The 102,549-nt window shown below is 35.4% G+C and overlaps 4 protein-coding genes and 4 long non-coding RNA genes across 20 annotated transcripts; all 8 read right to left on the bottom strand.

Moving 5' to 3' along the window:
* Window positions 1-8: 8 nt before the first annotated feature.
* On the bottom strand, window positions 9-4,737 carry LOC148782607 (uncharacterized). 5 transcript variants are annotated; one of them, XR_016054921.1, is made up of 5 exons: window positions 4,560-4,737; window positions 2,217-2,263; window positions 2,081-2,129; window positions 1,895-1,993; window positions 1,036-1,149 (listed from the first exon to the last, which is right to left on the bottom strand). It is a non-coding gene; the product is annotated as an uncharacterized LOC148782607 (long non-coding RNA). The 5 variants fall into 5 exon arrangements; XR_016054917.1 differs by lacking the exon at window positions 1,895-1,993 and having other exon boundaries at window positions 9-1,149; XR_016054919.1 differs by lacking the exon at window positions 1,895-1,993 and having other exon boundaries at window positions 93-1,149; window positions 2,066-2,129.
* LOC18422175 (transcription termination factor MTERF8, chloroplastic) lies at window positions 2,530-4,737 on the bottom strand. The gene has a single exon (XM_006826986.4). It carries the CDS (start codon window positions 4,414-4,416, stop codon window positions 3,235-3,237), a length of 1,182 nt encoding a protein of 393 aa, XP_006827049.1. The 5' UTR covers window positions 4,417-4,737; the 3' UTR covers window positions 2,530-3,234.
* Window positions 4,738-6,363: 1,626 nt separating this feature from the next.
* Window positions 6,364-11,076, bottom strand: LOC110007076 (uncharacterized). Its single transcript, XR_016054922.1, has 2 exons — window positions 10,947-11,076; window positions 6,364-8,456 (listed from the first exon to the last, which is right to left on the bottom strand). It is a non-coding gene; the product is annotated as an uncharacterized LOC110007076 (long non-coding RNA).
* A 17,755-nt stretch (window positions 11,077-28,831) lies between these two features.
* Window positions 28,832-34,405, bottom strand: LOC148782606 (uncharacterized). The gene is made up of 2 exons (XR_016054916.1): window positions 33,553-34,405; window positions 28,832-32,030 (listed from the first exon to the last, which is right to left on the bottom strand). It is a non-coding gene; the product is annotated as an uncharacterized LOC148782606 (long non-coding RNA).
* A 5,941-nt stretch (window positions 34,406-40,346) lies between these two features.
* Window positions 40,347-45,083, bottom strand: LOC148782605 (uncharacterized). 2 transcript variants are annotated; one of them, XR_016054914.1, is made up of 2 exons: window positions 44,914-45,083; window positions 40,347-42,626 (listed from the first exon to the last, which is right to left on the bottom strand). It is a non-coding gene; the product is annotated as an uncharacterized LOC148782605 (long non-coding RNA). The 2 variants fall into 2 exon arrangements; XR_016054915.1 differs by having other exon boundaries at window positions 40,347-41,503.
* Window positions 45,084-52,275: 7,192 nt separating this feature from the next.
* On the bottom strand, window positions 52,276-54,510 carry LOC18422170 (uncharacterized). The gene is made up of 3 exons (XM_020663205.2): window positions 54,476-54,510; window positions 53,316-53,461; window positions 52,276-52,935 (listed from the first exon to the last, which is right to left on the bottom strand). The coding sequence occupies exons 2-3, from the start codon at window positions 53,430-53,432 to the stop codon at window positions 52,474-52,476; spliced, it is 579 nt and encodes a 192-aa protein (XP_020518864.1). The 5' UTR covers window positions 53,433-53,461; window positions 54,476-54,510; the 3' UTR covers window positions 52,276-52,473.
* A 16,436-nt stretch (window positions 54,511-70,946) lies between these two features.
* Window positions 70,947-82,846, bottom strand: LOC18422169 (ABSCISIC ACID-INSENSITIVE 5-like protein 2). 4 transcript variants are annotated; one of them, XR_002279850.2, is made up of 5 exons: window positions 82,437-82,843; window positions 81,526-82,199; window positions 80,799-80,870; window positions 73,904-74,029; window positions 70,947-71,445 (listed from the first exon to the last, which is right to left on the bottom strand). XR_002279850.2 is itself a non-coding variant. In XM_020663181.2 (4 exons), the coding sequence occupies exons 2-4, from the start codon at window positions 82,180-82,182 to the stop codon at window positions 71,365-71,367; spliced, it is 810 nt and encodes a 269-aa protein (XP_020518840.1). In that variant the 5' UTR covers window positions 82,183-82,199; window positions 82,437-82,846; the 3' UTR covers window positions 70,947-71,364. The 4 variants fall into 4 exon arrangements, 2 of the variants coding, with proteins under 2 accessions (XP_020518840.1, XP_088721962.1); XR_016054913.1 differs by having other exon boundaries at window positions 82,373-82,674; XM_020663181.2 differs by lacking the exon at window positions 73,904-74,029 and having other exon boundaries at window positions 82,437-82,846.
* Window positions 82,847-90,103: 7,257 nt separating this feature from the next.
* Window positions 90,104-97,164, bottom strand: LOC18422168 (UBP1-associated protein 2B). 5 transcript variants are annotated; one of them, XR_016054912.1, is made up of 2 exons: window positions 95,668-97,164; window positions 90,104-90,506 (listed from the first exon to the last, which is right to left on the bottom strand). XR_016054912.1 is itself a non-coding variant. In XM_006826983.4 (2 exons), the coding sequence occupies exon 1, from the start codon at window positions 97,091-97,093 to the stop codon at window positions 95,870-95,872; it is 1,224 nt and encodes a 407-aa protein (XP_006827046.1). In that variant the 5' UTR covers window positions 97,094-97,164; the 3' UTR covers window positions 90,104-90,506. The 5 variants fall into 5 exon arrangements, 4 of the variants coding, with proteins under 4 accessions (XP_006827046.1, XP_011621667.1, XP_020520787.1 ...); XM_006826983.4 differs by having other exon boundaries at window positions 95,870-97,164; XM_011623365.3 differs by lacking the exon at window positions 90,104-90,506 and adding an exon at window positions 92,084-92,371 and having other exon boundaries at window positions 95,870-97,164.
* Window positions 97,165-102,549: the final 5,385 nt, after the last annotated feature.

Below are 102,549 nucleotides of genomic sequence, written 5' to 3'. Positions count from 1 at the left end.
CCGACCAGTTAAGGGAACCTTTCTTTTGTATTGGCAAGCACCAAATGTCTTTCTCAGTAAGCCCATCTTCTTTTCATGAATTTCTTCTTCTATTTCTGGGTAAATAGGGGTAAATCAGTGGGGATTTGGGCTCCTATCCTTAGGTGCGACCGGAGTCTCAAACTTCATCATAGGGCTCGGTACTACCACCAAGGCTCCAACCCATTCTCGTTTTTATGAATTTCTTTGGTTCGCGTTTAATATCATTCCTCATGCCCGTAAATCTCCCTTCATACAATCTATCTCCTCCACAAATCTCTCATCATGTGTTATCAGCGAGTATACTTCCCTCTTTTCCTAGTTCTTAAAGAGCTGTGAACTTGTCCTCCTCTGTCAACCAACTCCCAAGAATACAGAGTGGGATTGTAATGTACAAGTTAGAACAAGAAGCTTCATCAAGTACACTCAATTTGCCACCCTCATCACATGTTAATGTGATGCCACTTCTGGTGAAAATGAGCACCTCACCTGCCAAAAGTTGTGGATACCCATGGTTGCTCATTTTGTCACACATACCTGCAATGTAGTGTGCTTCCACCCACTTCTTTTCTTGGGTTAGACCCAAGACCCAGCTTTTGAACCATGGTTTCCGTGTGCAATACAAACAACAACATCCTGGTCTAGGGTTGTATGTTCCTGTAGGCGGTCAGTTCTGGTTTATAGTCTCCCACTTCTTCATCCACTTCCTCTGTCTCAATGTTGAAAGCCAAGATATCTCCATAAAGGAGGTAACCTATGCGGCCGTGTGATGCTGATCTCCAAGGGGATACTGCCACGAAGCATAAGGTGGATGGCCTGTTGGCCTGGGCTTATTTGGTTCCTTTTGAGCCCCAGTAACTCCACCCATTAACGAATTGGGCGAAGATCTTGAAATTGCAGTTTCCAGGGATGAAATAAAACCCAAAGTTATCCACATATAAAGGACCAGAAAATTTTGGAATGGGGGAGCATTGGCCAGTTGCTGGGTTGGCAATGAAGAAAGTATCTATGTTTTCCTTACTAAGGCAGCATAGAATGCCATGGCTGATTGCCATATACTTGGGTGCTTTAAACTTCAAGCTTCAAGATGCGAAACCATCGCCGAGATTGTAGAGAGATCCAAAAAAGATTCTGTATTATGAAATGATCAATATTTTCAGTCATTTTACACAGTTATAGTTTTAATTGTGTGCAATTTGAATTCTTGTTAGTAATCTTAATTACTCTACAATTAATAAAATTTCAATCAGATATATTGAAGTCCCATTGATCAACTAATAAATAGATTATTGATAAAAATACTATAATATCCCACATAAAACTTGCCGTTGAGAATATCTCAATAGGAGTCATTGTCACTAAAATGGTAGGTTGGACTCAATAAACATTAGGGATTCACTTCGCTATAAACCAATGTTTCAAAAAACAGCAATTCAGATCAGGAATCACAGATCTGAATCGGGAATTGGTGGGGACTAATTCACTATAAAGCAAAAGGAAAATATCCCATCCACATAATGTGGACTCGTCAGATTGAACGAGCCCATATCCAAGGGCCACAAAATAATTCCTTTTTGTTTTAGTTAAATATGATCTTTATATGGGTATAGATGATAGCACACTAAAAACTTGAACATAGGAAATATTCTGGTCAATTTTTTTGTTTAAAACATTTTTTATTAGATTTCCCATATAAAAAAGCATTTATACTTCGAAATTTTAAACAAAGATATTTTTTTTTTTTTTTTTAAAAAAAAAACAGAATTATTTTATGGCTGTTGAATGAAACCAGGTTCAACCGTTCAAGCATCCATCACATGGATGCTATACCATCCCATAAAAGAAGCTTCTCTTCATATGGGGTGCAAGCTTCCACCTCTCTATGATTCCTTTTTCTCAGCTTTTTTAACTTGAGCTTCTCATGGGTTTCCATAACCACTTGCTTATACCTCCAATTATCCACAAAGATCATTAACTGCATCAAAGAACTCTCCCTTAATCAAACCATACAAGAATACATCTATCAAGTTCTGGTCAAATTTAATACTTTGGTTTTACTTGCCAGAATTCACCATCATCTGATTCGTCCATTTATCCACAAAGATCATTAACTGCATCAAAGAACTCTCCCTTAATCAAACCATACAAGAATACATCTACCAAGTTCTGGTCAAATTTAATACTTGGGTTTTACTTACCAGAATTCACCATCATCTGATTCGTCACCTTAGTCCATGGAAGTGAGCTGTCGAACATAGAAGAACACATGTGCAACAAATTTTTTTTAAAAAAAGCAAACCCTTCAACAACTACCACCACTAGGAAATGCAAAGGGAAACAGGAATGAACAACTACCACCACAAAGGAAATGCAAAAGGATGCAGAGATGAACTACCACCACCACAAAGGAAATGCAAAGGGATACAGAGAAGAAGTGTGATCTCCTTCAAACATATGAAAGTTTATAAGATCCACAAAAACAAAACCATAAAGAGAAAGAAAACAAAGATATTCCAAGAAGCATTCATAAGCATTGCATTCCCCAAAAGAGAAGACAAAAATCTAAGAATCATGTATCCAGAACATGAGAATACAACTGAAAACCAGGGGTTCAGAGCCTACACTGCACTCCATTTCTTGGGTGATCAAAAGGTGCAAATGAAGCTGACATTTTCCAGAGTTTTCTTCAAAGGAAACCCCAAAAGAATCTTCTCTTTGCCCTAATTTGTCTTTAACCAACTGAACACAACTCCAAACAGGAATTAAAACCCACCTAATAGGAGGAAAAAAAATCCCAACTTTTCTAGCTAGAGCTTCCACATTTGGAGAAACACAGCAAATTCCTCCCAGAAAAGCCCTAAACTTGAGGAGAAATGAGCACAGCAATCCAACAATGACTTCCCATGTTTAGAGAGCATAATCAAGCGAGAGAGGCCAAAATGTGTGCAAATTTCCAGACAAATCCATCACATGGTTAGAATAAACCCAAAATTATCACCATCTAATTTTGCATCTGTGTAGAGGTTAGCAAGCTTTTCTGCTCTTGTAACCTATATTATACAATGCAGAACAAAGAGAAGCAAGGCAAAATCACAAGGATCACAACATAGAAAGTTTTGACATTCAGTTCTTCTTTTTCAGACATATAACAAAACAAGAGTCATGGAATTCAGATTTTAATGGCTATTAAGCCTGTTTTAGACCATAGACTCAGCATCAATTTCTTGAGTTTTCTTTGTTTCCCTTATGAATATTGAGCAAATTTTCTGCCTCTTCTCCAAAACTTAACACATATCTCTCCAAGAACGCCTTCTCCGTTAAAACACAAATTGTCAATAAACTCGCATCCTTTTCCAGCAACTTTCTTGACCTCAACACTTTCAATAGATTAATCCTTGGGATCAACCTTCTCTCTAAATTGAAACAGAATATACGTGGATGAAAAAACAGATATTTCTCATCATATTTAAGTTCGTTGATGAAATAATCCATAGTCTTTTGCAACTTCTGTTCTGAAAAACAAAAGATTACAGGCATCTTTTGGAAAGCGGTGCGAATGTCTTCTTCTGACCACCCAAAGCTCTTAAAGAACGTAAATTTCCTCTGCCATGTCTCCTTGCTCATGGAACTCATGAACCCAACAGCATGAGAGTACATTTTAAAGTGAGATTCAATACCCAATTCCTTAACTTTCTCTGTGATTTCTATAAGCCTAATGGACTTCACTTCAAATAAGTGTGTCCTTTTCAATAAGAGTGCTCTCAACTTCGAGCCGCCAATTCCCTGGCTCTCCATGAACCTAACATTGGCCTGCAATCTCTTGGACACCAACGTACGACGACCTTGACCTTTGAGAAACTTCAAGAAACCTTTGGGATCCAAGTAGTTTTTAAGGAAGAGAACGTTAGGGAGAAGTCTTTTGTTTAAGCTATACATAACAATGGTTGGATATGCAGAGATGACGGCCCCAAGATCGAATTTAGAAAGGCCCAAATCTTCAAACAATTTGAATTTGGGTTCTAGGTTTTTCTCGACATTGGCTGCAAGAATATGGGGGCACTTGCTGATAATTGTATGGATATGGATTGCTTCAAAACCTTTGGCTTTGAGGAAGTTTAGTACCGAGAGAGCTTTCTCAGGGGTTTTGACATGGAGAAGCTGGGAAGATGCAGCAATGGCTCCTTGCTTTGAGAACCCAAAAGAGTCCACAAACAGATTAACCATGAAAGAAGAAGTAGAAGAAGGTAAGGCCGTTCCATCATTAATGAGAGAAGAAGGAAAAGTGAGAGAAGAGGGTTTTGTGGAGAACTGTTGAACATAAGAATGAAGAGAGAGAGGAATGACAAGGGAAATGAGAAATTGGGGTTTGCAGAAAGATTGGGCTTTTGTCAAGGCCATGATTTTGAAGATTTAGAAGAATATCATCAGTTACAGTGTTAATGGACTAACAACACTTTTGCACTAAAAAAAAAAGGAGAAGATCGTTTATGTTCTGATGAATGAAGAACACCCAACAAAGAAAGAAAGAATGAGGACCATACCCAGTGGCTTGCTGTAATGGGATGACCGGTAGCTTCCTTTACGCCCTTTCTTTCCCTTACTGCAAATAGTTTATAGAGAGAATCAAATAGCGAGGGAAGTGCCTTCGTCAAGGTTTAGAGCGAGAAAGTGTGACTGTGACCCTTAGGGCTTGACATGTATCAGAGTAATTTTTCCTCTATCGAGTGCCAGGAAAATCGCACTTAGTGCTTTAAATGGGTTTGGGTTGATGCTGAAACTAATGCGGCCCGACCGGTAGGGAGTAGCCTAGACCCAGAACCGGATCAGACCCCTCAGGTCCAATATCTAGACCCAGACAGGGACCCAGATGAGGTCGATCCCATATGTTAATCCAATTAGCGCCCCTAATTGTACTTACTAGCAACCAAGCTATGTTGGAAAAACCGGGCGATCTATCGGGTATATGCTCATTTAGATTGGAACTGGCTATTGGCCGGTTTCGGGATCAAGCGGTTTTGGTGATTGACTGGTATTTTAATAAAAAAAATTTAAAATAAATATATATAAAATTTCAAAAATAAAAAATTTTGTTTATAATATATTTTTTAATATTCTTTATATTATGGTAAAAATTTAAAATTGTTGTGGTCATTAATACTCACTTCTATAGCTTTCCATATTTTAAATTTTTTTTTTAAAATATCCCTCCACATAAATCAATTCTTTATAATTTAATTTTTTTATTAATTTTCAACTTCTTTTGAATGTGTTTTGTTTTAATCAATCTTTACATGCTTTTCATATTTTAGTAGATTTTTTTTTATATATTTTTTATTTTTTTCAATAATTTTTTGACTGCCATGGGACTTATCCGGTTAGAACGGTTGAATCAGCCGGTTTACCAATTAGACCGATTAAACTGCTTCCGAACCCATGTCCAGTTAATCATTCCAGTTCGATTTTGCAATCACTACAACCAAGTGATTGGGGTGTAAAAGAGATGGCCTTGGCTCGGGTCTATCTTAGTAGAGGACCTACATGCGGACCAGCACTCAAACGAGTCTAGATTCCTCTCATTCAAACCACCAGACTCCGGGATGGCACCCAAAGCACTAGACTTTGAGGATAGGTTTGCTCAATCTAAACCCAACCTAACCTTGGTTTTCGTATTCCTTCTATAATAATTACACAGATTCTATGAGTCCAGGTAAAAATGATTCGGCTCTTAAAATTTTATTTTTGCGATGGATTTTCTGATCTAATTTTTAAAAACATCTAATCTAATTTTGAGATAGATTTTTGGACCTCATTTCTAAAGACATGCAATTTCTAACATGGAGATCATAAATATAAAAAAATTTAAAAAATAATTTTATTAAGAAAACATTTGGATAATCAATTTCAATTGTTTTGTTTATCAGTTTCAATTATTTTGTTTATAGATAGACCACCTATTTGTGTCCATCTTTAATATGTCTTTAATATGGATGCCTTATTCCCCAAGGACCGTAAATGTAGAAATACGGTCCCCGCCGCATGAAATAATTTTCCTAATCATAAAGCCTTGGAGCACTATCAAATGGAACATTATACGAAGGATATTTGTACAATGTGTCAACCTTGGATAATCGAAGTTAGGCGCCTCCAAAACTGGTCAAAAGACAATTTGAGTGCCACAAACCTCTATTACGAATTGAAAATCCATTTCCACCCCAAGTTATGAAATTCAAAACTTAAAATGATGCTAATTTATAAGCTCTTGAAAATGTTGAAAAAAAATTAAATATGTTATAAACCATGTGCAAGTCACAAAGAACTTAACAAAACTAATCAATAAACCCCATATTATCAAGAATGCATGGGCTTCTCATTCAATCTCACAATTACAGTGTTGGCGAAATTCTCACAATTGTCAAGAATGATATTCATCAGCTCAGGTGCATTCTCCCTCAGAATTACATTGGCAAGGACAAGGGGGAGTGACTCCAAACCTTTGAGGGCTTTAAACAATCGAAATGTTAATATCATCCCCTGTTTCACCGCTCATTCATTCTTCTCATTCAAGCTCAAACTATACTCTCAAAACTCGACCCGTGGACCGGAACCCACCAATTTCGTCAAATTTGAATAGAAACCATGGGCTACTTTCTCCTCCACCTCCATTGCCACGTAATAAGCATCACCCATCGTTTTCCTGGATTCAATGCCCACATTGCTGCCTCTTGGGTGTTCAAAAGCACATTACAAGCCTTGCTTTGGACCTTATCAGCATCAGTCAAGTTAAGCCTGATAATGTTAAGCAGCCATGATATTATAGCACAAACTATCACACATGTCACATCATAACAAAGGTGGCCATCGCATAATCGCGGGGTCTATGTCAAAATTTACCTCCACTTTGAAAGATGGGCGAATAACAAATATCCACATTCTCAAGCTATGTAATCTTCACTTCAGAGTTTTGAGGGGTCTAAAATGGTGAAGAATAAGAATCTTCTCTACATCTATAACATCCTCATGCTTTGGCCACAAAGTACTTGAGTATGGATGAGCTTCCTTCTCATTTTTAATTTCACTTTCTTCATTGCAAGCTCCAAGAACCTAGCAGTCACATCCTCGAGCATGAATCCAATTATGCTGAACTTTTTCCTCCATTATTCAGTAAGCTTCCTTCTCCAAAAGGCTTTTTTGCAAAATATACAACGTCCCATTTTCTCAATTTTTGATGGGTTCCTGATCGCCTGCAAAATATATTCCCTCTAGGCTATCCCATCTTCATTTCTCACCTTATAGATCAAAACCACCAAATTAAACGCCAAGTTTGCAGGCTGCTATAGAGTTTCAAGGATTTTGGACTTCTTATGGCTACAAAGAAAGTGGATTTCATTTGGGGCCTTGCATTGTTTCTGGGAACACATCACTGAGAAGGCAAATATTCAGGTCATTTGTGGAGGGTGGCTTTGATAATGCTATGGCATCAGCTGAAGCCTAAGGAGAGCTACGATTTGGTGACCCCCACAAGCATACATACCAGTGTGTTGGTCCAACATTTGGTGACCTCCCACCTAGTATTTTTCATGTACAAGTTTTTTTTTTTTTTTTTGAGAAAATTTAACTGTATTAAAAGGCCCAAATTATAAAAGGTGAGGTGACCCAAGAGAAGAGGAGGGTACATCCTTGAACAAAGGATTAATGGTGGCCTAGAAGGCCACAAGGTTCCTGACCTTATCTGCCAAAAGCCTTGCTGAGGACCTCCTTCCCCTGAAGATCCTCTGGTTCCTTTCAGTCCAAAGGAACCAAAGGAAGGCAGAGATGGATGCTTTCCACAGTAGCTTCCCCCCCTTCAACCAAGGTGAGTGGATAAAGGTTTGAAACAGATGAGGAGTGGATCTAGGGGTCATCCAAGCGTAACATATCTCAAGAAGTAGGTAGCTTCTCTACAAATGTGAAAACTGACTAGTAGCCAAATGATGCCTCCAATATTAGTTGTAACAACAGGCACCCTTCAACCAGATTAGTTTCATCAATCATCACCACCGCTGTCATTGAAGGATCTGAATGATGCAAGTTTCCGCTGTAGTAGAGTTTCGAATACAAGATCCAATATTTCAGTGCATAACTTCCACAAAAAGCAGATCTCAGAGGTTAAATAACCAAGACAATATTTTTAATCTTCAATAAGATGCCTGGAATTTTGTGATAGCAGCCAGTTTAAACTATCTGCACAGTTCATACTGATGATCGGGTAAGTCCTAATGGAAAAGTAATGGCTAGGAGTTTCCAGAAATGATTCCCAGGCATTGCTTTGATAAAGCCCGAAGCATTATCTTCCAAACGTTCCAAGGAAGCAGAGGAACACAAGAAATGTCAACTTTCCATTAAACAAGCATCCAGAGAGTACATGAAGAGTCATATGCAGAGAGAGCTCCAAGTCAACCCTATTTTTAAAAGCAAACAAACTTTTTAGAACCAACTGAATTCTTGAATTGCAGAATCCATGACAAATATAGATGCATTTCTTGAAATTTTTTTTTTTTTGAGAGAATCATTTCTTGAATTATTCCCTCCACAATTGATACCTCAATCCTTAAATTCAAAAAATTTCTCAGGTAATCAACCCAAGCAAGAATCATCAAAAAAGGTCCAAGGAACAATGAAATGGCAGCTTCCCAATTAAAGAGGCATTTTAAGAGGACATGAAAATTTTGAAGAAAAAGAAATCCACCCCATGAATGAGATTTTAGCAGCTAATTTAGATCACATACAATAAAACAAAAGTAGCCGCTACCTGTTGAATTATTATCTCAACAACTGATGCCTCCATCAATAGATTCCATAGTTTCTTATGTAACCAACCCAACCCAGTTTCTAAAACCAAGAAGTAGAGAGCGAGAATGAATAAACTTTCAAAGAGAAGAGCACAATGAGGGGTAAGGAGGAGTAGGTGGTTGGATCTGGTTGAGAATCCGAGTTTGGAGTTGAGAGAGAGAGAGTATTCGCATAAAAAGAAGCAACAAAATCTTATTAACCAACAGCTCTCATTTTGGGGGAAATCATCCATTCAAAATGGGAGAGAGAGAGAAAGGGAGAAGACATAAATGAGGCCTCTTGGGGGGCTGACTTTCCGCACTAGGGGCAATCTTCGCTGCAAAATAAGAGAGAAAGTGAAGCCCCTTTGCCCTGAAATGGGTTTTCAACTTCCCTCGCCAAGGTATACTTCCATCCCTAAAGGGGTGACCAATTTTTTGTGCCAAAGGCAGAAAGTCATAACTTGGGAAGGGTGGAGTGCATTTTCACTCCAAAGTTTGAAAATCGAAACAAATGGGTGGACTTTCTGCACAAACAAACACATACAAAATCCTAGACAAAACCGTAACAAGGTCAGAATAAAACCAAAATTATAGCCTGCTAATTTGCATCTGTGTAGAGGTTAGCAGCCTTTTATAATCTACTAACCCATATTTTGCAATGCAGAAGCAAAGAAAAAATAGAAAGATGCCAAAGAGTGAAATTTGACATACAAATTCTTCTTTTTCAATAATAAACAAAATAAGAGTCATGGTGTTCAGATTTTAATGGTTACGAAGCCTTTTTTTAGATCCGCAGACTCAGCACCAATTCTTGGGTTTTCCTTGTTTCCCTTATAAAATTTTAGTAAACTTTCTGCCTCTTCTCTGAAACTTAGCACATACTTCTCCAAGAATACCTTCTCCGATTACACACTAACTGACGATAAAGTGGCATCCTTTTTCAGCAATTCCCTTGACCTCAACACTTTCAATAGATTAATCCTTGGGATCAACCTTCTCTCTAAACTGTAAATGAAAATATGTGGATGAAAACACAGATATTTCTCATCATATTTAAGCTCATCAACAAAATAATCCGTACTCTTTTGCAACTTCTCTTCTGATAAAGTAAAGATTGCAGGCATCTTTTGGAAAGCAGCGCAAATATCTTCTTCTGACCATCCAAAACTCTTAAAGAACTCAAATTTCCTCTGCCATGTCTCCTTGCTCATTGTACTCATGAATCCAACAGCATGAGAGTACATTTTAGAGTGAGATTCATATACCCAATTCCTAAACTTTTTCTGTGATTTCTTTAAGCCTACTGAGCTTTGATTGAACATATACGGCTTTTGCAATAGGAGTGATTTCAACTTCAAGCCCGCAATTCCATGGCTCTCCAAGTGCCTTATATTGGGCAGCAATCTATTAGACACCAATAGCAAACTACAACATTTGACAAACCTTAAGACATTTTCATCGGTTCCCAAATAGCTTTTGAGGAAAAGAATTCTAGGGAGAAGCGTTTTGTTTAAGCTATAAGTAAGAATAGATGGATTTGCAGAGATGAAGGCCCCAAGTTCAAATTTAGAAAGACCCAAATCTTCGAGCAATTTCAATTTGGGTTTTAGGTTTTCTCAGCATCAGCTACAAAGAAACGAGGGTGCTTGCTGATAATGTCATGGATGTGGGTTGCTTCGAAACCCTTGTTTTTTAGGAAGGTTAGAACAGACAGGAGTTTCTCATCTGTTTTGAGGTGGAGAAACTGTGAAGTTGTGGCAATGGCTGATTGCTTTGAGAGCCCAAAAGAGTTTATAAGCAGATTAACCATGAAAGAAGGAGAGGAAAAAGTTAAGCTCATGGCATCCTCAGTGAGAGAAGCAGGAGATGAAGAGAGAGAAAGGGGTTTTGTGGAGAATTGTTCAACCTAAGAATAAAAAGAGGGAGGAATGACAAATTAAATGAAATAGAGGGGTTTAGAGAGAGATTGTGCTTTTGTCAAAGCCATGATTTGGAAGGCTTAGAAGAAGATAACCAGTTCGGGGCCGAATACAAATAACACCATTAAGGAATACAAAACGTCAAGAAAACAAGAATCATTTTAACCCAACAATGAAATAGAAAGAACGAGAACCGTACTATGTGGCTTGCTGTAACGCGAGTAAGCTGCAGCCTGTATACCCTCTCTCTCTCTCCTGCCAAGCACCCCAACTTTCTCTCTCTAAAATGGAGAAGGAGAATCTCTCTCTCCTCTCTGTCTTCTTTGATCATTCGGCTCGAAAGGACGGACGACTAAGATCGAGGACGAGCGATGAAATGGACGGCCGAAGATGGTAGGCTAATTGCAAAAATTTACGTTCATGAGTGACCTTTAATAAAGGGGATGTATACGACTAGACCATTTTGTCATTTACCTTTCATAAAAGGTGGTCACATTAATTTTGACTATTAGACGTGTAATTGTAATTATTCTATTGATCATGCTCAAATTTTAAAATAAACTATTTTAAAATTTTACGGCAGATCCAATCTATTAAATTTTTGGGAAGGGAGGAGTGCATTTTCACTCCAAAGTTTGAAAATCGAAACAAATGGGTGGACTTTCTGCACAAATAAACACATACAAAATCCTAGACAAAACCGTAACATGGTCAGAATAAAACCAAAATTATAGCCTGCTAATTTGCATTTGTGTAGAGGTTAACAGCCTCTTATAATCTACTAACCCATATTTTGCAATGCATAAACAAAGAAAAAATAGAAAGAAGCCAACTCCAAGTGAAATTTGACATACAAATTCTTCTTTTTCAGTAATAAACAAAACAAGCATCATAGTGTTTAGATTTTAATGGCTATGAAGCCTTTTTTAGATCCGCAGACTCAGCACCAATTCTTGGGTTTTCCTTGTTTCCCTTATAAAATTTTAGTAAACTTTCTGCCTCTTCTCTGAAACTTAGCACATACTTCTCCAAGAATACCTTCTCCGATAACACACTATGACGATAAATTGGCATCCTTTTTCAGCAATTCCCCTGACCTCAACACTTTCAATAGATTAATCCTAGGGATCAACCTTTACTCTAAACTGTAACTGAATATATGTGGATGAAACAACAGATATTTCTCATCATATTTAAGCTCATCAACAAAATAACCCATAGTCTTTTGCAACTTCTCTTCTGATAAAGAAAAGATTACAGGCATCTTTTGGAAAGCAGTGCAAATATCTTCTTATGACCATCCAAAATTCTTCAAGAACACAAATTTCCTCTGCCATGTCTCCTTGCTCATTGCACTCATGAATCCCACAGCATGAGAGTACATTTTAAAGAGAGATTCAATACCCAATTCCTTGACTTTTTCTGTGATTTCTTTAAGCCTACTGAGCTTCCAATTGAATATATGCGGCCTTTGCAATAGGAGTGTTTTCAACTTCAAGCCCCCAATTCCATGGCTCTCCAAGTGCCTTATATTGGGCAGCAATCTATTAGACACCAATAACGAACTACACCATTTGACAAAACTTAAGACATTTTCATTGGTTCCCAAATAGCTTTTGAAACTACAAAATGCTTTGCAAAACAAATAACAAAAACATAAAACAAATAGGCAAGGTAGGTGACATTAAGCAAGGAAGATTGTTCTTACACGACTATCACGAGCCATTATGCATCATTGCACGAAAATATCCACATCATTACACCACTTAAAAAACAAACAACCAAATTAAATTTAGATTTTTTTTTTAACTTCTTTGGGTGAATAACCCAATTAAGCTGCAAATTCTATGGCCTACCAAACCACAAGAAATAAATCCCTATGGCCACAACACAAATCTCAGAACTTGCATAACTCCAGAACCAATGCAATCAAAATAGTTAGTTCTTGTACTAACCATGTTTAGCACTGATACAATAAAAAAGATATTATTGATGAAATAATTCAACACAGAATAAAAGAAATCTAGAAATTCAGATATTCATCAAAATCAAACAAGCTAGCAACTTCCCCACCCCAGTGTGCTCACATAAAATTAAAACAACTCACATCCAAATGGATCTTGAGAAAGCAGAATAACCTCCTACCCCAAGAAGAGCACGCATCAAGAGGGAGCAACTGATGCGAACAAATGGATGGGCAGATACAACAATGCATAAGAGTGTAACTAGGACAAGATCAGTGAAGAAGTAAATAAAGACCAAATGTCAGGGATTATTTTTCTTACACTAAGCATGGATCATTGTTCTTACATGACTATCACGAGCCATTATGCATCCACATCATAAAACCACTTAAAAAACAAACAACTAAAATTAAATATAGTTTTTTTTTTATACTTCTTTGAGTGAATAATTAAATTGCAAATTCTACTATCTTCCAAAACCACAAGAAATAAATCCCTATGGCCACAACACAGATCTCAGAACTGGCATAACTTCAAAACCAATCCAATCAAAATAGCTATTTCATGTACTCGTCATGTTTATCAATTATACAATAAAAGGATATTACTGATGAAATAATTCAACACAGAACAAAAGAAATCAAGAAATTTAGATATTCATCCAAATAAAGACCAGATGTCAGGGATTATTGTTCTTACACTAAGCATGGATTATTGTTTTTACACGACTATCACGAGCCATTATGCATCCACATCATAAAACCACTTAAAAAACAAACAACTAAAATTAAATATAGTTTTTTTTTTTTTTTTATACTTCTTTGGGTGAATAATTAAATCGTGAATTATACTAATTACCAAAACCACAAGAAATAAATCCTTATGGCCACAACATAGATCTCATAATTGGCCTAACTCCAAGACCAATCTAATCAAAATAGTTAATTCTTGTACTCGTCATGTTTAACAATGATACAATAAAAAGAATATTACTGATGAAATAATTCAACACAGAACAGAAGAAATTCAGAAATCCAGATATTCATCCAAATCAAACATTGCATCAAGCCAACAACTTCCCCTCCCCAGTGTGTTCACAAAAAATTAAAACAACTCTTATTAAAATGGATCTTCAGAAAACAAAATAACCTCCACCCCAAGAAAAGCACACATCAAGAGGGAGCAACTGATGCGAATAAATAGATGGGTAGATACTACCATGCATAAGAGTGTAACTAGGACGAAATCAGGCAAGAAGTAAATAAAGACCAACTGTCAAGGATAAAAATGACGGGATATGCAGCTGAACTTCAAAAGACTGCTATAATCACATCTTCCGAACCTTTAGCGGATACATTACTCCATTCACGGATATCACTCGAACAAAAACCATTGAAGGACATAACTACAAAATGCTTTGAAACACAAATAACAAAAGCATACAACAAATAGGCAAAGTAGGTAACACTAAGCATTGGTGATTGTTCTTACACAACTATCACGAGCCATTCTGCATCATTGCTCAAACCAAAGATGTATATCCACATCATAACACCACTTAAAAAAAAAACAACCAAATTAAATTTAGATTTTTATTCATTTCTTTGGGTGAATAGTAATTAAACTATGAATTCTATTGCCTATCAAAACCAAAAGATATAAATCCCTATGGCCACAGCACAGATCTCGGAACTTGCATAACTCCAGAACCAATACAATCAAAATAGCTAGTTCTTGTACTCGTCATGTTTAACAATGATACAATAAAAAGGATATTACTAATGAAATAATTCGACATATATCAGAAGAAATCCGAAAATTCAAATATTCAACCAAATTAAACATTGCATCAAGCCAACAACTTCCCCTCCCTAGTGTGTTCACATAAAATTAAAACAACTCCCACTCAAATGGATCTTGAGAAAGCAGAATAACCTCCCACCCCAATAAGAGCATGCATCAAGAGGGAGCAACTGATATGAACAAATGGATGGGTAGATACTGCCATGCATAAGAATGTAACTAGGACAAGATCAGACAAGAAGCAAATAAAGACCAGATGTCAGAGATACAAAATACTGGATATGCTGCTGAACTTCGAAAGACTGCTACAATCACATCTTCCAAACCTCTAGCGGATACATTACTCCATTCACATATAATACTCGCATAAAAACCATCGAAGGACATAAGTACAAAATGTTTTGGAAGTACAAATAACAAAAGCATAAAACAAAGAGGCAAGGTAGGTAACACTAAGCATGGATGATTGTTCTTACGCGACTATCACGAGCCATTCTGCATTATTGTCCAAACCAAAGACATATATCTATATCTTAACACCACCCAAAAAACAAACAACCAAATTTAGATTTTTATTTTTTACTTCTTTGGGTGAATAATTAAACTGCCTACCAAAACCGCAAGTAATAAATCCCTATGGCCTTAACACATATCTCAGAACTAGCATAACCCCAGAACCAAACCAATCAAAATAGCTAGTTCTGGTACTTATTATGTTTAGCAATGATACAATAAAAAATATATTATTAATGAAATAATTCAACATAGAACAAAAGAAATCCAAAAATTCAGATATTCATCCAAATCAAACATTGCAACAAGCTAACAACTTCCCCTTCCCAATGTGTTCACATAAAATTGAAACAAGGCCCGTTCAAATAGATCAAGAGAAAGCATAATAACCTCCCAACCCAAGAAGAGCACGCATCTAGATGGAGCAACGACTGTGAACAAATGGATGGGAAGATACTGCCTTCAAGAGTGTAACTAGGACACGATCAGGAAAGAAGCAAATAAGGACCAGATGTCAGGGATACAAAAGACTGGATATGTAGTTGAACTTCAAAAGACTGCTACAATCACATCTTCCAAACCTCTAGCGGATACATTACTCCATTCACAAATAGCACTAGTACAAAAACCATCGAAGGACATAACTGCAAAAATACAAATAACAAAAGCATAAAACAAAGAGGCAAGGTAGGTAACACTAAGCATGGATGCATCATTGCACGAACTATTCTGCATCATTGCACGAACCAAATATGTATCCACATCATAACACCACTTAAAAAACAAACAACAAAATTAAATTTAGATTATTTTTTTTACTGCTTTGGGTGAATAATAATTAAATTGCGAATTCTACAGCTTATCAAAACTACAAGAAATCCAATCAAAATAGCCAGATCTTGAAACTTGCTTAACTCCATAACCAAGCCAATCAAAATAGCTAGTTCCTATACTCGTCAGGTTTAGCAATGATACAATAAAAATGATATTACTGATGAAATAATAAACACATAACATAAGAAATCTAGAAATTCAGATATTCATCCAAATCAGACATTGCATCAAGCTAGCAACTTTCCCTCCCCAATGTGTTCACAAAAATTAAAACAACCCCCATTCAAATGGTTCCTGAGAAAGGAGAATAACTTCCCACTCCAAGAAGAGCACGCATCAAGAAGGAGCAACTGATGCAAACAATTGGATGGGCAGATACTGCCATGCATAAGAGTGTAACTAGGACATAATCAAGCAAGAAGCAAATAAAGACCAGATGTTAGGGATACATAAGACTAGATATGCAGCTGAATTTCAAAAGACCGCAACAATCACATCTTCCAAACCTCTAGTGAATACATTATTCCATTTATAGATAACACTGGCACAAAAACCATCGAAGGACATAATTAGAAAATGCTTTGAAACACAAATAAAAAAAGAATAAAACAAGGATGAAAGGTAAAAGTAGGTCTAACCATGGATGACTATTCTTACACGACTATCACGAGCCATTTTACATCATTGCACGAACCAAAGATGTATATCCACATCATAACACCACTTAAAAAACAAACCAAATTAAATTTAGATTTTTTTTTTCTTTTTTACTTCTTTGGGTGAATAATAATTAAACTGCGTATTCTATTGCCTACCAAAACCACAAGAAAGAAATCCCTACGGCCACAGCACAGATCTCGAAACTTGTATAACTCCAAAACCAATCCAATCAAAATAGCTAGTTCTTGTACTTGTCATGTTTAGCAATGATACAATAAAAAGGATATTACTGATGAAATAATTCAACACATAACAAAAGAAATCCAAAAAATCAGATATTCATCCAAATCAAACATTGCATCAAAGGCAACATCCCCTCCCCAGTATGTTCACATAAAATTAAAACAACTCCCGTTCAAATGAATCATGAGAAAGTAGAATAACCTCCCACCCCAAGAAGAGCACACATCAAGAGGGAGCAACTGATACAAACAAAAGGATGGGCATATACTGTCATGCATAAGAGTGTAACTAGGACAAGATCAAGCAAGAAGCAAATAAAGACTAGAAGTCAGGGATACAAAAGACTGCATAAACAGCTGAGCTTTAAAAGACTACTACAATCACATCTTCCAAACCTCTAGTTGAAACATTACTCTATTCACAGCTAACACTGGTACAAAAACCATCAAATGACATAACTACAAAATGCTTTGAAACACAAATGACAAAAGCATAAAACAACGAGGCAAAGTAGGTAACACAAAGCATGAAGGATTGTTCTTAAACGACTATCACAAGCCATTCTGCATCATTGCACGAACCAAAGATGTATATCCACATCATAACACCACTTAAAAAAAAAAAACAATCAAATTAAATTTAGATTTTTTTTTTAACTACTTTGGGTGAATAAAAAAACTGTGAATTCTATCGCCTTAAAAAACCACAAGAAATAAATACCTATGGCCACAGCACAGATCTCGGAACTTATATAACTCCAAAACGAATCCAATCAAAATAGCTAGTTCCTGTACTCGTCATGTTTGGCAAGGGTACAATAAAAAGGAAATTACTAATGAAATAATTCAATATAAAATAGAAGAAATCCATAAATTTAGATATTCATCCAAATCAAACATTGCAGCAAAGACAGCAACTTGCCCTCCCCAATGTGTTCACATAAAATTAAAACAACTCCGATTAAAATGGATATTCAAAAAGCAGAATAACCTCCCACCCCAAGAAGAGTACGCATCAAGAGGGAGCAACTGATGGGAACAAATGGATGGGCAGATACTGCCATGCTTAAGAGTGTAACTAGAACAAGATCAAGTAAGAAGCAACTAAAGACCAAATGTTAGGGACACATAAGACTTCATATGCAACTAAACTTCAAAAGACTGCTACAATCACGTCTTCTAAATCTCTAGCAGATACATTACTCTATTCAAAGATAACACTGGCACAAAAAACATCGAAACAACAAACTTCTTAGAAAGAGAAATAATAAAAGTATAAAACAAAGAGGCAAGGTAGGTAACACGAAGCATGGATGATTGTTATTACACGAGTATAACGAGCCATTTTGCATCATCGCACAAACGAAAGATGTATATCCACATCATAACACCACTTAAAAAAACAAACAACCAAATTTAATTTAATTTAATTTTTTTATTTCTTTGGGTGAATAATTAAACTGTGAATTCTATTGCGTACCAAAACCACAAGAAATAAATCCCTGTGGCCACACCACAGATCACGGAACTTGCATAACACCAGAACCGATCCAATCAAAATAGCTAGTTCCTGCTCTTGTCATGTCTAACAATGATGCAATAAAAAGGATATTACTGATGAAATAATTAAACACAGAATAGAAGAAATCCAGAAATTCAGATGTTCATCCAAATCAAACAACATTGCACCAAATTAGCAACTTCCCCTCCCCAGCGTGTTAATATAAAATTAAAACAACTCCCGTTTAAATGGATCTTGAGAGAGCAGAATAACCTCCCACATCAAGAAGAGCACGCATCAAAGAAGGAGCAACCGGTGCGAACAAATGGATGGGCAGATACTGCCATGCATAAGAGTGTAACTAGGATAAGATTAGGCAAGAAGCAAATGAAGACCAGATGTCAGGGATACAAAAGACTGCATATGCAGCTGAACTTCAAAAGACTGCTACAATCACATCTTCCAAACCTCTACCGGATACATTACTCCATTCATAGATAACACTGGAACAAAAACTGTCGAAGGATATAACTACAAAATGCTTTGAAACACAAATAACGAAAGCATAAAATAAAGAGGACATGGATGATTGTTCTTACACGACTTTCACGAGCCATTCTGCATCATTGCACGAACCAAAGATGTATGTATATCCACATCATAACACCACCTAACAAAACAACAATCAAATTAAATTTAGATTATTTTTTTTTTTAAGTTCTTTGGGTGAATAATTAAACTGCGAAATCTACTGCGTTCCAAAACCACAAGAAATAAAAATACCTATGGCCACACCACAAACTCGGAACTTGCATAACTCTAGAACGAATCCAATCAAAATAGCTAGTTCATGTACTCGTCATGTTTGGCAATGTTATAATAAAAAGGATATTACTGATGCAGTAATTCAACACAGAACAGAAGAAATCCAGAAAATCTATTCATCCAAATCAAACATTGCAATAAGCCAGCAACTTCCAGTGTGTTCACATAAAATTAAAACAACTCCCGTTCAAATAGATCCTAAGAAAGTAGAATAACCTCCCACCCCAAGAAGAGCACGTATCAAGAGGAAGCAACTGATGCAAACAAATGGATAGGCAGATACTGCCATGAATAAGAGTGTAACTAGAACGAGATCTGGCAAGAAGCAAATAAATACCAGATGTAAGCGATACAAAAGCCTAGATATGCAGCCAAACTTCAAAAGACCGCTACAATCACATCTTCCAAACCTCTAGCGGAGACATTACTCCATTCACAAATACTTTAAAATGACTAAAATAGTAAAGAGCGCATAAATAAACAAAGACGCATACAAGAAACTGAAGCATAAAAAAGGAGACTTACAAAAATAATAAGCTTCATCCTATAATACCCAAAAATGACTAAAATAGTGAAGAGCGCATAAATACACAAAGAAGCATGCCAGAAACTGAAGCAAAAAAAAAAACTGGAGAATTGATGGACTAAAAGAAGGCCTTAACAGAAGGCAACAAGGCATATCTTACAGATAGTTGATCATCTAACAGATATTACATTAGCGTAGATCATTGAAGTCGTGACTCATATACTGAAATAAAATAATAACCACCATCTTATTCCCTAAAATGACTCAAATTGTAAGTAGCGCATACATACACATAGAAGCATGCCAGAAATTGAAGCATAAAAAAGGAGCGTTACAAATCCGAGTAAGACCAATCGAAACTAGTTAAATTGTAAGCGATTATCATCAAGAAAACCAGAAGATAATTGGAGAGAGAAAACTACAGAATTTGATAGAATCAACTAAATCATGAGAGAAGGCCCTAACAGAAGGCAACAAGGCCTATCTTACAGAGAGTTGATCATCTTACAGAGATTACATTAGCTTAGACCTTTGAAGTGTGACATAAGTATACTGAAATAAAATAATGACCATCCTATGATACCCTAAAATGACTAAAATAGAAAAGAGCACAGAAATACACATAGAAACATGCCAAAAATTAAAACATAAAAAAAGAGCATTACAAAAATAATAACCATCATCCTATAATACCCTAAAATGATTAAAATAGTAAAGAGAGCATAAATACACATAGAAGCATGTCAGAAACTAAAGTATGGTGATGAAACCTTATTCCTCCGCACACAATAGCAAACTATAAAGTCAGGTTACAATGGTTATAAAATGGTTATAATGATAGCTCTATAATCGATAACTAAGAAGAAACTGAGGGCAATTTTTGATGCTTGAATAAAAGAACATCAACATGATAATTGGAATAGAATTAGTCCACAATAGCTTAGACATTAGCAACAATGCAATTAAGTATGGCGTTGAAACCTTATTCCTCCGCACACAATAACAAACTATAAAGTCAAGTTACAATGGTTACGATGATAGCTGTATAATCGATAACCAAGAAGAATCAAAGACCAAATTTCAATGCTTGAACAAAAAGAATACCTCTTTACCAACTTCACAAAATAATATCACCTAGAGGAGAGTCAGAGGTTAGCCTGAGTGCAATAGCAATAGGAGTCAACGAAATTCATCAAAACTAGTTAAACTGCAAGCAATCATCAAAAAACATACCAGAGAATAACCTAAAAGAATGCCCTAACAGAAGACAACAAGGCCTATCTTACAGAGAGTTGATCATCTTACGAAGATTACATTGGCTTAGGCCTTCGAAGCCGTGACTTAAGTATACTAAAATAAAATAATAACCATCATCCTATGAAGCACTAAAATTATTAAAATAGTTAAGAGCACATAATACACATAGAAAGCATGCCAGAAATTGAAGCCAAAAAAAAGAGCATTGCAAAAATGACTAAAATAGTAAAGAGCGCATAAATACACATAGAAGCATGCCAAAAACAAAAGTATGGTGATGAAACCTTATTATGGTGATGACACCTTATTCCTCCTCAAACGATAGCAAACTATAAAGTCAGGTTACAATGGTTACAACGATAACCAAGAAGAAACAAAGTGTAATTTTTTATGCTTGGACAAAAGAACACCAACATGATACAACAATCTGAATAGAAGTATTCCACAATAGCTTAGGCATCAGAACTACAGAGGCTAAACAACAACAATGCAAATAAGTTTGGTGATGAAACCTTATTAATAGCAACTACAAAAAACAACATCAGAGCGTAATTTTCGATGCTTGAACAAAAAGAACACCTCTTTACCAACTTCATAAAACAACATCACCTAGAGGACCCGAATGTAATAATAGCATTAGGAGTCAACGAAATCCATCAAAATTACTTAAACTGTAAGCAATCATCAAGAAATGTACCAGAGAATAATTCGAGGGAAAAAACTGGAGAATTGACTAAAAGAAGCCCCTACCAGAAAACAACAAGGACTATCTTACATAGAGTTGATCATCTTATAGAGAATACATTAGCATAACTTGATGGCAGTACAAATATTACAGAGAGTTGATCAACTATCATAAGATGGTGGTTATTATTTTATTTTAGTATACTTGCGTCACGACTTCAAAGATGATACCCTAAAATGACTAAAATAGTAAAGAGCACATAAATACACATAGAAGCATGTTAGAAACTAAGTTTACAAATCTGAGTAAGACCCAACTCGGGACCCACCTAGTATAGCCGAACGGGTCTAGGTATGGGTCCCAACATTTGGACCCGACAGGTCAGATCCGGGTTGAAGATAAGATACTTCAAGCTCTATTCGTTTGAAAGTGTTAAGAATTGTATACAATAAGAATTCATAATCATCTTTAACTATTAAATAACAAATACGATGGCTTGAAATTTAATGGCGGGTTGTGACCTTGTTGCCAATAATTTGGGTATATGATGGTAAAGAAAGGCAAAAAAAAACTCATAGTGAAGGTAGCAATGGACCCGACCAGACTCGGGACCCGACGGGTATGGGTATGGGTCCAACTTTTGGACCTGACGGGTTGGGTCCGAGTCCAAAACTTGAACCCGAATACATTCAGGTCTGGGTCGGGTCTGAACCCGAATACAAAAAAGCACTGCAATTGAGCTCATAATTAAAAGAGAAACCATTGGTTTTTTAGGGAATTAGCGATAGAAAGAAGAGAAAATTTTGCTGGAAGATGTAGTTTTGATGTCAACGAGCTAAATATGGCTTAAAATTCTATGTTTAACCTTATGACATTTAAACTTACAAAATCAGTGTAGATCATACGTATCCATAGACAATTGAAAATTTTGAAAGGGCATGCTTTCTATGCTTCCCCTACAGCATAATATATATCTTCCCTTATCCAACGGTCCATTCTGAATTAAGGGCTAAGATTGCCCCAATCACAATGTCACGTCTCTACACTATTTTATTTTTAATTTTTTTTATAAACTAATTTGACACCAAATTTTGGATGTCCAATCCTCTCTTAAACTCACACTAGCGAAAAATATAAAAAAATAATTTCAATAAAATAAAAATATCAAAATACCCCTAAAAGTTTCAAGGGTTATTTTAATCATTATATTTGATCGAAAAATTATTTTTAATATTTTTTATAGGTGCTCCCCAATGAGAAGATGGCACGTACCAAATTTCATATTCATAAAAATTGTATTAAAAAAACTAAAAATAAAATACTTTGAGACGTCGGATCTAAGATCAAACTGTGAGTTCTCTTGATCAAAATTAGACGGCTAGATGGTAGGAGAAGCATAGATCTTCTATGATGTAGGGGAAGTATAGAAACATTTTCCTTTTGAAAATAGACGATTAAAAAAACTTGTCACAAGATATACTTTTTTTGGTTTTCAAATTATTATTATTTTGTTCATATTCATATATCACAAGGTCGAGATGATCAATTGGAAGGTTTTTCAACTTTAGTAACACTGTTTTCGCGCTTTACTTCTGTAAGGTAAGGTTGCGCCCTTATATAAAGCTTTTTGTCTTATTTTTTGTGTTAAATTGTACGAACTACCTAAAAATTACTAAATGATTATTTTCAAAAGAAAGAACAAAATTTGAATTTTGAGTTTTTTAAAATTTACATCTTATCTTCCAAAAATTTGACGGTTTTAGTTGAATCATGAGACCTTATTTTTTCAAATTTCAAAGAGAGTGAATGGTAGAAATTTGTTTTTTTTTTAAGTTATTCTATGACTTGAACCAAAATTTGAGGATTTGAGGGTCTATAATTATAGCAAAACTAGATTTCACCGTAGAGAGTAAATGAATTATATATTCTTTTGACCAATAAATGAACTATATTCTTGTGGAGATCTTTTAGTTCACTTCAATTTTTAGAGAGGAACTATGTGTAGAAATAAACAATTAAACAAGTAGATAACGAGATGCCATGATAAAGGAGACTGTGTAATAAGCAAGAACAGTCCCTTGACATAAGTAGATAACGAGATGCCATGATAAAGGAGACTGTGTAATGAGCAAGAACAGTCCCTTGACATTAGTGACAATTTTTTTGAGATCAGACATAGAAGGAAGGAGTTCTTATTTATACGTTTTTATTTAAAAATCATCAATCCGACTCAAAATCGCAAAAATAAACTAAGAGATTTTTTGCTAAGAGGTTTTTTTTCGTTGTAAAGACTTACAAACTGAATTCACCCTTGGCTCAGTACCTGTTTTTACTATTTGGCACGATACTCGTGATTTTCTGATTCCCATCAACTTTTTGAGAATGATTACACTTCTTTTTGAGCTTTTATCTAAAAAAAAAGAAAAAGCTGCACCTCTTTTATTGATCATCGACTCATTTTGGACCATTTCAGTACCAGATTTGAGCATTTTGTTCATTTTTGTAAGATTTACAAGATAGCAATTTCCTTTTTGAATCAAGGCCAAATTTCTTAGAAATCCAAGGATTCAGAAATTGGGGATTTTTTTGTCAAATTTGAACTCAGATCTCTCTAATTTTTTGTTTTAATTCAAAAAATAATTGGAGGTGCCATTCCTTATAATACTGGGTCAATACACATTAAATTATGATCATCTCTACATTGGAGTATGAAATGAATGTGTACAATCATAAATAGAAAACCTTTTTATCTCTAAATTCTCCAAAACTATCATAAAATACATATTATACTAATTAATTTTTTTCACAAACTAATATGATTATGTTCTAACCATTCTTGCACGATTTTTCCCTCATCATTTGACGCTAGCTGACCCCGAGTCTGTAAGCAAACTCGAATAATCGAGTCAACAACCATTGACGAGTCATCTAAGTAACTTGCTTCATACAAAGGATGGATACCATGGCCAAGCTGAGACCCATAACACTTTCTACACTGTTTCTAAGGTTGGTCACTAGGTTAAAGAGGTCACACCCCCAACATACCATTGACCGGTTGCCTAAGTAACTCGTCTCAGACAAGGGCCGAGTACCTTGGCCAAGCTGAGTCCCATAACACTTTGTCACACCCCCAAAATTTGTTGACAGAATACCACTCCTACACAAGGCTTTATGAGAGGGACTGAGAAGTATGTAAATCTTTTTGCAAAAAAGCAAAAGCAAAAATATATATATGTTTGAGGATTACTTGTTTTCAAGAGTATGGCTAAAGGAGGAGGGAACTGGTTTGTAATGAGATTGATTGGGTTCAAACCTCCCCTGCAAACCAAGCAAAGTAACCAAAGAAAGTTTTTGTTTGGTTTGTAATGCGATTGATTGGTTCCAAATCTCCCCTGCAAACCAAGCAAAGTAACCAAAGAAAGTTTTTGTTTTCATGGGAGTTACAATGGTCTTTATTTATTTATTTGGATAATTCAGTGGGGAAGATAGGCTAATTTGGGAGTTACAATGGTCTTTATTTATTTTTTTGGATAATTAAGTGGGGAAGATAGGCTAATTTGGGAGTTACAATGGTCTTTATTTATTTTTTTGGATAATTCAGTGAGGATGACAAGCTACTCGTTTTTTCAAGTAGATTAGAAGTTAGATATTTTAAAGTGTCAGTGCGGTAATGTTATTGGTAAGAATGAAAACCACAATGTGGTGACTAGATATGAGGATGCTACCACCATGACCCCAACTCCTCTCCTCGATATAATGGTCTTTATAATTGCAAGAAGTGCAGCCTCCTACCATATATACCACATTTATTTGATTATGTTATGGGAAAGCCTTTTCCACAGTTGAAATTTGATGGTTGGGGTGATCTGTTTATTAGTACAGTAAATTCACTGCTCTCCTTATATTCGAAAGCTCATATTATAATGCTGGAAAAGTAATTGGTTCGTCGGGGGCCGTACTTCTACAATTGATCAAGGTAACAACAATAGGTTTTTCATCATTGTGGACAACTCAAAGATCAAATTTAAAATTTACACCACATCCCTATCTTTGAGTTCTGCAAAAAACTACAGATGTTAAAGAACATAATCTTTTACTCTCTTATCTGGATGGTTACTGGCACGGGATACATCACTGGCTCAAATTCATAGTATAAAAACAAAGGAAAAATCCCAAACGCTATTGATTCAAATTAACATACAAATTCCCAACCAAGTTAAGTACAGTACAAGGAATAATAAAAGTAAAAGCAGTACCAGCTAGATTTGCATTAGTCCAAAGGTTAGCACTTAGCAGCCTTCCACATTACAATGGGACCATATACTATAAGTGTTCAGGCGCATAGTATTGGGTGCTCATATCCCGCATCCACTGCCCATACTTATCGTAGGACACTGGAGAAGAGTAACTGTTCCCTATTTAAAATGTGGGCGGCCTTAAAAGCATAAACAACCCATCATCTGCCAATCCATGGAAAGGTAAGGGCACTCAATGTTCGATATGAGTACCCAACATGGCATTCGTACGAATTATAATATACTTTTCCATTACATGATCTACATTGAGTAGTGGAGAAAAGAAGAAGAAACAGGAAACCAAGAAAAAAAACAAGAATCTAAAATATCATAAGACACTGAAATCCCTGAGGGCACTAACTGTTGAGCACAAAAACAGAAAGATGAATAGTCATCGGCAGAATTGAATTGAAAGTTAAATACTATTCCAAAATGTTACCGACCCCAAAATAATTGGGATAAGGCTACGATGACAATGATACAATTTCAAAATGTTACATAAAAATTTCCAAGTTTGTATGTAACAGGGAATAAACAAAAGCAAAATCATGACCAACTAATTTTGCATCTGTCTAGAGGTTAGGATCCTTCTGTATTCTCCTAATATTATCATACAATGCAGAAACAAAGAGAGACATAAGCCAAAATAACATGGATTTGAACATTGCAATTGAGCAAAATTTGACATACGAACTTTTTCCTTTTCAGTAGCACGACCAAAGAAGATTCAATGGTTATGAAGCCTGATATAGATGCATAAACTCATCAATAATTCTTGGGTTTTCTTTACTTTCCAAATAAATCTTGAGCAAATTTTATGACTCTCCTCCAAACCTCAACACATATCTCTCCAAGAACACCTTCTTTGATAGCAAACAAACCGTTGATAAACTCACATTATAAAAAAGGAAAACTATTCCATGCAGGGCTGGATCTCATTTCCACATATGCCGTCAAGAAAGTGTAAAGATGGGATGCAAGTAGGTGTTTTATCTAAAAACAATAAAAACTGACGTTACAAATATTTTCTTACTAGAATTGTTATTTTTAGTTTTAAAATTTATTTATTTTTTCATATTCATGATCTCCATGTTAGAAGTTACATGTCTTTAAAAATTAAGTCTTAAAATCTATCTCAGAGATATTTTTAATTTTTAAAATTTATTTATTTTTTCATATTCATGATCTCCACGTTAGAGATTACATGTCTTTAAAAATTAAGTCGTAAAATCTATCTTAAAAATAGATTTATTACGAAGAAAAATAGAAGTGACAAATTCCAAGATTTTGGTAACAATTCTTACAGCCAGTGAAAATGGAGCAATATGATCATTTCTCCATCTGCCTGCTGAAAGAAGGCATGCTTTACAGTGGCATACATTATTTTCTCTGATTTTCAAATCAGAGAGCCTAATAGGCGTGGATTTGGAGATTTCAAGCTTCTCTTGAGAGATCAAGGTCGGCCTCTCGGCCTTCGAGTCTGCCTGCTTTCTTTATATCGTATGCCTTCTCATTTATGTGCTTCAAATCCTTAAATTGAAATGTGACTTAGTTAAGGTAAATGGCCCCTTGTTGCTCCTTCAAAGATTTGCATGCATGGGCCACAATGGATACATTGACTATGCCAAGAGTATAAGAGGTTGCCTGTCTCCATTTTCATGGAGCCCATTGTGGTTTTGCTGGTTCGCGTCCCTCTTCACTGTGGAAAGGGACCAAGGTTCCATTTATGGTGAAAAGTGAAAAGTATTGCTTCCTTCTTCTGGTCCACATAAGCCATGAGCTTTTTCTAGCTGAGGGCATCATCCACCTCCTTATAGGCAATTGGGCCATTGGAGGCTCTCATAGAACCATGTTCATCTGTTATCTCTTTGTTCTTCAGGAGAGCACACATGGTACTTTGCTGCCTCCTCGGCTCCTCTGTGGTCATCTCTTGCTTATCTTACATCAACGAGGTTTTAGGAATATATAATCATTAATGTGTAAAAATAAATGGATTTTAAAATTAAAAATGATGCTTTTATAAATAAATAAATAAAAATTAGGATTTATTTTATTTTTTCCAGGCACAGCCTATTTACATCCATCTTTGGTATGGATGTTTTATGATTGCAGCCTCTAAAAGACTATTCCATTATAAAAAAAGGAAAATTGTTCCATGCGGGGCTGGATCTCATTTTTACGTATGCGGTCCAGAAAGTGTAAAGATGAGATGCAAGTAGGTATTTCATCTAAAAACAAAAAAACCTCATGGTACAAATATTTTTTTACTAGAATTGTTATTTTTAGTTTTAAAATTTATTTATTTTTTCATATTCATGGTCTCCATGTTAGAGGTTACATGTTTTTAAAAATTAAGTCTTAAAATCTATATCAGAAATATTTTAAATTTTTAAAATTTATTTATTTTTTCATATTCATGATCTCTACGTTTGAGATTACATATCTTTAAAAATTAAGTCTTAAAATCTATCTCAAAAATAGATTTATTACGAAGCCCACATTTCTACATATGCCAGTTTAGCCACATAGAAACCGGGTCCTCATAACAACCCATAAACAAATATTAAAGAACCTACTTTTTCATCTTTGAAAAAAAAGCTGGAATATTGAAACACCTCACGCCATCCACCCCAATCAAGGGTTAAACAAAAGGAAAAAGATCATATGAGCCCAGCTCCACAGGGCTACGGAATGGCATAGGCTTGAAGGTCCACATTGATGTTTACATAAGTGAACGATCCATATCGTGTTTTACAAATTCTTTTTTGGTGAATCAATGGGGAAGATGACCCCTACCTATTTTCTATTAAAATAGAAAAATAGTCATTGAATCCTTTTGGAAGGGAAGATATGCCATATCAGAAATCAAAAGTATAGAAATAGAATCTAGTTGAGGAGCTCTTTTTCCAAGAAAATACATGTTTGATGGACTCGAAATATTATCCATAAACGCATCATCTAGGCACTCCAAATAAAAGATAAAATAAAAAATATATGCATTAAAAAAGTGGGCCAAAATATATTTCACAATTTTTGTGAATGTAGGCCATATAGATTGCCTCTTGTTGTACAATTTTGGTGAATGTAGGCCATATAGCGCTCACAGAACCACTATCTTCAAGAAAAATAGAAGTGACAAATTCCAAGATTTTGGTAACAATTCTTACTGCCAGTGAAAATGGAGCAATATGATCATTTCTCCATCTACCTGCTGAAAGAAGGCATGCTTTACAGTGGCATACATTATTTTCTCTGATTTTCAAATCAGAGAGCCTAATAGGCGTGGATTTGGAGATTTCAGAGCTTCTCTTGAGAGATCAAGGTCGGCCTCTCGGCCTTCGAGGCTGCCTGCTTTCTTGATATTGTATGCCTTCTCACTTATGTGGTTCAAATCCTTAAATTGAAATGCGACTTAGTTAAGGTAAATGGCCCCTTGTTGCTCCTTCAAAGATTTGCATGCATGGGCCATAATGGGTACATTGACTATGCCAAGAGTATAAGAGGTTGCCTGTCTCCATTTTCATGGAGCCCATTGTAGTTTTGCTGGTTCGAGTCCCTCTTCACTGTGGAAAGGGACCAAGCTTCCATTAATGGTGAAAAGTGAAAAGTATTGCTTCCTTCTTCTGGTCCACATAAGCCATGAGCTTTTTCTGGCTGAGCGCATCATCCACCTCCTTATAGGCAATTGGGCCATTGGAGGCTCTCATAGAACCATGTTCGTCTGTGATTTCGATTGCAAACCACCTGTGAGCCCCATGGTTATCTCTTTGTTCTTCAGGAGAGCACACATGGTACTTTGCTGCCTCCTCCGCTCCTCTGTGGTCATCTCTTGCTTATCTTACATCAACGAGGTTTTAGATTAATCCCAACTGAATTTTTCACCTCGACCTTTGGATCTAGCCTCTCTTCTTCGTCAAAGTAAGAGGCGAGATCTTTAAATGCCTTTGGGCAAGTAGAGGTCGTGAGTTCAGATGCAATCTCCCAACAATTACAGTGTTGGCGAGCAAGAGAGAGAAGGTTCAGTCCTGCAGTCACAGGTCAGATCCTTAAACCCTTGAAACCCAATCAAAATGTTAAATATCATCCCCTGTTTTGCCGCCGATTCCCTCTTCGTATTCAAGCCCATACCAGACTCCTGAAATTCAAGATTCAAGACCCGTTCCAAGACCTACCAATTTGGTCCAATTCGAAAACAATTCAGGGCCTTTTCCATTACCACCATTCAATCCCCCTATTGCTTCTTCTTGGGCCTTCAAAAGCACACTATAAGCCTTGCTTTGAACTTTGAACCTTATCGGCATCAATCATATGCTCACAATGGTAAGACCCGTAGCTATTGCATCATGGCCCTATAACACAAACGATCACATTTATAGCATCATAACAAATGTGGTCATAGTATACATGAGGTGCATGGTCTAAGGTCAAATTTCCCTCCACTTTAAAAGATGTGTGGGAAACAAACAACAAATATCCACATTCTTAGGCTCCACATTCTTCCCCTTGAAAGACTCTCAGGGATCTAAAACAGCATCAATGAATAATAGGAAACCTTCTACATGATAACAAAAAGATTTGGCACCAAACAGTACTTGAACTCAGCTCTGCTAAAGACAGAAGCTTTCTGGCTTTCTTCACGCTCTTAATTTTGTTTTCTTGCTTGCGTGCTACGAGCTCTGAGAACCCTGTGGTCACGTTCTTAAGCTAAAATCCATTGCTCTGAGCTTTTTCCCCATGTTTAAGTAAGATTCCTTCTCCAACAAGCTTTTCTGCAATATATGTCCAACGATCATCATCTCACATTTTGGTTCGGCCTTGATCGCCTGCATAATCTCTTCTATTTGGGCTAACCCACCTTCATTTCTCACCTTATGGAGCAAAAACACCAAATCTAACGCAACTTTGCAGGCTCTTTTAGAGTTTCAAGGAATTTTTGCCTTCTTTCAACTAGAAAGGAAGTTGATTTCTTTTGGGGGTGAAGACCCCGATTGTTTCAGGGAACTAATCAGCAGGGAACTAATCAGCAAGAATCCAAATGTTAAGGGCTGAGGATTTGAGTCATCAAAGGTCATTAGAGGAAGGTATCTTGGACGTTGCAATGAACCAAAAGACCGCCATGATCCTCGTTCCAGCTTGAGCCTTCAATCTTTGAGAGAAACACTAAATCTCCATACTCTCACAGCACCATTCCAAAATAGAGTAATACATAGATTTATTTTCCACTATTTTCTGTAATAGTAACTTGGTCTCCAAATATGAAGAAAAATGACATGGACCTGCTTGGTTGTGCTACATGCTGAATTAAGTTGTCAGCAATTAGTATCTTTGAATACATTATAAAACCAATTCTAAGGCATAATCATGCATTCCAAAATAACAACTTCCTTGTAAGATCCCACCAAATAATAGAGGGTTTGGAATCTATGAAACCGCTGTTAAAGGTCCAGATCCAGTGATAACAATCTTAGGCTCAAAACCATCAGATGTTGAAATTGGGGATCAACTCAAGATCCTGAAATAGACCCTCCACTACTGACACTAAGACGGAAGTCAAGGGGAGCATTTTTAGGACTTTTTCTTGTATTTTTTCTTTGGAAAACATCTTCTGCCACTTCAAATATCCCTTTTGTTCTATAGTGCTTTGCAAAGTGTAAAGCCTTGGAAGGGAAGTGTTGGGTTATTTGTCCCAAGACATGGAAGAGGGAAACCTTGTTTAAATATGTGATATCCTCTTCATTTGTCTTGTAAGAACCAAAAAGAGAGAAAGCGTATTTTGGAGCATGCGAAGGCGTTTGATGATGCACTTTGCACGAAACGTCCAAACACCTGTACAGGTCAGCTTTGTGGCTCATCTAACTTTTTGCCACTACACACAATGCCTCCGGTAGAATATGTACTCGAGTGGATTGGTGGTCGAGCGCGTTCCAATAAATTTGGCTTTGGTGGTTTGGTGCACACCAGTGAATACACTTATATGAAGCATGTCCTCCAGTGGATTGGTCTGCTTTGTCATTTGTGCCGCTCCAGTAATGCATGATGGTTACTTTTTTGGAACCCAAAAGACATTTTGTGATTGTGGGCACATGCGTGAATATTGCATCAGTTAATTTCCTCAAACGTGAAGGTTCACCGTGACTGTAGGATATCATGTTGCACGTCGTTGCAGCAGATGCGCTCACTGACAACCGAGATTTCATGAAACACAAATCATGACTTATATGTAATTGAACAGTCATGTGTAGTAGGTGAAAAGGCATTTTATCTCACTATAAATAGAGACATCTTTCCTCGTATTTCAATAACAAGCTTAAATTCTAAGTTTTCTTATTGTCGCTTTCTATATCTAAAATAGAGGCAACTCCAGTATTCTCGACTCAAGTATATCTGTATTAGTAAGTTAGTTTTCTCAATCCTCTGTTCTCATGCATCACGAGGACAAATTTGCGATAAAAACACTTAGATGTACATTGATTCACTTAGATGTACATTGATTCTTATAAGTAACGGGCAAATGTTTTCTTGAGAAAGTGAGATTGAAGCTTCCTAACTTCATTTATCTTTTATTTTGCTCCGTTTGACTCAACATATCCAACATTTCTTTCTTGAGATCCTTGATTATAAGAGCTAGCATGGACGGGCCATAGTGCTCAAGTTTGCTAATTTCAATTTTTTAGAGCATAAATGAGATCGACATGTGCTCAAAATTTATGGTCCATTGCATCCCTTCATTTTCAAAATCCTAATTTTATTGTTCATAAAAAAAATTCCAAATCACATAGAGACCCTCCAATTTATGGTAGGTGAGATGAGATCTAAGCAGAGTGAACTCAAAATCCAAGATTTTTCTTTTGAAAATAACATTTAGATTCTTAAGTGATTCCCAATCAAAAATATCCTCCCAATTAAGTCTACTGTCTGAAGGAATACATGTATAATATAATCCCGTGGGAATGTACTTACTTTTTTTAGCTTGTATTTCTTATGTACAAAGAGTACTGAGAGATTATACCATACAAACCCATATAGGGCTCATCTCACAAAGTAATAATAATCCAAAAATTGAAATAAAAATCAACAAAAATGACCCTGAATGTTTCAGTGGTATTTTAGTCAATTTTTTGTTCAAAATTGTTATTGATTTTTACTAAAATTGCCTGTAGAAATTAATGGACAAAAGATTTCCTCAAAGTACAGATTGGATTTTAACCAAGAGTATAAATAGCCAGAATGCTCCTACATAAGCACAAAATCTTTTAGCAAAATATCCAAAACTATGCAATGCATTACTTGTAAAAGTAATTTAGCCTACATATAAAATCAAAACCTCAAACACAAATTCATTTCTTATGCAATACTCAGTTTCCCAAAACCTATCTTTTTTCTTTCTTTTTTTTTATTGGCATCACTGTAACTCTCTCAGCAGCTCATCTTCTATTCATGAATTATTCTTTGAAGAAGAAGTAACATGTCTCCTCTCACCTCACCTGTAAAATCTCTTTCCATCCTAGCTCTCATGATCATTATCATCAAAGCCTTTTCTCAACTAATTGTGGTCGGCTCTCACCAAACTCCCAAGAATATAGAGTAGGCTTATGATGTACAAAGTTATAGCATTGAGATTTAACAAGCACACTCAATTTTCCATTCTTATCACATGCTAATGTCTCATCATTTCTGGTGAAGAATAACAGCTCCCTTACCAAAAATTGTGGATAGCCATGGTTTCTCACTTTGTCACACATATCTGCAATGTGGTGTGCTTCCACCTATTTCTTTTCTTGGGTTAGAACCGAAGCCTCAGCTTTCAAACCCTGGTTCAGGTGTGCAATAGAAACAACACCATCCTGATCTAGTGTTGTAATGCGCGCGTTGTAGCGCGCGAGTATGTCTCCATGTCGGTTCTGGTTTATAGTCACCCACTCCATCTTCCACTCCTCTGTCTCCATGTTGAAAGCCAAGATATATCCCATATTATACTTCAGCCGAAGCATATACTGCAGGATGGCATGTTGGCCTGGGGTTCTTTGGCATTCTCTAAGCTACACGTGATGGAATCGAATATGTTGCTTTTGAGCCCCGGTAATTGCAGCTATTAACGAATTGGGCCAAGATCTTGAAATTGCAGTTTTCAGGGTTGAAATAAAACCCAAAATTACCAACATATAAATCACCAGATAGTTTTGAGAATTTTGGAATGGGGGAGCATTGGCCAGTTGCTGGGTTGGCAATGAAGAAAGTATGTGTGTTTTCCTTTGTAAGGTAGCATAGAATGCCATGGCTGCATGCCATATGCGCAGGTGAGAGTAGAGAGATCCCATGTAGACAGTATGATACTAAAGGAAAAGAGCACAGGGTTGGGATGGAGGAGGAGAAGAGAGATTGTGGGTTAGTGCAAAGTAGTGAGAGGAGATGAACTGATTCCAATACTGAGACACCCTTTTGAGATTCACTAGGCTCTTTACAGGCAGGCGCAAGAGGATCTTCTCCACCAAATGATCCGGGATAAAATTAGACACAAAATTCTTGGCAAAAGAGAGAGGTCTTACTTTGTTCTTTCTTCTGAATCCCCATCTACATCTCTTATTTGTATGCTTCTCTCTTCATTACCCTTTGGAAACAGATATAATAAATACTTTCAACTTTAGGAAAAATAAGGGGAAAGTTTCTTTTTGAGGGGAATGAAATATCGCAACTGATTACTACATGGATATGGGCAACTTGGTGATAAGACCATATCAATTTAATTGAGTGATTTAAAACTCCGCGAGTCGCATCTATATCGATTCTAGTGTAAAATTGAGGACTCTCGAGTTTTAAAATTCGTTGTTGGAATTTATAGACATCAATCTAAAACTCTTCGTTGGATGTGGGATAATTCCCACGGTACGTTAATTTATAACGGAGTTTGGATAAGTACCATTAATATAAAAATCAATTATACTAGTGTTGATATGGCGGAATGGTTTTTACTATACGGGCCTTTACTTTTCAAGATTGATTCTCACTTTGAACACAACTTACTATATCTTTGTTGACAACAAAAATAAGGAGAAAATAATTTTTGTTGGAATTTTTTTTTTTTTTAAATCTCTCTTTTTCTATTAATAATATTTTTTACTAAATTTATTCTATAAATTTAAAAAACTAATTTTTTTAAAGAAATTTATTCCATTTGAAATCTTTGTCTTTCGATTAACAATCTCTTTCACTAAATTTATTCTCTCTTTTTCTATTAACAATCTTTTTTACTAAATTTATTCTATAAATCTAAAAAATTTATTTTTTAAAAGAAATTTATTCCATTTGAAATCTCTGTCTTTCTATTAAAAATTTCTTTTACTAAATTTATTCTAGAAATCTACAAAATTAAATTTTGAAAAATTTAAGAAATAAATTTTTTGATAAAAAACTTTATTTTTTTTTAAATCGCTCTTTTTCTATTAATAATCTTTTTTATTAAATTTATTCTATAAATCTAAAAAATTAATTTTTTTTAAAGAAATTTATTCCATTTGAAATCTCTGTCTTTCTATTAACAATCTCTTTTACTAAATTTATTCTAGAAATCTAAAAAATTAAAATTTTGAAAAATTGAAGTGTTCTTTCGAAAATTGGTATGCATTCTAATAATTTCTAACCAAATTATTTATTAATTTTTGTATTATAAATCATGGAATTTATTATCTTTCTTACAGTTCTCAATAATACATTTTAAATTAGATCGTATTACAAAATATTTTGGATTTGTTATTATTTGTATAATAAAATAATTATAAAATTTAAACCAACAATATTAATTTTAGCATATAACATTATAGTTAGTTAGGTTATAATAAATTTGGATTATAGTTAGTTAGTTTGTAATAATTTGGGTTTTTTTAAAGGATTAGGGCTTTCCACCTATTTGAGATTTTGATGGTCATTTTTTATCGATTAAATCTACTCTTTATAGTAGTACATGTATGATTATATATTTTATCCATGATAATTATATGATTTTTCTTATATGTGATGTAAATTTAATGGTTAATATAAGTTTATATAGGAAAAAAACATCTCAATATTCACAAATTGATGAAAAAAGTGAAAATAAACAATGGAATACCCTCATTTCTTATTGGATTCCTAAAAGACAATATTTATAATTAATTTTAAGAATTTTTTTGGATTTTTTTAAAGCTTAATCCGATCGAGTCGGCCGATTCCCAATCCGGATCGTCGATTCACCGATCCAGATATATTTTTAAAATGCCCGATCTGAGGCACTGATCAGTTTTTTAAACCATTCATTTAATATTATTAGTTACAAGAAAACAACATGAGATAACATTATCACTTGTAATACATATCCACTTTTTAATTAGTATAATAGAATACATGCAATTTAATTAATTTTATTTGTTTTTATTTTATTTATTATATATTTTATTTTTTATTGGATTTTCCTTTATCTTTTATTTAATCTATTTTTTTATATTTCTAATGTTCTATTTCTATAATCTTTATCATTTTTCTATTCTATTTTAGACTTCTATTCTACTATTCTATTTTAGATTTCAACTGATTTGGATTTATAAAAAAAATATTAAAATTCATATATGAAATGTAATCGTAATCATTGGATCAGCCCAGATTTCGGGCTCATATATAATTATAAGCCCACTAACCTATGCTAGCATTTATATATATATATATATATATATATATATATATATATATATATATATATATATATATGGGTGCGGATTCTATAAGGTTGCAACCTTGAACAATTCAATTAAGGTGCACCTCCAAATTTTATCATAACATGTAATTTTGTAGTAAAAAATTATTAGGATTCTCTTAAAATCTTTTTTCATAACTAATTAAAAAAATTTAAATTCCAAAAATGGTTAACATCAATTAGATCTATAAATATATAAATATCTTGAAAATGGATGGTCTCAATAATGTGTTGCAAGATGCACTATTTTTGAGACTAAAGAACTGTGTTTTTTTTCATATTCATACATCTCGATGTCGAGATGATCGATTAGAGGGTTTTCAACACTAAAACAACATTTCCTATAGATTTTTGAGGTGCATATGTGATTATACAATTTAAGGTTGCAACCTTATATAAATTTTTCCCTATAGATATATATATATATATATATATATATATATATATATATATATGAAAACTCTGCCCAATGCCTATAGGCGAAAATGAACAGTGATTTCTCCTACCTTCATCACCGTCCAAACTTCATCGCATGATCACGATTGTCCGGCAGTGTTTCATTTTTCACTTTTTTTTTTCTACCAATTGGAATAACCTGAAATTTGGAACATGTGTACATTATAGTGAGGTGCACCTAATAAAAATATATAAAAATAATAATTCGTGAAAAATATTTGACCAAAATACCCCCGAAACTTTTCGGGGGTATTTTGGTCAAATATTTTTCATGTAAAATAATTTTTTGATATTTTTCATAGATTTGCTTATTTTTTTATGAACATACAGTCCAAATTTCAGGTCATTCCAATTTGCAAAAAAACAATTAAAAATGAAACACTACCAGACAATCGTGATCGAGCAATGAACTTTGGACGGTGATGAGGGTAGGCGAAATCCCTGTTCATTTTTTTATGTGAGCTAGGGTGAGCCCACTAGCTCACAAGAAAAAATGAGCCCAACGGCCCAGATTTAATCAAGGTTGATTTGACGATCACGAATGTCTTGTAGTGTTTGAATTTTAAATTTTTTTCTACAAATCCAAATCACTTGAAATTTACAGCGTGTATACATCAAAAATAGAATAATATGCGAAAAATATCAAAAAAATATTTTACATGAAATAAATTGACCAAAATACCCCTGAAACAATTTTTTTCGTGAATTAACTTTTTATACTTTTATTAGGTGCAGCTTGATGAGAAAATCACACGCCTAAGATTTCAAGTGATTTGGATTTATAGAAAAAATATATATAATTTAAACAGTACCAGACATCTGTGTTCATCATATCAACCCAGATTCAATCTGAGTCGTAGGGCTTGTACTATTCCATGAGCTAATGGGCTCACTAAAGGTTTTTCCTATATATATATATATATATATATATATATATGATGGGATTAGCCCACTAGCTCATATGAACATATGAGCCCAACGGCCCAGATTGAATCTGGGCCGATCTGAGGATCACGGATGTCTGGTAATACTTGAATTTTTTTTTTTCTACATATCCAAATCACTTGAAATTTTAGGTGTGTGTTCTTCTTATCAAGGCACACCTAATAAAAATAAAAAAAATTTATTCGTGAAAAATATAATAACCAAAATACCCCCCAAAACTTTTCTAGGGCATTTTGGTCAATTTATTTCATGTAAAATATTTTTTTGATATTTCTCAAATATTCACCTATTTTTTATAAACACACGCTTAAAATTTCAAGTGATTAAGATTTGTAGAAAAAATAGTAAATTTCAAACACTACCGCACATCTGTGATCGTCAGATTAGCCCAGAATCAATCTGGGATGTTGGGCTCATATGTTCATATGAGCTAGTGGGCTAATCTCATCATTTCTTATATATATATATATATATATATATATTGAAAATATGGCCTATAAGCCCTTTCATCCCAAGAATTTATTTTTTAATAATGGTACAAAATTCATTTTATGTACTATATGTGAAATCCCATGTGGTTGACATGAGGCAATGCCATATACTTAGATCAATTTTGGAGCTTTTATAGGATGTTGCACTAGAGGGAAAACCCAATGTCACTGGAGGGAAAACCTAGTGATGTGTTCGGATTCTAAGAATTGTTTTTTTTCTATATTATAGATGTACAAAGTTATTTAATTTCTAAATATCTTTTATCAAATTGTAAGAATGGTTGGATGACATTCTATTATACGAGCCATTAGTGCACTAATAACATGTTAAGCTCATTATATAGGATTAACAGTTTCGTGACAAATTGTTAATCTTAATTGACTGCATTTAAGGAAATTAAGACCGGAGTTATACTTGGATCTCAACTCCTATAGATTATGAATATGAGAGTTATAAAAGATTCTATATAAAAAAAGGTTAACCCCGAGTGATAATGATGGAAAATTGGTGAAGGTGATATGCTAAGAGGACTCTCAATGTAGCTTGTCACCGGATACCTTGGTCTATAGATTTTGGTATGAAACTTTAAGTCCCTTTTGTGATTTTAAAAAACATCGGAGTAAGTTGTTTATCGTTTTTATTTATTTATTTATTGATTGTCATTATTGAGACTAACACAATATATATATATATATATATATATATATATATATATATGGGAAAATGATGGGATTAGCCCACTAACTCATTTGAACATATGATCCCAACGTCCCAGATTGAATCTGGACCGATCTAACGATCACGGATGTTCGATAATGTTTGAATTTTAGTTTTTTTTCTACAAATTCAAATCACTTTAAATTTTAGGTGTGTGTTTATCATGAATCTTCGAAAAATATCCAAAAAAATATTTTACATGAAATAAATTGACCAAAATACCCCCAAAAAATTTCCAAAGGTATTTTGGTCATTTTATTTTACAAATAATTTTTTTTATATTTTTATTAAGTACGTCTTGATGAGAAGAACACATACCTAAAATTCAAGTGATTTGCATTTATAGAAAAAAAAAAACTAAAATTCAAAAACTACCAGACATCTGTGATCGTCAGATTGGCCCAGATTCAATCTGGACTGTTGGGCTCATATGTTCATATGAGCTAGTGGGCTAATCTCATCTTTTCCCATATATATATATATATATATACCATTTAAAAATACATAATAATTTGTTCACTATTTGAAATCAGAACAACTCAAATAGCCTAATAACCTTGTCGGTTGTTCAATATTTGCAATGATTGCTTATTATTTTAACCTTGAATAAGTAGGGGCACTTATCATTCGTCAAGCATTAAGAGGAATTTTTGTGTTTTTTATGACATGCATGATTGATATTTTTCCAAATCGTAATTTTATTTTTTCACAAATTTAATATTTTGTCTATTTACTTAAAAATCGGTTGTGGATTCATTTTCAAATTGGGTGACAAACTCAAAAAATTAAAATATATATTTTAAAAATTAACGAGATACCCAAGAAAATATGGTTTGGATGTTTTGGCCCATTTTTTCATAAGGCCTATGCCTTATTGAAAGTACATCTTTTTTTTATTTATTAGGCCACCATATGTGGATTTATATATGCCATAATTTTTATATCAATACAATTTTTAGATAAAATAAGAAATTCTAAGCTCAAATCCTAGAAAAAGGATACATTATTCTCTTCATGTGTATAGAGAGAGCGGTTTGTTTTTTATATATTTCTGTTTTTATTTTAGGCTAGTCTATGAGTTAAAGAGGTTATGCAAGGAAAAAAAAGCAGCAGCAGTAAATATGCAATTCGTTTTTTGCTTTCCCTATATGAGCCGACCCATTTAAGGGAACCTTTCTTTTGTATTGGCAACCATCAAATGTCTTTTTCAGTGAGCCCATCTTCTTTTCATGAATTTCTTCTTCTATTTCTGGGTAAATAGGGGTAAAATCAGTGGGGATTTGGGCCCCTATCCTTAGGTGAGACTGGAGTTAGAGACTTCATCATAGGGCTCTTCATCATAAGCCTTGGTACTACCGCCAAGGTCCCAACCCATTTTCGTTTTTATGAATTTCTTTGGTTAGCATTTAATATAATTCCTCATGCCTGTAAATCTCCCTTCATACAATCTATCTCCTCCACAAATCTCTCCTCATGTGTTATCAGCAAGTATACCTCCCTCTTTTCCTAGTTCTTAAAGAGCTGTGAACTTGTCCTCCTCTGTCAACCAACTCCCAAGAATACAGAGTGGGATTGTAATGTACAAGTTAGAACAATAAGCTTCATCAAGTACACTCAATTTGCCACCCTTATCACATGTTAATGTGATGCCACTTTTGGTGAAAATGAGCACCTCACCTGCCAAAAGTTGTGGATACCCATGGTTGCTCATTTTGTCACACATATCTGCAATGTGGTGTGCTTCCACCCACTTCTTTTCTTGGGTTAGACCCAAGACCCAGCTTTCGAACCATGGTTTCCTTGTGCAATACAAACAACAACATCCTGGTCTAGGGTTGTATGTTCCTGTAGGCGGTCAGTTCTGGTTTATAGTCTCCCACTTCTTCAACCACTTCCTCTGTCTCAATGTTGAAAGCCAAGATATCTCCAAAAAGGAGGTAACCTATGAGGCCGTGTGATGCTGATCTCTAAGGGGATACTGCCACGAAGCATAAGGTGGATGGCATGTTGGCCTGGGCTTATTTGGTTCCTTTTGAGCCCCAGTAACTCCACCCATTAACGAATTGGGCGAAGATCTTGAAATTGCAGTTTTCAGGGATGAAATAAACCCAAAGTTATCCACATATAAAGGACCAGAAAATTTTGGAATGGGGGAGCATTGGCCAGTTGCTCGGTTGGCAATGAAGAAAGTATCTATGTTTTCCTTACTAAGGCAGCATAGAATGCCATGGCTGATTGCCATATACTTGGGTGCTTTAAACTTCAAGCTTCAAGATGCGAAACCATCGCCAAGATTGTAGAGAGATCCAAAAAAGATTCTGTATTATGAAATGATCAATATTTTCAGTCATTTTACACAGTTATAGTTTTAATTGTGTGTAATTTGAATTCTTGTTAGTAATCTTAATTACTCTACAATTAATAAAATTTCAATCAGATATATTGAAGTCCCATTGATCAACTAATAAATAGATTCTTGATAAAAATACTATAATATCCCACATAAAACTTGCCATTGAGAATATCTCAATAGGAGTCATTGTCACTAAAATGGTAGGTTGGACTCAATAAATATTAGGGATTCACTTCGCTATAAACCAATGTTTCAAAAAACAGCAATTCAGATCAGGAATCACAGATCTGAATAGGGAATTGGTGGGGACTAATTCACTATAAAGCAAGAGGAAAATATCCCATCCACATAATGTGGACTCTTCAGATTGAACGAGCCCATATCCAAGGGCCACAAAATAATTCCTTTTTGTTTTAGTTAAATATGATCTTTATATGGGCATAGATGATAGCACACTAAAAACTTGAACATAGGAAATATTGTGGTCAATTTTTTTGTTTAAAACATTTTTTATTATTTTTATTTGATGTCCCATATAAAACAGCATCTATACTTCAAAATTTTAGACAAAGATATTTTTTTTTTTTTTAAAAATAAAAAAACAGAATTATTTTAGGGCTGTTGAATGAAACCAGGTTCAACCGTTCAAGCATCCATCACATGGATGCTATACCATCCCATAAAAGAAGCTTATCTTCATATGGGGTGCAAGCTTCCACCTCTGTATGATTCCCTTTTCTCAGCTTTTTTAACTTGAGCTTCTCATGGGTTTCCATAACCACTTGCTTATACCTCCAATTATCCACAAAGATCATTGTCTGCATCAAAGAACTCTCCCTTAATCAAACCATACAAGAATACATCTTCCAAGTTCTGGTCAAATTTAATACTTGGGTTTTACTTGCCAGAATTCACCATCATCTGATTCGTCCATTTATCCACAAAGATCATTGACTGCATCAATGAACTCTCCCTTAATCAAACCATACAAGAATACATCTACCAAGTTCTGGTCAAATTTAATACTTGGGTTTTACTTGCCAGAATTCACCATCATCTGATTCGTCACCTTAGTCCATGGAAGTGAGCTGTCGAACATAGAAGAACACATTTGCAATAAAAAAAATTTAAAAAAAGCAAACCCTTCAACAAACTACCACCACTAGGAAATGCAAAGGGAAACAGAGATGAACAACTACCACCACAAAGGAAATGCAAAAAGATGCAGAGATGAACTACCACCACCACAAAGGAAATGCAAAGGGATATAGAGAAGAAGAGTGATCTCCTTCTATGAAAGTTTATAAGATCCACAAAAACAAAACCATAAACAGAAAGAAAACAAAGATATTCCAAGAAGCATTCATAAGCATTGCATTCCCCAAAAGAGAAGACTAAAATCTAAGAATCATGTATCCAGAACATGAAGAATACAACTGAAAACCAGGGGTTCAGAGCCTACACTGCACTCCATTTCTTGGGTGATCAAAAGGTGCAAATGAAGCTGACATTTTCCAGAGTTTTCTTCAAAGGAAACCCCAAAAGAATCTTCTCTTTGCCCTAATTTGTCTTTAACCAACTGAACACAACTCCAAACAGGAATTAAAACCCACCTAATAGGAGGAAAAAAAATCCCAAATTTTCTAGCTAGAGCTTCCACATTTGGAGAAACCCAGCAAATTCCTCCCAGAAAAAGCCCTAAACTTGAGGAGAAATGAGCACAGCAATCCAACAATGACTTCCCATGTTTTGAGAGCATAATCGAGCGAGAGAGGCCAAAATGTGTGCAAATTTCCAGACAAATCCATCACATGGTTAGAATAAACCCAAAATTATCACCATCTAATTTTGCATCTGTGTAGAGGTTAGCAAGCTTTTCTGCTCTTGTAACCTATATTATACAATGCAGAACAAAGAGAAGCAAGGCAAAATCACAAGGATCACAACACAGAAAGTTTTGACATTCAGTTCTTCTTTTTCAGAGATATAACAAAATAAGAGTCATGGAATTCAGATTTTAATGGCTATTAAGCCTGTTTTAGACCAAAGACTCAGTATCAATTTCTTGAGTTTTCTTTGTTTCCCTTATGAATATTGAGCAAATTTTCTGCCTCTTCTCCAAATCTTAACACATATCTCTCCAAGAACGCCTTCTCCGATAAAACACAAATTGTCAATAAACTCGCATCCTTTTCCAGCAACTTTCTTGACGTCAACACTTTCAATAGATTAATCCTTGGGATTAACCTTCTCTCTAAATTAAAACAGAATATACGTGGATGAAAACACAGATATTTCTCGTCATATTTAAGTTCGTTGATGAAATAATCCATAGTCTTTTGCAACTTCTGTTCTGATAAACAAAAGATTACAGGCATCTTTTGGAAAGCGGTGCGAATATCTTCTTCTGACCACCCAAAGCTCTTAAAGAACTTAAATTTCCTCTGCCATATCTCCTTGCTCATCAAACTCATGAACCCAACAGCATGAGAGTACATTTTAAAGTGAGATTCAATACCCAATTCCTTAACTTTCTCTGTGATTTCTATAAGCCTAATGGACTTCACTTCAAATAAGCGTGTCTTTTGCAATAAGAGTGCTCTCAACTTCGAGCCGCCAATTCCCTGGCTCTCCATGAACCTAACATTGGGCTGCAATCTCTTGGACACCAATGCACGACGACCTTGACCTTTGAGAAACTTCAAGAAACCTTTGGGATCCAAGTAGTTTTTAAGGAAGAGAATGTTAGGGAGAAGTCTTTTGTTTAAGCTAATACATAACAATGGATGGATTTGCAGAGATGACGGCCCCAAGATCGAATTTAGAAAGGCCCAAATCTTCAAACAATTTGAATTTGGGTACTAGGTTTTTCTCGACATTGGCTGCAAGAAGTTGGGGGCGCTTGCTGATAATTGTATGGATATGGATTGCTTCAAAACCTTGGGCTTTGAGGAAGTTTAGTACCGAGAGAGCTTTCTCAGGGCTTTTGACATGGAGAAGCTGGGAAGATGCAGCAATGGCTCCTTGCTTTGAGAACCCAAAAGAGTCCACAAACAGATTAACCATGAAAGAAGAAGTAGAAGAAGGTAAGGCCGCTCCATCATTAATGAGAGAAGAAGGAGAAGTGAGAGAAGAGGGTTTTGTGGAGAACTGTTGAACATAAGAATGAAGAGAGAGAGGAATGACAAGGGAAATGAGGAATTGGGGTTTGGGCTTTTGTCAAGGCCATGATTTTGAAGATTTAGAAGAAGATCATCAGTTACAGTGTTAATGGACTAACAACACTTTTGCACTCAAAAAAAAAAAAGGAGAAGATCGTTTATGTTCTGATGAATGAAGAACACCCAACAAAGAAAGAAAGAATGAGGACCATACCCAGTGGCTTGCTGTAATGGGAGGACCGGTAGCTTCCTTTACGCCCTTTCTTTCCCTTGCTGCAAATAGTTTATAGAGAGATATTGAAATAGCGAGGGAAGTGCCTTCGTCAAGGTTTAGAGCTAGAAAGTGTGACTGTGACCCTTAGAGCATGACATGTATCAGACTAATTTTTCCTCGATCGAGTGCGAGAAGGATCGCCCTTAGTGCTTTAAATGGGTTTGGGTTGATGCTGAAACCCTTCTCACTTCGGCTCCCTGCCCTCTTTCAGGACCTTAACCCTTTCCAAAGCTCCAACCTCTCCCTCTCTCTCTCCCCGTTTCCATCTTGCACCCGTTGGTACGTGTGTGGCCATGGGGCTTTTAGATGTTCAATATTTTTCCCTCTGATAATTTGATGTTTACAGTAAAGATGGGAGGTTTTTTAGAAAATGATATTATCTAACGGCTAAAAAGTAATCATCCATTTTTCAAAGATTTTAGAAAGAAGTCTAATATTGGAGAACGGTCTCCTTTATCTCTATTTAAAAAAGGTTTCATGGCCATTGAAAGGTACACAAAAATTTATAAAGCTCTCACAGTTTTGGTAAAAGCCTGATATTTGCGATCGATCGATAGTCTCACGACACTGCCTCTATTATTAGGAATGGGTCCATCTCTTCCCTCAAGTTTTTCAACATTGGTATCAGAGCAAAGTGTGGAAGCGTGGTGGGTTCGTAACTTACCGTTCCCAACAGTTCAAACATAAATTGTTCGAGAAAATTTTTTTTTTTTGAGGTCTCAATTCATTGAGAGTCGGCAAACCTATTGAGTTAACTAGCAAACAACCCTTGCTTAAACACATATTATCTAAAAATTTAAAGTGGCATCTAGGCTATCCAAACTTGAAAAACTCAATGGGATCAAAATTTTGATGTGGAAAAGAAAAATTAGATATATTCTTTTTCAATATATGGTAGATTATGTCCTAAAAACAGAACCACCAGTTTTAGAGCCTAATGCCAATGGTCAAGCCAGAAGGCGACTTAAAAAATGGTTAGAAGAAGACAACGTAGCTAAGACTACTATGTTGAGCTTTATAGAGGATGATTAAATTAGAGTCTTTGAGGATTACACCACAGCTCAAAGTATGATGGGTGCCCTATCTGAAAAGTATGGGACCACTTCTGAGACCCATGTACAATTGTTGTTATAAAAATACAATTATTGCAGAATGAAAGAAACGGACACAGTGACTGAGCATGTCAATAAAATGACAGTGCTCGCAAAAGACCTTGCTGTAGCTGAGAATCCAGTCCCTGATCGCATGCAAGTGTCCATTGTCTTTAACAGTCTCCCTCCATCTTGGGAGTATGTTATAATTACATTGAACCATTCTGCACAAGGGATGACCATGTTAAATCTTCTGATGCATCTTACTATTGAAGCTGAGAGAAGAATGAGGAAGAAGTCAAATGAGCTCCACTTTGCCCAAAGTTCATCTTTATCAGATCCCCAAGAAACTTTTCAATTATAAAAAAAATAATAGATATAAGGGAAAGAGGAGAAATTTTAAAAATCAAAAGAATATGGTTGAAAAGATTTATTTTTATTGTAAAGAAATTGGGCACATCAAGATTAATTGTCCTTAGCTGAAAAATAAAAATAGGACCCAGAATTACAACCCTGTTCGAAATAATCAAAATAAAAAAAATAACTTGATCTGTATAGTTCTAGAATCAATAGTTGCCGACCATTACTTGAGAAATTGTGGGTTGACTCAGCCTCCACTCGATGTCTCGAGGACCAAAGACAGATTCACAGAATTGAAGGAGATTGCAGTCGGTAACCAGCAGATGTAAATGCAAAATGAAACCTACTACGATGTACTAGATGTTGATACTTTCAAGCTATGTTTACCAGGAGGAACAAATCTCTTATTGACTGATACATTGTATGCGCCCAATATGATGCGCAATTTGATTTTTGTCCATAGATCTGGTCGGGTGACCGTTGAGAAGCATTCTAGAGCTTTGGTGTATAATACTAAAGTTGAGAATTTGTACTGACTGAATATTAATGAAAGTTCATCATTTTCTGGTTATCTTGATGCTTATTTTGATGTTTTTATGTGTATGGATGATCCATATTTATAGCACTTAAGATTATGACATATAAATAAAGACAAAATGAATCAAATGGTTAGAAGAGGCTTGCTCCCCAATTTAGGAGAAATTGTGTTCAAAACATGCGAACTATGTATTTCTGATAAATTAACTAAGAAGCATTTCCCTAATAGGGAAAAAGTTTAGTGAACTACTTAGTATTGTTCATTCTGATATATGTGGCCCATTAAATGTGAAAACACATAAAGGTATAGAATATCTCATAACATTTATAGATGATTTTTCGCGTTATGGATATGTATACCTAATTAATAAGAATTGGATGCATTAGAAACATTTAAATAATATAAAGCTGAGGTAGAAAATCAGTGAGGCAAACATATTAAAATTCTTCGAACAGATAGAGGAGGTGAATATTGTTCCACCTTATTTACCGAATTTTGTAATGAGAATGGTATAATTCACCAAACAATTATGCCATATACACCACAACAAAATGGTGTGGTTAAAAGAAAAAATAGAACTCTAACGGACATGGTTAGGTCCATGATGAGCCATTCAAATTTATCAGCTCATTTTTTTGGTGAGGCTCTCAATACTGCAATGTATATTATTAATCGTGTCCCAACTAAATATATAGACTTGACCCCATATGAATTATAGACAGGTAGGAAACCTGACTTTACTATATTCAAAGTTTGAGGTTCTTGGGCACATGTGCTTATACCACCATAAAATAAAGATAAATTATAAAGTAAAACTATAAAATACTCTTTTATAGGCTATTTAAAAATTCTAAAGGGTATAGATTCTATAACCATGATATTAGATCATTAGTAGAGAGTCGTAATGCTCATTTCTTAAAAAATATAGATGATGAAAATATTTTAAATAAGCCTATTGACTTACATGAAATTGATAAAGATAAGGGTTTGGAAGACCTTGTTACTTAGACAGGTGAGAATGATTCAATTGAATCAAGTATACCAAATAGGCTTAAAAGAACTAGAGTCACACCTACTACTTTAGAAGAATTTTATGTATTTATGAATGAAGATAATTATTCTTTAATAAGTGAGGATACAATAGATGAACGTCGAAACTATAATAAAATTATTAGCTCACATGACTCAACTGAGTGGATTCAAGCCATGAATGATGAAATTAATTCTATTAAAAGAAATCAAGTTTGGGAGTTGGTTGACATCCCTAAAGATAGAAAAGTCATCGACTGTAAAAAGTTTAATGCAAATGGATCCATTGATAAATATAAAGCTAGGTTAGTAGCTAAAGGATTTACCCAAACGAAAGGTATAAATTATGTAGAGACTTATTCTCCAGTAGCAAAATTTTTTTCTATTAGGATCATCCTAGCATTATTTGCATATTATGATCTAGAATTATTTCATATGGATATCAAACCAGCTTTCTTAAATGGAGAATTAAAAGAATATATCTACATGAAACAGCCAGAAGGATATGTAATTAAAGGCCAAGAAGACAAAGTATACAAGCTTAAGAAATCTTTATATTATCTAAAACAGTCTTCTAAGCAATGGTACTTTACTTTTCATAATGCAATCACTGAAATTGGTTATATAGCCAATTGGTTAGACCATTGTGTATATGCTTGGAATAGTGGGAGTAATTTTGTTATATTGTCATTATATATGGATGATATTTTGATAGCCAGTAATGATATTGGCATGATTGACCATACTAAATCATGGCCAAGTTCCCATTTTGAGATGAAAGATATGGAAGAAGCTTGAAATTGGTTAGCACATTGAAATTGATTATCATTATATTTATGATATTATTGAAAAGAATAAAATAACTGTAAGTTATTTGCCATCTTTAGATATGATTGCAGACCCTTTAACAAAGGGATTGAATGCAGAAATATTATCAAATCATGTAGCTTTGATGGGACTTGGAAATATTTAAGTTAGGAACTCCCAAAATGGGATATTTTTTGATGTCTGGGTCATGAGAGGAAAAACTGTATTAACGTGAAAAACCATGACATAACTTTGGATATTTTTTGTTATGAGATGTATAATCGCACTTGCATGAAAGTCTCATGACAAAAATATGCATATAAATGTTAAATTCATTAAGTGGTAAAGACTTTATGATATTTCAATATATCTGGCCCTCATGGCCAAGTGGAGATCTTCGTACGTGTGTGTGGTCATGGGGCCTTTAAACGTGCAATATTTCTCTCTCTTATAATTTAATGCTTATCACTAAAAAAGGAGGCTTTTTAGAGAGAGAAAATGTCGTTATCTAACGGCTAGAAAGTAACCACCTACTTCCCAAAATTACAGGGCCACGTTTTCTCAAAGATTTCAGGAGGACGCCGAACGTTGAAGAACGGCCTCCTCCATCCCTTTTTAAGAAGAGTTTCATGGCCATGGAGAGGTATATAGAAATTTATGGAGTTCTCACAGTTATGGTAAAAGCCTGACCTTTGCGATCGATAGTCTCACGACACTGCCCTTAATACTTGGAGTGGGTTCATCTCTTCTCTCAAATTTTTCAACAGCTCCGCCATTCATCACTGGAAATACAAATGAGTAAATGAGTCTCCCATCAGCCATCGCTCTGCCAGCCTTTTTTTTCTCTCCTCTCTCCCCAAAAAAACCTCAATTTGTTTGTGCTGAAATTTCCTCTACTCTCTCCTTTTCAGCTTGCAAGAGAAAATAATAGGGGAAAGTAGCTGGGGTCGTGGTAGTAGCACCCCTAAACCCTAGACACCCCAACCACTATGTTGGGTTATTATTCCCATACGACCTCACTAACATCTTAAAAAAAACTAACTTCTAAACTATTTTAAAAAACAGTAGAGATCTGTCTTCCCCCAATGAAAACCAAAAAAAAAGAGGAGACCTCAAACCATTACTAGGAGGGAGACATCTTTTGGATTGGGTATAGAGAGAACTCTATCTAACCATTATTCTCCGTACAATCCAGCGTTTGTAATGTAAACAAGCAAAGGATGAAAATACAGCTCCGTAAGATATCCATTTAAGAAGTAGTAATTGGAATTCCCCTTGACATTTCGGCCGGAAAGCAATGGATTCCGATTGTGTTGGCAGGGAAATTAGAGGTTTTGAAAGGTTTAGAAGATGGATGGCCGGAAATTTGCCGGGGTTCAGATTTTCTGGAGTTTTGGATGGCATTTTGGACAGAAAAGTGTTGGGTCTACTTTTTGGGACGAAAGTTGATGGGTTCTACTTTTTAGAACTTTTTTAGGGGATACTACGGGATTGATCCAAATTTTAGGGGCCAATGTCATATTTTCCCATATTTCAATTCCAAATAATGTAATTTTTTTAGACATTTTAAAATTAAGTCAAAAGAAACAGATAAAAAATTAAATTGTTCATTGGGTGACTTGAAAATTGTCTTTATTAAATAGCATTTGTACATAAATTTTCGGGTAAAATAAATATTAATACAATGCAGGGAGATTTTTCTTACGTGGGCTAGTGTAGACCCCAACATAATTCAGGGAGGTATAAGTTAATTAAAGTGAAAAGCTAAAAAAACAAAAAATAAATCTAAAAAACTATAGTTGAAATCAGCGAAATGAATATATAAAAGCTTATGCCTTGTAGAGCTAAGGCCATTAATGGAACCAAGGTGGGGTAGAATTGAGACCTTAATTAATTAAAAAAATAAAAAATCACAGAAAGAATCTCCAAAATGGACTTTTTACACATTTTACCTATCCATCTTTTTTTTAGCAAACCTGTGTTCATTATTTTTGAACAAAAACACCCTTCCCTTACCTAATAAATTATTTTCGTTGGAGGAGGTCTGGAAAATATTCTTCCCACATCTAACAAATTACTTTCATTCGAGAGGGAAGTCTGGCATTCACCTAACAAATTATTTTCGTTCGAGAGGGAGGTCTGGCATTTTGAACAAGTGATCGTTGGAGAGGGAGATTCGGAAAATATTCTTCCCTCGCCTAACAAATTATTTTCGTCGTCGTTGGAGAGGGAACAAGTGGTCCATAATTTGTTAGGAGAGGGAGGTCCGGCATTTTGAACAAGTGGTCTGGCGATGGCGATGTTTTGAAGTTACGGTCCCACAATTTGAAGTTACTATCCCACAGTTTGTTTGAAGGGGCAGGAGAGGGTGGTCCGACGATGGCGATGTTTTGAAGTTACAGTCCCACAATTTGAAGTTACGATCCCACAGTTTGTTTGAAGGGGCTTGCATTTCGAACGGACAATCTGGCATTACAATTTGTTTGAAGGGGCAGGCAATTAGAATGGGCAATCCAGCATTTCAAATGGGCAATCCGGTGTTAAGTTAGGGTCCCACACTTTGAAGGGCCAGTCGATGGTTTGATATAGCGGTCCGCCATTTCAAATTTCTAAGGAACAATCGATGTTTTGTTTTGATATCATGGTCCGGCTTCTGCATTTCAAATGGGCAATCCAACATTTTGGCTGGCATTTCGAATTTTGAAGGATCAATCGATGTTTTGTTTTGATATCATGGTTCGGCTTCTGCATTTCGAATGGGCAATCTAGAATTTTGCCAATCCAACATTTTGAAGTAGCGGTTCGACATTTCGAATTTCGAAAGAGCAATCGATGTTTTGTTCGAAGTAGATTTGTTTGAAGTAGCGGTCGATGCTTTGTTCGAAGTAACGGTCCGGCATTTCAAATTTCGAAAGAGCAATCGATGTTTTGCTTTGATATCATGGTCTGGCTCCCCAGCATTTTGGGGATCCAACATTTTGAAGTAGCGGTCCTACGAGTTGAAGTAGTGGTCCGCCCTTTTGAAATGAGTAATCTAGTGCTGTAGAAATACAATCCGGCCGGCATTTCCTTTTATAAGGATCCGGAAATAATTTGTTATTTGAGCTAATAGTATTTTTGTAAAAAAAAATTAACTTTTTGTATAGATACATTTGCTCGTAAACATGATTATTTGGTGGGAAATTGCTAAAAAAAAAAAAAGGTCGGTATGGAGTAACGTGCGTAGAAAATCCATTTTGGAAAGGTTTTTGCAATATATCCTTAAAAAAAACTCTGACGCCGACCGTGGAGAAATATTTTTGTTTTTTACTTCCAAATATTTTTCATGGATAAGCCAGCAGTGTCCCACTTAACGGACCGTGATGCCGCATATGCCGCACTCGGGACCACACCTCCGCTCACATGAATTCCATCACCCCCCTTCTCGCCCTTTTTCTCTCTTACTTTCAAATAACGGACTAATTGGTCATTACAAACTTTCTTCTCATAAACCATACTTTCACTTTTAGGCGAAGTCAGCGACCCAATCATCCAGCTTAAAACCAAGAAAAAGAAAACACAAGTCCTAACCCTAAAAAGTAAATATTAAAGGGGGAAAAAAACCTACAAAACATTTCTCTCTCTAAAAGAAATTAAGCTAAAAAACTACAATCTCTCTCTCGCTCTTCTGGTTATTTATTTCTTTCTCTTCTTTGGTGGCTGAAGAGCTTCCTCGTCTTCATCTTCCTCCTCCTCCTCTTCTTTCTCTTCCTCCTCCACCTCCTCTCCATCATCACCATCCCCATCATCATCATCATCATCTTCTTCACCATCATCATCGTCATCATCGTCTTCACCATCATCATCATCGTCATCCCCTTCGTCATCATCCCCTGCATCTTCTCCGTTCTCTTCCCCTTCACCGCCACCACCGGTGGTGCCACCTGTCTTTTCCGGCAGCTTCTGATTTTTACGGTAACCTCCCCCCCCTCCGTCTTCTGAAGACAACTCCTCCTCGCCCTCACCGAAACCATCATCTCCGTCGTCGTCTTCATCGTCATCGTCACCGTTGTCGTCAGCATCTGCTGGCTCTGGCTCGTTGCAACTTTTCCGGCAATCAAAATCGCCGGGAATCAATTTCCCGGCAGTGTTCTGCAACTAAGGGAAGTGATGCCGTTAAAACCATAAACAAACAAAAAGCGGTTTCCACTCAAACCGGGTTATTCAGTGAATAGCGGTTTTCGTCACACTGGTTTTGTGAAACCAGGTTGTTTCACCGTGGTTCTGTAAATACGGCGGTTATTCAAAACCACAGGTTTTAGGGAAGGCGGTTTTTAAAACGACGCTGAGAGGGAAACGATGGATAAAGAGAATAGATGTTTCCATGACTATAAAAATGAAAACTAAATAATTAGTTGAAAAAAAATTGTCTCGAGTTTTCTCATAAATGGAAATTAATCAGATGGAGAAAAACGTAATAAAATAATAAAAAAGATATAAAAAAAATCATTTTTTCCAGTTAAGCAAAAAGGTGTAACCTGTTTCTGATACAGAGCACCGACAAATCCACAACGCACGAGTGAAGCCATTGTGTCTCCTGCGATCGAACCCTGAATATAAGAACAGATCTGAGTCGGACCTCGGTCGCTATCCATATCAATGGCTAAGACGCGGCCTTCAGAACCTGAAAATCGATAACAGCCGTCAGATCTTGAAAAATTGGAGCAAATCAATCTTGAAGTGGCCAAGAGACTCATAGAATGAGTGCCTAGTGATACTCATAGAATGAGTGCCTATTGATAGGTCGTCCAAACAATAGGCTTTTCACCAGAAGACAGCCGGAAATCGCTCTCTTTGGACAGAATTTTGCCATTTCCGGCGAGTACTGCTTCACCGGCAGGAAGTTGACTATTACGGCCGGAATGTGGACATTTTCCGGTAAAAATAAACGAGTAAAGACGGGATCTAAGTCGGAAAATGAGTTTTTACTGGAGAAACATAGAAATAGGCAGAAAGTCAATAACTTCGGAGAAAAATCGAATTTTTTATGGAATATACAAATTAATTATACTCGGAAGAAAGAAAAAAAGGATCAAAAGACGAGAAAATGAAGCTCAAAAAGAAGAAAAACAGAAAATCACGCCATGAGCTTGTTCACAAAACCTCAAAAGGCGAGGAACAAAGCAAAATAAAGGGGAAAAAACAAACTTTACGCATTTTCAGTCGCAAAACGCAAAAAAACACATACAGAAACCACTGGAAAGCTCTAAAAACAACCAAATTCATCTAAAATGAGGAATAAAGCTGATAAAAAGTGCAAAAAAGGGACAAAAAAACTGATGAACACCACAAACACAGCAAATACCTTACAGATCCCGCTTCTTTCTCTCTCTAAAACTCGCAAAACACTACATCAGACTCCTGCAAGCTCACCTTCATCGTCAATAGCCAATACTCCAGAGAGAGATTTAGAGAGAGAGAGAGAGAGAGAGAGAGAGAGCTCGTGCAAGCTTCAGTAAGACAGAGAGAGCTTTTGCAGGTTTTAGTGTGAGAGAGAGAGCTCTTGCAGGCTTTAATGAGAGAGAGCTAGAGAGAGAAAGGCGTAGAGGGAGAGAGCTTGCATTCTCTTGTTTCTTTCCTTTTTCTTTTTTCACTGCGTCATAACTGAATTACAGAGAGGGAATAGCGAAGCGCTTACGGGCAGCGCGGGCAGCCTCTTCGATCTTTTGCAAAGGAAAACGCAGGTCAAGCTGCCCGATCAAATAGTGGGTACTGACAAGTAGTCATTAACTTAATCCTCCTCTTTGTTAACCCTAATCAAACCCCACTGTAAAACTAAACTAACCCAAGTCCACGACCCCATATAACTGTACTACGAAGAATCCAATTCTAGGGTTTTCCCCCTCTCACTAACCCGGGTTAGTTAACCACGGGTTAACGGTGTGTTTCAACTATCAAAATAACGATGACGGAAGTTATCACTGTACGCCTCACTAGCTCACGCGATTCCATAGTAACGGGGTGAGGACCGTTATTCCAATCGGGAAAGCTTCCTATGCAACGGTGTAACTCCACCCACATATATATAGAATACATGACCCTTGATAACTGAACAGATGCCTGAAATGGCTTGAGTCACAATTGGCTCTAAATCCTTAGATCTTGATCGGACGGGTCAGAGTATTTTATATTCAATTTTTATTTTATAAGACATTTTGAAGCATAATTTAGGGTTTGCATATGGCAGTGTCGCACATGATAAAAATGATAAAACAATATTTAGAGTGATGAAAAATTACTAGAACAACTCTAAAAATTTCATGAGCATTTTGGTCATTTTTTAGAAAAAAATATTTATTTTTTATTTTTTTTCAGGTTCATCCTAATTTTATGATTGGACGCCCCAAATTTCATCCAAAAAGATTTTGTAGAAAAAAATGAAAAATAAAATAGTGTTTGGCGTGACATTGTCGCATGAATAATTGTAGCTGATTTAGATCAAACGGCTAAGAAGTAGGGTCACATATAACTTAAATAGTATCAGGGTCACACAAAAAACTTTCCCTATCCTTTAAAAAACGAGGCAAATGAGTCATGGAAAATCCATTAAAATATACTCTATTTAAAAAAAAAAAAAACAGTAGCAGATATTAATGAAAATGAAGTCCAACACTTCATCGTAAGGCTCAATGGTACTACCACCAAAGCCTTAGACTATTTTCATAAAATAATAAGTATGTGGGGATTTGGGCCCCTACCTTTTAATAAGAAGGGTGCCGGACTCCCATAGATAAATTATTTAATATTTTATTTGTTTATTATAATTTAGATTCCAAGAGCCTATTAAAACACATAGAACCAATTTTTAAAAATCTGGATTGGTGGGGTAGATTGCTCACCCACAAATCCATATCAAATACCTTGATCGGTAATTCAGAATACGTTTGGATTAGCCTGAATCGGTGATCCAAAATTTATTAAAAACAAATAAAATAAAAATTAAACTAGAGGTTTATGGAGTATGGATTTAAAGGACCTAGGGGAAATAGGGGGATTGGGGCCAAGACCCATTCCATCCCCGATTCGATCCATACTGATTCCCAGATCGCCAATTCAGATTGAAAATCGCTCGATTTCAAAAGGCTGCATATAGCCACAGCTGTTTACAAATGAGATATACTTTGATAAATTTTAAAGTTACAAATTACTGTTGGTATAAGAACGTATAAACTATAATATAATGAATCACTGTTGGTATAAGAATGTATTAACTATAATATAAGGGATCAGTGGCTTTAGAAATAAAACGGAAGGATGGGAAAACAACCGTTTTCTACTTCAGACAAGCAATTCAGCCGTTATTTTTTAAAACCAACATTTAAATGATTTATATTTTAGAACGACTAACATATTTCATTATCTACCTTTTAAAAAGTTATGCTACTTTTAAAATTTTCGATGCTTCCCCTTGTTTTACTTCTTCTTGCCATGTTTCTCGTTTTCTATGCTTTTCGATGCTTCCGTTATAAAGATGATCTCCGTTTTTATGAATCCTAACGCCTAACCTTCCAGAAGGATACACCTTGGCGTAGGAAGGGGGTTTAGGGTTTTGGGTAGTTGGGCTTAAAAGCGAGGTAACGGATTGAGGGTAAAATGGTAAATTGTGTCGATTTTAGGGGTAGGGTTTGGGCTTTGCATAGGGAATCGAGTTCGCTTGCATTTGTTCTCGACCATGATTACGAATGATTCCTTTGCTGAACGGTGGGCCCCGCCAATTGTGAGAGGCCTCTAGTTATTTGACACGTGTTCCACACAACCAATAGAATTTCGACGAGTGTTGCGTTGCTGTTGACAGCATCGCCACGTGGATGGACTGGATTTTGAGGTACTATAATACTGGATATTTTGTTAGATGAATCTTCGATAAGGTGCAGTTTGTACAAAGCCTACTCTCTATAAAATCAAATTAGAACATACCTCTATAAAACCAAATTAGCTTTTAAATAGTGTTGAGAAATACTTTTAAATAGTATTGAGAAATATGGTTTCAAATTTTTTTGATAGCTTTAAAATATGTTTTTATATTTATTTTTAAAGTTTAAAACTAAAAAACGAGTATAGATCAAGAAATCTATAAAAACTTAAAAATCTTGAAAATTGATGGTCCAAAAATACATTAGAAAATATATTATTTTCAAAAAATCAAATCTATTTTTTTTTCTCATGCATATGCATCTTGAAATATAAATGATTAATTTGAAGATATTTGGGCATCAAAACAACCTCTTCTAGTGAAATTTTTGAGGTAGGCTCGAATTTGATTGTTTAGAGCCTCAGCTCTATATAAACTTTGTCCTTTTCTATGAGGGTTAGGCTTTATGAAAGCTAGACAAAGCCTCATCTCAAATCCATGTCTAAACATTAATGTTGTCCAAAGTCTTTTTTAGTTTGGTGAAAAAAATGAAGCAATTCGGTGTTTTGGGTCGATTTATGAAAAGACTTCGAATTTTTAAATTTAATATAAATAAATTAGATATTTATATATAAAATATATACAAATAATGAAAAATTTAAAAAACTACACTTATACAGCTATTTCTTTGCTACCCGAAGCATACCCGAAAGCGGTCCAAATTTGACTGAAGCATACCCAAAGCGGTCTAAATTTGACCGAAGCAACCCGAAGCGGTCCGAATCTGATAGAAACGACAGCACCAGACTTCGTTTCTCTTCGGTTTATGCCTAAAATTCGAAGGCTTCGGTCTCTTCGAAGTGAATTTTATAACATTGTTTTGGCAATGAAAATCTTTATAATGGCTCTAAAATGAATTTTTAACACCGAATAAATTTGAAACTCAAAAAAGGTACAGGAATTTTAAACTCAAAAAAGGTACGGAAATTTGAAACTCAAATAAGTGAATTTGATAACATATCTTTAAACACTTATTTTTAAGGAAAAATACGATCTAGACAATTTGTTAAAACATACACTTTTTTTTAGAGTTTCACATCCTTATTTTTTAGACAACCGTAGTGTTTAAGTGGAGATGATTGATGCAAAGGTTTTCCAATATTTAAGGGAAAAAGTTTATTTATAGTTGAGGCACTAAACAATCAAATTAGAGCCCACCTCAAAAATTTCACTAGAGCATGTTGTTTTGATGCCCAAATATCCCCAATTTGATCATCTCAACATCAAGATGCACGGACATGAGAAAATATAGAGTTCAAGTTTTGGAAATAGTGCATCTTGTAACATATTTTTAGACCGTCAATTTTCAAGATTTTCATAGATCTGCTTGATCTACACTATTTTTAAGCTTTAAATTTTATAATTAAAGATAAAAATATATTTTAAGGCTATCACAAAGATTCACATTTCTCGACACTTTTTGAAGGTGAGCTTTACTTTGATTGTTTAGAGCCTCCGCTCCATACAAACTTCACCCATACTTAAATTATAATTTTCAATGAATTATTAGGTGGGGCTTTTACTTATTTTGATAGGGGCTGCAGCCCTATCACACCATTTTCCTATTGTGTTTGCCAAGTTTTTAGAGAAGCTTGGGCTGTCTTAATTCTCCTTATAGCCACATGAGTACATTGTACCGCTATTCCCTATGGTTAAACTTATTCTAGGAATAATTTTATCATCCGAAAAATTTAGGCATGTAACTCCTTCAATCCAGATCAACATAAAAAAAAGAAAAAAAGAAAAAAAAAGGAAATTCTTAATTCTACTCTCTATGCACTTTCTTAAGGTTTATCACAGACTGTCCAATTTTTGAAAGGTAAGATTTAAGTGTTAGAAAATTTAAAATTCGAACTTCTTTTAAAAATAATCTATCTTGTGATTTTTCGGTGGCTATAAAAATTTCAAATTGAAAAAATTTTCTGAAATAGATTTTCTGATCGAGGAAGCAAGTGTAGAGTTCACTCGAGAATAAACATGTGCTCTAAGACGTTACGGATTTTTGTTTTAAGAGGGCGGGTTTGGGAATGAGAATAAAGGAAAGGGCGATGAATCATGTGCGTGCTCACGCAGGAGTATATTGTATAATTAGTCCCTAGGCAAAAGATCTACTTTGTCCGAATCCATTTTAGAACGACGAAGTGAGTGCTTTGGAAAAGTAGTTCAGATTTTTAGTGCCGAAACATGACCAGTACGCTTCGGTCTGCGCATTCTCATCTTATCACCTATTGATACCATATCTAAATTTTTTTCGAATGTATTTATTTTAAATTCTATCTCATTTTGTCTTACCACTCATCATCTATCGCAACATCTTCATCTCCACCACACTCATTCTATGTGTATATTATTTTTTGACCACTCGACATTCTATCCCATAGAGCGAAGCTGGTCTCACAGTTAACCTTTAGAATTTGTCCAACAACTTCATTAGTGTGCGGTTTTATATAAAATTCATGTTATGCATCTTTATTTTGTCCACCCAGCTCTAATTTTATATGTGACATCTTCCTTGATCTCTCTATTTTTTTAAATTATCGATCCAATATATTGAAAAACTAAAATTATCTTCTTTTTTTTTTTTTGTGAAAAGACAAACCTAATACAATACCGGTTAGGAGGCAAGAGTTGGTTCAAGTAGAAAGCTCAAAAGGACAAGAAATAGGCCCAAAAGAATATTGTTGGAAGTAGTGAGAAAAAATATAATGGCTTATAGCCTCAGTGAAGGTATGGCCCTCAATAGAACAAATTGACGGACCAAGATTCATTTAGTTGGCCCCAATTAGTTGGAAAAAGGATTTGATGGTGATGATTTGGAATTATCTAAGTCGGCATAGAATCAACAAGGGGTCAAGCCAGTTAACGGCTGGACTCGAGCCAGTCACCGATTTTTCTTTTAAAATTATTAGGTAATAAAGGGATGTTATAGTATGTTAGTTTTTCTAACCTATAATTTATCTCCCATAATTTGAATTCAAAATTTGATAGATTTTGACACGAACTAATCCTCTTCCCTCGGAAAATTATTTTTTAATCAAAAAGTTGCACATAGGCAAAAAAAAAAAAAAAAATCATCAAAATATCTGTACGTATGAGTCTCAAAGCCTTATCCCAAGTCATTTTTAAGAAACTAATAACCTACATAAGAGCATATTTAGGGTCTCAAATTTTAGTATATGCTAAGCATATACTATTTTAGGGTGAGATATGCTCCTGCATAAACATAAAATCTTTTGGAATAAAAGTTAGAGAGAGAAAAAATCATGCATGAAGAGAGAGAATGGTGGTGTATCTTATCTCTTCCTAAGTTGTGGTGGAATGAGGAGGCCACGTCTTGGATATCAATTGGGCAAAACTTCCATGACCTTTCTAACCTTGTGTTCTAGAGGCTCACGGCAAAACCCATTGACTAAAGTAGAGATTTCTTAATGGATTATGAATCATGAAACATGAGATATCCACCGTCCATATGCACCAAGAGATGGACTGAGTGGGTGGAGAAATATCTCAACATTAAGAAAATAAATAAAGAGTTGGTAAAGAAATATCTTATTATTTCCTTCGTCTTACGGAGGAGACAGTGGTTGTTAGATTTTATATCATAGCTTACGCTATATAAATAAGGTTGCGGTTTGTCTATAGCCAACTCTAAACAATCTAAGTAAATCCCACCTTCAAATAGTGTCGAGGTGGTTTCCATACTGAAAATCTTTATAATAACCTCGAAATATATTTTTATCTTTAATTATAAAATTTAGAGCGTAAAAAATAGGGTAGATCGAACAGATATATGAAAACTTGAAAATCTTGAAAATTGACGATCTAAAAATGCTTTATAAAATGTATTATTTTCAAAACTTGAAATCCAATTTTTTCTCATGTCCATGCACTTTGAAGTTGAGATGATCAATTTGAGGATATTTGGGCATCAAAACAACCTCTTCTAGTGAAATTTTTGAAGTGGGCTCTAATTTGATTGGTTAAAGCATCGGTCCTATAGAATGTAGGACCCAGTTTTGGTGATCAATAAGAAATCTATTTTGAATATTTCCCAAAAGAAAAATTTTATATATAATTGCAATCTTACTTGCGAAAGGAAGGTTGTACCCCTCTACACAATTTATTTTATTTACATAGTACATAATTTACAATAGGAAAAGTATACAATGATTTTATTTATCTTTAGTTCAAGGTGGTCATAATTAATCTTGACTATTGAATATCAAATTAAATGGATATATTTATTCTATTGACCAAGCTCAAGCTTCAAAATAAATTTTTTCGAACTTTATGACATACCCAAATTATCAGATTTCACATTAGATGGTTGTAAATAATTGTGACCTCCTTGTATCAAAATTAAATGGTCTCATTGCATACAATCCCTTTACATTAAACGTGATTGTATACGGTGAGGTCATTTACTTTTTATACAAGGAAGTCACAATTACTTACATGGGAAATCTGATAGCTTGGATGTATCACAAAAGTTGAAAAAATTTCTTTTGAAGTTTGAGCTCGATCGATGGAATAAATGCAATAATCTAATTTCACATCCAATTATCAAGATTAATTGTAGCCACCTTATACCAAAGATAAATAATCTCATTGCATAGTTTTCCTTGTTTTCAAAGACGTGCTACTTTTTGACATTGTTCTTAAATATGTTTCAAAAGTATATCGTCTTACTGAAGAAAAAGTTTATATAAGGTTGCAACTTTGAAATGTAGAATTAAAGATGCATCTCAAAAATCTATTGGAAAAAGGTTATTTTAATGTTGAAAAACCGTCTAATTGATCATCTCGACATCGAGATCTATGAATATGCAAAAAGAAAGATTTTGAGTCCCATAAATAGTGAATCTTGCAACACATTATCTAAACCGTGCATTTTCAATATTTTGATATGTTTGTAGATCTACTTGATTTTAACCATTTTTGGAATTTAAAATTTTGTAATTAGGGATGAAAATAGATTTTAAGATAATCTGAAAAAAATTTACACCAAAATTACATATTATGATAAAATTTGGAGGCCTTAATTGGATTGTTGAATATTACAACCTTAAAAAAACCACACCCCCGGCAACTTTACCTATATAGTAAGCTTGCCACCTTATAACCACATCCAATCTCGTTCATAATCATAAATACGAAAGAATTGAAATTTTTGAAGTTCGCAAACAATTTATAATTTTTGTAAATGTATATTTTATTATTTTCAAACCATCAAATTTGCATATATTTTTTAGCTGCAATATTACAGATCTTAAGTGGAAATGCACTTAATATGTTTTGAGATTTACTATGCTTTTCAGATTCTAAGACCATCTGTAGATAGATATTTGGAAGGGGGCCGCATGAATGAGACCTCTTTGGCCTTCGGGAAAAGTTTTGATGAGATCGTGTCCACGCATAATGTCCTTCCAAAATCCATTTTAGATATGGTTTTCGGGCCAAAATTTTGTAAATCGATAATTTAAGTCATCACTTAAATCCCAACAACAGGATCGTGAATTCAAAAAATAAAATTTAAATATTAAATTATTTAAAAACAATTAAAACTAATTATTCAAAAAATTCCAGACTAAGAATTATGCAACCATTTATTTTTAAAATCCAAAATTTATTTATTTTAATTAATGATCAAGGTAGTCAACATTCTCAACTTGTGAAATTTTAGATTCCGGTGCTTTTACCGACTTTCTCACGGGTCATATCACAAGTTCAGGCCGGTGGGTTGTCAAAACCCCGGTAGAGAGGTTATTGTTTATGAAATGGAGATTTCTAGAGGTTTTGGTGTGAGGTTTGGGTTGAGTGGAGGCGGCCATAAAGCTTGATGTATGTGGAAGATGCCTTGACTAGTGGAGTTGGGGTCCAGGTAAATGGCGATGTAGGGACCTTTAGGGGTGAGGGATGTCTGTATATTGTTAGTTAAGAATGGTAATTTTTAAAGTAAAAAATTAAATTTATTTATTTATTTATTTATTTATTTATTTATTTATTTATTTATTCATCTTGTAATTCTAAAGTCTTTTAATAAAAACATTGTTTACTTTTTAAAATAAAAAATAAAAAATCCAAGTTCATACATGATATACTTTTGTTAGTTTTGGAAGGAGACTGCACGTTTCCGGTATTAAATAATTTGCAAAAAAGGACATTCGAGAAAGACAATAAAGTTATAACAAATGGTCCAAACCTAAGGGAAAACGAGATATTATTTCGATTAAATATTGATGATAATTTACTTTTGTTTTGAGTATGTGTCAAATTGCTTTTGTTTAAGGAAAAGTGAACGCGTTAGTGAGGTAGTCGCATATGGACTATATGATGTGGTCATTGTTAATACAAATATCACACTTTCAACCAATCGGTTTCTGATGGCTTTGGAAAACACAAACATTAGATATTATTCCCAACTTTTAGAAATGATTTTTTCATTGATGTGGATCTTTTATTATGTGGAAGTTTCTTCCCTTTCAGGTACTCTCTCTTAAGGATTGGCTTAGGATTAATCGGTGGGGGCGGCAGGGTATCACAGCGTGATATATTGACGTCTTGAGTTCTATTTTTATCATTAACCGAATACTCCTTTTCTACTCAACTATTTTAAAAAAATAAATTTCCTTCCCTACTCAACTATTTTAAAAAAATAAATTTCTATTTCTCCTCTTGATTCTACATGCATATGAATAAACACATGCAAATTCCTCCCTCCCTCTCTCTCTCTCATACATATCCATGCATAAGCTCTCTCTCTCGTTTTATAGGAAAACAAGTTGTAGTAGTGTTTGCCAAAAATTCAATTTGAGTAATCACAATCCATTCAAATTTGAAAATCAAAACCCTGTTAAATTGCAAGCGGGAAATTTGGAATAGTTTATGTATGAGGGATGCATTTTTACATTGTATCCCCCGAGGCATAAACCATTCAGCTAAACATGGATATAAGTGATAGTCCTTTTAAAAAAAAGTAAAATCAATGGCTCAAATATTTCTTTATAAAAGATGATATTTTTAGTTTTCATTTCTTTGTTTTACACATGAATGATCTCCATGTCATGGACTATATATTCCTTAAAAAATCAAAGTCAAAATCTATTTTAAAAATATATTATTAAGGGGGGCGCATTTTTACATATCGGTCCGAGGATTCATAAAAAATTTGTCCATAAAATGTTTAAACCAATGGTTTAAAAACCGGATCGGTGACCCGGATCGGGCTTTTCAAAAACAGATCCGGATCGGCGAATCGGCGATCCGGATCGGAATCGGGTGAATCGGTCAGAATAAAGCTTCAAAAAAATCCGAAAAAATTATTAAAATTCATTATAAATATTGGTTTTTAGGAATTCAATAAAAAATGAGGGTACTCCATTAAGAATTTTCATGTTTTTGAATGAATATGCAAATATTGATATGTTCTTTCCCTGCATGAACCGCCGTTCAGCATTTAATTTACAGTATTTCGTGCTCATCCCTACACTGTTGCTGTTGGGACTCGATATGTGAATAATATGGTTGGGATAGGGTGGCCTCGGAATCATCATCTCTCTCGTTTTCTCTTTGAATAATATGGATTAAAAAAAAAAAAAAACAAATTTTCAAAAAAATCTATCATGGATTAAAAAAAAAATCACAAATTTTCAAAAAATTCTATCATGGATTACAAAAAAAAATTCGATCATGGATTAAACAAAAAAAATCACAAATTTTCAAAAAATTCAATCATGGATTACATAAAATTCGATCATAGATTACATAAAATTCGATCATGGATTACAAAAAAAAACAAACAAAAAAAACAAAAAATTCAATCGTGGATTACAAAAAAAGAAAAAAATAGTTCGATCATGGATTACAAAAAATTCAATCATGGATTACAAAAAACTCTATCATGGGTTACAAAAAAAGCAAAAAACAAAAAATTCAATCATGGATTAAAAAAAAACAAACAAACATTTCAATCATGGATTACAAAAAAAAAACAAACATTTCGATCATATATTACAAAACATTCGATCATGGATTACAAAAAATTCTATCATGGGTTACAGAAAAAAAAAAAAAAACAAAAAAATCGATCATGGATTACAAGAAAAGAAAACAAACATTTCGATCATGGATTACAAAAAATTCTATTATGGGTTACAAAAAACCAAAAAATTCGATCATGGATTACAAAAAAAATCTATCATGGATTACCAAAAAAAAAAAAAAAAAAAAAAAAAAAAAAAAAAAAAAAAAAAAAAAAAAAATCCGTACGGAATCGCCGATTCACTGTTCGGACTCGCCGATTCCGTACAGTGAATCGGCGATTCACTGTACAGAATCGTCCGGTTCTCTCTAGAACCGGACGATTTCCGATTTTCGGGGCGATCCGGTTCCTTTTTCACTATTTCCGAGTCGAACCGGGCGAGTCCGGTTCGACTCGGCGTTTTTTAAAACGCTGGTTTAAACAATTTGTCTTGATGATTAAATTGTATGAGGTCTTCTTTTCAGTTTTACATAAATATTATAAATATTAAGAGGTCGTTTGGGTACTTGAAAATCTATTACATAAAAATAAATTACAAAAAATTATGATTTTTATTTGGATATATTTTAATAATAAAAAAATAAAAATAAATTAGTAGAGATTTCTTCAAAATTCATAAAACCCATTACGTACATTGCTAAAAAAAAAAAAAAAATCTATTACGGACGTGACGGGTAATTTATCGTGCACGTGTCCCCTGATAAAGAGAAAGCATATCTCCTGCTAAAATCTCCTCGAGCTCTCAAAAACCTAGCAAACATGGTAAGCCCTATTCTCTTTCTCTCTCACCTCTCTCTCTCCCCCTTTGCCCCGAACGCATGAAAGTGGCTCACCCCTAATTTCCCCTTGTTAGGGTTTCTAAGATCCCTTGTTTCTCTGCAACTAAAAGCTTGAGCTCTGCACCCATGACAATGTTCGCCCAGAGCCAGAACCCTGACTGCTTCTTTCCAAATCTCCGAGCTCTTGGCTGCCATTAAAATACCATCAAGAATAGGTATACAACTCGCTTTAATAAGGAACTCTGGATTTCTCTCTATCTAGCAAATCGACCAAGCTTAGTCAAGATATCAGAATAAACCATGACTCCAACGATGCCTTGGATCTGGCGTTGTTCGACAAGGCCTGAACTAGAAATAAAATGGTTCGATTCAATTAGGGTTAGGGTTTTGATTCGATTCCATCTAAATTTTGACAAGGCATTGAAGAGTAGCCAAAGCGGCAGGGTAGAGTCACTGCCACAATTTTTTTAAATTTTCATGCACCAATATGTCACAGCTTCCTGCTATCCTTCGTAAGAACTATTTGTACTGAATTTTAAAGAAACCATGTTTGGAAAATAAATATTTGAGATGATTTACCACACACCTATAATCCATGATTTTGGATGCAATACATCAATGTTCGACGGCCAAATAATACAACATGGGACATCCATTGTGTAGTCCAGATGACAGACAGTGGAGATTTACTATAGCCTGGGTGAATATCCGGATGAATTTTTTGTTTGAAGGATTTAGTTAATTGCAGGGCAAGTACTTTTGCCATTGTCGAGCCATTTTTGGATGGTCGATCGAGTGTAGGTGACGCCAGTGCATAGGCTCACAAGTGATTTTATATGCCCAATGAAATTGGGCGATTGAAGAAAGTTGGGACTGTGATGCATAGGTTATTCTTTTTTGCCACTGTTCTGGAGAGAAGATTACGAAGATGGGTGCTGTAAAATTGGTTCATGCAGATTTTAGATAGAGAAATTGGTTGGAAGAGAGAAAATTTGATGATTAGTGTCTGTAAATTTGAGAGTTTATGGTCCTGCTTATTTTAGAAAGAGCAATAGGTCGGAAGCTTCGGTCAAACAAAAAAGAAATTGGTTGGAAGAGAGAAAATTTAATGGTGAGTGCCTGTAAATTTGAGAGTTTATGGTCCTGCAGATTTTAGAGAGAGAAATTGGTTGGAAGAGAGAAAATTTGATGATGATGAGTACCGGTAAATTTGAGAGTTTATGGCCAAAGAGAGAAGGAATAAACTTTTAAGATGTCAAAAATACCACTGCCCGATAAAATTAAAACAATATTTTTTAACCAAAATAGTGATAACGCGTTTTTTATATTTTTTTTTAAAATAGTCAAATAGTAACAATGTATTTTTCAAATTACATCTAGAGTCTACCCAAACCGTAACCATTCATTTACAAGTAATATATTTTACCCAAACCGTAACCATTCATTTACAAGTAATATATTTTCTAGACAATATATTTCCATATACCTAAACAATCCCTAAGACAATTACCCCATAAATACAAATATGACAAATAAAACCCAATCATGTTTTTTGTTTTTTTGTAGTCAACGGGTACTTTTGGAAAAGCAAGCACATGGTATATAATACATAAATTATCTGAAATGAATGAAGAAATTTCACAAAAACACCCGGTTTTTATGAGTCCCCCGACTCATACTATTCTCGTCTAGGCTGCTTCTAACGCCAATTTTTTATAGAGATCTTGGATCCAAATTTGTAGAGATACATGATCCACACTATGATAATCATGAATATAAAAAATAAAATACGATAAAATAAAATTTTTAAAACATTTTTTTTAAGATAAGAATCTTTTGCTGTGGAGGTCATTTTAAAGATGAATGTTGTTGACTCAAGGGGCTAGTGAGTCAACTTACTCGCAAAACACTTTTCCTTTATAAATAGGACTGGGTTTCTATGCAGCCAAGCCGTCAAAATGTGAGCTTCTTAATAAATCTATTTTTGAGATGGATTTTATGACTTAATTTTTAAAGACATGTAATCTCTAACATGGAGATCATGAATATGATAAATAAATAAATTTTAAAAAATAGAAATAATAATTCCAGTAAAAAAGCATTTGTACCGTTAGTTTCTATTGTTGTTAGATGGAACACCTACTTGCACCAATCTTTAAGATGGATGCTTTACATATTCAAGACTGCATATGTAAAAATGTAGTCTAGCCCGCATGAAACAATTTTCCTTATAAATATGCCACAAAATTTTATTTATTTATTTATTTATTTATTTTTTACATGAGACTTGCAAAATTTAGAATCTCTTGAAACTTAAGGAGTTAGAGAAGCCTCCTTGGCCAAGCAGTCAGTTACAGCATTTTTTTCTATAAACATGATTGAAAGAGACTACTAAACTTCCATAGACGTCTTTTATTTCATTATTTATGGGTAATAGACTCCACATACTTTGTTGGTCTCCTCTGATCCACCAGATAACATGGGAATCTCCTTCCACCATTGGTGCCCTCGACCTCTTTGTTAGCAACTAGGCCATTGAGGATTACTTTGGCTTCAGCTTCTACACTCTGTACCGGGCTTAAATAGGTGAGGATGTGCTTTCCACAATGAACTCTAACTACTCATCTAACCGAGGTGGTGTCAACTGCGCAAAGGTGCTGTCATCAAAATTCAACTTAAGAAAGCCTTCAGATGGTGATTCCCAATAATTCAGTTTTGGATTTGACAGGGGTTATTCTTACAATATCTTTCAATTGGGCAAGTCAATTGAGTTCATTCCCCGTAGTTCTTTATGTGATTCAGCCTAGGCTACGATCGTAGACATAAGTTCAATTTAAGGGGATTAGGCTACCATGTCCATGGTATTCAGAGCTCACTTGCTCGTCTCCATCCATGCACCCAAATGGAAGTCATTGTAGCAACTTTCCATTGGGTATACTTGATTTTAGGAATTGGGGAAGATGACCACTTAATAATCAGTTGGTCGACAATGGCAGTACCCGCTATGCATCCTCATCGTCGTCGTCAAAGCTTTTTTCCAACTAATTGGGGTCGGCTACATGAATCCTGGTTTACTATTTTGTTAAATCAAGGTTCAGGATTCATGATAAGTTTTCATAAAATTTTACGTTGGTTGTCTACCTAACACAATCCAGCGCCTTTACTCAGGAATAGGAAAGGTTAAGAAAAAGATCATCACCCTTGTTAGACCAAAGACCAAAAGAAATTATCGCTCATTAGGCCAAAATCTAGTGCCACATATAACTGGTAAAGCAAGCAAAAATCTAATGCCACATATAACTGGTAAAGCAAGCAAAAATCTAATGCCACATATAAATGGTAAAATGGAGGAAAGTGGCCACTATTGCCCCACACAACAAACACACATTTAGGATTGTCAGGCCACTTGATCCGATATGATCCACCATAAAGGAGTTATCCTGTATCGCTAGCCATGCATATGCTTGAATTTTGTGGCAATGCCAATGCAACAGTGATTGAAGGCTGCAATGGCATGTCACTTTGAAGGAATCTACAAGCTGAACATATTTCGAACTTATTTATTGGGTCCGATTTCTAGACGAGAGAGTCCTCTTTGGTGGGGCAATATTAAAATTTATGGAGGTTGCACAGGAGATCAGCCTGCAATGGCGCGTCACTTTGAAGGAATCTACAAGCTGAACTTATTTGGAACTAATCTATTGGGTCCGATTTCAAGAAGAGAGAGTCCTCTTTGGTGGGGCAATATTAAAATTTATGGAGGTTGCACAAAAGATCAGCAATACTCGTGAACTCCTGCGTCCCTCAGCCTCTTTTGCCTACATTACATGGACCACTCTGAGATTTTACCTTTCCTGACAACGGTATCTTTGATCAAAGCTTCTAGTCATCCTTCCTGACAACCACCATTTGATGAGGAGTGCTTCATTCATCAGCATGTAGTCTTTAAATATCTAGTCATCCATCTCTTTTAGGGCCGTAGGCGTTTTGCGACTTTTCCTACTGAAATCTCCTTTTTTATTCATCCCCACACGCTTCCACCTCGTCCATGAGCATCATCTCATTAGGAAGTCAAAGTCTATTGCCCGCCAAAGCAGGAATTCTAAGTGAGGATATAAACTACATAAGAAGATCTGTTAAATTGGATTAATGTGATTTCACCCCTAACTAATAAGAGCTTAGTCCTCCAGATATTTCTTTTGGAATCTCTTGATCATTGCACACTGAACAGATATTGGCACTAGCACCTTAGCACTAGATAGTGGTAGTACGCGATATTTGTATCGAAATTGGTCACCCTCTTACCCCACTATATATAGTAGAACCTCTTCCAGGCAAGTCATATCTACCAATTTCATCTTCCCTTTTATCAACTTCTCATAGACCTTGAAGTGAGAGATGACCTCATAGTGTCAAGCAAAAGCTGCATGTCAACACAAGCTTCGCACTTGTCCTTTTGATGTGTCGCTAAATATCATGATAGCATCCACACTTTCAATATCTTGAGTTGATAATCCAAAAAAAATAGAAAGATTGAAGAAGATATCGCATATAGAATTAAAGCTGGATGGACGAAGTTGAAATCTGCAACTAGAATTTTATGTTAACGCTACATATCAATGAAATTAAAGGGCAAGTTCTATACGACAATTGTAATACTAGCTTTGCTCTATGAAGCAGAATGTTAGGCAGACAAAAAATCATTTACCTATAAAATGAGTGTAGCAGAGATGGGGATGTTGAGATGGATAAGTGGCAAAACAAGAAGGGATAGAATTCAAAAATAAATGCATTCAAAAGAATTTTAGTGTGGCACCAACAAGCGATAAGATGAAATAAAGTAAACTTAGGTGGACAAGCCATGTGTGACGTCGACCATGTACAACACTTTTTAGGAGGAGCGAGTTAGTTCAAGTGAAAAGACTAAAAAAAGAATAGAATATGACCAAAAGGACATGGTTAGAAATAATCTGAAAAAATATGAAGATTTATAGCATCATTGAGTGTATGGTCTTTAATAGAACAAAATAGCAGAGTAAAATTCATGTAACCAACCCTAACTATGATGACGATGATCCGCATAATACAGCATATTTTCAATTGGCTTGTTTATTTCACAAAATTGCACTCATTTGATAGGGGGTATTTCGAATATACTCTCATTATAGCACCGGAAGCTTAGCAGATGGCTGGATGTTTATGCCATGATAAAGTACTAAGTGCATCATAATATCCTTTTAAAATCCATCTTAGAAATGGATTATAGACTTGAAATTTCATAAATGGATAATCCGACCCACAATGATCATGGATCTGATGAATGATAAGATAACTCATCCAAAAAATGGCTACAAGACAACTCATCCTTTCAAATCAATTTTTAGCAAGATAACTCATCCAAAATATTGATTATGAATGATGAGATGAAAAAATAATGTCTGGTAACATGATTTGCTTTCCATGAAAGCTAGCAATGGCTGCATGGTCCAAGAACATGCTTAAACTGAGGATGACTAGCAGCCTAAAAAGATCTCCCTGGTGGGAAAGAGGTGGGAAGGGGGAGGGAGGGGGGAGAGGGGATGGGGGAGAGTGAGAGAGACCTAGCTTCCAAAGCCCCTTGAAGGAGAAGAATATTGTCGATCCTTTCCTTTACACCCGCTGTCAGTTTAAGCGTGTTCTCAGATGGATTTTGCCAGGGCCAAGTTTCCTACTTAGTTGAATTAGTTTGAGTAAGATCAATGCCTTCTGTTGTGATTGCTTGCTATGCGAAAAAATGAATTAGGAAAATGACTCATTCAGAATGGTGCTGAACTAGTACGCCTTAGCTGGTATCTCGGCTCCATACGTGGTACAGAATCCAGAAGCATTTCGACTTCCTGCCAATAAAAAGAAGAAATCTCAGTTGCAAGTTTCAACCTAACATGTATGCACAAGATGTTGAATTTTAAATAGGAAGATTTTCCGTGACTTTTTGAAATAAAGTTATCACAAGAAAAACAAAACTTTGATAAAACCTTTTTTCTAGATTTCATAACATAAAGATGAACTAAACTCAACAATATTGTTATGACTAATACTATCTTAATAAAAAAAATTTCCTGAAGTCTCCTGTAGCCGGTCTTCGGATTCTTACTTTGTAGACTTGCTTGTTTTATGCATATTTTACAAGGATAAACAAATTAACTTCAAAGCAAATAGGAACCAAAGACTATTACAAATAATAAAATAAGAAGGGCTCAGACTTTAAAAACATAAAATATATCCACTTGAAATAAGAATATCAATTAGTATGATATTAGTACAAGCAATTGGCATCATATTAATGATGATTCCAAAAGTTCCCGACAATGAAAAATGAGCCGATCAAACAAAGTGAAAATTTTATTATAGGACCTGAATGACAAAGAAACAAGTTAGGAGTTCCCAGTAGTCTCAACTCCCAAAGAAACAAAACCCAGAAAAATAAATATACAAAATCTTGTTGGCAGTTGTCTCCAAAATCTACCATTGTTCTTAGCACAAGCAGTGCTCAAAGACACCAAGTAAAGTGAAGAATGAATCACATTGCACTTTATGAAACCTTTCCATCAGCTCCTAATTCCTATATAGTATAACCCTACAGCCAAAAGACATAAACATGTTGAATCTTTTACTCATGCAAACACAAAGCAAAAGAGAAGCTTTGGTTGATTATTTATAATAAAATCCCCAAAATTCCAGAAAGTATACTACAAAAAATATACAAGTGGATCACATGTCAAATAATCAACACACCTCCGAAGGTAAGATACTAAAAATCGAACACATATTACAAACCATAAGGACCATCAAGGAAAGCAAATGGATCACAGCATAGATGTATGCTTATCTGAGAATTGCACAGCTCATTTGGGTAGGGTTTGCTTTGGGGTTTGGATCTTAAGCATTCCAATTGCATAAAAAAAGCAACTTTTTCCGGGAATATCTATTTATATGGCAACTTAAGCAAGGCCCAAGGAGGAATAAGGAGGACATAAAAACCTATCTAAAAAAGACTGACATTAATTGCAGTCCAGTCTTTACTTTGAGTGAATTTGCCAAAAACACCCAATATAAGTAGGATATAAACTAGAAGAGAAACAAAGAACACAACAAAAGCAACACACTAACCTAGATAAAAACAAAATAGGCAAATAGCACATGACGAAACTCGTATGATTCTTTTGCTCTGGATTATACTCAGGAATGTTGCACTGGAAGTTTACTACGAAATGGCCACAGATCTCAAATTTTAAAACCTTGAGCATTTTGGACAAAGGAAGTTGTGCATAAATAGTTTGTGGTCTAGCTTAAACTAGATAAAAACAATGAAACAGAGGACACACCTACAAATGGTGTAAGTTCATTTTGGGCACTTAATTCCTTAAAATTTGAATGTAATTTACAAAATTTTGGGTTTTATTTGGTAAGTCCAAGCTGGTCTGCTGAGGATCCTCTCTTAGTTCAGCTCCTTAGGAGTGCCTAGTGTTTTCGGATAAGGTGAGGAGTTTGGAGAGGGGAAAAGGAGGACTTCACCCTCAATAAATACATAGGTAAACAATTCAGTAGTACTGCACGTCAAATTGTCCAATTAGACCTTTGGGTAGCAGGATCTTGATGGATCCCAAAACTATCATAGAACGGGAAACCATGAATAAGACAAAAGTAAAAGTAACATGTTACCATAGCATAAGAACAAAAATAACATAAAAAAAATTTCATATGATTCTCCAGTTCTTGACCATAATGAGGATTACTGTATTACTAGTTTTACTACAATGTGAAGCCACGAGAGTCAACTTCAAAAACTTAAATATTTTGGACAAAGGTGTGCCAAAAGTAGTTGGCTACCTTGAAACAGATAAAAACAATGAAATAGGGGGCACAACTAAGTACCCATAAGTGAAATAGAGGGTGAAGTTGAACTCCAACCCAGAGGTGGTTAGACAAAAGGAAAAATCATAACATTGGGGGCGAAAGAGAAATGAAACATCATAAGGTTAATAATCTTTCAAAACTAATCATATTTTTGTTGAACTTTGGAGATCCATTTTAATGGCCTCCTCCAAATTAAGGAGCATACCCGACACGACCCCCTCCTCCCATGGACAACCAAAAAGAAGAATTTATGATAGCAATATTTAGTTTTGTATTATTTACTGTCCTCCATTGCAACAGCTGATTAAATAAGTGAAATGGCACTCTGAATTCCAGTTCGCCACATAGTTACAAAAAAGTTTTCTTGTTGAGATGGTATCCCTAAAATAAAAATAAGGTATGTTATCCTCTATAGAAGTTCACAAAATTATGTCTTACCTTGTGTTATTAGCATATTTAATAGGTCGGGTACTTTCTTAAGCACTGCTCTGATTTGAGTTTTGAAAAAAAATGGACCAGTGAGTTGACCTACAATGCTACTAGCTGCACTCTACAACCTGCAACCTGCAAAAAAAAACAAAAAAAAAAATGACACGAAACTTGAGGCTGAAATTAAATAAAACGAGAGTGTTAGATCGCTATTTAATATAAGATAGTTTTCTTGGCCCTATTTTTTTTTAAAAAAAAAAAGGAAAAAAAGAGAGGGGAAACAAAGCAGAAAAATCCCATCCAAAGCAAAAAAAATTCACGGAAATACTTTGAGAGGACAAGAAAAATGACAGCACAAAATAAGAGAAAATAAGAAAAGGAAAGAAAGATGCCTCATTTCATGGAAGTCCATGTGTTGCACCACTTGATTCAAAATAATTTTGAAGGAAATGGTGGCAAAAGTCCCAAAAGTATAAATCCACAGTAACAAAATTGTCCACTCAAAGTCAAAATCTTAATGGCACACACAAGGTAAGTATTGAAGGACGAAACACTCTTTCCACTCTTTGCACATCTTTGATATGAAAAATAAACAATTTAAAGAAAATGATTCTAAGTTCATAAAGGCCTAGATCTACTGTCCACCAAATACACTACAGTATATAGATGTTGCTTTATGTAATATTTTTCCAATATACAATGTGTGCAGGGAATACTTGCTTGCCCCCAAAACTAATTTCTTTAGCATTAGCTGACAGACCAAAAACTCCTGAGTAGACCTGTTTATGGGCATTAGATTTGCCCCAAATGTCCCATATATACTCTCTAAAAATCAATGAACAATCTCACCAAAAATAAATAAATAAATAAACCCAAACAATAAATTTCCTCAAGAGAGAAAATTTAGTGAACATCGGTCATCCATCTATATCTTAAAATTTTAAGAACTAAAAAAAACAATTATCTTTTTGTTTTTAAATTGTTCATCTGGTGATATGAGAACATATACAAAATTTAGGATCAAACCAATCCCCCCAAGGCCTGGCAAAAAAAAAAATTATCGTTTTTGTTTTAAATTGTTCATCTCGTGATATGAGAACATATACAAAATTTAGGATCAAACCAATCCCCCCAAGGCTTGAATGAAATACCACTTTTTCTTTCTTAAATGAATTGCATGTATTATCATATTTTTCTCTCTCCTCAAGACTTTAATGTTATTTATTTGGATTTTTTCATGAGCTAGTTCATTGATTGAATATGGCTTCTCTATAAACTAAAGTTAAACAAATTCCCCTAGTAAGCTTTTTGGTTTTGGCAGGTGAGTTAATGATGTAGAAATCAGCCTGGGGGTGTATATAATCATCTCTCTCTCTCTCTCTCTCTCTCTCTCTCTCTCTCTCTCTCTCTCTATCTATCTCTCTCTCTCTCTGGGGTACTCCTTATATATGGAGTATTTCCTTAATGTATTCAACATTTTTATACATCATTACCCTTGTTTTTGTAATACAAATTTTTTGGAAGAAGGGCAGTTTTCGTCATGAGGGGTTTAGAATAGATATTTCTATAAGAAACTAGTGCATTAGCTGTGGTGGTTAAAAAATAATTAATGCTCCATGTGGGTAATGTCACAACTCACGTAGATAATATCATTCTTTACTGTAGCTAATAAATGTTCTTCTATCAAAAATTTCTATTTGTCCTTGATTAATTACCTAAAATACCCCCCAGACAAAAAAAATTACAATATTGTAGGGCAAAGATATCACATGTACAAAAATGTTAAATATATTAAGGAAATACTCCTTGTATAGGAATAATCTAACAAAACTTATAATAAACATATATATATAACAAAAAACCAATACGATTTTATGCCAAGGAAGTCAACAACTGAGCCTATTTTCCTACTTAGGAAACTGAGAAGTTTAGGACAAATGGAAAAGGCCTCCATATGGTCTTTATTGATCTAGAGAAAGCGTATGATATAGTATCTGGAGATTTGATTTGGTTGGTATATGAAAAGAAAGGAGTCTCCAGACACTACACCGACTTGGTGAGAGATATATACGATAGAGTACTAGCTAGTGTACGAACAATTAGTGGAGAAACGAGTGAATTTTCAGTGACAATAAGTTTACATCTAGGGTCAGCATTGAGCTCATACCTCTTTGTCTAAGAGGTGGACGACTTAACTAGGCACCTACAAGATGAGGTACTGTGGTGCATGTTGTTCACATGTGACATAGTTTCGATCAATGAGACTCGAAACGGTATCAACACAAAGAACTTTAAATGGATGCTCTAGAATCTAAAGGTTTTTAAATTAGCCAGACTAAGACAGAGTATATAAAATACAACTTTAGTAATAATAAGAGTGGAGACAAGGAAGTAGTTAGGATTGAAAGCTAGAAAATACTAAAAAAAGTGCACTTTCGATATCTTGGGTCCATAATCCAGAAAAATTGAGAGATTGGGGAAGATGCGGCACATAGAATTAAAGCTGGGTGGGCGAAGTGGAGATGTGCAACAGGAATTTTATATGATCGCTGCATACCAATGAAGCTGAAGGGCAAGTTCTATAGGACAGTTGTGAGACCAGCTTTGCTCTATGGGGCTGAATGTTGGGCGGTCAAAAAAAAATACCCATAGAATGAATATTGCGAAGATGAGGATGTTGCGATGGATGAGTGACAAGACAAGAAAGGATAGAATTCGAAATGACTACTTCGAAAAAATTTAGATGTGGCACTAATAGACGATAAGATGAGAGACAATAGATATAGTCTTAGGTGGTTGGCCATGTGTGGCACGAACCCAATAGAGCACCTGTTAGGAAGTGCGAATTAATTCAAGTGGAAGGCTCAAACAAAAGGACATGGTTGGAATTAGTGAACAAAGATATGGGGACTTATGGCCTCATTGAGGGTATGACCCTTGATAAAATAAAATGGCGGACCAAGATTTGATGCATTAGAAAACACACTTGTTACAGTGCAAATTTGCCACAAAATTAAGACAAGGTAATCAAGAATCTCAAGCCTTGGTTCCCTATTTAACTACGAAAAACCCCAACCCAAGGTCGGTGCTGCTCTAAGGAAAGAAGAGGATGAAGGAGGCAAAAAACCATCGAGTTCTAGAAAGAGAAAGGGAAGTAGAGCAAGAAATAACCAGCTTTGAAGCTCTGCAAAGGAGGATACTGGAGTAAGTATCCTGTAAAAGGAATCAGGCCTGATTTCGACCTTTGTTGTAGATAACTATGGTTTAGTGGAGGTTTTGAGCCTTCTTCTTTCGGTGTTTTTTTTTTTCGGTATTCGTTGTTGGGTTTTGATGCGTAAGAAGGAGAGATTAACTGATCATCCATGAATTTGGAATTGTTAGAATTCAGTCACATGTATTCTTCTTTTTCAGATTTTTTCTCTCTACCTTTCAACTTAGGCTATGGAATATGTAAAGCTGGTGATTTCAATAGATTGACTCTTGATTACCAGATATTGTTCAATTGTTGGCCTTTAGTTCTAATAGGATGAGAGAGAAAGCAGCAAGGGTGGTGTGCTCTTTGGCTGAACATGGGAGTTGTGAAGGTCTTTGGATCCAATAGAATACTGAAGTCCATGAGAGGCTAAAAAATTCACCTTCCTTTCTCTCTCCTCTTGTCTCTTCTCCACACTGCAAACTCAAATTCCCCAAAAATGAATAAGAATATGAATTTGTGCAACTCCCACTCATTACACATGGCAATTCCCTCTCCTTTCCTAAATAAAGGCCTCACAATATTCACAAAACTTTTTTTTTGAAAGCCATTAAATTACTTGCAAACAAAACAATTTCCCAACATTATTGCAACAACAACATCTGCACCAAAAACATAAACATCAATCATAGGATCAGGAGCACTTGGCTTAGGTGAAGGCGTAAAGCTGCAGGGCACAAAGGTTGAGTAAGGGCAAAACCCGCCTTTGAAGCAAGCAGCGTTTTCCTTCTAAGGAAAATGAGGCCCAAAGACCCTAAGAGATGAGGAAAAACAAGGAGCTCCTTCTTGTTATTATTTGTCTAAACATTGAGATTGACGCCATTAATGGAGGAACCAAGCTAAGTTCTAGTTTAGATGGGAAAAAGACTGGGGTCCTCCCATGGATCTTGCGAACGTGTACTGTTGTTAGAACTTTAGTTTGAGGTATTTGTGGAGCCTTTCCTCTCTTTTGGCATAGCATCTCAATCTCCCTTGCATCTAGGAAATCTTCTCTGGTTTTCTTTTTGGGGAGAGAGGGGAGAATATCCACATAACTCTCTATCATCTCTCCCATGCAAAATATTCACCTTGTTTTTTGTTCTCCTGGATGGCTTCTGTCTCTCTCTAAACTTCTTTCTTCCCCTTTCTCCAAACAAAGAGACAGACCTGGACTTGGTCTCAACTCTCATGGTTACTCCTAACTTTTTTTTATCACAATTGTTTGAATTGCAGTTTGTGAAACCGTGCCTTCTGTTCCATCAAACATGGTGTTGTTAAAGAAAAAAATACCTGGTTTTCAATCGAATGGAGGAGAAGTTAGCCTCTGTAAAAGAGGCGATCAAGTGGTGAATGTTTCTGAGTGAGGAAAGAGGACTGGGGCTACCAGTCAGCAGTTCGAACCCTTTCTTTTTGTGTGTAATATGCATCATTTATTTACATGGATGTGTGCAGATTGCAGGGGACACACTATAACGTGTGTACGTATGTACGTATGTATTTATGTAACTATGTGCATATGTACATCCGATAATCCGATATTGAAGTCAAATCCTCAAAATGCCTAAAATATTCCGCACCAAAACTGAACACAGACCATCCATTACTTAGTCAGATCTAAGCCTCAAAGAACTCCAAACCAGTTTATTTAAAAAAAAAAAATTTATATTCTTCACCTAATTATAAAGGGCCATCTATAAAATTTGGAATCAAACAAATCCCCGTGAGGCGTTAACCACCCCATGAGGCCCTAACCAAACCATACATCAAAATGGAAGACTTTTTCTCTCTGCATTTTCTCTCTCCTCAAACACACCATTTTTTAGGGCTTCTTAGTCATTTAATTAAGAAAATGCTGACTAGAATGAAACTATATGGCGTGGAAGACTTAATGGAGAACAATTGCTCCTCAAATTTGTTTCTTTTAAGATAGCGCACATTGTAGGAAAATACTTGGTTTCTTTTAAGATGGCGCATATTGTAGGAAAATACACTAGGTAGACGAAAGCCTGATCTTTTTCTACACGTTCCAAATACCTATTTATTACATTCCTATAGGTTCCCTCTAAGGAAACATTCTTGACGAATTTATAGATGAGCCCTTCACCTAAACTACCACCATTATCTCCACCCTTAACTTGAACATCCACAACCCTCAAAAGTCTTATCACATATTTGTGAATAGACACACTTTTGAACTTGGACCTAACAGTATCTTCATTTTTTTTATTTTTTTATTTTGATAATGTGGAATCTAAGAGTCTATCACCATGTTCAAATGGATCTAAACATGCTCCAAAACTATCATAGGGAGGGTTCATTTAGAGACCTCCCAGAAATTTGATCCCTAATCCATTGAGATAAAGACTAACCTAGCTTGGCCATTATCAAAACTATCGAAGTTCCTGGATTTTGTAAAGTAAGATGACAACTCCATGAACACTTAGTGGTCAGCAAACTTAAGAAAATCAGATGACACCAGAGTCGTTGAAAGCCATGTCCTCCAAGATGGCCCTTCAGTAAAGATTGGCTATCCCAAGGAACTAACTATCAAATGCATAACCTTTGTACTTCCAAAGACATTGCCACTCCAATGTTCCCTGCACTTGGCTTCTATGTTTAAGCTGCCTACCAAACCAAGTACCATTGCATTGAGAAACTAGGGATCAAATAACCTCTCCATAAGATATACTTTCATGCCAATCCAGTGGTAGGATAGCAGCATAACTGCATCTCTTCTCTGATAGACCAGAAAGGTCACCAGTTCTACACAATACTTTGGCTTCTATGTTTAAGCTGCCTCCCAAACCAAGTACCATTGCATTGAGAAACTATGGATCAAATAACCTCTCCATAAGATATACTTTCATGCCGATCCAGTGGTAGGATAGCAGCATAACTGCATCCCTTCTCTGATAGACCAGAAAGGTCACCAGTTTTACTCAATACTTTCAAATTGGTATATATAATGTAGTAGGCAAAGGAAACTTCCCCCAAAAAAAGGTGAGAATCGCTTAATTAATTGTACAATACTATAGTTTCAAAGGATTTACCACCAAAGTCAATAGGTATAGGTATTGATGCAAAAGACTTCGAAATAAATTCTCACGGGTGTCAGTAATTTGCAAATCAAGATATTGTATATTATTGTGTGTACTAAACACGGGAATGAAAGTACAACTATTAGTCATTCTGCCACCAACTAAAAGAGTTTAGTTTTCCAATTCACTTGATTGACTAATAGATGAGGCAAGGGCAGGGCCCCATGTCTCGAGAGTTTAATTCAATTTTTCAATAAAAAAAGAAACAAATGAAATTAAATGGAAGTTGGAATAAGAGCCGACAGCTGAACAAAAAGTAATCTAAACAAAAAGTAGCCAAATAAAATACAAGTAGAACATAATAAAATAATAATAATTATTATTATTAATGAACATGACCCAAATGTTGATGCCATCAAATGAGGCCCAAGAAATGAATGCGTAACAAATTATCATTTTCCAAATTCTTTATTTCTAAACAAAAACAAGAAAGATTAGTGAAGGCAAAGGCCAAGAGTAACTGATGATGAAACTAAAACCACCTCATAAACAAGAAGATGCAATAATATATGCAATTTAGAAGTTAAAATGAAAGCCAAGAAAATTAAATGGGAAAAAGATAATGAAATCCAACCGTAATCTTCTTGAGCATCACATTTGTTGTCCTCAACTTTGAAAGTTCATGCTCCAATTGTTTTGTATAAGCCTAACAATGAGAATAAATGAACCCCTAATCAGCTCCAAATATGAAACAAAACGACATAAATAAGAAAAAAGAAAGCAATATTTCTTTATGCTGATTTCAAAATAGTACGGAAACCAACTTTTTGGATACTGGGTTCTTGATCTATGATTATGCATAGAGAAAAATGAATGATCAAAACCATCTTTTTGGATACTGGGTTCTTGATCTATGACTATGCATAGAGAAAAATGAATGATCAAAAACCTATCAACATCAAATAATTGAAAATAGTGGCCTGTTTTCAGAGCCTCACCAAATTTCAACCCGACGTCATTTTAAATTCAAGGCTCCCAGTCCAAGTTGAGACATTCATATCAAACCCAAGAAAACTATAATCCAATTTTCTGGGAACGGGCTTTCACACCAAGTTCATCCATTTGGGCTAGTTTGCGGTGTGATACCCAACAAATGACTTTATCCATTCTACCCCATCTCAGTCGCCAACCCAAATGTTGGCAAAAACCCATCAAATTCTAATACCATGGAATTAAAAAAAAAAACTGGTGATCTTGCTTTTTTTATGGATACGATTTTTAAATTAAAAATAAAGCAGTAGAAGCAACAGACAAAATGAAATTCAAACAACAAAGAGAAGAAAAGGAAGGAACCATCTAACCTGCTTCCTTGCTCGAGATCGAGCAGCAGACTCCCTATTCTTTATCATCCTTTTCTGCCTTCTCTCTGCCGCTTTATCCAACACCTCATCTGCAACATGCCACCTCTGCCTCGGTGTTTGAGTATCAGAAGAGAAACCCATCATAGGAGAAGGCACAGGCAAAGGCATTTCTCCATACCCTGCATCCATTAATGGCACGCTTCCTCCTACCCCATAAGCTCCAGAAACATGCATCGGTGCCCCATAGGAGACCATCAATCCTTGTTGTTGCTCTATTGAAGGGACATTCATAGGGTACTGTAAAAACTCAGCTGGTTGGCCATGGAGTCCCTGTCCACTTAGAGCTTGGGCCTGGTTAAACCCCATCAATGGCAATGTATTAGTTGCAGGACTCATGGCTGGTGCATTGAGGTTTTCATCGACCAGGCCAGCAGCTCTTTGGAGGAAGTCCTCTAGAGTGACAGCCACTCCTGAGTTTGAACCAGGGGCTTCATCGGAAGAAGGGCAAGCACCCTTAAAGAACTCGTCAATATTCATGGTGGTCAAGGCTTTTGAGAGGTCACCACCATGGCTCTGCAACTCCTCTATGGCAAGATTGAAGATGGAGCTCTGCCTCGCCAGAGGCTGAAACTGGTGCAATGTCGCGTCATACCCCATTCAACAAACCTCAAACCCTAAAATACAGATATTAAAACCAGGTAAAAGAATCAGCAAAACCCTAAAATTCTCAAACCATATAGAAGAACCGATTAAACGAAACAGATAATAAAGATCAATCAAAACCGTTAGAAAAAGAAAATAAAAAAAAATGAGAAGAGTGAAAAGAAATAGAAAGAGAAGATCAAACCTATCAAGAAAAGAGAGAAAAGAAGGCGATCATCAAATGGGGAAGTCGAAATCGGTTTATTTACCATGGTTAGAGGAGTAAGTCTATGGGGTCTAGGTGCTCTTTCTGAGGAGAGAGCAAACTCGAAGCAGTGGCCGGAGAAATCGGTAGATTGATAACGGTGTTAACGGAAAAAGTGGAATTCCGGCGATGAGTGAGGATTCCGGCGAGATAGGTAGAGGAAATTCCGGCGATGAAGGCGAGGGTTCTGGTATCTAAAGAGAGATGAGGGAAAAGAGCGGGAAATGTCAAAAGAATATCTCATTTGAGATTAGGCCTTTTCTTAGAGTGAGAAAAGGTATATAGCGGGGATTTGAGGCGGAATGTGGGTTTTATGGGGAATCAGTCGACCGATTCAAAACGAGCGCTCTCTCTCTCTCTCTCTCTCTAAACGGACGGGTGCTCTCTCTTCTCTCTCTAACTAAAGTTGAGCCTGTTTAGCATGAATAAAAATAATTTCTCCAAGATATATCTTCATACTTACGTACCATTGATTTTCGATCGATGATCTGAATCGGGTACCTCAAAAATTGGGTGAATCGATGGTCAAAATCTTCATTTTTTTATGAAAAAAATGGTGAATCGGTCAAAAAAATTGTATATATGAAAAAATAATAAATCGGCCAGAAACCGATCTGGATCAGCGAATTAACGATCCGAATCATTGTTGTGCTATATGAAATTGCCAATGCCCTTCTAGATTCAACCATTTTCTTATATTTACATAACCGATTCGCAAATTGTACCGGACGATTCCATGTCAAGGAGGTCTTTTAAATCACTAGGTAGTACAATAATACTTTTATACCAACTGAACTTAGTACATCCTTTCACACCGGTCGATAGCTAATTATTATAAAAATATTCTCACTTAACGAAAAAAGTTTCTCATTAAACATAAACCAAACATATACACTCTCTCCAAAATCTACACTGTACCCTCTCTCTAAACCAGACCCGATCTTGATCCAGTCATCGATGAAGCAGCAAAACCAGTTGCATCGTAAATAAGAACATCAATCTCTTCTTCCAATACTAGTTTTTTTCGTCGATCATGTGTTGATCGAAGGCACCACCCCTTTCCTCTCTCTCTCCCTCTATTTCTAATAAGTCTAAACCCATCTCTCCTCTCAAATTTAAACCGGAGAGATCGGACATCTCCAAACCACTTTCCCTCCTTAACTCCTTTCTATGAGGGTTCTCTCTCTCTTACGTGTCCTCTCTCTTTCTCTCACCGGTTTCTCACAAGTAGTGCTATTTTTCTTCCTAAAATACAGACACTACGACAGTGCTCTCTCTCTCTCTCGAACAATGCTTTTTTCGTGCACAATGTGTTCGGGATTCAAAACGACTACACCTTTTCAAATAATGACCTACTTATATCATTGGCAAATGATGAAAATGTCCCTCTTTAGTTACTCTAATAAATTAATTAGGAATTGGGTTTGGGCTCGAGTGGTTGATTCGATTCCTTCTTACTTATAATAATAATAATAATAATAAATAAATAAATAACGAAAAGAAAGAAGTCAAAATGTATAAGGCACCCGGTAGACAAGTAAAGCACAACACCTTTAAATTTTGCCGAAGTATATAATTTTTGTGTTGAAAACCTCATGACTTGAAAATCCATGTTCAAAATTTGAGATTTTTAGTAATGGTGCAAATCAAACAAATCTATACACATTTGAAAATTTTTAAAATCGACGTTCCAAAAAACTTGTCACAACAAAATCCTGATTGTCCTTCATTTTACGCTAGTAGTTGCTGCTTCTACTTTTCTAATAGGTTAATTTGGCTAAAGAACTACTCGAGTTGAACAATGACCCTCTCTCGTTTTCTTTTTCTTTCTTCTTTTTAAAACTATTGATAGTTTTTTAAACTATTGATAGTTTTTGAAAAGGGTAGTGTTTTCTTTTTCTTTCTTCTTTTTAAAACTATTGATAGTTTTTTAGACTATTGATAGTTTTTGAAAGGGGTAGTGTTGGTTTGAATGAAAACCGAGACCGATATCTAAATCACAGGTTGTGCTACCACCTTTACCTCTGACCCTCTCTTGCGAGACACAACCATACTTTGGAGGAGGTTCAACCCATTTGCCCATGGCCGATATCGTTTTAGTTAGTTAACTTTGTTTAACACAATGAGGGAAAGTTTCCCATCATTTTCAATTGGAAAAATTTTCCAATCAAATTCAGAGTATCGATGTTTACAAAGATCATTGTTTTAAAACTCAGTGATTTCTATGCAGGTTTTTTATTTGAAGTCGTATGTTACATCTGCATGATTCTTGAGTTTCAAATTTCATGATCAGGGAGCCGGATAAATTTTCACATTATCATAGGGGTTTCTAGCATAAAACTGCAATTTCTAATGGGAATTTAATGTACGATTTTACTTTTTAGCCAAAGCTTACACTTTATGCTAACTTTATGGAGGGCAATACTATTTTTATTTTTAATTTTGATTCAATTTTAAAAGATGTATATATTTAGTATTTTAATTTTTTTCGGGGATTCTAGAATTTTTTTGTATCTTTTTCATTTATGATTTATAAATGTTATTATTTATAGTACGGTTCATAGTTACTATTCACACCTTACTGTTTATGTATATTGTTCACACGTTATTTGTTCATGGGTATCGTTTACACACTACTATTTATATTGTTGGATGTCATATTTTGGGAGGCATATGCAATGAGAATGAAATTTATTTTATGATTTACAGTACTTATGAGATATTGTTTGTTTAGCTTATTTAAGGTTCTTTTAAAAAAAAAGTGGGTTTATTTCCCACCTTTTATAAGGGTGATAAGCCCAAGGTTCTTTTAATAAAATAGTGGATTTATTTCCCACCTTTTATAAGGGTGAGTAAACATTTAAGATTTTAAAATACCCCCCAAAACAATACAAAAATTTAAAAAACGCATCTATAAACCTATTATGTGAGAGTACCTGGGAACAATAACTATAAATAGGATCATGAATAATATTTGTGAATAGTAAATAAAAAAAATATAAAAAAACCCTAGAATCTCAAAAAAAACTTTAAATCCAAAAAATAAAATCTAAAACTAAAATCAAAATATATATCATTTAAAATTGATACAAATTCAAAATAAGAATAATTTTACCTCCAATTGTGCCAGCATCAAGAAAATAAATAACATCTAACAGAAAAGTGGTGAATAAGGTGGGACGACAAGATTTTTAGTATATATTTCTCAGGCAACACCAATAAATCACCCAAATATGAATGGTTCAATTTTCACCAATATCCAACAAACACTTATAATTCCATGACCTGGAAAATTCAACTCTCAATTCAAATGCCCTGACAACTACCCAAGAACACATAATCCAACTCTCAATTCAAATGCCCTGACAACTACCAAGAACACATAATCCAACTCTCAATTCAAATGCCCTGAAACCTACCCAAGATCACATATCTCTATATAAAAAGGAAATTTCTCTATGTAAGTAAATATCTCTTAGCAGTTTCATGCTCAGACCTTTACAAATAATGGTCGAAATTCATATATGACATTTCACATATAAATAAGAGTAGAAATACACACCTCATAATGGAGAATCTCCAAATTAAGGCGAAAGTAGTTGAAATAGCTTTGAGGCAACAAATGAGCACTACGAAATGCATTTCTAAATTCTTGCCTTCCTAGTAATAGGGTTTTTCCTACCAATATATCTATCTAATTTACTTTCTCAAGCTTATCCCATTTCTAGTGGTTATCTTTTAGCTTGACTTTATTATACCCAAAGACATTGAAACGGTTGTTATGACTATGGATGCCAAGCGTTAATCTTATCCATGTAACAATTTCACAGACAGTGTACTGGTAGTACAGGAATGTATTCATTCTCGAGTAATGAGTACATGAATGTATTCATTCTCGAGTTATGAAAATGATGGGGTTTGGTACAAGGTGGAAAAGCTGGATCTATGGTTGCCTTTCATCAGCACATTTCTCAGTGTTGTTCAAAGGGACTCCTACGGGTTTCTTTAAGGCCTTTAGAGGACTACGGCAAGGTGATCCACTCTCTCCTTTTCTGTATATCATTTATGCAAAACAAGGTGATCAACACTCTCCTTTTCTGTACACCATTTATGCAAAATGTTTTACTTTAATGCTGAGTAGGGTTGAGAGAAGTGGATCCTTTGCAAGTTTCAAAATAGCTAATTCTGATATTACTATATCCCATCTTCAATATGCTAATGATAAACTCATTTTTTGTGATGTGAAGGCAGTTCAGTTGGAAAATATTGCAAGGTTATTGGAAATTTGTGAAGTGATTCTGGGCATTAAGGTCAATTTTCATAAATCCTCCCTTATATGCATCAATTGTGGGGTGAATTTGGCGAAAATTTTGGCTAGTGTTGTGGGTTGTCGTGTGGGTTCTTTTCCTACTTTCTATTAGGGGCTACCTATCTCTGATTCAAAATTCCCTATTGCGGTGTAGGATAGAGTCATTGAGCCGGTGCAAGCCAAGCTTGATTTATGGAAACCAAAGTACTTATCTTTGGGAGGAAGGGTCACTTTGTTAAGATTCTGCTTGGTTAATCTTCGTGTGTATCAGTTTTCCTTTATCCAAATTCCGGCTTTGGTGGGGAAGAGGATAGAAAAAATGATGAGAGATTTTTTATGAGGATCGTTTGAAGAGCATAGGAAATTCCACTTGGTGAAATGGGATAAGGTCTGTACCCCTAAACGTGAAGGTGGTCTCGACATTCGAAATGTTAAGAAATTCAATGAGGCTCTTTTATATAAATGGTGGCGACGTAGTGTTAGTTTAAAAGGTCACCTTTGGTATCAAGTGCTGCTTGCTAAGTATGGTGTAGATAGGTATAATTTGTGGCTTCAAGGTGGCAGAGGTAAAGACATCTCCTTTATATGGAGACTCATATCCAATTGTAGGTCTATGAACTCAGGCTACTTCAGATGGAATGTTGGTAGTGGTAGACAAGTCATGTTTTAGCAACATAAATGGTTGAGAGACTCCCCCCTTAAAGTGGGTGTTGATTCATACTTACTTATTGTTGAAGCCATGGAAAAGAGAGGGCAAGCTTTGACCTGGAACATCAATCTTAGTTACAGTCGAGTTAACAATGTGATTCTTTCACAATGGTGTTCTTGAATGGAGCATTTAGACATGGTTTATATTGCACAGGAGGCAAAGGATGAGTTAGTTTGGGAGATTGAGAGTGATGGTTTGTTCTCAGTTAAATCATGTTATAACCTATTTTTCAATAAACGCTTTAAACGGTCCTGCCCTGAAATTATCCAAATCTGGAAATGGCCAATTCCCCATAAGATTCGAGTTTTTCTTTGGGTCGCGGCACAAGATAAAATTCTGACTATAAACAATCTCATGAAGAAGGAGAAAATCCTGCTAAATATCTGCTTACTTTATAAACAAGATGGTGAATCTGTATCGCATGTCTTAATACATTGTCCCTTCACCTCTGCTACTTGGTCTTGGTTACTCAATATGGTTGGAATATCTTTACCACTACCGCAAAATGTAGTAAGGATTATTTCTCAATTATCACTTCCTGTTTTGCCTAAAATTGGAAAGATTATTTGGAAGATTGCTATGGGCTTAGTTATGTAGGAAGTGTGGAAAGAAAAGAACAGAAGAACCTTTGAGGGTGTGGTGACGCCTGTTGGTAAAGTAATCCACTTGAAAAGACTATCTATTTGGTCTTCTCTTTCTGTAACTAAAGAGGGTTGGGGGATTTCGAAAGTTGATGTGATGGTTAACTTTTTTAACTTGTTCTCTCTAAGTGTGAGGAATTCTCGGCCTAATACTATTTGACATGTCCCCCCAATGGGTTGCTTAAAAATACCTTAGGCATGAAAAATACCTATGATGCTCTAAAATCTAATTTTACTACTTATTATGAAATTTGTAGCTTAAAAAAGATATAGATTTCACAAATCTATCAGTACTTGAAAATAGGTGATCGAAATTATATGTTAGACTATACACTTTTTAGAAGCTTAAAAACCTAATTTTTTTTTGCTATAATGGTCAAAGATCGAGATAACCAATTTGAAAGTCTCGTTTACTCTAAAACTACATTTTACACGAGATTTGAGCCGCAGCTTTCGTACATAGGACCTAGGCCTTATTTTGACGTTCTTCATTATTTAATAACTGGCATAAATCACTTGGACCAATTTATCCCCATCCAATTTTGCATTGATACAAAGTACTCAAAGTGTGTGAGTGCGCACTCACGTACAACGAAACCACATTTCTCTCGAAAACCTTATTTGTGGCATGACTCAAAATTTTGTATTCACACTCTATTCATCTCAATAATCAATCTCAAAAATAAAATAAAATTTAACTGGCATAGTCAAAATGAACCCCCCTCCAACACCCCTCCAACAATGAAATATAATTTGTCCATTCGGTGAATTTCAAGATCTAAGCCTTTATTAATTCAAAATCTTTTTTTTTTTTAATGTTGTTAATCTAATGAAAATAAAGTCATCCGAAAAATTTACAAAGAAAAAAAAAACTTTCTAGAGCCTAGATCTAAACATTTCACTAAAATAGACGGCCTATGTTAACTAAACTAAAACACACTTTCTATTTTGTGTTTTCAAATTTTTCTTGTGTGATTATTCATTAGAACAAAAAGAGTGTATATTTAAAATTTTGATGCCCCAATATAATTTTTGAAGATTGTTTCATTATAGTACTATACAACCATTGCATGAAATCACTCCCTTTAATTGTTTATCTATGAAAATCACAATCATTCTCACTCATGACATGATTGAATGGCTTGGGGTGAGTGACAAAATTCAAGTTGAATTTTTTTTTCGAACGATCTATTCAATGACACTGTTACAACCACTCATTTTAAAATTTAAATGACAAGAATGATTGTAACCTCTATGCAAAGAAAAATAAATATCTTTGTAGATACATCCTTATTGGATATGCAAATCGTGACCCACATTCTTGTTTTTCCTTTACCATGCTGTAAACCACCACCAATAAACAATGCAATTAAGGTATGATATAATCTCCCTCTCTCTCTCTCACAGAAAAAAGAAAAAGAAAAAGGTAATGAGCTCAAACTTTCAAAAGCTCTTCACACCAAAAAAAAGTAACAAAGTTATTGTTTTTTAATTGTATCTTCCCTCAACCCACGCACAGTTTATGGTGCTAGCAAGAAGTCCTCTGAACATTTTCTATTGCAACAAAGGCCACTCCTGAAACATTAAATCAGTTGCATTTGCAGAGCACCCTTTATTTGACAAGTGACTTTGGGTTAAAAATACAACAAAATAGAAGTGCAAATAAAAAAGAGATGAGGAAGAAAACAAAATAACTATAATTCAGCGGACTTTGGAAAACCGCAGCGGTTGAACCATGAAGGAGACAGACTATAAACTCCCATATCGGGACAGCACCATTATGACGAGTTCTATCACTGTCCATTATTTAATTGAAAGGTAACGATCTCATTACGCTTGAATAATCCATGGTTCACTGGATTATAGCAAACTTAAACAAAGTCAAAATGCCCCAACATGGTTCAAGAACCGTGAATTACGCTTAAAAGAGAAAAAAAAGCCATAGTATTGAGAGAAGAAAATATAGAATGCTATCAAGTCAAAAACAGTAAATACGAGAGAAAACCATCATCAGACAGAAAAAACATCGTCTTATACCAAAGAGAAAATCATCATCTTCAACCAAAGAGGAAAACCATCGTCTTCAACCAAAGAGAGAAAACCAACATCTTCGAACAGTGGAAAATCATAGTTACCATCGTCTTATACCAAAGAGAAAATCATCATCTTCAACCAAAGACTGAAAACAATTGTCTTCAACCAAAGAGAGAAAACCAACATCTTCAAACAGTGGAAAATCATAGTAACAAAGATAAGCTTCGACTCAAGAGCAAGGTCCAAAGAAGATCTCAAAACGACCAAATACATCCCTAATAAATAGAAAACACTGAAGTGCCCAAACCGTGAACATTAAAACACTCGAATTTCGCCATCAGATCGGTCGCCAAAGCATTTGTTGTTTCCAAAACAAGAAATCTGGACAAATATAGAAACAAAATCGCATCATTAAACAAAAGCTCATTATAGAAAAGAAGAATCTCGACCATTCCATTGGATCCGCACAAAAAACAAAAACAACAATATATTTTATCTTTAAAAAAATAAAAGAAAATAAGATAACGCCTAAAAGTAAACTGATTAGAACCAATCAAATCCCAAGTAATCTTCTAAACTAAAAGAAACACTAGAATAGCGAAGTTCCAATTGTTCTCAACCGATCACAAAATTTGATCTTTCCAAATCCACAGCAAAGAGAAGACAAAAACAAAAAGATTTTTCACACATGAAAGGGGTTTCAATTGATACCCCTCATAAGAATGAATCATAGCAACAATCCCAACATACCCAACTTTGGGGGGGAGAGAGAGAGAACAGAGGGTTCTGTAGAAATGAAATATAGCTGAAGAGTTTAGTTTGACCCTATGAGCTGTTGGACCACATTCTTATCATGGAGTTACTCGAATCCCTAAAGGGTGCTAGGGGCGGAAGGGAGGTATTAAGGTGTTTTTTCAAACAGAAAGTTGCTCAGTTTTTCAAAAATATGATCCAATCACTGCTAGGGTCAAACCCACTCTACTAATGCATGTTTCATTCTACAAGATCATACCTCAAAAAGAGAAAAGACAAGATCCAACCCTAGAATCTCTCATCACCCCAAATCCTACCCAAAATTTGGACAAAGAAACTCCCCCCATCCCTCCCAAAACAATCCAATAGTCACTGCAAACCGTGAACCTTTATAAACCTGGACACCATAGTACTTTGACTGTCCTTCCCACACAATAAGACTCCCCAATTTCCAAGTATATTGCAGCCGCATAAGCTCCCGTCACAACATTCAGAAAGACCTATTGAAATTTCTATTCCCCAACCCAAAGTCCCTCACCTTGAGACCATAATGGCCACCAACAATCTCCCTCTTAAGATGCCTTTCTGCACAAGACGATGCATACTTATTAACACATTTTCTTGAAAAGAATGGTATGTTGTATGCTTTTAAGACATTATTGACATCCGAAAGCCTCCTGACCCTCATGTCACCACATCTACTCACCTCCTCACATCTGACAAAACAGTAACTATATCCCTCGCATCACTGCTTAAGAGCAAATCTAGGTTTAAATGAAAATGGACAAATCATCTTTACAAGTCTATAAGCCCACCCAAGTAAACACTCATTCCAAGGAAAGAATGTCCTCTCAAACTTCCATGGAAGCTGTCAATATGTCCAACCCTAAAGTCCCATAAACAAATACAAGTGCTCTACACCATTTCACTCCTTAAGCTTCAAGAGAAATATGTAAACGTGATTAAGATCTAAGACACTTCTACTTTGGTACCTCCTCCCCAGTCCCCAACTCATTGTCCCTGCAATTCCGCTGAAACCAAATTTCGAATCTTCTTCATTCCGCCCATGCACTGTATCATAGATCTAATATATGATTAACCAACATTTTTCAAATTTCAAAAAAGGTCAAAAGAAATGGTTCGCTTCCCTTTGGTAAATCCCATTCACTCCACAACACTCCAACCCAATCCCATCAGAATCTAACTTTCCAAACAGAAGCCATAGTTTATAGAAAACTTCAAGATCCAAATAAAAAACCACTTAATCATGTCTCCATGAGCATGATGGGTAAGAAATCAATCAGGAGAGCAACTCATAGTTTATTTGTTAACTCAACATGAATGGCTGTAGAAAGAAACATGATTATGATTCACTTCTAAATACCACAATCCACGCTGCGGTGGTTGCATAGTACAATCAAGCATGAAATCACCTTAATCAGCAACCACTTCACGAATTTAATTAGGGGCATTGCAAATTAGTTATCTGGAGCCTGGAAAGATACGAAAAGAGAATTGTAGTCACATGAATCTCATACCTACTGACCCAAGTCATCAGGAAAAGCTAAACTTAACCATTCATACTATTCTGCCAAAACCAGGATATCATATTCTAGATATCATATTCTGCAAACAAAACGACCAATAAATAGCTATCTTCCTTGTCAAAATTCGAAACCAACAAGTCGCTACCTTGAGAAACGTATAATTGCTCATACAACTTCCATTGTTATTGTATAGCTAATTTCTTTCTGAAAGAGGTTACTTAAAAAAGACTTCTTTATAGCTGCACAAATTTAAATATTACGAAAAATTCATACAGAACTTTAATATTACAAAAAATTCATACAGAACTTTTGAAAAGTAAAACACCCAAATACACATATAACATAATATAAACACACCACAACATAAGATAATAAAAGGGAACCTATACAACACATAAGAACTTATAAACTCAATATTTCGAGTATACTCATGCATCGATGCTGGCAACTACCTAGGGGTACCAAAGCAGTAACATGGAGATCAAGGAAAGCCTTTAAGAAAGCACAAGACCCAGCTCCCATGCTAATTGGTGGTAGAGATTTCTGCTTCTGGCCTTGGTTCAAGAGATAGTGCCTTCTTGATCAATGTCAGGCAAACCCATCAAACATGATAAAAAATAAAAAAAGGTGATCCCATCAAACATGATAAAAATAAAAAAAGGTGATCCTATATAGAGTATGAGTGGAAATCATGAAATTATACGATATTCTTTTTTCTTTTTCAATAAAATGGAACCGCATGAAACCCAACAGTTTAGATGTATTTAGGAAGTATACAGGCATATCCATGCGGCAACTCTTTTCCACTGAATGCTCAACAACATCATGGAGATGAATTCAGGACAAACCTAAGAGTGGCTCAGAGCTCTTACAATGGCACCCCAGGTTCTAGGATTCGTTCCATGATTACCCAACATAGAGGAAAAAAGGGCAACTTTTCCCTGATATTTAGGAAACAAACGCTATCATGTGAGTAGTGTGGGGCTACGCCTGCTTTAAAAGATAATAATTAATAAAAGAAAACTAGGTTTCCTGTTCCCATGCATAATTCATTAATTTTTCTCATATATTAAACATTGACTGAACACACAAAACATTATGGTCTCAATCAGACAATTCTTGACTTAAACCACTTATGTTGAAAAGAGTGATATTATATATGAAAAGTTGTTGTGGTCACACCACGGAATCACGTACTTTGTAGACAAACATATTGTTATGTCAAGCATCAAAGAATGGTGCCGTAACACGAAATACAAGTCCGTATTCATAAATAAACTTAAATAAATCATCATTACCAGAGCCTTTTTCCAACTATTTGGGGTCTCTACATGAATCCTGGTCCGCCATTATGCTCTATCAAGGGCCATAAGTCCCCATATCTTTTCTCACTACTTCCAACTATACCCTTTTGGGCCTACCTCTTGCTCTTTTTTAGCCTTCCACTTGAATCAACTCGCACCTCCTAAAGTGTCGTACTGGATATGTGTTGCACATGGCCAACCCACCTAAGTCTACTTTCCCTAATCTTATCGCCTATTGGAGCAACACCCAAATTCTTTCGAATATATTTATTTTAAATTCTATCCCTTCGTGTCTTGCCACTCATCCATCTTAACATCCTCATCTTAGATAAAATCGTCCTAGGGGTATGGTCCTTCTTCTCTGCCCCATAAAGTAAAGTTGGTCTCACATCTACCTATAGCAACTTCCACTTCAGCTTCATTGGTATGCGGCGATCATATAAAACTCCAGTTGCACATCTCCACTTCGCCCACCCAACTCTAATTCTATGTACGACATCTTTCTCAATCTCTCCATTTTTCTAAATTATCGATCCAAGATATTGAAAGTGTGCTCTTTAAATAAACTTAAATAAATAATTCCCAAAACATATGAGTAGTCGTCCAAAATCTTGATACTCACATAATGTAAAACTCAATAAACTGCATATCTCATTTTTCAAAGTGAGGATCAAAGTCACCTTGAAAGAAAATGGATGAGGATCAAAGTCACCTTGAAAGAAAATGGAAACCTCAATCAGGTCCATAAACAGCAAAACTTTACAGAACTCACCCCTAAGAGTGGACCGCATCTTCTTACCAGCAACATACCATGAACACTTTCTTCATGCTAATAATGGTACCTTTGGACCACCAGTTAAATTCTCATTCCTACACTTGAGAACCACAAGATCCAGTGCCTCTCATTACAATGAAGAACACAACATCAGAAAATAGAAAGGTTTTGAAAGCTATAATATTCTGTTCCACCCACATCCCATGTTCAACGATCCCTGCTCATTGGCCTTACCATCCATGACATTGACATCTTCCTCATGATACCTCACTCGGTATTTAGTAAAACCATGCCCATGCCAAGCAAAACATGTTACATCATTGCAGAAACATCACCCTTTGTTCTTAAAGTCCAATCTAACACCTTCATGAAAGCATCTTCTTATGCTAAAAAATAAGAAGCTTGCAAAAAAACCACCCCAAGAGACACCGACATTCCTTCCTGATGGCCATTGGCCTCTTAATCACCCAGAGGACAGTGGCAACAATACTCGATCAAGGATAGATAAAGGTTAAGACTGTCATCTCACAAATACCGATCATTAGACTAAAACAATCTCTGCTCAAAAGAAAGATAAAAAAGTAAAAAAGTTCTAGCAATGCTTACAGTCACATCCAACAAAATAAACAGTTTAAATCTCAGTTGGATAGCCAAATGAAACCAAATTAAATGAAGAATATCCTTCCAAAACAAGTATTATCGCTACAATCACAACATTACCTTTTACAGCATGATCCATGGATTTTTAAATTAATCATTGAGCATTGTATCAGGAAGAATTTAGTAGCTAATTCAACAAGACAAGGAAACCATACTAAAACTAATCAACAGGGAAAGAAACACCAAAAACAATACTAAAAGCAGCATATCAATACAATTAAAAAAACCATGAAAACAAATTACTAATGAGAATACAGCAAATCATATTTTCACAACATGATGGGCACATTTTAAACTTAGAGTGCATGAATCAAAATAATTAATAACTAATTACCTGAAAAGATGTACCAAAACCAAAACTAATCTATGGTAATAGATATAGCAATATCAAAACTATCATAACAAACTACAATACTGGACCACATATCATAAAAACTAAACTAACCACTCATCATCTATCCTAAGCAAGAAACAAACAAATTTACATAATTCAAGTGCATTACCTAATGTGCAACATAAGGAGGCCCTCCATTACCCGAAAAGATGTCCCAAAACCAAAACTAATCTATGGTAATAGATATCACAATATCAAAACTATCATAACAAAACTACAATACTAGACCACATATCATAAAAACTAAACTAACCACTCATCATCTATCCTAAGCAAGAAACAAACAAATTTACGTAATTCAAGTGCATTACCTAATGTGCAACATAAGGAGGCCCTCCATTCCCCAAATTCCCAACTCCTTGTTGTTGTGGCCTATTTCCACCCATTTGAGCACTACCCTGATAAGCGCCCATAGCAACCTGTGGAGCAAAACCCACTATACCAGCCCCTTGAGGCTGGTAAGCCACACCTAAGCCTTGAAAATTACCGTACCCACTCGCCAAATTCCCAAAATTCCCACCCAACCCCAAACTTTGAGCAACCCCATTTTGCCCCATTGCCAGGGCAGGGTTCAAAACTGCCCCAAAAGCTGCAGCCATTGGGTTCAGGCCCACAAAGGCTGGGCCCAGGCCCGGTGTAAGACCATTAACAAGCAGGCCTTGTCCTGGAGCCTGGCCTATTAGGGCAGGGGCATTAGACTGAACACTCTCACCTGGGCCCAAGCCCAACCCCATGGGCCCATTCTTTTGCTTGTTAGTGTTATCAGTAGCCCTCTGGCAATAAAGCTTATGGCCTTCGAAGATCTTGTTGGGTTCTGCTAAGGCCCGCTTGGCAGATTCGGAGGATTTGTACACAAAAAGAGCAAAACCTTTTGCTTTTCCTGTGTTTCTATCAAACCCTAATGGCCCTTCTTCGATTTCACCATACTTTGAGAAGAACGTATGGATCTTTTCTGGTGCTATATCTGAGAGCACATTTCCTACATAGATCTTTCGAGCTAGGTTTTCATTTGAAGTTGGATTTTGGGTCTTTTTAGCTAGGGTTTCAGTGGGACCAGAAGAGGCGAATTGGCAAGCAGTCATTCTTCCATCAATCTTCTTTTGAGGTGAGATGAGGGCCTTTTTCGCAGAATGTCGGTGTTTGAATAGAATAAAGCCGTAGCCCTTCGATTTTCCAGTCGATTTATCAGACACTACATTGCAGTCTTCGATCTCACCATAACTGGAGAAGGTAGAAGTTAGTGTTTCAGAGGTGGTGTCCCAACCTAAACCATGGACAAAAAGCTTGCGATGAGATGGGTCCCTGTCTGCAAGGCTGCGAGCTTCATTGAGGACATTGGGCTCTAAGGAAATGGCAGTCTTGATGAGTTCTACGAGCTGGTCTTTGGTGAATGGTTCTAAGAGTTCGTCGATGTCTTCTTCTTCTCCTTCTTCTATGATCGAGTTACGGTGATGAGGTGCTTCTGGTTCTGCTTCTTCTTCGGAGTCTGAGCTGCTTGGGTTGTGGTCCTGGTCTGCCTTGCGTTTCTGGCCCATCGTTTATGAAAGAGAAGGCGATGGAGAGAGGAGGAGAGATATGGAAAAGAAGCGAGACGGAAAATGGAGTCGGTTTTAGGTTTTCAGTTTCTGAGAAAATAGAGAGAGAGAGAGAGAGGGAGAGAGGGAGAGGGAGAGGGAGAGTGAAATTCAGATAAAATTTTCTATAAGCTCTGTAGGTTCATACTGTGTATGTACTCCCTCACTCCAAAAATAATGACTTTTCTAATTTAAAATTGTGGGAACCACGTAAAATTGCGAGATTGATTATTTAAAAAAAAAAAATGAGTTTCACAACACTTAGATCTAGTTAGTACACATAGAGTTTATTTTGAAAATTCTTTTTACTCAAATTAGTTTAGAAAAAATTGTCTCACGTAGGCTGGACCACATGCTGCCTATGCGGTCCAAAAAAATATAAAGCATTATCTTAAATATGAATACAAAGCACGTGTTTGATTTAAAAACAATAGAAACTAACCGTCCAAAGTTTTCTTACTATAATTATTATTTTTAATTTTTTAAATTTACTTATTTTTTCATATTCATGATATCCATATAAGAGATTACATGTTCTTAAAAATTAAATACTAAAATCTATATCAAAAATAAATTTATTAATAAGCTTGTATTTCTACATATGCAGGCTTGGCCGTATAGAAATCGGGTCCATTGGTTTATAGGTTGCACATATTACATCCTCAAATTTGACATCCAAACAATATATCTAGCATACATTTCTCCCGAGTTTACTTCCGCGAACTAGGAAATCTTTTAGGTTTATTGCTGTCGGACTTAAATAGTTTACATCTGAAATGATCCTCTGCTCCCGCATGATCACAAAAGTTTTTTGATCCTGCAAGTCGTCCAAATTTAAGTGATATCCGGACCAACCTCGAGTTAAAACACACCCATTTAAATAAAAAAATTCGAAAAATAACTCAAAATCCAAATTTCCTTGAAGATTTTGAAAAATAAACAAATATAGTGATTGTTAAGTGGATCTCGGAATTCCAGGTCCAAAAAAGGGGTCTTCTCAAGTACCATTTTTACCTGTGCGAGTAATGGATGGTATGTGCTCCTATAGAAGCTTAGTATTCGCATTAATTTTAGGGTTCGTATAGATCTCTGATTTTTCATATTATTTTATTGTAGACTCTCTTTCTGTTTTTCTTTCAAGTAGCATAAGGAAACTCTTCAAGATTTCACCGTACCCCCCAAATCTCTTATCTCCCTCTTTTATTGACTTTTGACTATAAAAATTTAACTCAAACAAATCTTTTTATACCATTTCAACCCAAAAACTTTTTGACCATCTTTTTCTCTTTCCACCCATTAAAAACGTTTTTGAGTTAAAATAGTATAAAAATATTTGTTAGGGCTAATTTTTATAGTAAAAAAGTCAATAAAATAGGGAAATAAGATATGAGAAGGTACGGTAAAATATTTAAAGATTTCCTTATGCTGCTTGAAAGAAAAATGGAAGCAGAGTCTATCATGAAATAACATGATGAATTAGGGACCTATACGAAATTTTCCTTTAATTTTAGGGATTGTATACCATGAGACCATTTAACTTTGATACAAGGTAGTCATAATTCTTTACAACCATTTGATGTGAAAGTTGAGACCTTGAATGTGTCATGAAGTTTGAGAAAATTTATTTTGAAGTTTGAGCTTGGTCAATGGAATAATTGCAGCCACTCAATTTCACATCCAATGGGCACGATTATTGCGACCACCTTGTATTAAAAGTAAATGGCATCATTCTATACTTTCTCTTAATTTTATATTTACTCTTAAGTCCCACTTTTTGAAAGTACACAATGTGTTTTCATTTTGTTTTCTCTGCTTAGTAGTTTAATTGGAAATTTAGGCATCCACATATCTCATCGTCATGCATAAGGATAAAATTATATAAACAGAAAAGAGTAAAATATTCAAATTACACTAGAAGTTGCAAGGGTATTTTGATCTTTTGTATCTCTCCAATTATTTGTTAAATTTTTAGATATGTGTGATGGTGAGAGACATGAAAATCCCAAATTTGAGCTTGCTCTAATATATAAAAAAATAAATTTCAAATATAATGTGTGCTCTCAAAAAGTCGGATTAGATCGTAATATTTATTCATATCTTGCTTTGTGTGAGTTTATTTGTGCACTGTAGAGAAAGAGAGAGAGAGCCTAGTAGGTTAGCAGTGGCAATGGGCTGGGTGCCCCGACCTAGGACCAAACAACCCGACCCTAAAATACTAGAACCCAGGCTACAAAATGTGGCCAAAGGGCTAGGCTAGGACTGGGCCACCATTGTCAAAAGGCTGGGCCGAGGCCTATGCTATGACAATATTGGCCCAGTTCCACCATCCCTGGCTTTATTTTTATTTTATTTCTTAAATTTTATTTGGCCTAGCTCTGCCTAATGTGTTTAAAATGCATTGACTCTTGCATATTCATCAACGAAAATCCCGAATGCGTTTATAAGGCGGTGAATCATGCAACTCAGGTAGGAACGTCGTTGATGCAAGTAAGGATCTCATTGGCTTATGATAGGCTAGAACGATGGCCTAACCGCGTTGACATCAAAATGTAGAAAATCATCTTCATTATGGAAAACGATGGAACCCACATAGTTGATGACATTGCTAACTTCGTTGCTTTCTTATAGCCCAAGATGACTGCCAATCGCCTGACATCGGAATGCGAGAAACTGAATCAAACAATATCACCATCATTAACGTAAACGATGGTGTCAACGTCATTAATCCACCTGAAAATTTCCAATTGGCCGGAACCACCACCCAAAACCGAGTTCCCAAATGGACAGTTGACGACATTAAGGTTTTACCGAATATCCCAATATCCTCAACACTATTTCAAAGCTCGTTCAATTCTCAAAAAGGCCCCTCAACAGAGACCTCGACATCGGTAACGAAATTGCCATATTTGTGGCATCTTCATCATGACACCACCCAAAATCATGCTGGCCGTAACATCAAGGGAAGTGTGTTACACGACCTATAATGGTTACAAGCAAACGAGATGGTAATTTCATTGATGATAGTGACAACAACAATGGCCATCAACAGCCGATTCGATCTCTAATTTCAATGATGATTAGATGTGACACTTGTCTATATATTGAAGCTTGCCCCACCCGGTTTAAGGAGATGACTTTTGACACCAATATTCTGATATTTAGGAATTTTGAGGGTCCTCGAAAACCTCACCCAAGTTTAGCCCTTCCGAATCCAAAACCCGGGTCCCGACCTGAACCTAACCTTGTCTAAATCAAACCTTCGACTCCCTTTCTAAAAGACTAATCCAGATAACCCACATTCGCTCCAATCAGTGAATCTCATAAGAACTAGAAAAGCTACGCTCATATTGATCCTGAACCGGCACCGTCTTTGGGCGTCGTGCCTAGGGATCCGACCTCAAGTATGTTTTCTTTTCGTTTATTTCCCTCGTTCATTTATTTAAATTTCTAACTCTAATTTGAACCCTTTCCAAAATCTCTCCCTACCTTGGGCTCGACTTCTAAATTTTTTGTCCAGGTTCGGCCGGTCGTTTGAGCTATGGCGAGTTTGTTGGCTTGACCTTCACTCAGGCTGCAATTTGACAGGACCCATCCTCTATCATTCTAATCTTCGAAGAATTTAAGCTTGAAAAACAGGCAGGCACCACAGTTCTAGCCGAATTTTTCGAGTATAAACAATATTATATTTTATAATATTATATAATTAAGAGAAAAGTTTATATAAGGTTGCAACCTTAAAATGTAGAATTAGAGATGCACCTTAAAAATCCATTGGAAAAAGTTATTTTAATGTTGAGAGACCCTCTAACTGATCAACACGACATCGAGATGTATAAATATATATATATATATATATATATATATATATATATATATATATATATATATATATATATATATATATATATATATATATATATATATATATAAAGAAATTGAGTCCCAAAAATAGTGCATCTTGCACCCTATATCCAAGGCACAACCACCCTATTTCAATGGAAATATATCAAACTCGTGCGATGTAAAAGGGCCGAGGCAAGTATCGTCTATCCCCGTATGACGTGAAATGTCGAATGTATTTAGGGCACAACCACCCCGTTTCAATAGAAAAACGTCAAACTCGTACAACATAAAAGAGCCGAGACAGGGACCGTCCAGCCCCGTATGACGTGAAAAGTCGAGTGTATCCAGGGCATAACCACCATGTTTTAATGGAAAAACGTCAAACTCATGTGATGTAAAAGAGCAGAGGCAGGTACCGTCTATCTCCGTATGACGTGAAAAGTCAATGTATCCAGGGCACAACCACCCTGTTTGATGGAAAAAAAAAAATGTCAAATTCATACGATGTAAAAGAGCCAGGCAAGTACCATCTAGCCCCGTATGACGCAAAAAGGTCGAGTGTATCCAGGGCACAACCACCCTATTCGATGGATTTCGTGTATCCATGTACTGATGTAAAAGGGTCGGGTGTATGGTCCATCGCTGCATGACACTAAATTGCTTAGAGGGATCTATGGTTGCAGGAGTTAAACTGCTAACCAACCTTGTCTTTCGAAATATCTTTCTCTTTTCAAAATTTTCACTATATGTCTTGTGTTTTTCAAAAACTTTAATTTCTTTATTAAAATCATAACCTGTCCTTGCTCTGGGCTCTATTTCAAATCTCTCCATACTTTCAAAAATTCTAAAAAAGTCTTAAAAAAACATAGGAGCTTGGACACCCGTGTATGATGATTACCGCGTTGCTGCGATTGTTGTGTTGCTGCCTCGTCTCTCACTTCATATTCGACCAGGAAAGTCTCTTCCTATAGACAGCCTTAAGAAACCCTAAGGATATCAAAGAAAATATCAGGGTTAAAAATTCAAACTACAAAAACCCCTAAAGTTAAGTGGCATGACTATAAAATCCAACTTGAGTTTCAAGCTTGTGTAACTCACAGACATCTCACGCTGAAAACCCTAGGAGAAAAAATGCCCGAGGTGGATGAGCTCAGCGAGCGCAACGACTTGAAGGGATAATTGGTGTGCCCCCTAACCACGTGACCTCATGAAGAAATTTAAAATGTGTATTTTATCTTTGACATTCAATAGCCCCTCGAAAGACAGAGAATGTCAAAGTGTCTATTTCTTTGCTACCCGCCTATCCCTCGAAGGACAGGGAGTGCCAAAGAGGGGCAATTGTAGACATCACATTTTAAATCTGGCAAACTCTATGGTTTTCTGAATCTTTAGGACCACATTACCTTAGAGACCCAAGTTAATTACTTCAAAACTACCCAAATCCTATCACAATTTGAAGTAGAGCCCAAGAGCTTTCCAACGGTCCACAAATCGCTTGAATCCGACATACAGATAAAAATATATAATATATGACAATTTAGTCCCTGTGAGACTAAACTATCGGGCCACGGGCT

The sequence above is a fragment of the Amborella trichopoda genome, chromosome 4 (genome assembly GCF_054954075.1).
Source record: "Amborella trichopoda isolate Santa Cruz 75 chromosome 4, AtrichopodaSantaCruz75HAP2 v2.0, whole genome shotgun sequence".
In the NCBI taxonomy this organism is placed as follows: domain Eukaryota; kingdom Viridiplantae; phylum Streptophyta; class Magnoliopsida; order Amborellales; family Amborellaceae; genus Amborella; species Amborella trichopoda.
The sequence above is the reverse complement of the archived record's forward strand: the minus strand, read 5'-3'. Positions and strand labels throughout refer to the sequence as shown.

Bases quoted from the DNA above. Each gene is read 5' to 3' on its own strand.
- LOC18422175 (XM_006826986.4), bottom strand. From the start codon at position 4,416: ATGGCCTTGACAAAAGCCCAATCTTTCTGCAAACCCCAATTTCTCATT.
- LOC18422168 (XM_006826983.4), bottom strand. From the start codon at position 97,093: ATGGGCCAGAAACGCAAGGCAGACCAGGACCACAACCCAAGCAGCTCA.
- LOC18422169 (XM_020663181.2), bottom strand. From the start codon at position 82,182: ATGGGGTATGACGCGACATTGCACCAGTTTCAGCCTCTGGCGAGGCAG. The intron at 80,871-81,525 runs GTTAGATGGTTC...TCTCATTGTTAG, and splicing joins GATCTCGAGCAAGGAAGCAG to GCTTATACAAAACAATTGGA. The intron at 71,446-80,798 runs GTTGGATTTCAT...TTTTATTGGCAG, and splicing joins TGATGCTCAAGAAGATTACG to GAAGTCGAAATGCTTCTGGA.
- LOC18422170 (XM_020663205.2), bottom strand. From the start codon at position 53,432: ATGGATAGCGACCGAGGTCCGACTCAGATCTGTTCTTATATTCAGGGT. The intron at 52,936-53,315 runs GTTACACCTTTT...CACTTCCCTTAG, and splicing joins GTGCTCTGTATCAGAAACAG to TTGCAGAACACTGCCGGGAA.